This window comes from Patella vulgata, chromosome 6 (assembly GCF_932274485.2).
Source record: "Patella vulgata chromosome 6, xgPatVulg1.2, whole genome shotgun sequence".
NCBI classification, from domain to species: domain Eukaryota; kingdom Metazoa; phylum Mollusca; class Gastropoda; family Patellidae; genus Patella; species Patella vulgata.
The window spans coordinates 27,920,567-28,056,764 of NC_065884.2; the positions used below are offsets into that span (position 1 = coordinate 27,920,567).

Consider the following 136,198-nt stretch of genomic DNA (forward strand, 5'->3'; position numbering starts at 1 on the left):
AAGACGTCACACAAAGCATTTCTCTTGCAAATAGCTCCTGGAATCCAATATGGCGGCCACAATCCAAGATGGCGGCCATAAATTGCAGGGATTACCGGATATTTACAGAGTAACGATAACCATGTCGTGTAACTCGTTTTACTTTTGAGTGGATTAATTTTGAGTTTTTTCTACACTAATTCTGACGTCAGAAAATGACGTCATAAATGGTGACGTGCAATAGTTCTTAGAAAAGAACAGACGTCGTCTGTTCTGATCAGTCACATACGTTTTCGATTTTCGTAATCATACATGTAGTGCCAATTTGTTCAACTAAGCTTATAATTGTTATTCACAATATGGAATTTCGCAGTTCTGGCGCGAGGAAAGAACTGTTTGGCGTAATTTACGACGAAGTACCTGGGTATGTAAAGGGCGCAAAGTTACCAACTGGCAAGTATTTATTGGGTAGAATGATGTCGCTGTGTAAGGAACCTACTACAGGGAGGAAAATAGTAAGCAGAGACGAAGCTAGTAAAATAGTTGCTGGTGAATTACGTACGTCAGGATTGGATCAGTAAAAATGTGTATCCGCTTAGTGAACGATCTGTGGCCAAACGTCTCCGTGAGGATTATGACTTTTTGCTCAATATGCGAAAACGCGAGAAAAGTCCGGGAAACAGATGTGATCAATGGCGCAGTAAAGTTTCAAACTTCAACGATAAAATGACCACCAGGGCGTATGATATCAGAGCCACTGACCCGTTGTACGAAAAACAACTGGAGACAGAATTCGATGTGAAAATGACGCCCGAGGACAATGCGTTTGATGAAGATAATTGTAAAGGTAACTACATCGCCCGCTGTACTGAAACGGTTCCTCGTTATTGGCTAAAGCAGAAACGTAGGGTGGCAGCACGTCAAATATCACAAGAACAGACAAAGAAAGCTATCATTGATGAAAATGAGACTCAAATGGAAATCAACATGCGTGAAATCGTAGCTGCAATTAAAGATATACCTGACTCAGAAACTCGTGATCCTGGTTATGAAAATTTTGATACAGACTCCATCTCTACGTCATCACGGGTTTGAAGAAATCGGACTCCGGTTCTGACTTTCCATCTGTCAAAATCCGGACAGGATATAAGACATTCAATGAGCCGTTGATCTGCTATCTCGTACAAAGTCTGTCAAAGTACAAGGTCACTACTAACGATTTATTAGGCATCTGTGTCGATTTAGCCAATGGAGTCTTTCATCAAAATTGGAAGATGATTGACGATGAAGACATGGAACAAAACGATAGTGATGATTATGAAGACCAGGTGATGGATGCTCCAAAGCGGCGAAGGCGATGTGACGATCGTACCTATATAATGCCTAGTAGAAAGTCGATACGAAACCACTTAGAGGATGCCTCTTACCTCAATTTGGAGATGGTAGCTAGACACCTTGCTGATAGTTCTGGTAACACAATCACTGTCGGCTTAGACGACACCACAAAATCGGCAGGCCATAGATTTCTCAACATCAAAACGGATCACATTACTGTAGCAGGACCAACAGCGGACAAGAAGCTTTACAACTGGCTACGCTGAAAACATTTCACATTCTGGTAAAGATGCCGCCAAGATATACGATTTTAAACTGAAAAGTTTAGCAATTCTGGCCGATTGTTCAACTGAAGAGCTTAAAGAGCACATTGACTTTTGGATGACCGACCGTGCTAGCGATTGTAGCACCATGCTCCAATACCTCAATGTTCTGAAATGCTGCTCCCATATAATTCTTGGTGTGTATAGCGGTGTAGAAAAAGTGCTCAAAGAAACAGAGCAAAGAATCGGAATTGAAAAACTGATAGACTGCTCCGGTATTCTTCGTTCACCATCATCCAGTATTTTGACTGTCGGACTAATAGCTATCACAAAATTACTTTCACCAAGTCACGCAGCGCACTCTGTGTCTCTTTATAATGAATTTGTGAACTGGTTGGTTAACAATAACTTAGAATCTAACGGCTTTAAAGGATTTGTTTCCAATCGTTGTGGACGTATCGCCGAACTTGCCAAGTTGTACATTGCTAAAATGGATCAGATCAGAGACTTTTTTGACGCGATCGTTGATGTAAACTCTAATAAGTTAGTATTAGCTGTATCAACCTTCATCACAATTGACTGGTTCCAGTGTGCATGTGAAGTATATAACCTGATCGGTGACATGATAATATTTCCTATGATGGACTTATTCGGAATAGATGGTCGTAAATGCGAGTCAGAGCACAGTTGGGCGAATGTACGAGCTTTTTTCAGTGATATGTTTGAAAAATTAGCGACACTGCGAAAGCGATTCGGACAAACGTTGACCGGAAAAGGACAGTTAATCGGAACGATCATTGAAGAAATCATTGATGTTTTAAATTACGAGTAGGATTGATGAAAAAAATTTAAGGTATGCTCCTATTACTAATAGGATGAAAATTGCAGGAGGGATGACTAAAGTGGAAACGTATTCGAAAAAATGCATTATTGCTACTAATGGACTATTAGCTGATGAGAAATTTACAGTTAGCGTTAAAAGAGAAAGAAAAATTGAAACAGCTAAAATTTGGTAAAATGCAAAAACTTTTGGATACGTGTAAACTACACGGAGGTCCAGTCACTGTCTCTTCAATAACCTCGTTGAATAACCTGAATGAACGACAGCTACTCTCTGAAATTGGCTATTTGAGGATAACTACAGCACCTGATATCCGTCAAAAACGACGTGTCAAGTCTGACAATGGGCGGTTCCGATTCCAAAATTTCACTATTCAAGAACTCAGAAACTCAATAAAATCTGTTGTTCATCCAGAATATAAGCAAGACTGTGACATTGAAACCTTGTTAAAATTAGCACTTGCTAAGCGTCGTTAAAACAGTAACTTACATCGAAAGATCATCAGCAAAAACCTATAAAATGATATATTACATGACACGTTTATCTTTACACTGTAATATATGATCGCCATCTTGGATTTTGTCCGCCATCTTGGATTTCAAAGTTAAGTCTAATGGAAAGTAAAAAATAGTGAAAAACCTATAAAATGATATATTACATGACATGTTTGTTGTTATTCTGTAAATATCCGGTAATCCCTGCAATATACGACCGCCATCTTGGATTTTGGCCGCCATATTGGATTCCAGGAGTTATTTGCTAGAGAAATGCTTCGTGTGACCTCTTATCAGAATTATATTGTTGAAAAACCCATTAATGGTCTATACTTATGAAAATAAATCGCATTTTTTTTTTGATATTGTCCCAACCCTATTTATACCGCTATTGAACACCCTTATACTTCTGTATTGTATGTACTGAAAGAGTTTGGTGGAATACTGTCTAAAACAAGTGTAACTAAAAGGGTGTGAGAAGAGTCAGATTTGTTATTTATCCTGGGCGACCAAAGGAGAAGCCAAAAGTCTTACAACCAGTCAAATATTTTATCTTCCGAAACCTGACGGTTGATAAAATTAAAATTAACAGATCAGTAGCCAAAACTTCTCTGGCTGTTCAGAACACATTTTTACTAGTGTTCTAGGATTCTTATAATACTATAATTCCTTACAAATTCTTGATCAGTCAGAACAACATGAGTGTACCTAAAACTCGTTTTTGACCGTCCGCAACTAGTCTCGGGTGGTTTTACGTTACTGGTTTCCGATAGGTTTGTTGCGTCGCAGATCGACGGAACCGCTGACCTACTACAAGAAGATCTCAGCAGATACATGTATAATTCAACTTCAAAAAATGATTTTAGTCAGTCATTTATTGGTGCACCCTAAAGTTAATTAAATCTATTTATCTTTAAATTTGTAATGCAAACCGATTAATTATATACATAGTAAAGTGTTATACTTACTAGAAGTATTAATTGTAGAGTTGATAAAATCTTCATCAGTTAATGTAACAAACATGTTTTTATCATTATATATCACCTGACTTAATGTATCACCATAGTCAAAACTACATGTACTATCACTATAAAATACAAAATAAAAGTAGACACAACATTGATATTTTCGTTTTAAGACAGTTTAAACTTAGGATTACTTTTTTTCTAGACCTTTTTTTTAATATATATATTGGAGAATATTTCTGCCTAATGTTTTATATTAGTGTGAAAAAAAAATCATCAATTTCAAAAAGAAAGTATTGATTCAAGGGGGGGGGGGGTCTCACGTTTAGGCATTAAACTGTGGGATTTGACGATAAAATCATGCATGAAAAACGATTCAGTTAAAATTACTAAATTATTTGACCCATAGCAACAAAGAGTAGATTACGTTTTTAATTCAGACTTCTTTATTGAAAAAGCAATAATGACATTCAAAAATTATAAGAGAGAATATTGGTAGATCTATTTTGTTTAACCTGTTCTTAACTCAGCGTTTGAAATATTGAATAACTAGATCTATTGAGTTTTTCACGTTTTATTTATTTATTTTTTATTTATTTTTTAAGTTTTAGAACTTTTAAATTAAGTAAATTTATTTACAATATAGTCATAGTTGGCATCGGTTTTATATCTGGATTCACAAAAGTGTAGAATATGATTTTGGTATCGTGATCAGCAGTATATAACATGTAAAAATTTCATTCCTATATCGCAATTAGGCAAAGGATATACAGTGTCAATTTGGGCAAGAAAAACAGTAATTATGTCAAGGGTTTGGACTCAACTATTATGTGGAAATGTCTAGAACAATATTTTTGCTTAAATATGCAGTTTCTAAACTGTCCATTCATCATAGAAGCAATTACAGAGCATGTGTAGATGAGTGGACGGATGTTCACTGACGGTGGACATCGTCCACTCAGAGACAGTTCCTAAAGGAACTATTATATTATGTAGATACTGCTTTTCATCTTGGTTTTACAATGGGTACCGGAAATGGCCCAGGATCATAAAATGGGCAGTATCTGCATCATTATCTTAGTCCCACAGAGAAATATATGAAAATCCACAGGCTATATCGAAAGAGAACCATAATATTTCCCTACGTTAAAAAATCGGATTATTTTATTGAAAACTATGAGTGCAGGGGAAAGTGACAAACTTTAAAGTCGATTTTCTCATCTCAATATGACTATTTTGCAGCTACTGCCTTTCTCTTTTGTAGTGCAGAATGTTTTTGTTTTTTTGTTTTTTTTTAGGATCAAAATTATTTTTTTAAAACTTTTTCCGGTAAGACGTGAGAGAGAGAGAGAGAGAGAGAGGGGGGGGGGGGTTTAACGTCCACTCGACACAAACTAGGTCATTTTTTTTTAAGGATCAAAATTATTTTTTTAAAACTTTTTCCGGTAAGACGTGAGAGAGAGAGGGAGAGAGAGAGAGAGAGAGAGATGGGGTTTAACGTCCACTCGACACAAACTAGGTCATTTCGGGACCAACACATGGTTCAATTTTATTTCAATAATTCGCTTGCGCGTAGGTGTCTTTAGCAGTGGGAGGAAACCGGAGGACCCGGGGAAAACCAACGAGGTTGGACAGGCGACCTTACTCCTTGTCACGTACAACCGGGGATTCGAAATCACGCCAGTTGACTCAATGACAGACTTTATGATAGGGTGATTGATAAGTAGTGAGCCTCGATTGGAAAACCGTGCAACACAATGATACCACGTTTTGCACGTGCACTATTATGTTCCCCGGGCTCTGTCACAAACTTTCATCACATTCTGTTAAACTGTTTGGTTGTGACAGGTCATAACAATCAAGTAGGGTCTGTTGTTATCAGAAAATGGAACATATCGAGGCGAGAGCTGTGATTAAGTATCTGCATAAAAAGGGTCTAACACCGAAAGCCACACATGATGATATGGTTGAGATGATGCTCCTTAATATGCCACAATTAAAAGGTGGTCAGCTGAATTCAAGCGTAGCCGAGACAGCATTGAAGACGAACCATGTCCTGGTCGACCAAAAACTGTGTCAACACCTGAAATGGTACAAAAAATCCATGTTCTGATAATGAATGACCCGCGAGTTACTGAACGATTTATAGCTGGGGTAGTTGGTATTAGCCAGGAGAGATTTCATTCTATTATCACTGAAACTTTGGAAATGACAAAGGTTTCAGCACGATGGGTGCCAAAGCTTTTGACGCCTGATCAAAAGCGTTCAAGACACATCATGTCAGAAGAGAATCTAGCCTTATTTGAAACAGATCCTGACCGCTTCCTAAAACAAATTGTTACTATGGATGAAACTTGGGTCCACCACTTTCAGCCAGAAACAAAAGAGCAGTCAAAACAGTGGAAACATGTGACGTCGCCGACCCCAAAGAAGGCAAAGACTGTTTCATCGGCAGGAAAGGTGATGGCCTCAGTATTCTGGGATTCTGAGGGTGTTCTCATAATGAATTACCTCCAAAAGGGTCAAACAATTAACGGAAGATACTATAGGGCAGTTGAGGCAAGAAATTAAGACCAAAAGACGAGGAAAGCTGACCAAAGGTGTGATTTTCCACCAGGACAATGCGCCAGTGCACAAAATCAGCTGTTGCCATGTCAGCAATCCATGACTGTGGTTTTCAACTTCTTCAGCATCCACCCTACTCTCCTGATTTAGCTCCCTCAGACTTCTATCTGTTTCCTGCTCTGAAGAAATGTCTTTCCGGTAGGCATTTCCCGTCTGACGATGACGTGATGACGTCATTACCGCTGTGGATGATTTTCTACACACCCAAGACAAAGACTTCTACAGAACTGGAATAAATGCTCTGCAACACCGATGGCAGACGTGTATTACATTGAAGGACTATGTTGAAAAATTATGCATTTGATGTGAATTTCTTGTTTCTTTCTGTTAGACTCACTACTTATCAATCACCCCTCGTACATCACGCACGTGCTAACCATTCGGCCATCCAACCCCACACCGGTAAGACGTAATAATTTTTTGCTGAATTTTTCTAACGAAAAGGAGCATGTTAACCAAGAGAAATTTTTCCAAATCATGTTTAATCTTTAAAAATATTTCCTAAGCGATTTGCAGCTTTTCACATTTAAAACACCAATTCTCGATTAAACCATTTATATTTTAAATACTGGTAATTAATGTTTAATATTTTTGCTACAGTATCAAAAGCAGAGCTTGATAATCAGAAATATCAGTATGATATATTTATATTATTTCAGGTAGATAGGCCTATTATGTCTCTATGATCAGAGGTAAAAGTTCGAGTAACGTAGAAAAAGTCAAAACGATGAAATTTAAACCAGACGACGACAACGACGGGGTAAAGGGTTTCCTTTTAACGGAGGGAATTTACGAACATACAGACGGACGGGGGACCACGGCCACACTGAAATATATTTCGCAAAATCGCCGAAGTATTAAATTGACGAAACATTAAAGCCCATTCTTTTATTTTCCGCCATAACCAGACACGAATCAGTTTTATCTAGAAATTAGTGTGGGTGTATTATTTTCGCACTTTGCGACCTTTCGTTCCAGAATACCTTGGGACGATGAAACCTATAGGTATTCAGAGCTCCGCAACTCTTTGTTCCCTAGTGTTATGATCACCCCCCCCCCCCCCATTCCAAATTATAAGATTGTCTGCAATCAATTTTGGTGTGAATACTTGGGGTCCTGGAAGGAATAACCGTATCGATATCAAGACCTCTACTTTTTTTTTAATTCCGTAGTGCCCCCCCCCCCCCTTTTCCGAACACCCTGTTAACGTTACAGAGGATACAGTTTCGATAGATTTTTTTTTTTTTCAAATGCTACTACTGGATGTTTTGTTATAATTTTAATGATATCAAGGATGTTTTAATGTCATAATGAAAACACTACTGATGACCTGTCAAAGTGTAAGTATGGACCACTGTGGCTTGGTGACATTTAAAGTTCCTCTGGATTTCCCAGCTTAGTCAGTGGTGCCGTTTGGGAGAGTGGCTAGTCATTTGGATGGGTAAAAAAACACAAGGTCCAGAACATAACATTTGCTGGGCGTAATGCTGTTGTCCTGGCAAAATTTCCCTCATAGCACACTGCAAGACCTTCATTTTCCCCGATTGGTGAAGGGTGAAGGAAAAAACGTTGAACCCCATTTAGTTCAATTTTAACTAACCTTCAGCCAATCCATCATTCGGACAGGAGTCTTTGTGCTCCTAGCATTATGACAATACAAATAAAAACAAACAAATTAGGTAGGCTATGTGAATATAGTTTATTTAATGAAGCCAATGTACAGGTTATGACAACAGATAACAATGATGACTATTATATTCATTAATAATAATTAGACATAAAACTTACATGAATTTTATTCCATTACTCAACCATTTTATTTTGATAGCGCCTGCGCGACTATGACTAAAAAGTTATAACAAGGAGAAAGCCACCAAAAAAGTTTTTATCTAAATACTAAAACATGAATTTTTATTGTTAAATAGAGACATATCTACACATTTTCATCTTATGTATTTGACCGGTCAGTAATACAGTAGGTGAAACAGACTAACAAATACTTTTGACAGCATGATGTATAAAAATAAAGACAATGTTTAGCAAATCTACCATACTAGCACTTTACAATCAGATATAGATAAGTCAATCTATATATTTTATTAATAGAGAACTGCCTATGTATTTTTGTACCAGCAAATGTTCTCCAAGAGCTACTCATCTTGTTGTTCTTTGAAGCAACACTCTTCAGCCTAAAGTGCCTCCAATGCATGTATGATCGACATGAAACTTAGCATGCATGTTCATTGACGAACCATGATTTTTGACATGTCACAATCCCAAGATGGCTGTGATGATGTCTTATTTATTCAGAGAACTGCCTATGTATATATTAATAGATAACTGCTATGGCTGAGGAAATTGTCTATAAATGGTCTGTATTATTCAAAGGAGCAAAGATAGTAAATTCAAATGCTTTAGACTGAGTTTTTAAGAATTGACAAAATATGAAATATTGTTTTTCAGATCTTACATGGTCCAGTATTAATTTGGGCTGAAAATCTAACTACTGATTTATTTATATCCCTGTTTCCTTAATGTCTCAAGTCAGGTACTGTGATTGTACAAATCAATACACTGAACACAAATTGATTAGTACAACGATTCTATAATTATTAAACCTAGATGAATGTACCACATTAAGTTTTAGGCATAATTACTTGTATGTAATAAAACAAAACAATTTATGTCGAAATAAATGTTTGTGAAGCTAGTTGAGTATGATCAGCTTTAAATTTCTAAGCTGCTCCCCTTTAACCAATTTCTCTGTACAATATGCCTTAATGTTGAATCATGTAGAGATAAAATTATACACAAATTTATACATTTTAGGGAGGACTGAAATCGACCCGTTTATGTATACTTATATCGCCCGCTTTCGTTTTTTTGAAATAGAGATAATGTGTATGTATAATCAACAATTATTTTCTTCCGTCAGCATAAAACTAATGTCTGCTGTGTTAAATGTTTATATTAATGTATACATAAACAATGGTCTATAAATGATAGAACTGGGAATCAATGTTCTCTTATCTTCAAATAATAAAATACATAACATATTACATGATAATGTCCTGTCTAGTTGGTGCTAAAGACAATATCAGCATTTAAAAAGAAAAATTCAAAACAGTTGACGCACTATAATAAATGTGAAATTTTATACATAACTTATATCGAACATCAGATGTCTTTATATACAATAAAATATATACTGTGCTTTTTAAAAACATTTTCCTACAACTACTGTAATTCAATTTGTGGAAACATAAGCATTTCACTCTTTTAAATTCATAGATAACACAACATTAATTAATTAAAAGAATTTTTTCCATTCATTATTGCGAGTATTTCAAATAAAAATAAATCTATTTTACTTTCATGATTGGGAAATTTTCTAATGAAACCTACGATTTCAATCACGATTCAAACTCTGGTGAAATACAAAGATAGGATAATCTTCATCGTCGCTTTCTCTTGCTGCTGTAGCCATGATCATGGTAGCCATTGGCGACAACATCACGACTATAGATGTGATTAGGTAGATAAGCACTGATTAATTGGCCAACTAATTTCTCTAACGTCAACATACATTGATATATCTCTGTATCTTCCTGTAATCAAATTAAAGACATCAATTATTTTATAAACAAAATGTAACTTAAGTCAATATTTCAAACAAATATGTGTTGCCAGGCAACAAAACATGTACACATTTGCATCGCCTGACCAGTCTGAAAAGCTTGTTCCATATTGAATCTTGAAGTAAATACATTGCAAGATCTTTGTACTCTATAATATCATTGAGATATTGACAAGTTTCTATGATATAATCAACAGCAAATTGATTTAATTGTTATGCATCGTATTAATTTAATCGAAACAAAGTACATAGATTTAAAGTTGATCAGATGATAACTTTAGCTGTTGTTCACAGGTTGAAATAATGTGAACAAGACCTATAACTCTAGTAGACATAATAAACAGAGATCTAGTTGAAATTCATTTGATAAATTTCGAACAGATCGGTCTTAACGGATAACAACTTTAGAGCATTCACTTTAGAGTGTTCAAGTGATGTCATGTTATCATGACGTTAAATACAGATGTCGCGTAAATAGGGGAATTGACATGGGGTATACCCCTTTTACTAAAAATATAGAGAGCTGATTGTTATTTTTTTGCTCACGCCATGATAGCTCTGTATTTTCCAAATTATTATAAATTCAAACGATTAAAAATATAATTGTTTACATCCGAATTTGAAATGGCAGCCCATGCGAGAGAGAAATATTCACGGGAGAACAGACAAAATTTTGTGGGAAATGTTTGCTGCTAATGGCTCAAAATCAGATAAAGTTAGTAGTGGAAGTCGCTGGGAAAGTGATTCAATGAAGGGGGTGACGTAAGTCAAAACTGGACCAAACTGCAGGTTATGCTTCAAACGGGGATAGTCAGATAAGATGATAGGGAACTTGAAATTTAAGTAATAAACAAATTCAAGACGATTATTGATCATAAAAATGAAAAGGAGGCTACATATTATATGATAAAAATACAGAATAAACATCTTTGTCAAATATTGGTATATTTGCTGAAAAATGACCAGCAGGGAACTAAGGCTATCTGTCTAACAGTCAAGGTGTTAAGAGGATCAGATGATATGTAGTCTGTAATACTAGTCAGGAGGCTCAGTGTGCTGGGGTATCCATCAAATGGGCACAAACCCAGAACCAACTTTTCTACAGTAGTTTGTTACGTAGAGTACGATTCCGAGTGGTAATCAGTCCGCCGTTGGGGCATTTTCGAGGTCATTTACACTGAAAGTGAATAGGCTGGCATTCTTGTACCATGAAAACATGCTGAAAATGATCGCAACTAATCACTCTTTCAATAAAGATAGGTTGCCAGGCAACGAAACATATGCACACTGCCGCTAAATCGTCCGGCGGGTGGACAAGGGTTGTCGCACCTTTATTCTTTTATAGATAATTGGGGGTATTTATTTACAAGACAATTTCATACAGATCAGATTATAATTTTCGTCGTTTGAGGGTCAAGGTTCTACAAACTGAAACAAGGGCCTTTAAATTTAACAATGCAAGTAATTTACAGAAATTGTTGAAATTCGACCGGCTTTTTCGTTTTACTAATTCAAAAGATAGGTTGCCAGGCAACGAAACATACGCCCACAGCAGCTAACTCGTCCGGGCAGTCAACAAGAGTTGTCACATATTTTTACTTTTTTCGGTAATGAAACATTTATAATACATTAAAATCTGATTAAGAGTAACAACTCATTAAGTAATTATCAGAAAACCATTAGAATTTGTTTGGTTTTTATAAAGTTTTGCCCCATGCTAACGTTTAGTATAGGAAACTTTTAACATCATGGATTTAGCTGTTCAAGTCATAAAAATTCATTGAAAATCAATATACTTGTTTGTCTCAAGACCTTACACTCTGTGTATGAATCTGAAGTCAATCGGATGATAACTTTAGCTTCTAGAGGGTCACAAGGTTTTTAAAAGTGATCAAGGGCCATAACTTTGGCAGTAATTATCGGAAATCGTTGAAAATCAATACGATTCTTCGTCTCATGACCTCAAACACTCTGTATCAATTTAAAGTCAATCGGATATTAACTTTAGCCTCTAGAGCATTTACAAGACTTTTTGAAGTGATCAAGGGCCATAACTCTGGCAGTAATTATCGAAAATCGCTGTAAATGTATAATCTTCTTCGTCTCATGACCTTAAACACTGTGTATAAATTTAAACTCAATCGGATATTAACTTTAGCCTCTAGAGCGTCCACAAGATTTTGCAAAGTGATCAAGGGTCATAACTCTGGCAGTAATTAACGGAAATCGCTGAAAATCAATAGGCTTCTTCGTCTAATGACCTTTAATACTGTGTATAAATTTAAAGTCAATCGGATATTAACTTTAGCCTCTAGAGCATTTACAAGATTTTTTGAAGTGATCAAGGGCCATAACTCTGGCAGTAATTATCAAAAATGGCTGAAAATGAATAAACTTCTTTGTCTCATGACCTTAAACACTGTGTATAAATTTAAACTCAATCGGATATTCACTTTGACCTCTCGAGCGTCCATAAGATTTTTTGAAGTGATCAAGGGCCATAACTCTGGCAGTAATTATCAGAAATCGCTGAAAATCAATAGGCTTCTTCGTCTCATGACCTTAAACACAGTGTATAAATTTAAAGTCAATCGGATATTAACTTTGGCCTCTAGAGCGTCCACAAGATATTTTGAAGTGATCAAGGGCCATATCTCTGGCAGTAATTATCAGAAATCGCTGAAAATCAATAGGCTTCTTCGTCTCATAACCTTAAACACTGTGTATAAATTTAAAGTCAATCGGATATTAACTTTTGCCTCTAGAGCATCCACAAGATTTTTTGAAGTGATCAAGGGCCATAACTCTGGCAGTAATTATCGGAAATCGCTGAAAATCAATAGGCTTCTTCGTCTCATGACCTTAAACACAGTGTATAAATTTAAAGTCAATCGGATGTTAACTTTGGCCTCTAGAGCGTCCACAAGATATTTTGAAGTGATCAAGGGCCATAACTCTGGCAGTAATTATTAGAAATCGCTGAAAATCAATAGGCTTCTTCGTCTCATGACCATAAACACTGTGTATAAATTTAAAGTCAATCGGATATTAACTTTAGCTTGTGGACGCCGGACGGACGGACGGGGGCGACGACAATATACGACCACATTTCAATGTGGGCGTATAAAAATGCATATAAATTTCATACAGACCGGATTATGACAAAGTAAAACAAGGGACATAAATTTAGAAGTAATTGACAGAAATTGCTGAAATTGAATAGACTTCTTCATTTCACTAATTTAAATAATGCATATAAATTTCATACAGAATCGGGTGATAACTTTCATCATTCGAGCAACAAGGTGAAACAAGGGCCATAGCTTTGCAAGTAATTATTTGAAATTGCTCAAATTCAATAGGATTCATCATTTCAATAATTTAAATGATGCGTATAAATTTCTTAAAGATCAGATGATAACTTTCATCATTCGAATGTTCGCAAGGTTGAACAAAGTTAAACAAGGGCCATAACTCTAGATGTAATTAACAGAAATTGCTGAAATCCAATAGGATTCTTCTTTTTACTTATTTAAATGACGCATATAGATTTCATACAGATAACTTTATAGCGTTTACAATGTTCAACAAAGTGAAACACAGGCCATAACACCAGAAGAAATTAACAGAAATTATTGAAATTAAATAGGGTTCTTCATCTAACTAATATAAACAACAGAATGTCATAAGCTGTCTAATGATACCAAATCATTGCTCTACCTTACTCCATCGTCAAGATATTCAAATTCAAAGACCAGAAACGCCTATTTCGAGAAAAGTTTGTTTAAAGATTATGTTCAAAATTTCTGCTATGCAGGACAAAAGTCATGGTTAAAAACACCAAACTGCCACTAAACTTGACACAATTGTAAAGAACATCAGATTTCAACATAACACACGTAATTTCAATAAAATCATGCTTTCGGGAATGTTCATATTTAACGTTCTCACAAAAATAATCCAAAACGAGATCATTCAATTTTTGAACACTGGCCGATGCAGACAAATTAAAAGCTGTCAAACCGTTCAAACATTTCGCAACGGTTTGCTCTTTCGAAAAAAGCACCATTTTAACAAGGGAGGTTTGTTTACTAAAACTACGGAATTTTTTAACCAGCTGCTGCCAGGCAAGATACACCCACATTTTGCAAGAGATGGATAAATGAAATGAAATGTGGTTTAACGTACTACTGTTCTGCTCCGAACTGGGCTAATGAAGACGGTCATACGTCATACAGTGTGCTATGAGGGAAATTTTGCCCATACAGCGGCACTACGGCCTACTCTTATATCGAATTCCAAATGTCAAAGGATCTTTTACGTGCACACCAATGTGTACACAGAACCTCTGTTTTTAATCCCACTTAAACAACTAGACACTGTCCATTGCCAGAACTTTCTCATCCTACACTGAAAGCAAAGTCAAGAACAATTTGTTACAGTGCTCCCAATTTAAGAGAGAACATATTTGTAGATCTTACAATTGGAACTATTAATACATTGGATTATCTTACAAACCTTGTTATATTGGGCTGTATTTCTAAAAACTAAACTCAGATCATCAATAAATTCCTGGGCAGAAGAATATGTCATAAATTTATTCCTCATGGTGCGGAAATCCATTGGATGTTTGACAATTGTATAATAATCTGGTACCTACAATCAAAATATAAATCAATAAGTTTCTGTTAGAATAAATTACCGGCAATATCACACATTGTCTTCACTTTGACTACACTGTCTTCACTTCTCAACTACTTTGTCAAATACACTGTCTTTACTTGACTATAATGAATATCAGTCTGGACAAAATGGTATCATTTGTTTATTTAGTTACTTGCTCTCTGTTCACTCAATGTCTAAAGTGGAAATGATGTCTTAATCCACCATTTAACAATGCATTCTGTATATTCCAAATACAAGGTGAAGGTCATTTTTCATTCTCTGTAGTGGTGTTAGTGAATATGGCATAAGCTAGTTAAATCTTGGGAATTGGTCAATCATTAGGGAGTTCCATTAATTAATTACTAAATTGACAATGAATGTTTTTGTTAACCCTTTCAATGCTAGACGTAAATCCACTGCCTGTGCTAGACCTTTTTTCGAGGGGAAAAAAGAGGATTTGGAACTAAATGCCAAACAGTATTTATGGAAGCTTTTATGGAAATTCTTTTTGTGTGTTGGGATGGGCATGAGGTTGGGCTAAGAGAAAAAATAGAATTTTGGAAATTTGCATAATCATGTAGTCATGTGACGTCATGGCGGCCATTTTGGATGTCTCATTTCTCACTAAAGCTAAAATGAAAACAAATTTTTCTCCATGAAATATTTATGGGATATTGTTTTTTTCACTGATCAATAGCAGCCACGAGCAATACCACCACGAATTCGTGGACCACGTCTCCCGCTGCCATGACCATGTGCGGATTGCAATACCTTGTTTTCACCATCACCATCACTTTCACTATTTGTACTTCACCTTGTACATTATTTTACTTACATCTTTTTTACTAACTGCTTCAGCAAAAGGCCAGCTACATTTATGTTTCACTAGTTGCGTCAAGATGTCTTCACAGAGCTGTCAACAGAAATAACAATTAATATAAAACTCATTTGAGTGTGTTGTCGTGTTAGACTGTGATGCAGAAAGACTATTTTCAATTCATTGATTCGATGAAGGTCGGGTAATGATTTGACGATCTTGAAATGGAGTTTTAACATCTTGTCAACACAACACTTAGGAAATTTTGAGACTAACATATGGATGGTAATTTTCATCAACAAGACACCCTTCCTTGTCAACCCAACACTGCCCGCAGTTGCCACCCCTGATAGATAAAACCTGAGCTTGAAAAACTGATGGCTTTTAATCGTGAGCCCAGTGCCCTACCGTTTGAGTAACACAACCATGACTGTCTTGTACAGAATAACATGAATAGTATAGTTTCATTTTAACTTACTGATAATTCTGACGGCGCTCTACGATTAGTTTTCGGTGGGGTATCATCTGGTTCTATAGCAACAGATCGTGATTTAGATATACTGCGTTTACTAACAGATTTAACCTTCTTAGGCGGTGGTCTATTGGGTTTATATTCTTCTTCTGAACTGTCTGCTGTTTCGTCATCATTATAATTATGGCGCCTTCCTCCTAAAAATTTAAATCAATTGTATTATATCGTATAATATCAAAGAAACCTTAATAAATAGGACTGATCAAATAATAGAAAGATTCAGTTTAATTATGAGTGTGGAAATTATATTATACAATAGATTTATATAATATATAGATAAATATATATTACCTCCTTTAGATGCTTTACTACCCCTCTTTCCTTTCCTTCTTTTACCACCATTTTTACACTCCATACATTCCCAATGTCCTCTACAATTACAATATAACATTTACAACTATTTAATAGTTAGGTTTTAAAATTATTTAAAGGGGCATTAGGTAAGATTAGATAAAGAGCTGACAGTTCTTACTATAATAGTTAAAAAATAGATAATGAAAATAGAATATCCTGGAAATTTCAGTGAAATTGTTTCACCCTGAACAGAGATATTAGTGATTCAAATTTAGGCTAGCCTCGATCGCCATTACTAACGTTGGTTTCAATTATCCATTTTTATGTTATCACAAAAAGTATTCAAATCTACTAAATATTGCAGAGTAACGAAGGCATCAAGAGTTGATTATAGTCTGGATAGTTAATTAATGTATAATTAATAATTTAGATAACATTTCAGGTCTAAAGGAAGACTTGCAATAGGCAGATTTAGCTCTTGCATAATGTATGTTTAATAGTTAGGTTTTACAACCATTAAATCCTGAAAATATGAAATTCTTTTGTAGACAGACCATAAAGTAAATATAAATTGGTTGATACCATAATAGAGACTCAGAGAGAAATGGGGATTAATGTCAACTAAACACAAACTAGGTCATTTCGGGATTAACATATGGTACAAATTTCTTTAGCAGTAAGAGGAAACCGAAGGACCTGCAGAAAATACATTATGTTAGGCAGCTCACCCTACCATTTCTTACATACAAGTGTTGGAACGAAATGAGGCCACATGACACAACAACAGGACCATGACTGGTGCTATATATCAAAGAATATTTACCTGGGTGGATAACGTAATACAGGATCATGACAGAAGGTGTGATATACTAGAGGACAGACAGAACATTCTATTAGATCTTCATCACCACCACACTCTGCACATGTATCTTCATGTTCTATAGTACCACCTACTGTAGCATTATCATCATAGTTAGGTTCCTGTAAATAAACATACAATATTAATACATTTCAACTTAAAATAACAAGACCTCTTTGGTTTGGGTCAAAAATAAAATAGTGGCTTTCATTGGATTTTACATGTTCATTTGTTTTGTGTGATAACAATCTGTCTTATGCCTGGCAATGAGATAGAACTGATTTTGAGTTCCACACAGTAAGTCAAAATGAAACTATTAGTAACAAGCCATCAGTGAGGCTGATGTTCCCCGCCAAAATCCCAAACTAATTAGATGACACTTATTGATTAATTGCACATTTATCTTTTTCAATAATATTGAACAATTAAACTGATTATCTATACTTAATCTAAGCAAGGCTTTGAAGCACCTGATAGTAAAAATATACACTACGTTTCATCACTCTCCATCAGTTAGAATCAAAGTTATCTTGTCCTAAAGCATCGACCAATGAAATTGCTTAGCTCTGCTTAGCTCTGCTTAGCTCTGCTTAGCTTTAGTGAGAAATGTTAATCATTGAACTCAGTCAAGACATTCACCTAATGAACGCCTACACCAAGTTTGAAAATTCTATCTCAATTAGAAGGAGTTATTGTGTTACAAAGTCTTGACCAATCAAACTGTTTATCCCTCTGCTTAACCTAAGCAGAAAATGCTCATTATCAAACTTAGTCAAGGTATTGATAAAATGAAACTACACACCAAGTTTCATCACTCTCACTTAATTAGAACTAAAGTTATCGAGTCCCAAAGCATCAACCAGTCAAATTGCTTATATCTACTTACCCTAAGCAGAAAATGCTCATCTTCAAACTCCATCAAGGCAGTCACCTCATGAACCCCTACACCAAGTTTGAACACTCTACCTCAATTAGAAGGAGAGTTATTGTGTTCCAAAGTCTCAATCAAACTGATTATCGTTCTGCTTATCCTGAGCAGAAAATGCTCATTATCGAACTTAGTCGAGGTAATGATGTAATGAAACTATACACCAAGTTTTATCACTCACTTATTCAGAACTAAAGTTATCGTGTCCCAAAGCATCAACCAATCAAATTGCTTATCTCTGCTCACCCTAAGCAGAAAATGCTCATCTTCGAACTCCATCAAGGTATCCACCTAATAAACACCTACATGAAATTTGAATATTCTAGCTCGATTAGAAGCAGAGTTTTTGTGTCCCAAAAAGTGTGACGGACAGACCCATTTTAATAATGTGCCGCTTTCTTTGAAAGGTGGGGGACAATCAGTACTGGACTACCACTTAATAAATCGAAATAACACATCAGATTAAATCAATTTAATCATTTATCTTTTAGCTGAATCAAAGAGGTCTAGAAGAACAAGTATTTATGTCTTATATATGAGTCATACTTATCACTATTTACAACCAATTGGGGTGATAATTTGGACTTTAATTATTTAACTTTTACAAACTTACATCAAAGCCAAATCTACGATAGTTATGAGTAGGTCTTCGAGTTGGCTGAAATTTGAGAAAGATATAAGTTAATAATTGTCTTCAATTATTAGTTAATAAATTGTAGTTAAATATACGATGATAAATGATAGTTAAATATACGACGTATTAAATATAAGTTCTAGTAAAATAATTAAAGATGCATTATGTAAGATTTAGATAAAGAGATCTCTGTTCTTGCTTTAATAGTTCAATAACAGATAATGCAAAATGAATATATTGAAATTTAATTCAAATTACTTTATTCTGAGCAGAGTTCTCAATGTTTGAAGTTTTGACACAATGTGACATAGATTGTTTATTATCATAACAATGGTACTTGTTTTTCAAGACTTAATTAAGTCTTGCTTCTCCTATTTTAAAATAAATCATTAAATGGTGACCGGGTTTTAATTCGTTTAAATCTCTACCATCCGATAGTCTCGATAGTTGATTATAGGTTTGTCATGTGAATAAATATCTAAATAATAGTTTATATAACATTTAGGGCCAAAATAAAAACCTGCAATATGCAGATTTAGTTTTTACTTAAGGCATCTTCAAGTTAATAAATTATCAGCAAGTGCCTTATAATGAAATTGTATTAAATGACTTTTATGGGAATTATAATTTCCTTGATATTTAATGAAATCAGTTTATAAATTATACAATTTATAAAAATATATTTGCTAAATTGTAATGTCAATAAAGTACATTCAATAATCTACACTTACAGCACACGCAGCACAGAACCAATCACCTTTAGGTACATCACGTAAGGCTGGCCGTAAACAGTACATGTGAAATGCCTGGTTACATTCATCACATAATAATAATCTATCGTCATTATCTTTCTTACGACATATCTTACATTTCTATAAAATACATAATATATAACATTACTACAGGAAAAAAGATAGGCTGTCAGGTATAGTTGTCTGAAAAGTCCACAAGGGTTGTCACTCTCATCAGGAACATTGTATAAATTTCAAGTTAATGGATGATAGGATTCTTTGTCTCATGGATAGAAACATTACTTATAATTTGGAAGTCAATCAAGTGATATGTTTTGCTGTTCAAGCATATACAATATTTTTCAAAGTGATAATGGGCCATTAGTCATCTCATGAAAATACTGTGTATTATTCAAAGGATAACTTCAGCAGCTTGAGCTTCTACAATGTTTTTTTTAAGGAGTCCAAGGGCAATAACTCTGAAAACAGTAAAAACCAATGGGATTCTTTGTTTCACAAATAATATAAACAGTGTGTATAAATTGGTAGTCAGATTTTTCTTTTTTTTTTACACAATGGCACATCCCAATTGTAAATTTAAATATATACATGTATGTCATACTTTAGACTAACTTAAGCCATTTGAAATTATTTATTTGGTAAATCTTATTTTCCCTGGACAAGTTTATCTATTGGCAAATCGTCCAATTCTAATAAACTTGACTTAATTAAATTTTTGGGTCAAACTACTCAAAAAGATGTTATCAGTATCCCATAATCTGCATAGTGAACATTAAACAGGGAGTTGTGAATACTGTCCAACAGGAAGATGCTCAACAAAACAAAACATATTAATCATAGAAGTTGGACTTAACAGACTTTCTTGTATTATATATGATATTTAAAGAAGAGATTCACATACCGCATTTTCAGCTGATTTTTCCCATCTAATACTAGTTTCTAGTATACCCAATAAGACGTGTAATCGAGATATAGTTTGACAATTCTCTACAGCTTGTATCCAGTCTGTTAAAGTCTTAGGCATATTACTCTTCTCATCTTCTTCTTCTTCTTCTATTAAAATATATACAGCAACAAATAATATAGGTAGACCAATCTGAACAAATAGGTGAAGTGACAGAAGGCCAATGAAAATGTACAAACTTAAAGATGCATTAAGTAAGAGTTAAATCTGCTATTAAGCCACAAAAAAAAATATTCTGCTTCTCAGATACATGTACCGCCACATCATCAAAAATGGGCAACGTAACAAATTTTTATTTTAAAAGATAGGTTGCCAAGCAACGAAACATACACCCACAGCAGCTGAGTTGTCAGGGGAGTTAACAAATGAAAACAACATACTACAATATGATCACGAGTAATAACCCATCTGGCGTCTAGTTCTGCCCTATTCTAACATTTAGCATACAAAACATTCACATGTAATATCAATTGCCATAATCATCGAAAATCGATGAAAATGGATAATCTACCTCGTCTCATGACCTTAAACACTGTATAAATATATAGTCAACTAAAGCGTCCACAAGATTTTTCAAAGTGATCTAGGGCCATAAGTCTGGCAGTAATTATCGCAAATCGTTGAAAATCAATAGACTTCTTCGTCTCATGATCCTAAACACTGTGTATTTAGCGTCTAGAGCATTCACCAGACATTTCAAAGTGATCAAGGTCCAAAACTTCGGCAGTAATTGTTAGAATTCATCTCATGACCTTAAACACTGTGTATAAAAATAAAGTCAATCAGATATTAACTTGAGCATCTAGATATCCTTAAGTGATCAAGGGAAAAACCTGACATTAATTTTTGGAAATCAATGAAAATCAATAGGCTTCTTCGTCTCGTGACTTTAAACACTGTATATAAATCAGATATTAACTTCAGCCTCCAGAACGTCCACAAGAGTTTTTTTTTTTTTTAGAGTGATCAAGTTCCATAACTCAGACAGTAATTATCAGAAACAGTTGAAAATCAAAAGGCTTCTTCCTCTGATGACCTTAAACACTGCGTAAAAATATAAGGACAATCAGATATTAACTTTAGCCTCAAGACATCCACAAGCAATTGTGGACGCCGGACTGACGACAATATATGACCACATTTCAATATGGGTGTATAAAAAGTCTAATATACAGGATACTGAAACAAGACATTAATGCTTTATCAACTACTCAAGCAAAATAAAAATACATATTAATTAATCATTTAAAAAGTACTGAAAATGCTATGTTTTGCATCTCTTGGATCTCCCCCCCCCCCCAAAAAAAAAATGTTCATGTTGTGTGCAATGAAGACTTAAAGAGTTAATGTGCTTGGTATTATAGCAGCATCAAAAATATTACAAAAATATAATACCTTCATCCGATTCTCCATCTTTAACTTCAGTCTTTACTGTAGTTGTAGTGACTGTAGGTAGAGTTTTAGGTTTCATTATACCCTTTAAAAACTTCTCTAATACATTAGTTTGTACATCTAGTAATAATGATCCCTATAAAACATAATATCATATTAAACATTGCGATCGATTGCTTCAATTAAACAATCTGATTGATTGATTGCTTCAATTAAACCATCTGATTGATCGACTGCTTCAATCAAACCATCTGACTGATCAATTCTATTATTAAAAAAATCTAACGTTAAGGAAATTACATTCATTGAATTATGTATAAATTTAAAACAATTAAAACTTTTTACCACCAGTAAGATTTGCGAAACTTTTGATTTTTGGGAATTACATAAGTTTCATATTCTAAAATAGAAATAATCCAATTCACTTACAAAGACATCTAACGTTTCACAAGAGAGAACTTTTTGTTCCCAAACACTGAAATCTGGTACACCACCCAGTCCACCATTACGTAATCTAACTTCCATCTCTAGTATTTCCTAGAAAATAAAATATATCATATTGGTGTGCAATGTAAAATACTGAAATTAATCTATAAAAACACAGATTATCAGGCAATATCTTTTTTCGAAAATAGATTCCAATTTAACTTTTCAAGCCTTATGATAAATGATTTTATCTCACAAGAAAAAAGAAAAAAGATTTTAATCGACATATAAACTTCATTGACAAATAGCTGGTATAATAACATAGATCTATTTTCAAAATATTTGAAACCCTAAAGGTGCCACTGTAATCTACATTTTTCAAGATTTGGAATCCATTCTGTTAATTTCCTTTAAGATTATAAAATACAAATTGAGACACATGAATCTCAGAATCTGACTGTTGGTGTGGATTCTTTGGGCTCAAAATGGCGATCATTCATTTGTCACCTACAGAGTATTGTAAAACTTTTTATGAGTGGAATCTTGTTAAAGAATCTACATTTGGATTCTATGCAAACAAAACCGAAGCTAAACAATACATGTAATAAACATACTCTTCGGATTCCTGCTAGAATTTCTACATCGCCATCCGAATCTCGTAACTCTAGATTAGTTCTGAAATGATAACAAACATTGACTTAACGATTAGAGTACAAAACTTTTAAAAAGTTTATCAATATCTGCTAACATTAATTTTGACAGGTTTAATTTAGGGGGAGATAATTTTCCAGGACACAGATCACATATCCAAAGTTATTATCTAATCTTTCTGGTCTATTTCACACATCAAGGGACAGAAAATAGAAGATATTAAACTGCATGTCACTTTCTTGAACTTTTTGTAACACTCCTGGACAAGCCAAGTCAAACTTTAGTTTTGTCATGTCATCAATAAACAGTTCATGTGTTTCTTGTAATATAACCTTACCTTTTAGATATATTGATAGCTTTTGTTATATCATCGTATCGTTTGGTTATTTCAGTCTTCAGATTACTTTCTCGTAAACCTTGTGGATGTAATGCTTTTATCAGCTGATCTAAATCTTTAACTGAATCATACTCAAACCATAGATTCTGACCAACATGGGGAAAACTGAAAACAATTGATAAAAACATAAGGCAACACAAATAAAATAAATTGTTTCTCGGGCACACTTGAGTAGACTTGATTTTTGGGTTTATGTTCTAAGTATGTACAATATATAACTGAAAGCAAAACCGTAGACAAGTAATGACTTTCTCATTAAAAAAAAATAAAAATACAAGGAGGGCCTCCCGCCCCAACAATTTTCAACAAAAGCCAAATTTTATTTTGCACCATCCTCTAGCCAGCAATGAGGTAAAAAAAAAAAAAGAAACCGCCCCCCTACAATTTCAGCTGTCAGTTGCCCGAGAAACAAGACATTTATTTTGTGCAGCCTAAAAGCAGTTGTAGGTCTTTCATGTTTTAAATGAATGATTCTTTCTTTCTTGCCATTCTCCCTGGGCTTAACACAATATTTAAACTTGGGGGAAGAGAAAAAGAGAAATCAAGTAAATGAAACGGTCTACCTCAATTAGTGTCAAAGTTATCGTGTTTCAAAGTCTTAATCAAATTGTATATCACTTTGCTTAATCTGAGCAGAAAAGGCTGCTTATTGAACTTAATCAAGGTATTGATGTTATGAAATTTACACCAAATACCATCACTCTCACTTTATCCTTGTCTTCAAAATTTCTAGGCCAATCAAATTTTTTATGTCGGCTTAGCTTGAGAAAATTAACATGATCGAATCAGTCAAGACATTCACCAAGTAAAGATCTAAATCATGTTTGAACATTCTAGACAGACAAACAAACCAATTTTAATGAGTTTCAAGCCATACATACCTTGGAGCAATTTGTGCATTCTTCTTAGGAGATTTTCTTGGTGTAACTTGAGGACTAACAGTTACATTTGATTTTTTAGGAGTTAATAATTTAGCAACAGATTCATCACCATCAGACTGGACATTATAACTGTAGTCATCTGTTACCCAGCCTTGAAAATAGAAAATATAACTCCACATTCTGAAGACTAGAAGGCTTTCTCAACATTTTCAATGTGTATAAAATATCAAATAAAATTTTATCAACAAAACTGAATTCTCCGTGACATTTTCTTCTCAAACAACCCAGATGCAATTTATTATACTATATAATACAGGGACATAACTCCCTAATGAAGAAATAAGAATTAAAATGAGTGGGGATTCAGAAGCCACTGCCAAGAATTGGCTTCAGACATAAGACCTAACCAAAAGTCTACATCACATTCAGAAACTGTCACAGCTACCTGTAGCAGTGCTAAAAAATCTTAATGAAATCTAATCATTTGTTATGAATTAAAATTAAAGTAATATCTTGTTATTTAGGTGTTTTATGTTGAAACTGAAAACTGCTAATCAATTTTTAAATTTGCTAATCAAATTTGGCAAAATTGGGCTTTTTGATTAGCAGTGCTGCTAATCATCTGTGAAAAATTACCGACAGCCCTGGATCTAGACAATTACAAGGTCACATAATGCCAATTTTCATATTCAAATATTTGAAGTCATAATTCAAACATATGATTCAACTGAAAAGATCAATTTTTGAACCACTGTTGATGCATTTTCAGATTTGTTCAAACTGTACATCTTTTAAAATCAATGTTTTCGTTTATCTGTTTGTTTATATCTAAATATTAGTTGATTTCATTGAATTAATATTAGAAAAACTTTCATGGGAAACAAACAAGAAGATTCAATTCAATTAGTTTTAATTGACATCAAATATTAACCAGTGGCTGCCAGGCAAGATACGCCCACATTTTGCAAGAGATAGATAGAGAACAAGCTAAAAACAAACGTGATTTTTTGTACAATCAGGGGCAATAATCCAGAAAGTAATGGTCTGAAATGTGCAAATATCAAAAGAGACTGAGATCTTTAGGATATAAAGATATGTTTTAAGTTTCATCAGAATTGGATAAAAATTGTGACCTCTAGAGGGGTCCACAACCTTCGTATTGCATACTTTTACACAATTTGCGTACCAAGAGCGGCCATTTTGTCAAGCAGTTTCATTTCTTTTTTCCCGAAATTCGAATTCAACCTTCATTATGGTGAAATGGTAAAATATTTAAACGGTTTTTAAAATCGGAAAAAAAATTCTGACCTCTAGAGAATCCGCAAGCTAAAAATGCGATTTTTCGAACAATCAGGAGCTATAATCCAGGAAGTTACATACGGATATACGCGATCTTAGTGTGTAATGGTGATATATTCACATGTTTTTTTAAATCGGATAAAAATTGTGACCTCTACATGGAAGTCAAGCTAAAAACATGATGTTTTGTATATTCAAGGGCCATAATTCAGGAAGTTACTATCCGATATGCGCAAATATCGAAAGGAACCAAGATCTTTGGGTTATAAACTTACATTTCAAGTTTCATCAAAATCAGAAGAAAATTGTGACCTCTATAGGGTCCACAACCTTGATACACCATATTTTTACGCTATTTGAGAACGAGGGCCAGCCATTTTGCCTGTCAGTTTTGGGCCGATTTTCACGAAATTCGAACTCAACCATCCTTAGTGTGTAACGGTGATATAATAAAACAGTTTTTTAAATTGGATAAAAATTATGAATTCTATAGGGTCCACAAGCTAAAATCGCGATTTTTTGTACAATCAGGGTCCATAATTCAGGAAGTTACGGTCCGATATGCGCGAATATCGAAAGGAACCAAGATCTTTGGGTTATAAACTTACATTTCAAGTTTCATCAAAATCAGAAGAAAATTGTGACCTCTATAGGGTCCACAACCTTGATACACCATATTTTTACGCTATTTGAGAACGAGGGCCAGCCATTTTGCCTGTCAGTTTTGGGCCGATTTTCACGAAATTCGAACTCAACCATCCTTAGTGTGTAACGGTGATATAATAAAACAGTTTTTTAAATTGGATAAAAATTATGAATTCTATAGGGTCCACAAGCTAAAATCGCGATTTTTTGTACAATCAGGGTCCATAATTCAGGAAGTTACAGTCCGATATGCGCGAATATCGAAAGGAACCAAGATCTTTGGGTTATAAACTTACATTTCAAGTTTCAACAAAATCGGATAAAAATTGTAACCTCTATAGGGGCTACAAGCTAAAAAGCGATTTTACGTACAATCAGGGGCTATAATCCATGAAGTTATGGTCCGATACATGCCAATAAATCGAAGTTTGAATAGCTTTGAAATATCATTGAAATAAGTGATTTATCTCTTGTTTAATAAAGACAAAAGTACATAGTTGAAATATCGCTAGTATAATAAACCAGTAATTGTTACTATATAAATGTGATATTAACAAGTGTTGGTATATTTTTAATATCTAAACAAATAAGAGATGAAACATAATCCAAATTAAGCAGAAATCAAAAATAGATTGTTGTAGATATCGTTTAGTAACACACTGTTGATATCCCCTGTAGAAACATTTTGGAGTTTAAAGTTATTTGACGGTAACTAACCTTTTTCTATATATAAGCCAGGTGTTGTAGAATTAAATATCCAGTATCTATTATGATTACGATCTGTTCCTATAGGTACTAGTCGCAATGTCTGTTTAGCAGCTTCAATACCATCCTACAAACACAAAATATACTTTTAAGAATTTAGAAACAGTGTCACAAATAAAAATAGACATTTTTATTTCCTTTTAGGACTGAAAAATATGTTCTAAACCGAAGATGTGAGTAGTTTTAAGTTTCACACTCTCAGAAGGTTCAGGGTTACTATTTCAAATACAAACATCCACAAACCAGGCTGGTTGAGAATTGTGGGAATAATATACAGTAGAATCTGTAAGAGCAGCCACTCCTTTTCAACGACATCTTGTAAACGGCCACAATAAAGTCCCCCCATAGAAATACTCATCTCTTTAATTTTAGTTATATCTGCCATGCCATCGTATAGCTGGATTAAAAGTTAATTGTAATTCCCCCTGAGTGGCTGCTTAATACAGATTCTACTGTTTCAGGGGAGTAGTTTGCCCCGACAGCTGTCTTTTCACCTACTCTTTTTGTAGATTCCACTGCCAAGAGATGTTTTACATGCACTACTAATTTGTACACAGAATCGCAGATTTTGAGTAGAACCCGATCAACCTGTCCCATTATTGCAAACAGGGAAAAAATTCTTAACGTTTTACTGTGACAGACCAAACTGGTATACAAATGCAGGACATTATGGTTAAGTCCAAGCTATATAATCACTATGACCTGAACAGTGGCTCAAACAGACTTCGATGGAGATTATGAAATATTACCTTGTAAGTCTTATCAAAGTTTTCTTTTTCTTTCTGTTTCTTGTATTCTGCCATATCTTTCTCTATCCTATATAAATAAATAAAATATTTATAGGGATGCCATGAACCAAGATTGACAAACTAAATCAATCAATAGGTTGATGTGTTTTAGTTGAATCAATCAAAACTCTGATATAAAACCAAATCCTGACACCAGAACTTTTTCAAAGATGGTATTAGCACCATTCATATCCCACCCTTTCGTAAATATTTTCACATTCCTTTTACCAAAAATAAACAGAATTTATTTGTAAAAGCGCAAATGTAAGACAGTTGTAAAATCTTCTAACTTCCTACATTTACTTAAACATACATTATGCAAGAGCTAAATCTGATTATTGCAAGTCTTAATTTAGGCTTCAGATGTTATAAAAATTATAAATTAGATCTTTATTTAAACAACAAGCCCAAAATCAACTCTGTAGACCAACGGATGGCTTGGCTACAGCTTGGATTTAAATAGGATTTCACTTATTGATTAAATCAAATATGGCGCACCCTGATGAGAATACGTCAGTTAGATCGAGGCTAAATGATAGAGTGTACTTAGCGAGGTCGCTGTAGAGTGTTTCCGCATGCCATTGAAAACTTTACTTGATAATCGAGATATGTAGGTGGAGTTAACACCTGCCAATCAAATGATCGGCCAAGGTTAAGGCACATTTCACTACCATTTCTAGTCTAATATTACAACAATGATAACGATGTTCAGAATAAAGTAATTTGACTGAAATTTTCAATATATTCTTCTTTCATCATCTACTTGTTATAGCAAGAATGGCCAACTCTCTATAAAAATCTCCCATAATGTATCTTTAAGAGATTGTAAGCAAAATTTCATTCTATGTTAACTTTTGGTTCTTTATACAGGTCTAAATACATAAAGGTCTGTCTAATCAAGGAAAAAGGTATGATAATTATTTTGTTGTCTATGGAGATAAATAATCTTTTCTTAAGGGCATTGCCATGTCTAAAATTCACACTGACTTTCCAAAATATTTCTCGGTGATACTTTAGAACCTGTCTCCTTTACCCCTAATAACATAACTCGTCAACGGAAAGAAACGATCACTTTACTGGATAGGTCAGGATAGTCAGTTAAAGGAAGGGTATCCATGACCTTGGTTCATATAAAAATAGCACCTGAAGTTGTTTTAAACGTCACAGTAAATATAGTAGCTCAGTTTTCTTTCTTTCTAATAGCCTTGTTTTGGTCATTTCCTGTACACAGCAACTAGAGGGAATTCCTTCAATCTCAAATAACCAGTCTTTTTGGCAGCTGTCAATACCGAAAAAATGGCTTGATTTGTTTTCTTTGGTTTGCGGGATGAAGATCTCATGTTATTTTTCACAAAATACACAGGCAGGAGCGACAAAGTCTACTCATTACTAATTCATGATATCTTATTTAAATAACTACAAATCATATTACTTATTACATGAATAAGTCACGATTTGAAAGGACCTTTTTTGTAAACCAAGGAAAACCATGAAAAAATTCAAGTTATACTCAACCAATTTGATTAAACTTAGTGTCACAGTGAAGCTTACATTCAGACGAACATTTCTATGGGACAAATTGTAATTATATGAAAGATTTTTTTTTTGCGATTTTCAGGATTTTTTGGGGCATTATTATTGGCATCATGAAAAAAATCTATCATTTTATCGAGGACTAGTTTAGGTATTTGCATGCCAAAAATCATTTAATAAGGATTAGGCAACACTAAGAATTTTGTAGATTTATGAAGAAAATTGACCATTTTTAAGCAGATTTCAAAATCTAATTATCCTTAAAACCACAAACTATGGCTTGAATTGTAGCTTCAGATGTCTTTTTAAAGATCCAACTAAATTTAAACATGGAACAGTGTTTGAAAAATAATATAAAATTAATTGCGAAGTTACCAGGACATGGCAACACCCTTAAACAAGTCTTTAGATGTTAATGGAGTGACCAATAGAAGAAACATAATGAATTGATTTTAACCTACTAAATAACTCATCCTTGACCAACCCCTACCACACAAACTTACTGTTTTCGTCGTTCATCTTCCCGCTTAGCTTTTTCAGCAGCAACTTTAGCAGCATTAACTCTCCGACTCCTTATTGTTGTTACTAGGTTATCTTCATCATCAGCTGATACAGTTTCTGTTGTTGGATTGGAATCCGAGTCAACTTTATCTAAGGTACCATAAAAGGCAGACATTACAAGTCCTATACAGAAGAAAATGATAGTCTAGCACCAAATGTTAGTGTAGCAGAAATAATGTCTATGTGTTATAGTATACTAATAGAGAGAGAGAGAGAGAGAGAGAGAGAGAGAGAGAGAGAGAGAGAAATGGGGTTTAATGTCCACTCGACACAAACTAGATCATTTCGGGACTAACACATACACATGGTTAAATTTTATTTCAATAATTCGCTTGCGCGTAGGGGTCTTTAGCAGTAGGAGGAAACTGGAGGACCCAGAGAAAATCCACAAGGTTGGACAGGCGATCCTACTCTTTGTCACGTACAACTGGGGAATCAAAATCCCGCCAGTTGACTCAATGACAGACCGTATGATACAGCGCAGCGCGCACATGCTAACCATTCGGCCATCCAACCCCCTAAATGTTATTATATACTAATAGTGGACATTATGTTATTATATATTAATAGTGGACATTCTAATTTAGTTATGATGTTAAAAAAAATTATCTGTCATATTAATACACATTTTATGTAGACTGTACATTTAAACCCAGACTGAACAAACAATCCAATAGAACAAAGAAAATACAAACAGTAACATATTCTCAAAGAAGATACAAAAATAGAAATGGCAAGGGCTGAAAGATATCAAGGAAATGTTCTGTTGTTCACCAATAACTTTATAGATGACATGAGAGAAACATGTAAATGAATTTAAATGATGGAAATCAAATAATTTGTAGAGAAATTGTACATAATGTTTAACATATTTTTCAATAAAGTCTATATATAAAAGATTTCGAAAAAATAAAGGCTTTTTTACATTATAAGTTTAGTTTCTGCTTTCTTAGGTTGATTATAAAATGAAGCTGATTTTAAATATGTGTTTACTGCAGTTAATTTTCTTTTTTTCAGTTTGCAGTTTCATTTCATATAGAATTACAACTGATAAAATTAATTTTACAAGTCATATTAATTACTATTTTTACCTGAAGTATTTTGTGATGTATTCGAGGAAGATGGTGTAGGATTCTCAGATTTATTTTCTTCCTTTTGTTGTTTATCTTTCTTATTTTTTTCATTCATCTCTCTTTGTTCTGCATATTTCTGTTTTCTAATAAATAAACATACATTGTTCATTTATTAATCAATTAAAGATACATTATGGGAGATTAGATAACGAGTTGGCAATTCTCACTATAATTAGCATTACCACATCAAAATTTCACATAACAGATGATGTGTTTTTCTCTATTTTAATGCATGCAGCCTGTTTCAAACATGAAGAAACTTTTTAAATTCTCAAAATCGGTTAATAAATAAGTTTTCTATGAACATTTTTCTCATCGCAGATGGCAACATTTTTCTGACAAAAAGTAATAGACTTATCTATAGGCAAAACACGCCCTCGAAATAGGGCTTTTTGAGGCTAAAATAGTCTTTTAAAGATCCTACAATAACTCTGGTAATATCAAAAGCAATAAGTTGAAATTTTGACACCCAGATGAAAAATAGACGACAAATTCAATTCTGTCGTCAAAATGCCTCTGCAACATACGCGTTCCGTGAGATGGTGGCCATCTTGGATTGCGGTTAAAACCGCCATTAAAATGTACTGCAATTATGAGGTCAGCATCAAATGACACTACACGGCTGTTAAAAATGCTTCATTCTGCACTCCATAAAGTAAGTTTGATCTACTTCATGACTTCAAAGAAAAATCCAAGATGGCCGACATGCCAGATTCCGTCACAATCGGGTGTCATTTATTCGGTGCTCAAAGTATGGGTTGTAATATATCATTGGAAAGGTATTGAAGAGGGATTACAGTTTCCAAATGTCCAATACCCACCAGAGAACATATTAAATAAAGAAGTTGTTTTTAGACATTGTTTATTTTGTTCAATATTTCAAAGATGAGACGTGGAATGTCGAAAGTTGATGCGCCTTCATGAAACTGCTTGCATCTTTCACAAATACATGAAAAATAGGTTTCAAAAGTTTTATATGATATAGGAATGCTAAATTCCCTCACATATTATAATTGGAAAATGAAATGAAAGATTATTCTATAATTATTTACCAAACATTTCATCAATAATCAAGTAGTCTAGCTTATATAGGCCCAGTAACCTTTACTGACAATCTAACATGTAAAATTAACTAATTTTAATTGAGTTACATTTTAATAAAAATAATAATTTTAATAGGCCTACTAGATTATTGAAAAAATTTTGGTAAATAATTATAGTTTTCCATAATTTTACTAATTATATTAATATCTAAAATTAAACAATTTTTATTGCGTTACATTTTAATCAAAATGATAATATTAATTAACCTACATGATTACTGATAAAATGATTGGTAAATAATTGTAGTTTTACATAATTTACTAATTATATTAATATCTAAAATTGATCCATTTTATTGAGTTTCATAATCAAAATGATAATATTATTTGATAGGCCTATATCTCTAGACTACTTGATGATTGATGAAATGTTTGGTAAATAATTATACTATTATAGTTTTAGTAATTCGATTAATATCTAAAATTAACTAATTTATGGGACATACATGTTTGTCATTCGGTTCCAAGACAACTGTCAAGTCAAATCCATACATAAATGTCAAAATAACAAGTGCTTTGTTTATATCGTGCGTGATAGCATCCATGGAAGGATTACCCGCCTTCCACCCCCTACAGCTGAAATGACATGCGAGTTTGTCCAATCAGACTCAACAAAGACAATCACGTGATGTCAACAATGTTCGTCATAGGGGAATACCATTTTGCTATGAATGGAATCGCCCGTGAAGTTTTCGCCGTAAGAACTCGGCTTGGCAATCAAACTTCTGCGGCTTATTCCTCAATGAAAACAGTTTTTATTACCGACGACACATATATCATTATAATCTACGATATTTCATAAAGGTTCTCACCGTTTTAAAATTCCAGCCGCAACATTGAGTTTTAGAAAAATTTGACTTCAATCTTTTAAAACATTTGTATCTCAAAAACTATACCCGCCATTTTGATCGGGAATGCCGCGGAACCTTGCGGGGTTCTTCCTGATGATTCGTTGAAAGTTTCAATGACGTACGTGAAGAACTTTCCGAGCTATGAGAATCCCCAGCGAGATACCGCTCAAAAACCCGGGCGTGCCGTGAACACTAATTAATTTGCTAATGGAAAAACAATGGCTAACTGCCAGTGACGTAATATTAGCGTGGGTATTTTATAACTTGTGTTTTGAGTGCATTATCAATAAAGAACAAAAACGAAACTTGTATCACTAGAAAGGTAATTTAATTGGCTTTTTATTCATATAGGTTAAAATATGTTGACACAAATTGTGAGTTTTTTATCGGATATTTTTTCTTGGCACTCTGTGTGCGAGGAGTGTAGGACACGGTCAATACGCTGACTGAGTGTCACACAGCGCTGAGGACGAATGTGGTAATGCTACTATAATAGTTAAAAACTGCATGATGTAAAGACAACTTGCTGAAAATTTCAGTCAAATTGATCCACTATGAACCGAGAACCAAGGGGATGAAAGTTCCGCTTAGCCTCGATCATTACTGAAGTCGATAAGACAAAACTAATAGTCTTGATTATCCATTTAATCGTTAATCACGAAGGAAAGTTTTGCAGCAAATCGGATTGTAATCCAACAAATATCGCAGGCAAGCCTTGACATCGAGAGCTGATTATGGTCTGGATAAGTTAATTAATATCTAATTAATAGTTTTTATAACATTTCAGGCCTAAAGAAAGACCTACAATAGGCCGATTTTGCTCTTGCATAATGTATGTTTAATTATAAATATAAGTCAAAACAAATAGTCTTTTTTAACAAAATAAAGAAAGATGTTGTTTCTCTGAAAAACTGGCCCTGATTTTGAGTTGTATCGAATGCTAACTGTCAGGGTTCTTTTACGTGCACATAAATGTGTACAGGACCTCAGTTTTTCGTGTCATCAGAAAGACTAGGCAGCTCTCTTTGCCATTAGCTCCGTCCTACACCACTGACAAGGGAAAATCATGCCGGATCAATCCTAAGAAAGTTTCTCGACCAACAAGGCTATAAAGCCAGCATCTTACTTACTGAGCCACCGCAGCTCCTTTTTAATATGGAAAAACAAAATGATCCAAAACCTGAAAATGTCTAAAACAAGAATATAATCTTCACTTACGTAAGCTTTACAGCTTGAACCTGTTTATCTTCCATATAATCTTGTACTGAGTAGGATCCCATAATACGTAAACATAAACCCTTTAATATAGCTAGTTTATCTGAAGGATCTAACTGATAAAATTCTTCATCTTCTAATTTCCCAATAATATTCTGTGCCTAAAATATTAATTCATAATTCTAATTTCAATCGGATTGTGATTTTCAAATAATCCTTTTCTGTTAATTCAAGTTAAATTTTTTAGTGCATCAGATATCACATGAGACTACTTTTATTACACCAAAAAATTCACCAATTTTCTCAAGGCAGCATTCTTCACAGAGACCTGATCTTCACGGTTAATATGTTTTGCTGACAACTGTTGTATATAAATGCTAAGATAGGATATTTCCACATGTTACAAGTAATATATTCCATTGAATCAGGTGTTTAGATCTGATCAAATTTCTACGTTAGTAAAAAAAATCTTAACAATTAATTCAACTTATGATTGATCTGTCAAGCAATCAAATGATTAGTGACTAATGAGAAACAATGGCACAAAAAACAAATTCTACATACCACATCTACATCTTGTTGATCATCACTCATATCATCTTCATCTTCACCAGTATCATTACTACGTAAACATAGACGTACTAATTCAGATACTGTAAACGGATTGACAGGTATATCAGATAATTTAACTTTTAACTCTGTATAACCCTGAAATATATACAAAACATAAAATTTATTTATTTATTTATTTATTCTTCAAGTCAAGGTTACAACATGACAATAAATTAATGTATTATAATAAAAACTAGTGTCGCATTGCACGACTGGGAAAGTGACAACAATAAATACAGATATGTATATGAAAATAAGAACTATGTGCTACATTGTAAAGTGGGATGCCAAATGAGACAAGCATAGAGAAATATGATAGGTATGGTGTCATGAAGAGACCTTTTCTTAGGATAGCCCATAAAGCCTGACGTATATAACATCCGTTGCTCATTTCCAATGGGGTCCAAAGTTGCCACGGTCGCGTCAGGTCATCATTGGGAGGCAAAATTTAATAAACATGCCATCACAGCATTGTATCACAAATAATAAAATATATTTACATGTTATACATCAACCAATTTTATTAATAGTAGATTATCAAGCTTGTAGTATCACAGATTAACATTGATGTGAGCTGATCTCTACCCAAGCATTTTGGAACCACAAAGTTGAATAAACTAGATCAATCATAACTCAAATCATAAAATCATATGTAAACTCTTCTATTTAGATGCTTTAACACTTGCAGTATGTTTTGATAATTTATGTTTAAGTTTGTCTGGGCAATATTTAAATGCATTTTTGATGGATAATAAAATCTCTTTACAGCTTTTCATAATGTAGTTTGGACACATTAAATAAATTTTCAGATAACTGCGGTTAAACATAGATTGCAATTACCAATTGTCATAAAGTATGAAATGCATACATTACCTCTGCTATTCCATCTTGTAATAATGTCTGTAATAAGACTCCTAATACTCGTGATAGATAGGCAAAACCATTTGGTCCACTTGCAAGAGCTTTCATTAACGCATCTAAAAACAAAATTACAATAACACATGTTTATTATTCATTTAATGATATTTCAGATCTTGAACATTGAAAACATTCCGACACTGATTTACTGATTTTTACTTTTGTATAAATTGCCCTATCAAAACATTGCAGACACTGGCTAATGTACCTTATTGGTTCTAAAAAATGTTTGATACACCCATTTCTAATGAAAACATAAACATTATTTGCATAAGTTAGTGATGGAATTTTCGATATTTCAATGAATTTGTAGATGTGAGAGAAATGGGGTTTAAGGTCCACTCAACACAAAACTAGGCCATTTCGGGACTAACACATGGTTCAATTTTATTTCATTAATTTACTTGCACGTAGAGGTCTTTAGCAGTGGGAGGAAACGGGAGGACCTGGAGAAAACCCACAAGGTTGGACAGGCGACCCTACTCCTTGTCACGTACAACCAGGGAATCGAAACCCCGCCAGTTGACTCAATGAGAGGAATTTGTAGATTATATAAAATGAAAGACACTAATGTCTTGGAGAATGTTTATATCTTTAAATGCATTTTTATATTTACCGGTATATATAGGATACTCATCATCTGGCATTAATAAACCTTTATAACAACTAATCATCTCCGTTACCATAGCAATATCTCCAAATACTTCATTAGGTAAACTATCAGGACTAGATACTAATTTAGGTACTGGTAATGGTGTCAATTTTAAACCTTGATCTTCATAGCGCTTTATGGACAGAAATAAAAAAGTTTTAAAGAATATAATGAAAGAATCCAAACTGACAGATATAGAATCATTAAGTTCTTGCATGTCTTGTCGCCAGAAATTCTAGAGTGTCCTCGATTGACAGCTTTTGAGGGATAAGAGAATTCACTTTCAGAACCTTTGATCTCATATTCCCCAAATTATTCAGTTAATAACAACATTTGGTTAGCATAACTACACATATCAAACCAAAATTTTATCTTTATGTATGTCAACAAAAACTGTGTCAGTATGGAATTTTATATCAATACATATATTTCACAGGAATGAGCAGACTCTAGCCATCAACATCCCATGCCCTTGCATACCAAAAACTAAGGCAAATTTGTTTCCATGAAAACAGAAGATAGGTTGCCAGGCAACAAAACATACGCCCACAGCAGCTAAATCGTCCAAGCAGTCGACAAGGGTTGTCGCATATTTATTCTTTTGTAGGTATTAGGGGAATTTAATAGCCAATTTCATACAGATGACATTATAATTTTTGTCGTTTGAGGGTTCACAACGTTCTAAAAACTAAAACAAGGGCCGTAACTCTGGAAGAAATCTACAGAAATTGTTGAAATTCAACAGGCTATTTCGTTTTACTAATTTAAATGATGCATATAAATTTCATACAGATTGGATAATAACTTTTGTCGCTAGAGCATTCACAAGGTATAACAAAGTGAAACAAGGGCCATAACTCCCGGCGTAATTAACGGAAATTGCTGAAATTCAATAGGATTTTTATTTTCACTAATTTCAATGATGCATATCAATTCCAAACAGATTGGATGATAACTGTTGTCATTAGAGCGTTCACAAGATTCAACAAAGTGAAACAAGGGCCATAACTTTAGATGTAATTAACAGAAATTGCTGAAATTCAATAGGCTTCTTTGTTTTACTAATTTATATAATGCATATAAATTTCATACAGATCGGATAATAACTTTTGTCGTTAGAGCATTCACAAGGTACAAAGTGAAACAACGGCCATAACTGACGGCGTAATTAACGGAAATTGTTGAAATTCAATAGGATTCTTCGTTTCACCAATTTAAATGATGCATATCAATTTTAAACAGATCGGATGATAACCGTTGTCATTAGAGCGTTCACAACATTCAACAAAGTGAAACAAGGGCCATAACTCTAGATGTAATTAACAGAAATTGCTGAAATTCAATAGGCTTCTTTATTTTACTAATTTAAGTGATGCATATAAATTTCATACAGATCGGTTGATAACTTTTGTCATTAGACCGTTCACATGGTGCAACAAAGTGAAACAAGGGCCATAACTCCAGAAGAAATTAATAGAAGTTATTGAAATTAAATAGGCTTCTCCATCTCACTAATGCAAACAACATATATCAATTTCAAAACAATCAGATGATAAATGTAGTCTGTAGAGTGTTCACAAGAAATTGTGGACGATGGACGGACGGACGGACGTGGGCGACGGCAATATACGACCACATTTCCATTTGGGCGTAGAAAAAAATGATTAAATCTGAGAAATTCAAACTGAACAAAAGGCACAACTACCACAGTAGGCTGATGTGTGTGTACAATTTCATTAGGCACAAAATAATAAACAATAAATAATCTATCAATACATCATTATCGAGAAATGTAATTGATTTGGTAAAATAATATAGCAAATGTTCATATAGATAGCCTTCATAGGGGCTACAAAAGATATTAAAATAAACACAAAAATCACCAATACTGTATAACTTTCATGTAATATCATGACATCACAAGGTAGTTAATGTCACATTTATTACCATAATAACTGAGCTATACTCAATACACCAGAACAGTAAGACATTCATTTCAATATACCGGTATATTAATTTCCCATTCTGCAGTTACTGATCCCAATCTTACAAAAACAAAATCCAACTATTTGACACACATTGAATCAGACAAGGGGAGATAACTCTATTTGTCTTACCTTATTCCTTTCTTGTTTTCTTTCCTGTCTCTTTTTCTTAAAATATGTTTCTCTTTCAGCAGGTGTCATTTTAGCTCTACAGTTTACAGACATAAAAAATATATTATTTTTATGTTTATTTTTGTTTGTAGAGAAATAAGTGGAGAACTGCTATAACTAAAGAGACATATGGCTTGGCATACTCTATTACTAAAAACATTCAAATTGAATTATGAAATCTTAGTGGTGTTTCCTACTGTAATTTTTGGACCATTTTCGCAATGGATATAAAGTATTCTAAAAAACAAATATGAGTTCAAATGAACAGCTCAGTCTATTTTTAAACTTCATACAATATATTCTACTTACATTAACTGTCTTTCTTTATTTTGTTCATATTTTTGGACAACCTCAGCTTTAACTGACTTGGGTAAATTATTACGTTGAGTAGCTGTTAATGTGACTGCAGCTTTTTTCACTAAACCTATAAACTTTGTTTTATCTTCTAAACCCTGTGCTTTTACCAATCTGAAACAATGTTGCAGTGGAACACGGTAAAAAAGTGAAATGTAATACAATGGGTTTAACATCCTACTTTTCTGAACAGACTGGGCTAATGAAGACGGACATGGTAAAGAGATTACCTTAAGCAACTGTACTTCTCATTTTGCGAAAGAATAGAATTCCCACCATCCTGACATTACCATGGTTGTTAAAACATTATTAAAGACATAAAACAACTGAATATAGCAGTCCTTTAAACTCAAAGTCAACACGATCCAATGACATTTAGCGGCCATTGAGTAGTAATAGTAATATTTTGGAAGATAGTTAAATCAAAATGTTGACACAGCTACTCTTTGTATTTCAAATGCCAAAGAATTTTTCAACAGACACATTCTTTTTTAGCACTGCTTGCATTACCTAGGCAAGAGAGAACTGGGCATGAAAAACTTTTAAGAATTGAATCCAGCACAACATATATTTTGAATTAGAAGTCCTAACCACTACTGCACAAACACAATTAAAGTATGAATTATTGTAATAAAGTGGTCTAGTGGTATAACGTGTGCATATGAAATTATAAGGTCCGTCATTGAGTCAAGTGGCGTGGTTTCGATTTCCTGCTTGTACGTGACAAGGAGTAGGGACGATTGTCCCACCTTGTGCGTTTTCTCCAGGTCTTCTATGCACAAGCAAATTATTGAAATAAATTTGAACTAAATGTTACTTCCAAAATAACCTAGTTTGTGTTGAGTGGATGTTAAACTCCATTTTTTCTTTCTCGCTTTGCAACAAATTTGTAAGAGAAAGTTTTTCTTATTACATATTATACTTACTGTGAAACAATAGCAGGGGTTATATTGACAGGTGAAAGTAGTTTTCTTGGTGTAGTCTTACTGGGAGATTTACCTCCCTTTTTTGATGCAACTTCAAACAAGGTCATCTGTTTTAACCCCTAGAAGATGACAATCACCATTAAAATCATACAAATACTGTATATAGTGCATGCTTTATAAAATGTTAAATTATATTTTGTCATAAAATATATAGTATCATGTAAATACCTATGTGGGTTACAGAACTTCTAGGCCTACAAAGATGATCTTTCTAAAATGTACAGAATCCAAAAAATAATTTGAAATTTCTACCTTTTCACTGGACTTTTTCTTTTTTAGTTTTATTTTCACCCTCTCCTCTCCTTTCTTTGGACGGCCTCGTTTCTTCTTGTCACTACTACTGGTAGACTGTTTTTGAGATTTCTTAGGGGAAGATGTTTTCTTTTTCTTAGGGGATTTTTTATTAGCACTTCCTAGATTAATCAAAGGTTCATCATCACTATCCGAACTCGCATCAGCACTTTTACGTTTTTTAGGAGTTAATTTCATTTTCATTAGGGGGGTATCAGAATCACTGTCAGTTCCACCTGTTGATTTTCTGACCACTTTCGATAAAACAACTTCATCATCTGAGCTACTGTCTGGATCAATTTCTATCACACCTTTGTTTACAGATTTTTTCACTTTCATTTCAGTTAATTTCTTTTTTTTCTTAGGTGACTTAGAATTTTTGTCTAATTTTTGTTTCTTTGATGACCTATCCCTTGATTTAGATGCTTTTCTTTTCCGAGATATTTCTTCTTCTGCTCTTTTAGCTGCTTCAGCCATCTTTAAATATGAAAAAATTGTTGTATGACATTTAAATTTCATGCTAACATTATTTCAATTACTTGTAGAAAAATAATTTATTCTATCTAAATATCTTCAATTTGTTTCTACCTCAAATGTCTTCAATTTGTTTCTACCTCAAATGTCTCCAATTTTTTTTCTATCAAATTTTTCCTCAAAATGTCTTCAATCTTTTTTTCAAAATATCTTCAAACTGGCATTGAAAACTAAAAGTTTGCAATATACGCATAGTGTATAGCATCTTAGTGTACTACTTAATGGTGACTATGTCCATTTGAACTATCACTATCTGAGATAATATATCCAACCCACTGCTCCCGTAGTTTGAACACATTTCACAATCAGTGTATTTAGGATCATTAATCTCAAAGAAATGATTATAACGGAATTATTTTATCTCATTATATCATGTCATACTCTTATGATAAAGTGGCCTGCCCCAAAAATTTAATCAAATAAAACAATAATTCGAATATTACCTTGGCAGGAGAAAGTAAAAAATCTGCGAATTTGCTGGGTAATTTGTATTTTTGTACCATTGCCTCATTAACAACCCATGGACTAGTAGGTGTATGTCCAGCTCGTAACGTATTAGCTCTAATAAACAATCTTAATAAATCTTTAGGTGGTGGACGCTCATTTCGCCTGAAAATCCAAAAATCAAATATTTCTATTTCTTTATAATAAATGTTAATTTCTTTTATCAATAATTAGTTTAACTCATAAATGGTAGAAAAAGAAAACAATCTGATCATAGATCATTCATGTTTTGGTACCCTTTCCCTCAAAAGAATATAACAATTGTGAGCAGTTTATCACTCAAATTCTAAATGATTGAATAATTTTACGTGAAACCCAAGTTGCTCTCAAAAATCATCTGTAAAAACTGAAGATAGAGAGCCCTGTTTTTCAAATTTAAAATATTTACAGTCATCAATCAAACACGAGTCATTTCAATAATTTGAAAAAAAAAGCAGTTTTGATATTTATGGTAACTTACGACAAATCAGAAGCTGGTACAGCATTGATGACTTTATCTTCATCTTCCAGACGTATACTATATTTATAAGGTAATAACTGAAAAAAAGAAATTATCAAAATATTTTAATGAGAGATACCATGAGCGAGTCCAGGGGGCGTGGGCTCTATTATAAAATATACTTATATGTGTTAATTAACTTCGTTTTAATCTTCTTTTGATATAATAAAAAAAATACAAATGTTATGATCTTTTTTTTTTTTAAATGTGTAATTTATCTATCTTACATTGTTATCAGAATTTTATAACTTGATACAAATATTTTGAGCAACTTTATATGATTGAATGACTACAAAAACTAGACAAAAGGTAAACCAAGGTTAGCATAAATATTCAATTAAAAACAGATTATTACAGAAATAACAAGCCAACAGTGAGGCTGATCAATGTCCCCCGCCAAAATCCTAAAATAAATAGATGACACATATTAATTAATCGCACATTTATTTTTTTTAAAATTATCAAGCAATTAAACTGATTATCAACTTTACACTAAGTTACATCACTCTATCAGTTATCTTGTCCCAAAGCATCGACCAATAAAATTGGTTAGCTCTGTTTAGCTTTAGCTCGAAATGTTAATCATTGAACTCAGTCAAGACATTCACCTAATGAGCTTCAACATCAAGTTTAAACATTCTACCTCAATTAAAAGCAGAGTTGTTATGTTCCAAAGTCTTGACCAATCAAATTGCTTATCGATCCTAAGCCTAAGCAGAAAATTCTCATCATCAAACTAGTCAAGGTAATGATATAATAAATCTATACTCGGAGTTTCATCACTCACACTTAATTAAAACCAAAGTTATTGGCTTCCAAAGTATCAACCAATCAGATGGCTTATCTCTGCTTACCCTAAGCAGAAAATGCTCATCTTCGAACTCCATCAAGGCATTCGCCTAATAAACACCTACACCAAGTTTGAACATTCTAGCTCAATTAGAAGGAGGGTTATTGTGTTCCAAAGTCATCTTCGAACTCGATCAAGGCATTTGCCTAATAAACACCAACACCAAGTTTGAACGTCCTAGCTCAATTAGAAGGAGAGTTATTGTGTTTCAAAGTCTCGGCCAATCAAACTGCTTATTGCTCTGCTTACCCTGAGCAAAAAATGCTCATTATCGAACTTAGTCAAGGTAATGATGTAATGAAACTATACACCAAGTTTCATTACTCTCACTTAATTAGAACTAAAGTTATTGGGGCCCAAAGCATCAACCAATCAAATTGCTTATCTCTGCTTACCCAAAGCAGAAAATTCTCATCTTCTATCTCCAAGCTCCATCAAGGCATTTACCTATTAATTAAATAAACACCTACGCCAAGTGTGAACATTCTAGCTCAATTTGAATGAGAGTTATTGTGTACCAAAGTCTCGACCAATAAAATTGCTTTTCGCTCTGTTTACCTTGAGCAGAAAATGCTCATTATCAAACTTAGTCGAGGTAATGATGTAATGAAACTATACACCAAGTTTCATCACTCACACTTAATTACAACTAAAGTTATCGTGTCTCAAAGCATCAACCAATCAAATTGCTTATCTCTGCTTACCCTGAGCAGAAAATGCTCATCTTTGAACTCCATCAAGGCATTTGCCTAATAAACACCTACACCAAGTTTGAACATTCTAGCTCAATTAGAAGGAGGGTTATTGTGTTCCAAAGTCTCGGCCAATCAAATTGCTCATCGCTCTGCTTACCCTGAGCAGAAAATGCTCATTATCGAACTTATTCAAGGTTATGATGTAATGAAACTATACACCAAGTTTCATCACTTTCACTTAATTAGAACTTAAGTTATCGTGTCCCAAAGCATCAACCAAGCAATTGCTTATTTCTGCTTACCCTATTAAAGCAGAAAATGCTCATCTTCGAACTCCATCAAGGCATTGACCTAATAAACACCTATTCCAAGTTTGAACATTCTAGCTCAATTAGAAAGAGAGTTATTGTGTTTTATGGCTATTTTTCTTGCTCATCTGAATGTTGTGGCTTTATTATAACATTTACACATTATATATTAAATCAAGCATCATATTACATAATTGTAAGCGTTTTTATACATATTGAAAATTTATACACATGTACCTTGGGCGGAAGCCATTTTTTAGGACTTGCTTCTTTTCCTTCAGATGCACTATTTTCTTTATCACTTGATGGTGAACTACAGTTACTAGTAGGATTGGCCTAAAATAAATATAATTCAAAAGAATAATGAAATATCACAAAGAGACACATCCCAAAGTATAAAATATACATGACAAGCAAACCACTATTTTTTGGTCTGCTGCTTAGAGTTATTGCTTTTGATATTATATCTCTATTATTCTTTCATTCACCGTGGTTAGTGTAGAAGATCATTAAATGGCTAGGAATCTTTAATTATACTCCATTTTTTTATACCCCAAAGTCCCACGAAATGAAGTCCCTGATCAATGTTGTCTTCTATCTGGTTGCTGCATTAACATAGAATAGTAAGAGTTTATTACTTACGTTTACTCCACATGTGTCTACACTGACGATAGTTGCTTTAATTCTGAAAATCGAGTAAAAATTGATAGTAACTTAAAACTTTATTACACTATTAATTAAAGATACATTATGAGAGATTTTAATAGAGAGTTGGCCATTCTTGCTATAACAGTTCAAAAACAGATGATGAAAGAAGAATCTATTGAAAATTTCAGTCAAATTACTTTATTCTGAACAAAGTTATCACCATTGTAATTTTTGACTAGAAATAGGAGTCAACTCTCTCTTCACCGTCTCTGAGAATGGCCGATCGTTTGATTGACAGCCGTTAACTCCGTTAGCCTATTCGGTTTGAGATGGGGTTGCAATTCAATTTGTATCACATTTATTTTTACTACAAATTAAAAATAAGACTTTTAATATATAGATAGCGAAAGTTTGAAAGGAATGGACCAAATCAATGAATCATAATTATAGCTGACTTCTTGTTAGCCTGCGTGCGTGTACTCTTGTATTGTAACTGGTAGGCCTACGTAACTCCCGAAGCAGACAAACAGGAAACAGTGATCCAATGGGGCTGCAATTCAACTGGTGTGATGTTAGCTGTGATGTTTATCAATTTCCATAATTTTTCTGTAAACGCAAGTGACAAAAGAGCGTATAATACCGACATCCAAACTCTCATTTTAACCACAGCTAAACATAATATCAAAACCGTATATATCGAACTTTCAATCAAATTGAATGCAATGCGGCCTCGCTTCGTACACTCTATCATTTAGCCTCGATGTAAAATTTCCGGGAGTATGACGTCAACGTAATGGTTAATCTCCGCTTGGGACGCCATTTAAAAATTTAATCAATCAATGAAATCCTGTTTAAATCCAAGCCATCCGTGGGTCTACAGAGTAGATTTTATGCTTGTTGTGTAAAAGATCTAATTTATAATTTCTATGACATCTGAAGCCTAAATAAAGACTTGCAATAATCAGATTCAGCTCTTGCATAATGTATGTTTAATTGCACATTTATCTTTATGTAAAGCATTGTGTAACACAGGTTATCTATACATAGCTAAGGCAAAAAATACCAATGATCGAACTCATCAAACGTAACTTAGGCTATTGATTAATGAAAACAGACTCTTGAATTTCATCACAAAATCAAAGTTATTATAAGGTATTCCAAAATCTCAACCAATGAAATAGTTTATCTCTGCGGTTGTTATTGCTCATCATCAACATTCTCAATACAAGTTTTGGGAATCGTACACCTTTTCTGAGAAAGGCTGGCACCAAAAGTTATTTGACAACCTTGCAACTCATTTAACACTGCCTATATATGGATACAGAACAGCAATGTATATTCAGTGGTGACAAGTTGTATAGTGTATACTGATACAGGTGGGTACTTTTACTTACGTCTTCGCTGCTGATTTCACTTTTAAAGTTACATGTTCACCAATACATAAAACTTGTTGTAGTTTTAACCATGCCTGATCCACTAAATTATCTAACGATACCGTCGCTGAAAAAAAAAAAATAAGCATTCTGATATTATTGCTGTCCCCTATAAATTTTACAAGAGACTCCATAAGAGACTGATACTGTGAATGCAATACTGTGAATGTATAATCCAAACACGTACGTGTAAGGTGGAATAAATTGTTTTTTGGTGAACAAAGAGCCATAATTCAGTAATAAATTAACAGAATCACAAACAATGTGAATTAGATCTATTTCATACAGCAGTGTATCAACCTTCAATCAAATATCTCAAAGTTTAACCAAAATAATTATAGAAAACAGAATTTTTATTGATTGTAATTCTAAGGGCTATAATTCATTAAAATCCCACAAAATGCAAACTTGATCTCTAACTCTGCAATATAGACCTACAGTCTATCTAATTTCAATCAAATCTCTGAAAGTTTACTTTTAAAAAATTCCAAAAAACAAAAATTACAGACTGGAGAAAACCTATTATAATCCCCTCCAGTTTCAGCTGCAGGGGATAAATATACAATGCTTATTTCCATAAAAATTTCACTATAGCAGTAGGTTTGAATCTTATTGGAAAATTAAGGAACTGAAAACTACATTTTAAAAAGCAAACAAATCTGAATTTTTGTTAGAACCAAGAACTGTATACACAAGCTCATTGATATTGAATTGCATCTAATTTTTAATTTCATTGAAAAGCATCCACCATAACCACAGCTTTTAGATAGGCCTACAATATAAGCCTGAATTCCTAAACCTCATGTTTATGTAGGCTACTTGTTTATAGGATTACCTGCCTGCATATTGATCAACAGTAACACTGCAAATTGGGATGTTGACAATTTAATCTACCTATCAAAAAAATATCTAATGAGGGAAAAATTTGTCATCTTATATTTGTATCAATGTTACCCAAGTTCCAACGAGAAATATTTGCAGTAATAATATTCATTCATCTGCAAAAAAATACTGGTTACCGGGTATTACACAGCAAGTAATTTACCATCAAGCATTGTTTACAAACAGCGCCACCTACTGGCTAAAAATAGTAACATGTGAATGGAATGTTTACTGATGAATTTTGACATTAATTAGGAAAATAATCATTACCATGATGAACAATTTCTAAAGTTGGTTTCTTGAAGCAATCAGAAAATTGATCTTTGATTGTTTTATGGACTGCTTTTTCAGAATTCCATGCCTCTTCATATGACAGATTCACGTGGCCCGTGCATTGACAAGTCCATATTCTTTCTTTGTACATCATACATCTTTGGTCGTATTCACTTTCAATTATTAAGGAAATGTATATAGAAATCGTGTAAAATGTCAATTTATTATGATAAAATTTTCCATAAAGTGCCAAAATTAAGCTCTTAAATTGTTCGGATTTTTATAAAATGGGTCATAAAAACGGCACATCGGCACATTTCTCACAGGTCTGTCAAACTGATGCAAAATGTCTCCTAACAAACATAAGTTGCCATTTTCAACTAAGAAAATCAAGGTGTTATGAACATAATGTTATCATTATTTGTAGAAACTTATTTTAAACCATAAAATAGAATACATGCAATGTCAGTAATTGTGAAAGATATTCCCGTTGCGAGAAATTACCGACAATTTTAGCAGACGACAAAGCTCACGAGAAACAGACAAATCAACATGGCCGACGCAACCACCCTTCGTCAATTACACCGTTTTGTAACGTATTATTTTGATATAACTGACATGTTATACGTGTCAGTTAGTAGCTAAATAACCAAATTTTACTTATATCGAAAAATGTTGTCGTCATAGTAATGTAAACAATGTAAACGTGTGCATTTTCGTCAACTTTTAAAAATTAAAATCATAAGTGGAAACTGTTATGGAAACCTCTCTATATTTACCTGAAATTATAGACCCAAACTCTCCTACGTCCTGGAAAATTACACCTAAATCTGACCATTATTTACCAAGATATCGCCAAAATAGTGAATTTGACAATAGATTTCATGCGGGCCGCCATATTGAATTTTTAGCGATCGCTTGCATAAAAGGATACGACTTCTGTCGGAACTTTTCTCCTGTGTATGGGATCGTGTACACTGCCTCATTCGGTTGAATATCTGCCAATGGCTTCGATGGGGCAAAAATCTTCTTGCCTAAAAGTGGCATTATGACCCAAATCCATTAAAATAACACAATTAATATCGGGTGTTTAAAATCTGGCGCGAACATCCGTGGGATATTTCCCGATAAAAAAAGAAAATAAAGTCACGTGACTGAAGGGATTCCCCTCTCTTAAATCTACGAATACGATGAATTTTTTAAAATTTTGTTATCCATTAGCACACAGTACAGCGAAAATGTGATTTTTTATCATCTTGATTATAAAAAATAATTATTTATAATTAACTTAACCCAACGACCTTGAAATATGGCGGCAAATTCGATGAAAATGGGCAGGTGTTTGACGGTTATTGTTTGGTTTCTTTTATTAATAAAATACAATTATTCAGTATATTTACTATACAGTCTTGCGACATAAGCAATGTTCTAGTGTATCGAAATTATTTATTAGCGAACTATACAATATCAGTATATTAAAATCAGAAGGGGAAGCACGCAGGATTCAGACTCAAATCATAAGACAAATTAAGAAGTAAGCTTCAAAACATGTCAAGTACTAGCTTCTGCTTCCAACTTGACCAAGCTTTCATATCAGATGAAGTTGGGTAGTAATTTATAATGCCCACTGACTTGTCATATGCCCCATAATTATTAGGCTAACCCAGGAGGGCAGGGGCATTTTAAGCCAGCCTTTACCTTCACTAGCTGGACACGCATATTAAAATTAAAGTACTATTTTAGACTGTCTATCAAAATACATTATTTTAAGGCAGTACAGTAGCCTACATACATACTAGTTATTTACTACATAGAACTTAGTAGACAAACTAATGAAATGTGAGAGTTTGTCCTATTCGACAAAGGCAGTGGCTATTTGCCACATGTGGTAAGTAAGAATTTCAAAATAGCCTTACGACTACAGACCACAATTGTTACCCGATTTTAATGAAACTTACAGATTATGATAACATTGATAACATCTCTGAGTAGGAAAACTTTCGGCCACTTCCGGTTGGCGGTTTCCGAGATATGGGGGTTACCACACATTTCATGTGGCACGGCTACAGACCACAATTATGAACCGATATCCATGAAACTTACAGAATATGATAGCATTAATAATATCTCAGACCACAATTATCAACCGATTTTAATGAAACTTGCAGATTATAATAACTTTAATAATATCTCAGAGTAGACAAAATTTCTACCAATTCCGGTTAGCGGTTTCCGAGATATCAGGTTACCACACATTTCATGTGGCACGGCTACAGACCACAGTTATCAACCGATTTCCATGAAACTTACAGAATATGATAACATTAATAATATCTCAGAGTAGCCAAAATTTCGACCACTTCCGGTTAGCGGTTTCCGAGATATCAGGTTACCAAACATTTCATGTGGCACGGCTACAAAACACAGTAATTATAATCTGCAAGTTTCATTGAAATCGGTTGATAATTGTGGTCTGTAGCCGTGCCACATGAAATGTGTGGTAACCTGATATCTCGGAAACTGCTAACCGGAAGTGGCCCAAATTTTGGCTACTCTGAGATATTATTAATTTCATTATAATCTGCAAGTTTCATGGAAATCGGTTGATAATTGTGGTCTGCAGCCGTGCCACATGAAATGTGTGGTAACCTGATATCTCGGAAACCGCTAACCAGAAGTGGCCGAAATTTTGGCTACTCTGAGATATTATTAATGTTATCATATTCTGTAAGTTTCATGGCAATCGGTTGATAATTGTGGTCTGTAGCCGTGACACATGAAATGTGTGGTGACCTGACATCTCCGAAACCGCTAACCGGAAGTGGTCGAAATTTTGCCTACTCTGAGATATTATTAAGGTAATTATAATCTGCAAGTTTCGTGGAAATCGGTTGATAATTGTGGTCTGTAGCCGTGCCACATGAAATGTGTGGTAACCTGATATCTCGGAATCCGCTAATCGGAGATATGATTTTGGCTACTCTGAGATATGATTAAAGTAATTATAATCTGCAAGTTTCATTGAAATCGGTTGATAATTGTGGTCTGTAGCCGTGCCACATGAAATGTGTGGTAACCTGATATCTCGGAAACCGCTAACTGGAAGTCGTCGATATTTTGGCTACTCTGAGATATTATTAAAGTAATTATACTCTGCAAGTTTCATTGAAATCGGTTGATAACTGTGTTTTGTAGCCGTGCCACATGAAATGTTTGGTAACCTGATATCTCGGAAACCGCTAACCGGAAGTGGTCGAAATTTTGGCTACTCTGAGATATTATTAATGTTATCATATTCTGTAAGTTTCATGGAAATCGGTTGATAACTGTGGTCTGTAGCCGTGCCACATGAAATGTGTGGTAACCTGATATCTCGGAAACCGCTAACCGGAAGTGGTCGAAATTTTGCCTACTCTGAGATATTATTAATGTTATCGTTATCTGTAAGTTTCATTGAAATCGGTTGATAATTGCGGTACGGAGACTTGCCACATGTGGCAAATAGTCTCCGGATTGTTTTACCACATGTGGCAAATAGCCCCAGCCATTCGACAAATATAGGCTCTTCTCTTAAAATTGAAGAATTGTTCAGTTTTGGTATCAAATAACTACAACCATAAATTTTCCCAAAAAATCAGTGTAAATTGAAAAAAATTTCACATTTAATTCTGAACTATGTAATTTCTAAACAAGATTAAAGGGTTGATCTGTGTTTAAATTTAGATTAGTTAGCGGAAAGCTTGGAAAAAAAGGACCTGTCACAGACATTGTCAGACACAAATTCAGACATCTATACACACAGTCCTAAATCCTTTAATTGACTTGTATCAGTTGAGAAATTGGCAAATATATCATTTTCTTTTTAAAATCCAACGTTGCTTTTTACAGTGTTATCACATACATGTGCAGGTTTGAAAAGTCTCGCTCACCCAAGCAACATTATCCTTATTTGTTTAACCACAGACTTTGAAAATCAAGACAATTTTAACTCCCACTTTCATTGTGTAGACTTAGTTTTCCATGGAAAAGAAATGATACAATTTCCAAATACCGTCGGTGATTAGAATGTTAGAAAATATAAGTGTTAGAATGATTCCTATGATTGCATAGTAGTGATTTAACAACCTATTAAGTAATAGATTTAGAAATGATTATATTAATTAGATATAGAAAAAATGCAATTATCACTTTAATGTCAGGCTGCTGAGGCAGAAGCCCTTTGGTGTCTGTTGGTTTGTTCAACATAGATTTGTCTTTTTTCATTCTCATTTTTAATACATGTACAGCACAAATTTCGGAAGTACTAACATTATTATTTCAAGGTTTTGAAAGATTAAGTGGCCAAGACGGCTTGCTTACTAATTTTAATTTAATTTTTAAATACTGACAGTTAAAGAACGAAATGGGTTTAGTAAACTATTTGTCTTTAAACATAAAATTTGAATGAAGTCAGATTGCTGTCCTAAATAACAAGTTTGATTATTTTTATTGCAGATTAAAAAATTAACTAGTGATGTATCATGGGCGTGACTAATTTATGGACGATATTAGCACCAGTAAAGCAACATACATTATTATCTGAACTTAAAGGACAGACGTTAGCTGTAGATTTATCAATTTGGGTTTGTGAAAATCAATCTGTGAGACAGATGCAAGGTGTGGTTGTTAAACCTCATCTCAGGTAATAAAGTTACAACTTCATTTATAACAGGATTTGCCATAATTGTGCAAAAATTTTACAGCACCCCTAAAGCATATCCTGTCCCGCACACTGATGTGAGAGAGAGAAATGGGGTTTAACATCCACTTGACACAAACTAGGTCATTTCGGGACTAATATACGGTTCAATTTTATTTCAATAATTCGTTTGCACGTACAGGTCTTTAGCAGTGGGAAGAACCGGAGGACCCGAAGAAAATTCACAAAGTTGGACAGCGACCCTACAACGTGTAACTAACAATTGAGGAATCGAACCACTCCAGTTGACTCAATAACAGATCTTATGATACAACGCCCATCGCGCTAACCATCCCCCACCCCCTGCACGTTAATGTACTTGATATAAAGCAAAGTTTAATTTGTAATGTTTGTCCAGCCATCAATATTCGATGGATGTAACCTGTCCAATGAAGTACCCATCTAAAGGCTTCCACTCTTTTCAAGAATTGTGTTAATATAGTTTAAATAGAATTGAAATGGACAGAATAAAATATACAAAATTCTGTATGGTGAATCTTGAATGTAAATTATTTATGATTATATTTTTCAGAAATTTATTTTTCCGTGTTTCCTACCTGACACAGTTGGGTGTAAAGCTGGTATTTGTTGTAGAAGGAGAGGCACCAGAATTAAAATGGGAAGAAATGTGGAAAAGACAACAAGCTAGGGGTTTAGTAAAACCAGGCGCTACATTTAAAGGCGGTAAAAGAAAGAGATCACAGTTTACTTCATGTTTGAAAGAGGTTAGTGTATGTATCTATATACATGTTGTAAATTCACAGTGCAGTATTTGGGTGCCGCAGTGGCTCAGTGAGTAAGGCACTGGCCTGTTAACCTGGGGGTCCTGGTTTAGATGCAGGTGTTGGTTTTGAAGCAGGTGTAATTGTACTAGAAAATTCCTCAGGATTATCAAGCATGGTTTCTCTCTTGTCAGTGTTGCAGGACGGATAGTCTTGCAAGGAATTGCATCTAGTCATTTGGATGGGACAAAAGAACGAGGTCCCATGTACACCATAGCAAGCACATAAAAGAACCTTTGACAGTTGGAATTCAGTTACTGTCCAAGCAAAATTTACCTCAAAGCACACTGCATGACGTATGTCCATCTTCATTAGCATGGTTTGAGCAGAAAAGAAAGGCTTTAAACCCCATAATTTTATTAATTCGGCCCAGTCTCCTACTGTGTCCATAAGTTTGAAGTTCATCACAGATTTATAATTTTCATGGTTTCTTATTATATTTTTATATGCCTACATTTTCATGTGGATGTATATTGTCGTCGCACCTATCTGTCTGTACGTTCACATTTTGTTTGTGGACACTCTACTGGTCACAATTTTTATCTATTTTTACTGAAACTTGAAATATAGGTGTATCTCCAAAAGATCTTGGTTCATTTCTAAATTGGCATGAATCGGATTGTAACTTCATGGATTATGGTCCCTGATTGTACAAAAAACAATGTTTTTAGCTTGTGGACACTCTAGAGGTCATAATTTTAATCCAATTTTGATGAAACTTGAAATGTATGTTTATAACACAAAGATCTCGGTTTCTTTCGATATTCGGGTATTTTTGGCTTGTGGTCCCTCAAAAGGTCACAATTTTTATCCGATTGAAAAAAAACTTTTAAATATATCACCGTTACACCAAATTGAGGGTTGAGTTCATATTTCGTGAAAATCTGACAGATCTGACAGACAAAATGGCCGCTCCTTAAACGTAAATATGGTATATCAAGGTTGTGCACCCTCTAGCACAATTTTGATCTGATTTTGATGAAACTTTAAATTTGTGTTTATATCACAAAGTTCTCAGTTCCTTTTGATAATCACGCATATTGGAACGAAACTTCCTGAATTTTGCCCCTGATTGTTCGAAAAATCACGTTTTTGGATTCAATTTTAAAAAACGTTTAAATTTGTGTTTATATCACAAAGTTCTCAGTTCCTTTTGATAATCACGCATATTGGAACGAAACTTCCTGAATTTTGCCCCTGATTGTTCGAAAAATCACGTTTTTGGATTCAATTTTAAAAAACGTTTAAATATATCACTGTTAAAACTCAATGTAGGTTTCGTTAGTTTTATAGTTTTTATTCAGATTTGTATCTGAATAGGGATTAAGGAACAGGCATAGCCTATATTGATCCCCTCTCCCTAGGTTGTAGGTTGAGTTTGAATTTCATAAAAATCTGACCGAAACTGCTGGACAAAATGGCCGCTCCTTGTACGCAAATAGTCTAAAAGTATGTAATACCAAGGTTGTGGACCCTCTTGAATTCACAATTTTTATTCAATTTTGATGAAACTTGAAATGTATGTTTATATCACAAGTATGTTTAATATATCACCGTTACACCTCAGTGAAGGTTGAGTTCAAATTTCGTTAAAATTAAAACCCAACCGAAAATGCCGGATAAAATAGCAGCTCCTTGTACGCATATAGTTTATATGTAATACCAACATTATGGATCTTCTAGAAGTCACAATTTTTATACGCCCACATTTTCATGTGGACGTAGATTGTCGTCGCCGCTGTCCATCTAAACGTCCGTCCGACCACAATTATTTTTGGACACTCTACAGGTCACCATTTTTATCCGATTTCAACGAAACTTGAAATATAGGTTTATCTCCCTAAGATCTCGGTCCCTTTCGATATTGGCATGTATCGGACTGTAACTTCATGGATTATGGCCCCTGATTGTACGAAAAATCGCATTTTTAGCTTGTGGACCCTATAGAGGTCACAATTTTTACCCGATTTTGTAAAATTGTAAGTTTATAACCCAAAAATCTTGGTTCCTTACAATATTTGCGCATATCGGACCTGAATTATGGCCCCTGATTGTACGAAAAATCACGTTTTTTTAGCTTGTGGACCCTATGGAGGTCACAATTTTATTCCTATTTTAAAAAAACCTTTTGAATAATATCACTGTTTCACCTAAATGACGGTTGAGATCAAATTTCGTGAAAATCAGACCAAAACTGCCGGACAAAATGGCCGCCCCTTGAACACAAACAGTGTAAAAATATGGTATATCTAGGTTGTGGACCCTCGAGAGCTCAGAATTTTGATCAGATTTTGATGAAACTTGAAAAACATGTTTGTAACCAAATGATCTTGGTTGCTGTCGATATTTGCACATATCGGATCGTAACTTCCTGAATTATGGCCCCTGACTGTACGAAAAATCACGTTTTTAGTTGTGGTCCCTCTAGAGGTCACAATTATTATCTGATTTAAAAAAACATGTGAATATATCACCGTTACACCATAATGATGGTCAATTTCGAAGTTCGTGAAAATCGGACCAAAACTGCCAGACAAAATGGCCGCCCGTCTACTCAATAGTGTAAACATCTGGTATATCAAGGTTGTGGACCCTCTAGAGCTCCCAATTTTGATCCGATTTTGATGAATCTTGAAATGCATGTTTATAAATGCATGGTATTTAGTTCTTTCCTTGAGAAACATTACTAGAAAAGATGCTTTTTTTTACAGTGCATGATGAATTTATGTTCAGTAAGTTATTTTAGTGGGATTTAGTGCTGTATATACAGTCAGGACCAGAGCTTTGGAGGCCCTATAAGCACTGAAAAGATTATGGTAACATTGTAATTCATAATGAAAACAAAACTTACTTTAAGATTTATATACAGTAGCCGCTACAGCATCAGTATTACGTAGCATAAAAAAATGTCATATTGGATTGAGAATGCATAGACGTTTCTAAATCTGTGAGGCCCTCTTTCTTTAAGGCCCTAATAAGCCTGTGCTTATTTTGCTTAATGGTTAATTAAGGCTGTGTACAGTAATAATAGCTATGGTTTATTGTAGTGTTGTCAGCTGTTAGATCTACTAGGTATACCACATATAACTGGTAATGGAGAAGCTGAAGCAATGTGTGCTACATTAAATGCTGCAGGGGTAGGTTGCTTTAACTTTCCTTAATGAATTCTTTTTCAGTTTAACAAGGGCCTGTCAAGACATCCTGGTAGACCCCAACAGTTCATGCAGCTGCTATCACTATAAACCGGGTATCATTTAATCTTTGTATCCAGCACTAATTTCTTTCACATTCGTTTAATATCAAATCTTGGTTTAAAAAGTCGTAAAAATCAATTAATTTCACCCCAAATCATCTAATTTTTACTTGTGTCCAGTTTAAAGCTGACTGATTAATTCTGATAATGAGTGTCCAATATACAAGTATTTAATTTCTCGATCACTGTTAAAAATTTTTTAATTTTTGTTTATTTTTTAACAGCATTTATTTAAGCAGCATTATGAAAGATAAATAGTTCAAATGCAATAATAGTTCAAAAATAAATAATGAAACTTGAATATTTTGAAATTTTCAGTCAAATTACTTTATTCTGAGCAAAGTTATGAATATTTAAAGTTATGTTTAAAATTTTGACAAGATTTAGCCTAAATAGTCTCATTTGTCAAGTACCATTGCTACACTATTAAGGAAAGTCTTGATTATCCATTTAAAGGTTATTATCTCGATCATTCAATGATCTAGAAAGTTGATTATGGGCTTTTCATGTAAATAAATGTCTAAAATTATATAACATTAGAAGCCAGGAAAAAAACTTCAATAGCGAGATTAAACTCTTATCTCTTCATATGCCCACATGGAAATGTGGTTGTATATTGCCGGTCTTCCTCAATTTCTTGTTAACACTCTACAGACTACATTTATCATCTGATTCTTTTGAAATTGATATATGTTGTGTACATCAGTAAGATGAAGAATCCTATTTAATTTCCTTTAATTTCCTCTGGAGTTATCACCCTTGTTTCACTTTATTGAACCTTGTCAACGCTAACAACAAAACACAGAAATTGTCTGTCACTGTATCTTGCTAAACATCTTGTTGATTTTAGTCAAGTAGATATTTTAGCACAAACCCTGAAAGGTAAGTGCATATTTATTCAACATTCATTTATATATATTACTACAGTTAGTTGATGCATGTATAACGGATGATGGAGATGCCTTTCTTTATGGTGCACAAACTGTCTACAGAAACTTTACCATGAACACAAAGGTAACATATATTTTAGTAAATCCAGGGTGAATTGAGGAAAGCTTGGGAGTCTACTGAATGGAATGGAATAGGGTTTAAAGTCTTGTGAACACAATGTTGTGGTCATTTCGAGACTAACCTATGGTTATTTTATTTTGATGGTTATATGTGTAGGGCATAATATTGTGTAGACAGTGGGGTTTCTGTCCACTCCTCTTCACATTCGAAATGTCAAGGGTTCTTTTATATGTATGCCAATATGTACCTTATTATTTTTGTCTCTTCAGAATAACTAGGCACACATTTCATGACAGCCCCACAGGACCTACATGTGACAAAGTGAAAAACGGGCTTGAAAATCCTGGGACATTCTACTTGAAAGCCCCCTACCCTACTGCTCAACTGTCACAGCTCCCTGATATACAAGGTCACATTGACATTGCATTTATCAAATCTCCTGACCATGACATTTCAAAGAACTGCAAGTGGGCAAAATTCCCTTCTCTCTCATCGCTAGTACTGGGGCCTGTTTCAGAGAATAACTAAGATAAAATCCAAATTTTAGTAATTTGATTGGATAATATTAGATTGATTTTAGTGCTTAGCCAATCAAAATTGAAGTATCTCTAGTAAAATTGGATTTTATCTTTAGTTAAGATTTGGAGAAACAGGGCCGAGGTAAATAAAATGACCATACGGTATATTAGTTTGATCTATGAGAAGTGGTAACAAGATATTAAATAAACTCAAATATGCAGATAAATAGTATTTCACGCTATTACCATATCAAGGATTGACAGATCATTACTCTTGCCTTATAAGCTTATATTATTTTTGATGTAATTTTGTAATGACTTGCCAAATTCTGTCAAGATACATTAATCATTTTTTGTAAGCAGAATGCATATTACAATCTGTTAATTTGGGCAGTTGGGTAAAACTTGCCAAATACATAAGAAGTGTTTTAGAAAGTAAGAACCTGTATGGTGCTTAATATTTGTCACTACAGTATATGGTTATGTATACCATTTTTGATCAATAGTGAAGACTGATTTCAGTAACTGAATTATTTGATTATTTATAATAATTGCCATATAATATTTTGCCAGGATCCACATGTAGAGAGTTTTAAAATGGTGGATATAGAGAGAAAACTATGTATAACTAGACAGAGTCTAGTAGGATTATCGTTATTATTAGGATGTGATTATTTACCTGGTGGTGTGTGTGGTGTAGGAGTAGCTAATGCTGTTAAACTATTGAAGTCTTTATCTGGTATAGATATAATACATAGGTATAAACATTAACCCCCCAAAATTTATTGTCAGTCCGAGTGAGAGTTTAGATCAAAAACCAGAGATGGTTTACCAGTCATTTTTTTCTGTATTTAGCTGTTAAGCTGAAAAGAGCTCTGCTTAATTTGCAAAAGTCAAAATTGGCTCTCCTAACAAAGTTCCCCCAGTTTGGACTAGGTAGGGACTTTGGTAAATAAGGAGAGTTATCATAAGGAGAGTCATTCTATCCATTCATAAGGCTGAGGTACTTGTACTTAGTGTACAAGGTTTAGAGTCTATATAGCCAGGACTTCACTCTAAGCTTGGAAGTATACTGTCTGTCACAGACAATGTCAGGTAGCTTACAAATACAGACTTTGTCAGACACAACCTCTCTGGTACCTGTCATTTGGCCAGTCACAACCTTGTCTAATTTCTGTGTTTTTGTTGAAATTTTCAAAACATTTCCAGCACAAAGTTAAAAATGTCTAGAACAACCTCTGCAGTGCCCCAACATTTTGTCAGGTACACCTAAGATCATTATTTCCAGGTCAGTAAGTAGCAGAGTTGCATAATTTCACTGTGACTTCTCACCATTTGTCAATGATATAAAATAAAATATGGCCATTATGGGGAGCAATTTTCAGCTGAAATTTACAGGGTATTTTGAAAACAGTTGTAAACACCAAGAAGTTGAATCTGGATATGTTGATTCAACTAAAGATTGTTTAAGTACAAGTGCTATATGTAATGATTTTGGGTTCATGCTATATGACATTAAGAGCTCAGTTTGAAGAAGATTTACTATAATAGATGAAGTAAGACTTGCTTGTCTTATTATGTTTCTAACAGGTTTCTTACTGTACTTGCTTGAAAATGTTGATAGAATAATCTTCGAAAGGTCGCCCAAATAAATTAAGTATTTTTTCTTTCATAAAAGTATATATTATAGTTTATTTACCATGTTTGTAGGTTTCATGAATGGAGAAATATGAGTTTATCACAGTGTATTGATAAAATAGAAGTTAATATAAGAGATAAAGCTATGAAAGTATCAGATTTTCCTCAACAGCAGGTATATTCAACTTAATATATCTAACACTCAATTAATTCTAAAAATGTAACCAAGGAATCATAGGTACCCACAGTTTCCTTTCATCAAAGACCACACACTTTATAATTCAGTTGTCATTTATAATAAATTGAGGCTATTCTGTAAAGATCACTTCCATAGCACTCCCAAACTCGCTGACTTGCTTGACTTAGCTAGCCCTGATTATCATTTACTTGTTGATTGCCAACTGATGCTTTATATAGTAATTTGTTAGCAACAATGTTCTATAAACAAAGAGAAAAAACAGATCTCTGATTGGATCTGTTTTAAATCTGTTTGAATCCAAGCCAGGAGATTATCAAACATTGGTATTTTAATTTTGTTTTCTTAATAAATTGTTAAATAATCGATCTGAGAATATCTTAGCATGGATTAAGCCGTGAGAAATGTGCTATTTTAGCAAAAAATGTAAATCGTACATCATTACTTAATGTACTCTTATCGACATCTTGCCTTTGGTTGAAGAAGTATAATATACATGTACCCTGATGTATTAATTGTCCTCTATTTCACAGTTGAGATTTTTAAAGAATGGTTTATATGGTGACATATCAATTTAGTATTTAATCTGCACATTATGAAAATTATGTATGCGGATATAAAAATATTTTGTGAAATAAATCCTTTTTTAGGTAATAGATGAATTTCTTTTGGTAAAAGAAAAACTACCAAGTAAACCTTTTCAGTGGAAGAAAGCGAACATATCAACAGCACAGGTAAGTTACTGTAACTAAAAACTAAAATAATATTTAGTGCTAGTGATTGCCCACATTACTGTATCATCTATATTACTTTTGAAAAATTAATTGAGATCCATTAATGTTTATTTATGTGAGCACAGGCATATTTACAGTAGAGCTCCTTTTTTTCTGGAGACTAATAATCTCCTCTTCATTAATATTTCAATAAATCCATTGTTTTAGCAATCAACTAGATTTATTTTTCAAGTTGTTAATAATGGCGTGGTGATCGAGGAATGACAATAGCAAAACTAACATAATGAAGTAATATTATAAAAAGATTGCAGATCTAGCATTCTTGAAAATTAAGCCAAAATAGTGGGACAACCCTTGTGATAAATGGAGGAGATGATCCAGTAGTCCTGAGGAGTTTCTCTAGTATGGTAGAGACCAATCTGCAGACAAATGAAGCTTGAATTGTGCACCAAAGTGGTTCTTGAGTCTACACAAAGTCTTGCATCTTTAGTACAACTGTGTTACCAGATTGTTACCTCATGAAACTTTCAATAGTGTTTCATATCTTATTTTTGTAGACGTTTGCTTTGAGTAAACTAGATTGGCCGATAGAATATACATTAGAGAAAGTATTACCGTTAGTTACATTATGGAGTATGTTGGATAGAAAACAACATGGACCATCCACAAAACATATACAACCCCACAGGTACTTTGATTTGAATTGTTGAGTTTAAATTTTTCATGAGTTCAATAACATTGTATTTAATAGAATATCAATATTCCTTGTTCTTTATCAATCTGATTATATTACAGGTCTAAATTTTGTTTTATTATTTTATACTTTCAATGGCCTCCACACTATACTATGGGTTCAGCTAGAACTTTGACTTCATGATGAAAATTATTTATATTTAACTTTTATTTTAATTCATTGCACAGTTTGTGTAAATCACAATTAAACAGATTATTTAATTGACTAAACAGAATACTGTTTATCGAAACGCTCACTGTAGTGAAGACAAACAAAACTAAATTTGAACGATAAAAATCAAAATGAAATGGTATCTTTGTTTTACCGGTAATCAGGCTGGTGCAGACCCAGTTAAACTTATCCAGACTTTGTTTGAGGCTTTCAAAGATAATTTTCTGTGACTGAAGAAATGGAAACATCAAGAAGTTTGAAATTATTATAAATCTGTGCACATACAGCAAAATATGTGAATTTTAATTAACACAATTTAATGGTAACTGGCAAGATTGGAACGGAGTGAGACCCAATAATAATCAAAATCTTACTCTATTGTACCAACTGGACTAATGAGGATAGGTAGGTCTATACACCATTCATAAGGAAAATCTTGCCTGGATAGCAGTGTTTTTGCCTACTTTTCATCGACTGACAACTGTCACATGTTCTTGTACAGACACACAGGCCTTTTTTTGTCCCATCTGCATGACTAGATGGTGTTTGTTGCTTGGCCCTCTGTCCTGCACCATTGACAAAGGGAACACAGGAAACAAGCCTGTGGCCTCCTGTTTAGTCAGCCAGCAACATAACCACTGAGCCAGCATTGCTTCCAATAGAAATCAAACACAATCAAATCTAACCAAAGTTCAAATAACGAAGTAGAATAATGTGGTATCCATGGCCTTCATAAGAGTGTGATCAAAAAATTTACTGCATGACCAGAGATGTATTATTTTATTTCTTATTTCAGAATTGTTAAAAGTAGAGTGAGACATGGTGTACCTTGTTATCAGGTAGAATGGATTAAAGAAGGTAAAATAGAATTTATAAACTCAATCTGTAGATAGAAATGAAATGAAATAAAATGGGGTTTAACATCCTATTGTTCTGCTCCGAATTGGGCTAATGAAGACGGGCATACACCATACAGTGCTGTCAGGAGGACGTGACAAGGACAGCTGTCTAGCTGTTTGGATGGGACAAAAAACCAAGGTCCTGTGTATACATTGGCATGCACGTAAAATATTCCTTGGCATTTGGAATTCGATATAAGAGTAGGCATAGCACATTGTATGGCGTATCCCCGTCTTCATTACCCCAGTCATGGCAGAACAGTAGGACATATATCTGCTTTAGCTCGGTTGGTTCAGAAAAGCTAAACATTAAATCCTATCTCATTGTTTATGAGTAAATGTATAAAAACCTGTGTATCCAAATAGTTCCCATAGGTGTAATTATTTTAAACCTTGTAGTCATAAGGTTGAAAGTTTAGAGTATGCAAATAAACAGACTTTCTGTTCACACGGAAGCAGGGACTACGAGGGATGATAATTATTCAGGTCCACTTGAGACCTCTACTGTACTCGGGTCCCCAACAACTATATAAAGGGAGCAGATTCACAATCTCACCTGGTCCACGATATCACCCAGGAATGAACAAACAATCTCGCTTGAGCCTAAAACTAGTAGCTTTATGAGAAATCCTGGACGGCTAGCTGCCACTATATAGATTTTCAATTGTATAATTATATGTATATATTTCAGCATGTGATACTACTACACCTAGTAATTATTATACTACTATAGAACAACAAATATTATATACTGACTGTTATCCTCACCTTGTTACACACTTCATACAACAACAAAATCAACAAAAATCAAAGAAAAAAGGTAATGTTAATGTTTTCTTTTGAAATGATCTCAAACACTATATGATATGAGTAGCCAAATATTATATCACCTATATATTCGCATCTACAAATTGTTCCCAATGATTGTGTATTTACTGCTTCTTTAACTCTTCGACAGTGGTAATGTAGTTATATCACAGATCTAGAAATATTTATTTTAGTCATTTAATACAGGACAAGATGACCGGCACCAGAAGAAATATGCATGTGACATGTGCCTTATTTGAAGGCTTGTCATTATCCTTTCCATAAAACTAAATAAAGATAAGTTCCCATTGGTGAGGATAGCAGCACTAACAAAACTCTGTATCTTGTTATTAAGAGTCAAAAAAGAAAGTCAATTTAACCTCATTCATTACAACCTTAAACATGGTCTGAATAATTCTTTATAATAATAATAATATTATAATTTTATCTTTAGTGTCTGTGAAAAAGTCAAAGAAAGACACTGATCTTGACAAAATGGCAACGGAAATGGATTCCATAAAGTTAGATGAAGAAATAGAAACAATTATTACAACTAAAAGTGATCAAATTTGTTCCAAAACAAATGATATCCATAGTATGGTCTCAGAAACACAGAATAAATTTACAACAATGGATGTAATATCAGAGATAACCAGTTCTAATCTTGTCGTGACAGATATTGTTTGTGTTAATGAAGCTAAAGCTTCTAAAAAGGATATTATCTTAGATGATGATGAAGATGTTTTCATCCCATTATCTGTTCGTATAAAACAAAGACAAGCTAGAAACAAAGCCAAATCTGTGTCAGCTTTTCCAGAATCAAAGTTTTCAGTTATTCCTAAATCTAGATCTAATATAAAGTGTGAGTTAAACACATCAACACCTGCCTCAGCTTTACTGGTGAAAATATCACAAGATGTCAAGTCAAATTTTGATCAAGATGCTCATTTGTCAGTAGGAACTTCTAGAATTTTAGAACGATCACAATCGGCAACAGAAATAGAAGAAAGGAAAATCAATGAATCGGTAAATAAAACTAAAACAAGGAACCATTTTATTGCAGATTCAAATGAGGAACAATTTTCTGTTACACCTTGTGCTTCAATCATAAAAACGTCATTATCTATGACGGACAAACACAACATGGATGCAATTACATCAGTTCATGAAAGTAAAACATCAAAGCATATTTTGGAATCATCTGTTGTGACCAATAGCAATGACGACAATGACAAAGTTAAAACTAATTCTTCAACATTTGAATTCTCAGAAACAATAGTCGTGCAAACGATAACCCTTCCTCATGCAGCCAGTGACCTTTCAGAAACACGATCTGTTGCTCAAAATACTAAAATGCCCAAAAAGAAAAAAGGTCGGTCGAAAAAAAGTGTGAGTACAATAAAGAAAAATATTCTCCTTTTAGACGATTCTTGTTTGGACACATCAAACACTTTTTCAGAAAATAATTATAGAAAATTGAATAATTTATGTATAGAAAAAAATGTGCCACAATCTTCTGCTAGTGACATCTCTAAAAGTGAAGATTTAAAACAGGTTTGTGATATTGATGACATGATCAACACTGTGTTGTCACCTTCTCTTAAGGGTCTTTCTTTAAATAACAAAAATAACATCTGTGACTTAACTACACCATCTAAAAGTGATATTTATTTAAGTAAAAATAGCTCACCCAATGACGATGTAAATCTTTGCAATTTTGGGAAGGATCAACTATCGATGAAACCAATTTATAGTGCAATAAAGAATAGTCAAGGGTGTAACAAAACTCCTTTAACTTCCGATTATTCTTTGAATAAGACACCCAATTCCATTGTTTTCAACAGGACCTATGATATGACTTTTGGTAATTTTAATATTCAGACGTCGTTACTAAACAGTTTATTGCATGTATCCACTGTTGAACCACCAGATCCAAATGTCTCAATAAATAAATTAACAAACAATAAAGGAATTAGTTGTGCAACTTTGAAACCTGTGAGTGTTGATGATAATTCAAAGGAAGCCATTCAGAAATCTGTTAATGACATTGAACCATCTGTGAACTTGATCCAAATGCCAACTCAGAATTCTTCAATTTTAGAACCTGTTCATGCATTTTTGTCAGGTGTTTCTCCAAAACCTGGTTTGCAAAATTTGAATTTGATTGATCAAATGTCACCCATTATACCAGTTACTGAAACAATTGATGTTGACAAAGTTAAAATGTTATTAGATTTTGACCAAACTGAGGATGTGTTCATGTGTGAGCCAAATTTTCCAAGAAACTTAAACTCTAAATTAAATGATATTACAAATATAACCTCAAATTCTCTCAGCCCGGTCCCATTAAGTTTAAAAGACAGATTAAAATTACGTTTAAAAAGTAAATCAACCAAATCAGTTTTACAAGATTTAAGTAAATCTTGATTGTTTTTGTTGTCCTGAGAACTATCGAATCTGATTTGTGCCGGGTAGGTTGTGATTGTTCTTTCCAAAACCGCTGAGTTCGTATAATATTGTGTTATTGTGTCTTAGGTTGGGTTGTTTTGTTTTTGTTGCACACCGATATTGACAATCAAAATGCTATAATTTCAATACACATTTTTGTTAGTTGCCCTGTAAATCAGTAGTATTGTCAAACATAACACCCCACAAAACAGTACAGTAATCAGGGGTGTTTATTGATGTGAGTATAGTATACTTGTAGGTTAATCAATTATATTGATCACATAAACAATGAGGTCATTATCCTATAAATGGTGTCTCACTTATACGTTAAACTTACAAGGGCATTGTCTGGTCATTCAATTGGCATGCATGTTACAATCGGAAACATTATAATAGTAAGCCATAGTGCCGCTGTCCAGGCAAAATTTACCTCACTGTATGGCACCGTATGGCATATGCTCGTCTTCATTAGCCCAGTCAGTGTTGAAAAGTTGGACCAACTCATTATTGAAAAAACTATGATATGGCAACTAGTACTGTTACCATTGCAATATTATGTCATTGGGAAGATTTTGCTTCCCACAATATCACTGAGAAATATAGATGTCATACTATATTGTAGTTATTAATGAAATCGTAGATTAATATACCAGTACGCAGTTCAGACATTTGGTATTACATGTGTGTAATTAATGAACAGTATTGAAATAGTGTAAAAATGTTTTGTTATTATGTGCTGTGTATACCATGAACAGTAACCATATAAATAAAAACTACAATATGTTAGTCTCCAAATGACAAGATGTTGTTCCACGTTCTTTTTGTTATTTTATGGTGGATTAATGCGTGAGACATCCTTTTCACTTGGATTACGACCATTAATATGCTTTACATTTGTCTAAATAACTAGATCAGTATGGTTTTTTTATGAGCCATTATGTCTCTTTTTGTTGCTCATTCTGTGAAAAATCTAATTGTTTTAAATATGATTGTAATGTATGGCATGAGGTCATTATCCTATAAATGGTGTCTCACTTATATGTTAAACTGAGAAAAGAGAGAGAAATGGGGTTTAACATCCAATCGACACAAACTAGGTCATTTCGGGACTAACACATGGTTCGATTTTATTTCAATAATTCGCTTGCAATTAGGGGTTTTTAGCAGTGGGAGGAAACTGGAGGACCCAGAGAAAACCCACGAGGTTGGACAGGAGACCCTACTCCTTGCCACGTACAACCGGGGATTCGAAACCCCGCCAGTTGACTCAATGACAGACCGTATGATACAGCGCGCGCGTGGTAACCATTCGGCCATCCACCCCCCCTTAAACTGAGAAATAAAAACAAGCTGATGAAGACGGAAATTTATTTGAAGTCTCTATAAAATGCATCTTGCTTCTAAATACCCAACACACATGAAGAGCAGTATTTAACATAGATGTCTTATTTAGATCTTGATTGATATACAAGCTATGCTTTCATCCGTTTTTATACGCCCTTATGCGTATATTGTCGTCGCCCCCGTCCATCCGTCATCCACAATTTCTAGTGAACGCTTTAACCCCAAAAGTTATCATCTGATGGTTTTGTTTACCATAGTGAGATGAAGAGGCCTATTTAATTTCCATTGATTAATTCTAGAGTAATGGCCCTTGTTTTACTTTGTTGCACCTTATGAACACTCTAACATCAAAAGTTATCCGACGATCTGTAGGAAATTTATATGCATCAATTAAATTAGTTAAAAGAGGATTACTATTGAATTTTAGAAATTTCCGTAAATTACATCTAGAGTTATGACCCTTGTTTTACTTTGTGAACCTTGTAAATGTGTGAATGGCCCTTTTTTTACTTTGTGAACCTTGTGAATGTTAAAATGACCAAAATTATCATCCGATCTGTAGGAAATTTATATGCATTATTTAAATTCGTAAAACAAAAAAGCATGTCAATTTTCAACAATTTCTGTAAATTACTGCTAGAGTTAAGGCCCTTGTTTCAATTTGTAGAACCTTGTGAAACCTCAAATGATCTGATCTGTATGAAATTGTCTTGTAAATGCCCCCAATTACCTACAAAAGAATAAATGTGACAAACCTTGTTGATGGCTCAGATGATTTAGCTACTGTGGGCGTATCTTTTTGTTGCCTAGCAACCTATCTTTATTTAAAACTAGGAGCTGCATGGCTCTGTGAGAAAAGCGGTAGACAGTAGGCGAATCTCTGTGCTGATTGATTCAGCTAGTGTGTCCACCGCTTAAGACGATGGTTCACTAATCAGGAGTCAGGGGTGCGATGCAGGCCAAAGCCCCTTGAGTATGGGTGGTCCAAATTGGCACAAAAATGTAGGACCCTTGACAAAATTTGGAGAATGGTAAAATCTTCTAACATGGTTTTCTTTGCGCAGGAGTTACTGTTTACTAAAACATGTGAAAATTCATTAAGACTTCTGTTTATGAATCCTGTACCCCACCCCAGACCCCTCTTGACATTCTGAAAATGGTGCAGAAAAGTAGTAGATTGAACCAAATTTCATTTTATTTAAAACTGCATTATGTTCTGATAGTAGATCTGCCACTTTAAAAAAAATGCCTTGTTCAAGCTTTAAAAAAGCTAATAAAATCGTGAAATAAATTTGTATAATGGTTTATTTTCTTCAAATACAATTGTATGGTGTATATATTCATACAGGTATTTTGAATAAAAAAAAATAACAGCAAATCTTAACAAAATTCACCACTCTCTCAAAACACATAACTCCAAAACATTTATCAAAATATATTATGCTAGGAGCTGTCCACAGGTAAGCCGTCCAATGGACAATTCCTGGATGAGTTACTAAGCCACATGTCGATACAGTGATCGTGAAATTCATGTCCACATGGTAAATATTTGACTGTCTGTCCTAATGTATACATCTCCATACATACTGAACACATTTTGTCTGTTAATGAATCGCTAACTTTTTCTGTTTTGAAAGAAGTAAGATGATTGGAGGAGACAGTTTTTGGTGCGACTGATTCGTCTAACATGGACAATATTTCATAATCTTCTGGAGTTAATTCACGATGTTGTAAATTAATTAACAACGATAAAACATTAGCCTCAAAAGATGTTGGATTGTTTGTTGTGTCCAGTGCATGGGCCAAATTTTGAACTGGAGCACTACGGTTGGTATTTTGCCAAGTGGAAGACTGAGTCTTATGTTGTTTCCTCGTGACCGTAATTTCTTCTTCTGTTAATTTTTTCTCGGCATAAGTCTTCTGTGAATATAAAGTGTAGGTACGTCTAGCTTCCAGGGACATTCTTTTGTTAACTCTATGATTAATGAATAAAGTTTTACCATTATTATTTCGAACACTCTTACAGTATTTCGTTTTCACTTGTTTGCACGCTTTTTCAATTTTCCTGTGTTTACTTGGACGAAGGTACTTGCATTTTGTAACAGTGTCATCTTCGTAGTTCACAATAGTTTGAAATTCTGCAGATCTTTTTTCGAATTCATTTAATTCGTTTTCAATATCATTTAATATATTGTCAATGTCACCCTGAAATTCACAAGTTTTAGTTGGCCTTGGAAACAGAGTTAGATTTAATCCAATAGAATTACATGGCACATTTGTCCATTTTTTGGCTGCCACAACTTTCTTCTTTTTGGACTTATTCTTTCTCGGTTGAGCTTTAATTGTGATATCACGTTTTTTTTTAGGCAGAAGTATGGTAATATCGTCCTGTTCCTTCCCTGGTTTACATGAAGTTGACAAGTTTTCTTCCTTATTCAAATTGTCAATATCTGCATTTTCCATTCCATTTTTCTCCATTGCTAAAATATTTTCCGTCTTTTTCTCATTTTGATCAAATCGGAAAATCATTACACTTGGTTTCGGTGCATTTACTTCAAAATCAATTCTTTTTGCTTCATAGAATTGTTCTGCTATGTTGTCTATGTATTTGTTGTTACTACCTTTGCTTTGCATGTCCGTAGCTGACAATACCTCCATGATGAAATAACAAGCTAACAGTCAATTTAAATGGGCTGGCAATGTCAAGAATTCTAATATTAATATTTGAGAATATTCTCCAAGGCGCTTCTGGCCTAATGGCCGTGGTTGTAATGGTGAAATTATAAGCTGTCAGCAACTTTTATAAAACTGATCCTCTTGCACAACAACCAGAAAACAGTGTCTTGGTTTGCATGGCTAAAGATAGTGTATTACAATGATACTAATAATAGCACAAGCTGGCATGTCGAGGCTAGCAGTTTGTAATCGTCTTGGGAAGACTAGTTGATTCTGTCTTTGTTATTGTAAAACAAATTACGGACTGGATGAAAACAGTGTAATAACTCGAGTACGGTACTATCGGTTGTAGAAATGAATGATATATGGTGTTTAACGTCCTACTGTTCTGCTCCGAACTGGGCTAATAAAGATGGGCATACGCCATACAGTGTGCTATGAGGGAAATTTTTGCCCGGACAACAGCCTACTCTTATCGAATTCCAACTGTCAAGGGATCTTTTACGTGCACATCAATGTGTAGACGTTTGTTTTTTTGTCCCATCCGAACAACTAGACAGCTGTCCTTGTCAGGCCCCCGTCCTGTTTCACTGACATGGGCGAACCACGCCGGAAAATCTGGATGAACTTTCTCGGCCAATGCACTGCAGGGATCAAACGAGACTTAACCAACGTGACCCCCATTATAGGTTGTAAAGTCTTACTTTCGTGACATTTTTGTATGATTACTAAACGGAAGAAAAAACGATTTCTATTAAGAAACGGCACACATTTTAAATAACAGTTTATTTATAAAGTAAATGAAGGCACACATTACACAACATTGGATTTACATGATAGGCCTACTGTGTTCTATAGAGATATTATTTCTTTTGATCCTTTTAAGATTAAATTTAGCATGGGCATTTGTCTTTTGAGTTTGTTCATTGATAATTAGTAATGTAACATAGTCTATGTTTCACATAGTGACTGAGTAAAAATTTAAAAAAAATATGTACAAAAATATAAATATTTAAATGTCAACTAAACCTTCGCTAGACTTGAAAATGTTTCATGAATCAAATTTGATTGTTACTTATATAACCTTTATCTTATTCAAAATATTAACAAACATGCATCAAATAATACAGCTGAGTAGCCAATACAGGCTACAAAATAAACCTCAATTTCAATCAAACTATATATACACCTATATATTATGGCACTATTTTGATCATATACTATATTCTTATCATGATTACTAAATTGAAATCACGGTCTTTGTTACATTTATTTATTTATTGCATATTTTCTTTAAATGATACATCAAAGTCTCTGGATTAATTCAGACTTGGAATACATTCAGTATTTTTCCAAAAGATTTTAAATCTAAATTGGGATACATAAATTTTCAAAGCCACTGAGTGTCTTGATTTCTTCAGATTCGAAATCAACAGCAGAGTCTGTTGGATTTGTAAAACTCTTGTGACTAGAATCTGGAAAGAGAATTTATATTATTCTTGCCAATCAACAAAATATATTGCCAGGAAGTCAGGATTGGTGAAAATGCTGGCAATCGGTAAAGAACAATATCCTAAACAACGTATCTTGCACTTTTTAATGTAAATGATCATAGTAAAATACTATCTTTTACTACCAAAACAAAAATCAAACAAGTTATAAAACAAAATATATTGTGTTTATAAGATTTGATTCGTCTGTGCTTGTCTTAAGTAGTCCATTACCAGAAATGTGTTATCATACTATATATAATAAGAATTATTCTTTTGTTAGATAAACGATAACAGTTAATAACTGGGAAAGCTAAATTAGGCCTATATAAACATCAAACTTAACAACATTCTATAGGTTAGTGACCATATAATTCTATATATATTTCAAAAATATTATTACAATACTGTTAAATAAGGAACAATATAATAAAACAAAACAAAATTAAATAAGGGAACATTATATAAAAAATGAATCATTACACTTGCAATGTGTTATAATACGGAATTATTCTCACATCCTGTATATTTTCATTTCTTCGATGGGTTATCAAATAGTGGGGGGGGGGGGGGAGACGCTCTCTTGAAAAAAAGTCTACGGCTCCACCAACTCATGTGTGATCAACATGTGAATCTTGGCATGTCTGTTCCTTGGAGAATTGCGCATAAATTGACAGACTCTGATCTTTGATATAACATAACCATCCCAAGATGGCTGTGATGACATCACAGTCAGTTCCTGGTCCACGGTATGGTGGTACTTGTTTTTAAAATACATCAAAAAAAAAGGATTTCATGGATTTGGCATTATCACTATGGCCATAACAATACTTGCACATACAAAATGAACAGCCTGTTGACATATTAATTGTCTTGAACAATCTTTGTCGAAATTGACTTTATAACCACAGAGATATTATTTAAATGTAGTAACTTTAAAAAATAAGGCAATATTTAAAATTGAGCTAATTGTAAATAAATATTAAAGATACATTATGTAAAGGGTCTGGAATTCGGATAAGTTGCTGTGGCCGTTCTTGCTATAATAGTTCAAACGTAGATGATAAAAGATGAATATATTGAAAACTTCATGCAAATTAATCTGTGAGAAATGAAATGAAATTTAACATCCTACTCCTACAGGGCTAACAAAGACAGACATACGCCATGCAGTGTGCTATAAGGGAAATTTTGCCTAGACAGCGACGGCACTATGGCCTATTCTGATTTCGAATTCCAACTGTGAAGGGCTCTTTTATGTTGTGCACGCCAATGTGTACACAGGACCTCGTTCTTTCAAGCCATCCAAATTACTATAGTTTGCCCCTTGCCAGTTCTACATCACTGACAATGGGGAACCATGGCCAGAAAATCCTGATCAACTTTTTCAGCAAGCGCAAGGATTGATCACAGGGACCTTCAGGTTAGTGAGCAAACATCCTACTCATTGAGCCACATGGCTCCCCTACTCTGTGCAATGTTATGAGTGTTTTTAGTATTAACAAAATGTAAGATATGTTGTTTATTATCATATCAATTCTCAATTATCTATTTTATCGTTAAACTTATAAATGACCATGATGTTCTAATCTACTTTAAATTGAAGCCATCTGATGGCCCAGGAAGTTGATTATGGGATGGTCATGAAGCCAGAAAAAAGGCAGATTAAGCTCTTACATAATGCATCTTTAATCAAAATAATTCCTGTTAATGATCATTTGTAATTATTCTTAATAAGGGACAGTCATAAAATTTCAACACTTACGTCCAAGTGAATAACCTGTAAAACAAGGTGGGTGGGTTGAACGACACCCCCGATATAACCAGCGGCTGCCAGGCAGGATACGCCCACATTTTCGAGAGATGGATAGAGAACAAGCTAAAAAGAAAGTGATTTTTCCTACAATCAAGGGCCATAATTCAGGAAATTACAATTCGATATGCGCAAATATCAAAGAATCCAAGATCTTAGTGTTATAAACTTTCATTTCAAGTTTCAACAAAATCGGATAAAAATTGTGACCTCTATAGGGTCCACAACCTTGATATACCATATTTTTTACCCTATTTGAGAACGAACTGCAGCCATTTTGTCTGTCAATTTTGGGCCGATTTACATGAAATTCGAACTCAGCGATCCTTAGGGTGTAACGGTGATATAATAATACGGCTTTTTAAATCGGATAAAAATCATGACCTCTATAGGGTCCACAAGCTAAAAACGCGATTTTTGGTACAATCAGGGGCCATAATTCAGGAAGTTACAGTCCGATATGCGCGAATATCGAAAGGAACCGAGATCTTTGGTTTATAAACTTAAATTTCAAGTTTCAACAAAATCGGATAAAAATTGTGACCTTTATAGGGTCCACAACCTTGATATACCATATTTTTACGCTATTTGAGAACGAAGGGCGGCCATTTGTCTGTCAATTTTAGCCTTCCTTAGGGTGTAACGGTGATATAATAATACGTTTTTTTAAATCGCATAAAAATTATGACCTCTATAGAGTCCACAAGCTAAAAACGTGATTTTTCGTACAATCAGGGGACATAATTCAGGAAGTTACGGTCCGATATGCGCGAATATCCAAAGGAACCGAGATCTTTGGGTTATAAACTAACATTTCAAGTTTCAACAAAATCAGATAAAAATTGTGACCTCTATAGGGTCCACAAGCTAAAAACGTGATTTTTCGTACAAACAGGGGCCATAATCCATGAAGTTTCGATCCGATACATGCCAATAATGAAAGCAGCCGAGATCTTTTGGCGATAAACCTATATTTCAAGTTTTATCAAAATCGGATAAGAAGTGTGACCTGTAGAGTGTCCACAAACAAATTGTGGACGTCTGGACAGGGGCGACAACAATATACGTCCACATGAAAATGTGGGCGTATAAAAATGATAAATTAAAAGTTGGTTACAATTGAATCATTAACAGAAATATTACAACATTTTCTTACTCTGTCAGTTAACCGTTTGGACGCAAGTGTTGAAATTTATCCACAGTCCCTAAAAAATTTATCAGTTTCTTTATTCTATGATAGATAATGAAGATCAACTTTTTTAGAAAAATTCTAAGTGCCCCGTTCGTATTCTACTCATTAATTAAAGAATGTGGTAGTAACATCATAATACCAGATATTTGAATAGGACATCTCAAGACTTAAAAATGGCGAGGTTTTTAGTATATCGGTCAAATTTGTTTATTTGGTGTGTAGAATTATCTGTAGTCATGTTTCTATAATTTCCAATTCTCAAATGTAGTGACAATCTGCAATCTCTACTTAGAATGCATCTGAACAGAGGCAGGTACAAATTTTTTTAATAAGTTGATTCAAGTAGCTGTGGTTGTTATCTATTGTTAGAATGTAGACAAAAATCGACATTTTCTTCCATTTTTGGAGCAAATATTTACATAATATTGTTTTGGTGTAAAATAACGTCTTCAGAGTCTTAAGCCCTACTGTTCAAAAGAGACTAGATAATAATAAAACTGGGTGGACCAATTTAATTATGTAGTCAGGATCATAAGATCTCTTCTGAGCAGAAGGGTTTTTATAGCCACTAAAGATATGTAACATCTCAGAAGTTGAACACATAAAACCATAATATTACATAAAACCTTGGTTTTGTGATAGTTGCATAGAATAAACCAAATTATGAAGTTTCACATCTTCTGAGATATTTTCTCAAATGCATATGATACAAAACCTAAATTAATTATACAAGCTGGCTATCATTTTTTCTTCGTTGTAAAATATATATGGAAAAACCACTAATCGATTTAATATCAAAAATCGAAATATCCCAAACTTAGGCATTTTTTCTTATGCCCATCATAATATAGAAATATATTATTATGGCTAATACAAAGGTTAATTGGCTTATATTAAAGTAAATTACCTAATTTTTTTCTATTTCTGTTTAACAGCCCAAAACATGCCCTTTGAAAATTCCTTTTACTATAACAAAAGATTTGAAATTTAATATATCCAATTACATGACAATGAACGGATTATAAACAAACATATATTTCCCAAATATTAACATAAACAGCAAAAAGAACCCAGATTTAACTTACTCTTCTTATACAATTGATTTGTTCACAGAGCTTTAATAATAACCTTTTGATGCTGAAACCTATTCTAAAAAATTCAAACTTTAACAATACAACTGGCCTACTGTGTAGTCCACCCACATGCTTATAATAACAAGGCAACAACAACTGCAAGAATCGTTCCCAAACTCACCATAGCATGTAAATTTCTTGCAGAATTACCGTTACTCCATTCCATTTGTTTGGTGAGCAGCTTTATAAATTTGTTGCCAGAAGCATATATGGGCTGCTTAGATTAACACAATACAAATAATCAAAATCATTAATACTAGGGTAAATCCCAATTTTAGTCATTTTTATACCTAATAACAATATGCTTACATTATATTTTTGTGCTTTTAATTGGTAATTAAATCATATGTTTAATTGAAAATTATGATGTGGGAGGGTCAATGGACCCAGTAAACTCCAGCAACAGTGCAGTACTCTTGTTAAAATCCAATTCATACTTGATTCTCAAGCTCTGCTGTCATTGCTTAACATGTTTAATCAGATTGAGACAAATTACTCATACAACTGTCCGTTCAGATTGAGACAAATTCTTAATAGAACTGTCCAATCAGATTGAGACAAATTCTTAATAGAATTGTCCAATCAAATTGGGAAATTTTTTTAATAGAACTGTCCAATCAGATTGGGATAAATTATTGATAGAACTGTTACAGATTGAGAACAATTATTAATCTCATTCTCCAATCAGATTGAGACAAATTATCAATTTCATTGTCAAGTCAGAAAGCGGGATGTCTTCATACAACGCTGTTTATGACTACTATAAATAGTAACTTGATTTCTAACTTCTTTTTTTTCTCACTAAACTGCCCCATGAAGTGGAAGTCAACATTGATAATGGAATTTACAAGTCAGAGCGCCAGAGGTTGAGAATATAGTTCAAAGGCAAACTTTTATACCCAACAGCAAGGAAAGAACATTTATCATATAGAAACTAGAGGTTCAAAGGGTTATTTCTTTACAAATTGTTCTCAGATAAATGGTAATAAAATCAAATATTCTACAACAAAACCAAACCAATTCACATTTTTTTATATCCCTAACAAGCTTCTATCAGCTTTCAGAAATAATATTTCAATTCAATTCAATGTAATATCTATAAATATACATTACTATAAACCCATTTTAAAAAAAAAATTATGTTGATACTTTCGTATTTTTTGGGTGTTGTTCAGTAAATAAGTTGCGTATCATCAGAACTTGAGTTAATCCTACTGATATCATGATAAATAACTGAACACCGGACATAAAATTAACACGATGGAAATTGTTTTCTTGGATATTTCTATCTCTGGCTTCGTAAACTCGTAAAATGTTCTGTAACTGAGATGATTTTTCTAAATTTGTTTTCACTGTGGACACCAATTTCTGAAAAAATACAGAGAAGTGAACATGATTTATACTTGTAACAGTGTTCTAAATAGTTCCAATTAAACATACATTATGCAAGAGCTAAATCTGTCTATTGCAAGTCTTTCTTTGGGCCTGAAATGTTATCTAAATTAATAATTAGACATTAATTAACCTATCCAGACCATAATCAACTCTAGATGACATCGCTAGACTGCGATCTTTAGTGGATTATGTGCCGAATTTCTGCATAACTTTCCTTCACGATTTAACGATTAAATGGATAATCGAGACTATGCTGTTTATCGTACTGACTTTAGTAATGATGATCAAGGCTAGGCGGAAATTTCAACCGCTTAATTCTCGGTTCATAGTGGATCAATTTGAATAAAATTTTCAGCAAATTGCCTTTACATTATCTAGTTTTTAACTATTATAGTGAGAACTGCCAACTTGTTATCGAATGTCCCATAATGTATCTTTAATAGTAAATTGCTGACCCCCTGTGGTGCATTGGCCAAGTATGTACATGTTTTCAGTTTGGAGTAACTTGTCGTTTCCATCGTTCGATGTAAAGGCTAGTCAACAAATATTTGAATAGTTTATCAAGAATATTTGAATAGTTTATCAAGAATATTTGAATAGTTTATCAAGAATATTTGAACTGGGGTTTTTTTTAAAATTTATTATTTGACATCAGTTACAGAAATTAAATCCAAGGAAATTCAGTCTGTTTATTTATTTATCTCCTTTATGCAACTATCACACAGTGAAAAATATCCTTGCGTACATGAAAATTTGAAACTCGTGGCAAATTCCTAATATTCGCAACGCCCTATAAACGACTGTGAATACTCACGAGGACCTTGTGAATTTGCCATGAATTTCTAATTTTCATGCACAAATAATCAGAGCTTATGAGAGTATTAGATGACTGTTCCCGAGTCAAGACAAATACTAGCAAATCCTTACAAATATCTTCAGATCAGATCACTACATGAATAAATGCCTTGCCTTGAATTATGATAGTGTTGCGAAAGAAATGAGAATGTTCTTTCCTAATATTTGCAACAACCCATTTACGATCATGAATGCTCACGAACAAATGCAAATGTCGAGATTTGTATTCGTAAGGCCATTCACCACTGTGTTATAGTAGCATACGGAAATATTTAATAATAAAATTCAATGAAATCAACTTTGAAATCTGAAATTGCACCAAAAACAATCAAAACGTAAATGTAGAACTAAATTGAATATCTTTAAAAGCCTTTAAATCATGAATATTCAAAAATTACCCAATAGTATATTCAGCATTTGATCACTACTAGCAGGATACAGGGTCAATATATAGTATCCACCTCCTACCTATATTTCAGGTGTTTACACATCTGTAAGGCGGGGTATCAATAGTGCAAAGTACATGTAAGAGTGATGTAGCACAAAAATTACGAAGCAAAACCATGACTTGTAGAGGAATTTCATGTCTGAAGAAATAGGATATCTTTTTATTATTATAAATTGTCATATAAAGCACTGCATTAAAATTAAGAGTTATTTTAACGGGGCTCTTGCATAATGTATGTTTAATCCAATAATAATGCAAACATCTCAAATTATGTTCTTTTCCCAAGGGCATATGTAATGAATGCAAGCTACAGACCTATTCACAAGAGGCTACTAAAGATAGGCTTTAAAATTACTTTTTCATTATGATGAAAATCAGAAACAAAATCAAGCATACCTTTAAATCATCTATTGTCATGTCAATGTACTCTTCTACTTCATCTTTTTCTAATTGCCAATCATTATCATCCTCCTCATCATCATCGTCATCAGTTAGTATTTCAAAAAATACTACCTTGTTAGTAAAACGACTAAAAGTATTGTCAATACAAAATCTGTAAGCTCCTGGTATTTTTACACCCACCCTAAAAACAATTGTAAATAGAATTGGTGGAATTGCATATATATTGTGTTCATTTTACTAAAAGTGGAGCAATTTCAAAATTTGTCCTCTTATTTTTTATACCTGAGATGTAAAGCCTTTTTTCACCTTATGTGCAACTAGAAGAATGCCCGGCTTCGCTCGGGTGTCATAACTCCGAAACCGGAAGTGGTAGACTAACGCCACCTGGCCTATGTTACTCCCCAGTCCGAGCTACCCCTATACCCCAAATTTCAGACTCGGGGCAGACCTAGTGTAGCCGCCAACCCCGAACAGACAGACAAACAGACAGACAGACAAACGACAGTCACAAATATTAGTATAGAAGATAAGTAAGACAGTGATCAACAAAGTTTGGTAAAGTGAACTTATTCTATTAAAGATACATTATGTAAGATTTAGATAAAGAGCTGACCATTCTTGCTAGAATAGCTCAAATATAGATAATGTAAGATGACAATATTGAAAATTTCATTCAAATTACTTCATTCGGAGCCAGGTATCACTGTTTGTAGTTTTGACAAGATGTGTGCATTGTGGTAACCAGGGGACTGGTATATTCGAGACTTAGCCTCGCTTTCCCATTTTTAAATTCAATTTTTAAATTCAATTATTAAATGGTGAACCGTTCTAATCTAGTTAAAATCTTGAGTATCCGATGCCATCGAGAGTTGATTATGGTCTTGTTTTGTTAATGAATGTCTAATTAATAGTTTATATAACTTTTCATGCCTAAAGAAAGACCTGCAATAGGCAGATTTAGCTCTTGCATAATGTATGTTTCACTTAGATTTTTACTTTAAACACAGAATTTTTTTTACTTTTTAACCAAACTTTGTGGGTGGAACAGTAAAACAGGTCGGTCTATTAGTATTATATATGGTACCCTACTTACTTGTGAACATTTTCTGTTTTACGTAAATCATGGACTATTTTCTGTCCTGTAGGTGTAATAATACTAAAATCAACATCCAAATCACCCCCATCTATAACCTGTAAAGTATAGTGTAAGGATAACAACCTCCAATATAGTTTATTACAAAAGATTGTGTCAGATCTGAATAATCCATGTTTAGAATTAGAAAAAAACCCTGCTATATCCCAGAATTATGTTGTGGCTGGCGGAGAGGGAATTGTGGATGGTTGTGCTTGGCCTATGACCCTTGAAATGACAGAACATGTCATCATATCCCCCACCACAAGAGATGGGTAGCATGTCATTTCGGTCCCGTGTCATTTCGGACTCAGCGCAGATGACTTTTCGGACTCAGTTTGACGACGGTTCAGACTTTACTTGACAACTTTTCAGATTCTGTCTGGAGACATTTCGGACTCGGATGAATAATTAAAAGACTGTTGAACATTTGTGTGATATATTTGTAACAGTTTATTTTTTATTTTCGTTTTATATGAGTTTGATAGTTGTTTTGTTTTATTTAATTGATTGGCCATTCTTGAGACCACTAATAAAAAGTTAACACTGATTTTACACTGCTTGTTCTATTTTGTTTTATCGGCGAGTATTGAATTTGACAATACAATTTTGTCGAAAATTTGTGTATATTTAGTAATACTGCTAATGTTTTTATAATTGTGAAAGCCTAAATGTCTTTTACGTGAGTCAGAATAATCGAATTAACACACGGCCGCCATTATCGCTGATTGACAACTCACGTTTTTCCTCGTCCACTAAAGAACTGTAAGGTTTCTTTGCGCATACTACAATAATATAGGGATTATCCTTTAATCAGCTTTAATTACCGTACCCACTTTGATTGTTGCCATTTCTGATATTTTCCAAAAAGAGTTTTCTTTGTACGCACTAATTTATCAATTGGTACAGCTATCTATGACAAACTTGTCGCGGAATGCATGTCAACGTGTAGCTTCTGGATTATCGTTAAAAACAGTGCATGTCTACTTTTAGATCAAAGAATTGATTACAAGCTTTTGCTAAATATTGGAAAACCACAATAACTATAAGTTCTGAATCTTAAAACAGCAATTATTTGGCAGATCTGTTTCACTAAAACTGTAGTCAGTGTAGAGTAAAATTACGATAATAAAAGAAAAAAATACTAACGATCTATAAAATTTTAATTGCCCATTGAAAAAAAGTTTCTCCTACTCATAGACCTGTCACCTAGCTACACTGACACTGTGTCAAGCTGCTGGCCTATACTGCATTTTTTTTTTAAACTACACTAAATTGACTAAATAAATACTGAGATAGTCAAATAGTTGTAGTACACCTAATCATTGGGTCTACAACATTTCATTGTCTCTTCTTCGGGAATCTAGTGTCGATCTTTGACTGAACTGAAAGTGTGAGGCAGTGGCTTGTTTTATTTTCTGCCACGACCATGTCACTTCTTTAAAATTTTCTTACTATTACTAACTAAACTTCAGTAAGTTACTTGCTGCAGTGTACGGGAATTCCAGTGTACCGGTACTTGGTAGCCTACGCGTATCTCCATTGTTTTGTATACTATTTACCTGATATTCAATCTCTAAGTTTGTCGGTTTTTTAACATTTTGATAAAGACATTCTTCTATACCAGCCCCCACATCAATAGTTAAATCATGTTCCAAACAATCACTAAATTTACATAAAACTGCAAGTAGCAGAATAAGAAAACTCAACGAGACCTCCATTGCGCTGACCTCCGGAAGTGAAAAGAACATTGTTGTATGACCTCGGCAACCCCGGATTTGTGTTGAATGGTTTTTTTTTGTTATTAATGTGACAAATATTTATTACTAAGTTGTTTAAGAACCCTACTCTCAAATAAGTAAAAAAAAAAGTAAATCATAAAGTTTACATTGTTATTCAATAAATTTAACAGGTGCGCGTGTACGATTACATGTCATTTCGGTCCCGCGTCATTTCGGACTTACGTCATTTCGGACTCCAAAAAATATGTCCCCGACATTTCGGACTCGGGTAGGTGACATTTCGGACTCGGGTAGGTGACGTTTCGGACTCGGGTAGGTGACGTTTCGGACTCGGGTAGGTAAGATAGAATTATACAACACACTGACGCCAATTTACTTTATAAACTATTTTATTTATCAACATAGCATAAAATGATAACATCGATTTATAACAACGGGCATATTATTTTATTTTTAAACATACCATATAGCGATAACAACGGTCATATAAAACATTCATTTATTGTATAAATACATACACATTCATACATTAACGCAACATTTATAACAACACGTGTATTTATTTGATGAAAAAATAGCTTTAGTCGGCTATTCATTTTTTTTTTTTTTTTTTTTCATTTTTTTAATTATGTAATTGTTTTTCACTGAGCGGGTGGACCATACAAATGACTTATTTTTTTTAATAGTCTACTAGTGCTCATCTGTTTTTCATTGTATGAATCCCATATATTAAAAAGTTGGCCTTCTACATGTCGATACCGACGTCTTTGGTGTCGTCTCAATGAACCTTCCGACATCATTGTGAGGTCCAGTGGTATCTTTGTAGCTTCTGAAAAAAGTGCGCAAATCAATAGATAAAATGGCACAGGACCTCTGGCGTTGACACGGGAATTTAGTCTGTTGTGCCAGCCCTCCACGTCGTTATTGGTTCTCACTGGCAACATAAACACGCACCAATCTTCTATTGGAAACAGACGAGATGAAATCCATTGATCTTCTATGTATGTACATATCGGCTCTAACTGTTCTGGGCACCTGTCTTTCAAATGGGCAAACATGCCCGCCACGTGTTCTTCGGGCAGGAAAGGGAGAGCCATCAATCGCCTCAAATAATTAAACACGTCCCCCTTTTCGTTGTACGCTGTCTGAAATAATAAAATATTAGAAATATATTAATACTGAAAATCTATTTGTGCACTTGTACTTTAAAAGAAGATATTATAATAAGAATTTTTTTATTTTACTATAAGAAGATTTATTATAAGAAGAACGCACAACATACCTGGAATCCCTTTTCTTGAATTTTCCGGAAAACGGCCTGGGTCCAATGAAACACGCATCCACGAAAGCGTGGATAGAAAATAATTGAGAATATGGTTTGTTGATAACTCGGAAGGTGGCGTCCATGTACCACGTTTTAAACTCCTGTACTCATCCCGAGTGATGCCTGAAATAGTGATAAATAAAATAATAATATTCCCGGATTGCGGGTACGTGTCAATAAATAACAATAACGACAAATTTATAACGTTTCAATAAATAACAATAACTTACAAGCTGAAACGACAAATTTATAACGTTTCAATAAATAACAATAACTTACAAGAAACGACAAATTTAAAACGTTTTAATAAATAACAATAACTTACAAGAAACGACAAATTTAAAACGTTTTAATAAATAACAATAACTTACAAGAAACGACAAATTTAAAACGTTTTAATAAATAACAATAAAGAAAATTTCATTACGTACCGGAATCGCAGGTTCGATGTTGCCATAAAAGACAAGAATCGCACTGGAGGCCTTCTTGTCGAGGACGGACAGGATTGGTACACTTTACGCAATTTCCACTAGCCATGATAGATTCGTGTAAAAATTGAGAATGATTTGAATTGAAATATGGCACATATATATAATACATTTGAGCTTGGGCTCAATCATTTCTTAACGGCTTCATTATTTCTCAATCATTTCTTAGCGGCTATTAGAAACGCCGATCAGTGTTTTTATTTCTCAATCATTTCTTAGCGGCTATTAGAAACGCCGATCAATTATCGCTATTAATCTTAAATACAACAATGGGATGGTTTCACTAATCGCTGGATTCACTAATCGCTAGATTAAAACAACAATCGCGGATCGATTATCGTCAACAATCTAAACTAATTCATCGTCAACAATCAAAATTTACTCATCAAAATACAATAATATCCGATCAAGTAAATAAACAAATACAAAAAAGGCAAGTAGCATAGGTTTTACTTCAAGTTCAAGTTCAAAGGCGTGTTGTCAAGTAATGGCCTGTATGGGATAAATAAAACAAGACTAACAATGTTTAAATCTTTATTAATGTGAATGGTCTGTCTTGAGCCTCACCTACAACGAAAGAAAAACAGCTATTACTAATATATACACACATAATTTTAAGTTTTATTTGAGTCCGAGTCCGAGTCCGAAATGTCGCCGGTCCGAGTCCTAAATGTCGTTTGACTGAGTCCGAAATGACACCGAGTAAGTCCGAAAAGTCGCCATACTGAGTCCGAAACGACGTTTGTGCTGAGTCCGAAATGACGCGGGACCGAAATGACGTGCTACCGCGTGTACAGAAACCTCGTATTCAAAACGAGGCTGATCACCAACCCCTATTTTGCATATGTCAATGCACTATAAAAATAGTGCCTTATCATAATATCTGTTTATGCCAAAGTCCAATATATTACTGATTGTTAGCATACCAATTGGGTTGGTAGATTTAAATATATTCGAATATTGTCAAATTTCTAATAAATATGGCCGAATATATTGTCAGAGTGATAAAGCAAAAATGTCGATTGATATTATTCCGCTGAAATTTGGAAACTCCGATCTACCAATGCAAATGGTTCGTATGTCAGGTGTGCTAATGTTTTTATTCAGTTCTATGAGAAACTCATTACATACTGATGTAAGAGAAAAGGCACCAAGACTTTAGATTATTACATATTATAAAACAATGACCTATAAAAGCACACGTAACCGAAGATGACCAAAGGCATCCCATTCTTTCCGTATTGTTTTTCAATATTAATTTCAACTGTATTCAATGTGTAAATTCTTAGATAAGCATTTGTAGGTAATATAATATTTAATATAGAAAACAATGTTATCATTTTGGATTAAATTGGAGCTGTTAAGGAATTAATCATATTTGATCATATTCAAATAGCCAGACGTTGAGCGGTTAGGTATGGAGAAACTTGAAGATACTTCTAACCACACTCCGGACAGTCAACTAACTGAAGAAAAAGTTAACAGTCCCAAGGCATCAGAGCTAAATTTAGAAACTCAGCAAAATTATGAATTTCCCGAAGTTAACCCGCTGGACGAAACGAGCCAAGACACTTATGACAAAAAAGAGGAATCTGTAAAGGGTAAAACTCCAAGGAAAAGGGAAAAAATTATCATTGACATTGAGGACGGACAACCACCTTTATCAGACGAATTAAAAAATGGATATAGAATTCTGCGGGAGTTGATGTCTGATTCCAACAAAGCGGTCAACTGGCCGTTCATGGAAGCAGTAGATGACAGTCATCCGGACACAGCTGATTATTATGAAGTTGTAGATAATCCTATGTGGCTTAAAAGAAGTAAGAAATCTTATTTAAACTAAACAAAGCTCTTTTTAAAAAGCCTGACATACATTACAATGTAGTCTTTGTCCTCATTTATACAACAAACTGAAAAATCAGAGTTGCGACACGGATTATGCACCCAAATTGTTTTATGTTGCTCATCTATATTTTTACGGAATTCCCCTTAAAAACATGGGCTATCCCTGGTTGCTATTTATGTCATGTCAGGTGGGCATGTTTACTTATTGCTGCAAGACAGTTAAATTTTTCATGAACTTGTTAAAAGTTTATGGGATTGTTAATTAAGTGCATAAAGTTTGTAAAATAAAAATAAGACGTTCCTAGATATTTCTGCAATAATATTTATTATTTAAAGGAAGAAAATTAATAAAAACATTGTTTTGTTGATCAGTGATAATTAAATTAGGAAGGTGGAATGAAGGGGGCTGAATCTTTAGTAATTCTAGTGTCTACAAATTATCTTGTTTTCACTTTGGTCCACAAAGGCAAAGCCTACATGTAGGCCCATCTTTAAACCATTTTAAGGAATTGACTAGTCCTATATCATTAAACAAACTGGCATTTTCTAAATGGCACTAAAATTTAGATTAGTGTGATATCCATATCAGTTTAAAGTTCAAGACAATAATTGTCTCTCAGATAGTATCATTTGGAGACCCCAAAAAGTGTGGATGAAAGGCCCTTCTAGAGATCTTTATAATTTCAATTGGAGCTTTTTTCCTTTCATTCAAACCACCAGTGATGAGTAACTATGAAGGTCCATATATTTATTCAAAATGAATATTATTACATTTATTTAGAGAAGAAAACTAACAATAGTTCTAGAATGTTTTCCAGTAATATATCTATACATTTACATGTTATGTAGTAGTCTATGGACATGGTGGGAATTTATTTGTTCATTTTATTTAATTTTGTTTAGTGAGAGAAAAATTTGACAAGCGTCTTTATGATAGTATTACACTGTTTGTATCTGATTTCCGAGTGATGTTGGAGAATTGTTACCGTTACAATGGACCAGACCATTTTATTTCTAAGAGAGGTCAGAGGTTAGAGATGATGCTTGAGCAAAAACTTGCACTTTTGTCAAGGTAGGTTCATGAGTGCATCTACATGATACAATAGAGGAAATAAAAAAGATATATGATGTATAGAGATGATATGTACTGGTACATATATTTTATCTAGGGTTTGGCCCAATATACCCCAGTTAGAATTGACATTCCATTAAATACAATTTCGTTTTGAAAATATTCAAAGAATAGTTAAATGGAAACAGATACTTTGTATCTTACTATTAGAATGGCTCTAGTTATCTGATTTAAACATTGCGAGAAGGTGTGTGAATGAAGGTAGTCTGTGAGATTACACTGACTAGGTGACAGAAACCGTCTTGTCTTGGAGCATCTGATGTTGGCTGTCACATGTAGAAAAGCATGTGTTATTTAAAATACGATCACTAAAATGACAGTAGTCAGATGACTGGAAAATGAAATGGAATAAAACGTCCTATGCTATACATGTACAGCGTGCTTCATTCTTTGGCGAGTACGCCAAAGTATACACAGGTCCTTAGGGGTTTTTTGGCACATGGAATCGACCATATGCACACCCTATTCCATGACTCATCCGAATGGTTTATCGTAATGTCTTACATTGAATCAAGCGTCGTGGTTTCAGTTCCCCACTTGTACCTCACATGGAGTAGGGTTGCCGATTTAACCTGGTAGGTCTTCTCAGACTTCCCTGGTTTCCTCCAACATCTTAAGACCCCAACGCGCAAGCGAATTATTAAATCAAATTGAACTGTATGCTAGTCCCAAAATCACTGAGTTTGTGTCGAGTGGATGTTAAACCCTATTTCTCTTCCTCCCCTCCCTGCGAAGGGAAATTGCACTGGAAAATCCAGAGGAACTTTCTAGGCTAACAACAAGACCAAATCAGGGCCCTTATTCACGAAAACTTAAACTAAGATACAATCGAAATTTTAAGAAATACTGCAATTCGATTGGCTGACCAGTAAAATCAATTTGCATATATCCAATTTGCATATTGGTCAGCCAATAGAATTGCAGTATTTCTTAAAATTTCGATTGTATCTTAGTTTAAGTTTTCGTGAATAAGGGCCCAGGGATCTCAGTCAACTGGAAACTGGTCTTATAGGGAATGATCCAAAACCCAGAAATAGCAGTTTGATAAATAGTTGTTTTTCTTTCATGTTATTAAAGGGAATTAAGAGAGAAAACCAGTGTCGCAGCTACAACTGGTGGCAAAGTAGAGGAATCATTTTCATCAGGTAATCTTTCACTACTCATAATAATGCCAATGTCTTTGTTAATTTCATAGAAATCTGGTTATACCCAATTATATGAATTTAAATTTTAAAGGAAAAAGTAAAGTCATTTTCACATTTAAGTCTTAATATACTGAGCGCCATGGAAAACGCATCACTTAGTTTTTCGTATAACAAAATGATCCTGTAAACATATCTTATTTATTTTGCTTCTTATTGTGAACAATATTCAAATGGGAACACATCAATAACAACACATTTGTACACTTATGGATGTTTAATCTGTAATCAACGGTACAAAGTCAGAGGGGTCAAAACCAAAAGTACGACACAGATGTCAGTAGCGCGTGTGTCCTCCACGGGCCATCATCACGGTAGGCTACAGCATTAACGCGACCCCTGCAAATGTGTAGGGCGGTCCGGTGATGAAATGTGAAGCCTCCCCACACCATTACACTTCTCCCAACCCATCGATTCGTTTCGAAGACGCAGCAGTCTGCAAGACGTTCCCCAAGACGTCTCCACACACGTTGACGGCCATCAGCATGATAAAGATGAAAGCGACTCTCATCACTGAAGAGCACACTTTGCTAGTCTGCTCTTCTCCACGTGTGGTGTCCTTGAGCCTATATTAAACGCCGCTGACGGTGATGATCCCTGAGGATAGCTCCAACATAAGGTCGTCGTGCACGGAGTCCTACTTCTCTTAGACGACGTCTTACGGTGTTGGCACTTACTGGTCCTTGTCTTCCGACGACTGCTGCACCTGTTCGATTCGCTGGGCGGAATCTGTCACGCAGATGAGTGACCCGGATGTAGCGGTCTTGAGCCTGGGTTGTAACGTGTTGTGGACCAGGACGTTGACGGTCACGTGTTGATCCAGTAACTCGAACACGTTCCACCAACCTTACAATAGTGGACTGATGACAATTGAAGTGTCTGACAATAGCACGTGTAGACATGCCAGCCCTGGACATTCCCATGGCTTCATTCCGTTGATTTTCAGTAAGTCCCGGCATCTCTAGCTCGATTCCTTCACACGTCCAACAACAAATCACGACAGATTGGGTTTTTCATGTGCATCTTGTGCAATTGTTTTTTGTGCACATGGGCCGATATTTTTTGTGTTTGGGAGCATTGTGTGAAACAATAGTTCATAGTATTGCATAATATTATACATGCAAAACCACCTAGTAATAAAATATTTGGGGAAAAAAAGTGATGCATTTTCCATGGCGCTCAGTATATTATAATTCATTGCTCAGGGCCCTTATTCACGAAAACTTAAACTAAGATACAATCAAAATTTTAAGAAATACTGCAATTCGATTGGCTGACCAGTAAAATCAATTTGCATATATCCAATTTGGATATTGGTCAGCCAATCGAATTACAGTATTTCTTAAAATTTCGATTGTATCTTAGTTTAGGTTTTCGTGAATAAGGGCCCTGGGGTTTTTTATCAGGAGTATTTATGATGCAAACTGGGGGAAAAAATTAAAATTCGATTCATAATATGATTTTCGTTGTATTTTCTAGGAATGAGAAGGCGTGTTAAATCTACATATCAAAGAGATACCTCAGCTCTACTAAGTCAGCTTCGTAAAGAAGAGGCCCAACGTGGTAAAGATTTGCGAAGGCAACAGATTTTAGATCGTAAGGCTGCTAATGAGGCCCTGGTACAAGAACAATTGGAATGGGAGAACATGTTATTAAAAGACCCAATAAAATCACAGATGAATGGAATGTGGGAGGTAATTATTAATTTTGCTTTCAGCACACACCTACTTGTACGATTAATTTCACACTGGGCCCATCTTTTTGATCACTTATAGTGGACAAAGAACTTAATGCCTGCTGCACCAATATTTCATCTGAAACATTTTCATCACTTCATGATATTGAAAAAGTAATGTTAATAAGAATCCACTCTATTATGATTTATTTATACCTGATGTCCTCTTGTAGGCCAAAATAGTTTAAAATAGCCAATGTCCTCCTGTAGGCAAAAATAAACAGTCTGAAATAGCTGATGTCCTCCTGTAGGCAAAAATAAATAGTCTGAAATAGCTGTGTCAACCCTGATGTGTATCTGGGATAATTTGTTGTCAAGTATTCAGATATTTCTGATGCACACCTATGTTTGTTTGCCAGTGAATAATGTGTACTTGCATGTCATGTAGAAATAGATTGATTGTTTTGAACTACATATAAAGATAGTTTAGATTATAACCATATAGATATGTCTTCTAGAATCTATTAATTTTGGAATATGAGTATCAACTGACCATTTTTGTCACAGATGTATACATACATGTATAGAGAGATTACAGAATTTGTCTTACCATTTTTTCTAACTTTGTATCCTACAATTATATTTGTTCTCATACAAATACTAGGTAAATAATAAATAAAACATGTGAGGTAGGTGTAATTAATATAAAATGGTTTTAAAAAAAAGTAAGGTCCTTATGGTGTTTATTGCATTTTGGAAAAGAGATATTTCTTTATCTTCATTAATTTTTTTTTCATATTTTTCAGCTCCCACAAATTGGACATTTTTTGTTTTTGTGTCAAGAACCATTAAATATTGGTGAAGTTCCACAATTTGAATTAGAGAGAAGTTTTGCTATGCCTAGACAAAGTTCATGTATGCAGAATGTTATGACAAGCCTTTTGAGTACTCAGTACCAAAGAACCAAGTAAGTTAGTCAACAACTTAGAAGATCACTGAACATAAAATGGCACAAATAAAAGCTAAGTGAAGGTGACGCTAAACTTGCCTCAAAAATAACACGCGAGAATATACAAAATGATCCCCATATGGATCCATGTACAAGACATTATGTGGGCATAGGACAGACTCGGAATTATTAGGAATTTACTGTTTCAGACAAACTTAAGAAACTTATATTACTAGAGTAATAATCAGAGACATACCACCACCAATGGTTTTTGTCCCCCCCCCCCCCCCCCCACCACCACGGTATCTGGTTCTTCATGCAAAGTCAGCAATCATCATGCCCCTGCATTATTTGTAAAATGTGAACTCATAGACAGCGCATCTCAGTATGGTTGGATAAAGATAATTTGAATTTTAAAGATGCATTATGTAAGACCTAAATCTGCCTATTGCAGGCCTTTCTTTTGGCTTCAAATGTTATATAAATTATTAATTAGACATTTATTTGACAACAAGGCTATAATCAACTCTCTAGTCCATCGTGTGGCTGAGATTTAAATGGATTAAAACACCTGCGAGATTAAAAAATGGATAATCGAGATATAGTCTCGGTTGCCAAGTACCGTTGTTAAGATAATGAACAATCTATGCTAGATCTTGTCAAACTTGAAAACGCCCATAACCTTGCTCAAAATAAAATAATTTGCATAAAGTTTTTAATATATTCATATTCTATTTTTAAACTACAATAGCAAGAACGGCCAGCTCAAATTTTACATACATGTAATGCATCTTTAACATGTGTTAAAGGTATCAATGAAACACAGAAAGAGACAACATAAAAAAAATTTGTATCTGATGAAATGTTAAAATACTAAAATAATCACTAGTGTGACTAAGAATCCAAAATCTAATTTATTGTTTGTTGTTTTGGATTAATCTGTAATTACGTTTGTTTATGATCATGCTTATTGTCCTATTCTGCTTAATCTACAAATATATCTCACCTGTTCAAACATTTTGTTTTACATTGGTTTTTAATTATTAAAGTATGATATTAAATTATGGGTTTTTAATTTGCTTGCATTTTACTTCAGATTAGAGAAAACAGGAATGATGCCATATTCTGTATGGACTGAGAAACTGTATATTAAGTTGGCTGCCTGGTACAAGATTCTAGCTGACTATGGAGGAGATACGTATAAGGTATGTTCTTCTTAAACTTTACTTAAGATATTTTGTTCTAGGTATGTAACTTCTGTGTATAATGATCTTTTGTAAGTTCTCATTCTAGATAAATCACTAAGGCTCAATACCTGGCTTTTACTTATGCATATATACTTTCTGATTGTGAATAATTGAACATTTATATTTTGGAATTGAAGTATTTTGAAATTCAGTATTTTTGTCCCCCGCCTTTCGAAGAAAGCAGGGGACTATTAAAATGGGTTCGTCCGTCTGTCTGTCCGTCTGTCTGTCCGTCTGTCTGTCCGTCCGTCTGTCTGTCCGTCACACTTTTTGGGACACAATAACTCTCTTCCTAATTGAGCTAGAATGTTCAAACTTGGTGTATGTGTTTATTAGGTCAATGCCTTGATGGAGTTCGAAGATGAGCATTTTCCGCTTAGGGTAAGCAGAGATAAGCAATTTGATTGGTTGATGCTTTGGGACACGATAACTCTCTTCCTAATTGGGCTAGAATGTTCAAACTTGGTGTATGTGTTGATTAGGTCAATGCCTTGATGGAGTTCGAAGATGAGCATTTTCCGCTTAGGGTAAGCAGAGATAAGCAATTTGATTGGTTGATGCTTTGGGACACGATAACTTTTAATTGAGCTAGAATGTTCAAACTTGGTGTATGTGTTTATTAGGTCAATGCCTTGATGGAGTTCGAAGATGAGCATTTTCCGCTTAGGGTAAGCAGAGATAAGCAATTTGATTGGTTGATACTTTGGGGCACGATAACTCTCTTCCTAATTGAGCTAGAATGTTCAAACTTGGTGTATGTGTTGATTAGGTCAATGCCTTGATGGAGTTCGAAGATGAGCATTTTCCGCTTAGGGTAAGCAGAGATAAGCAATTTGATTGGTTGATGCTTTGGGACACGATAACTTTAGTTCTAATTAAGTGAGATTGATGAAACTTGGTGTATAGATTTATTATATGAATACCTTAACTAAGTTCGATAATGAACATTTTTTGCTGAGGGTAAGCAGAGTGATAAGCAATTTGATTGGTAGAAACTTTGGAACACAATAACTCTCCTTCTAATTGAGGTAGAATGTTCAAACTTGGCATAGGTGTCTATTAGGTGAATGTTTAAACTTGATGTATATGTAGATGTTCATTAGGTGAATGTCTTGACTGAGTTCAATAATTAACATTTCGAGCTGAAGCTAAGCAGAGCTAATCGATTTCATTTGTCGATGGTTTGGGACAAGATAATCTTGATTCTATCTGATAGAGAGTGATGAAACTTAGTGAAAAAAATAAATGTGCGATTAATTAATATGTGTCATCTATTTATTTTGCAATTTCGGCGGGGGACATCAGCCTCACTGTTGGCTTGTTCTATATTGTATTTATTTTCAGTCTGCTTCTAAACTGAATACACAACTAAAATTAACTTTTTTTTAATATGTATTGTATATGTTTTTATATATCTTATTACTTTTAATCTGTATAATCTGTTATATTGTGTTATTTTTATTAAGTTAGTGACATATATATCTATATATTTATTTTTAGGCGGCTAATAAAATTGGTATAGATTCATATTTCTTTGATGTTGTTGGTAAGTAAAGTGACTGCACATTTACTCAAATTTTGTTATGCTAACACTTGAAAATATAATACATTTTAATACAATTTCAGTTCCATAAGTGAATAGTTATGATTGAGGTAGTAAATTTTGAGAATGCTACACACTGGGCTAATAATTTTATTTGATTTATTTTTTAGGAAGGAAAAATCCTTTATTGAAAAAAAAGTTTCATGATTTAAGTTTTTACCGTATAGTGTGGATTGTTAAAAGCTTGTGTGACCATTGCTTAGTAAGTATATTATATTTAAATACTAGTCATGTAAACAAATATTTAGATTTATTTTCTAGAAAGGTTGTTTTTCTCAGAGATTTCAAATAGTTGGGCCCATAGTGTTGCGAGACTGTACTGTGAAAAAATGTAAGCTGTAATGCCATTGCAAGACAATATGATTCAAATCGCTTGTTTTAAATTCGTTTTTCATTTTCTGTCATTTTATATACTGTATTTTACCACCAGGCTCAAAATTATTTAGAAAATAAAAAAAAAGAAACATCTGAGAAGTTTTAACATTGTGTTCTTACATGTGTACTGTAATCACTCCACGAAAACACATTTCTTCTAGTCAGATCAAACTATTATATTATTACAAAGATTGATTTAAAATAATTTTATGAAAAATATTAGTACTATAATTTTATGAAAAATATTTGTACTATAATTTTATGAAAAATATTTGTACTATAATTTTATGAAAAATATTAGTACTATAATTTTATGAATACCCAATTTTACTTTGTTGTAGGAAACACAAGAGTCAATACGCGATGCCATAGAAAGACAACCAATCCAAGAACAGCGTGAATATTTATTAGGTTATGACACTAAAGGCAATCAGTATATACATTTTCCCCAATTTTGTGGTGCAGATTTAAGAATATATAGACAAGAACCTTTTCCTGAACCAGAAGATAGTGAAGAAGAAATAGTAAGTGTAAAGAATTGAACAATTGATTTTTATCATATGTCCTGTTGAAATGTGTTTATGAGAAGAAATTAGAATATTAGGAAGAATAAAGTTAGTATAGAGCCAAGTTGCAACAAAGGAGGTAAAATCATGTTCCTGTATTTTGACATTGTGGTCTAAGGGCAGATAATATTGAGTTAGGGAGAATTGTATAGAGTCACCTCCCTTTAATATATTATTTTGACTGAGAAACCAATTTCATACTTAATTACCAGTTAAATAGAGAGCTTCTTAGATTTATTTTGTTCATTTGTTAATTTTATTTCTTATCACTTTTTGCTTGCTTCGAGTTCCTTAAAATTAAAAATTTAGTACTAAATTCTAGTACTAGGTGAGGATCGCTTGTTTTTCAAAGTCACGGGCTTACTATCCATGCTAATCACTAATGTTTAGTCTTCTTATTTTTGGATTTATTTTCCAGGAGGAACAACCACCAATAGCTAAAAAGAAGAAATTAGAATCTCCGTCCAAAAAGTTAAACTCAGCTACACTTCTAAAAAATAATAACAATAAGGTATTATTTTTTAATTAACAAAAACCAATAGCTAAAATAGCTATTTTTGTCTTTAAAAACATTAATCCCAGCTATGTTTCTTAAAAACATGAAACAAAAAGATGTTCATTCATTTGTTAATTATGCAGAATCTCACCCCTCCCTTCGTATTATCATGTGATTATGTTCTGTAGAAACATATTTTCAACTGAAAATGGATCGTCCATCATAACAAAAAGACCCTATACTATAACACATACGAAAATACAAAGAGTTTTGATTGCATTTGCTAAATGTTAATTATTTTGTTTTACAGCATCATACACCAGATACTTCTATTTTAAGGAGATCAAGAAGAGGGCAGAGTGAAGAAAGTAGTAATTCAAATAATAACAGTTCATTACATTCATCTAGCTCTAAAAATACACCAGAGTTACCTATCCTTGATGATACAAGTAATGACAGTGCATCCCTCCCAGTCCCAAGTTCAAAACATAAGAGAAATAGATCTTTTAACAATACCCCATTATTATTGGATGAAACTAGTACAGATAGTGCTTCAATATCTATATCTAGTAGCAGACGGCGGAAAAGAGGTGGAAAAAAGGGTCGAAAGAATGGCTATGCTAAAAATCTGAAAAAAGAATTTGACTTGACTGAGAGTGAATGTTTTGATGAAAGTACTTGTTCTAGTTTAACTGAGTGTTATCAAGGTGATCGAAATAGCGAAGAAAAAGATTTGATAAATAAAGATAATAAAATGTTGCCCAATGATAATAATATTAATGAAAACAGTGCAAATGTTTCAGTGACAATTAAAAATGAATCTGAAGCTAATGACTACTGTTCTGACTCAACTCAAAAGGATTCAGAACTATTTAATATAAACAATAAAACTACAAAACCTGATCAAGAAAAGGTCAGCTCCAATATTTACAATGGTGCTAATACAAATAAGTCTGAAGCACTTAACAATTTAAACAGTATTTCAACTAGCAGTGAATTTGATAAGTGTAATTCTGAACTGGTTAATCAAGTCAAACAGACGTGTCAGACTTCTAGTGAACATATATGTGATAATTTTCACAATAAGCCAGACTCCAATATTTCTGCTAATGTAAATAATTCTGAATGCGATGTTGACAATTTAGATAGAGATAGTGTTATCCAACAACAAATAAAAACAGAACCGTTCGATACTGACCTGAATAGTGAACTAGAAATACCTAAACAAGTGTCAGAAATAATCAAAGACATGAAATTAGAAATTGATGCGAGGGATGAACCATCAGGTAGCAAAAACATATGGAAACAAAATGAAGGAAGAGAAATAAAAAAGCCAGAAATAGTTTATGTGAAGAAAGAAACTGATTTGGGACAATCAGAAACTTGTGTAAAAGAGAAATGTTCTGATGGTGATATAAAAATAGAGAAAGACGATAGCAAACATATCCTTACCATGGAAACAGACAGTACTCCATCAAATGAAATTAAAGCTGATGAAAATACAGAAATTAAAATAGAAATTAAAGATGGAAATAAAGATGAAGAAAGTGAAGAGAAAACGGAAGGGAGTAAAGGGGAAATAAAAGAAGAAAAGATGGAAAATGAAGAAGAGGAAGAAGAAGAAGAATTGGTGAATAGTTTATGTATTGAGCCCCTATTTAATGTTGACATCATTTGTTGTCACTGTCAGTCAGTCAGGGGCCTGTTTCACAAAATTTTAACTAAGATGAAATCCAAATTTTAGTAAAATGATTGGATAATATTAGATTGATTTTAGTGCTTAGCCAATCAAAATTGAAGTATCTACTAAATTTGGATTTTATCTTTAGTTAAGATTTCGAGAAACAGGGCCCATTGGTCTTGGTAGATTTATCATCAGGCCATAAGTACATAATCTATTGAAATTCCAAATTTTTCGATAGCAAATTAAATCTTGTGAAAAAAATACAGGCCAGAGTTTTTAATTATGGGGGGCATAAGAAGGTAGAGTTTAAAGAGTTATCAACCATCTACAAAATACAATTTAAAGCTTGTGAATGCAATATAGTTGAAAGGGAGAAATGTGGGATTTTATTCAACATTTCCTGTTCACATTCAGTTGTATGAAATCTTGTCCAAATAGTTCCTTGTTACAGAAGGAAGAACCCGATCAAAATTCAGATTTTTTGGACCTCGATATTGATGTGAACGCATATTTATATTTCAGTGTACATGTACATTGTAAATTATAGTATGTGAATCAAACTCATGTATCAAAATAAAATACAAGGTAATGAAATTTGTGTAGCAACATAAAGTACAAGTTAATCAAAATGGTGTAGCAACATAAAATACAAGTTAATCAAACTCATACTGGCATAAAATGCAAGTTATTGCCATATCATCAAGATTAGCTTATTCTATGTTCCTTTTATAATGTACTAGCAGAATGCCCGACTTCGCTCGGGGGTCATAACCCCAAAACCGGATGTGGTAGACTAACGCCACCTGGCCTATGTTACTCCCCGGTCCGAGCTACCCCTATACCCCAAATTTCAGACTCGGGGCAGAACTAGTGTAGCCGCCAACCCCTTACAGCCCGGGGGTCATAACCCCGAAACCGGAAGTGGTAGACTAACGCCACCTGGCCTAAGTTACTCCCAGGTCCAAGCTACCCATATACCCCAAATTTCAGACCCGGTCAGACCTAGTGTAGCCGCCAACCCCGAACAGACAGACAGACATACAAACGACAGTCACAAATATTAGTATAGATACTAAACTCAACTCCTGTAATATATTGACTTGTTCCATCTCGTAGAATAAGATATATATGTAAAACGCTCTATAACTGTAAACTGAAACCCTGGATTATCCAAAATGTAAATCTATGCCTGGAACTGAGTTTTAAACCCCTTTATTTCAGGAACCTGAGTTAGGGCCATTTTTGATGATATGTGATAATGTAGATGATTTAAGACAACTTGTTGATAAATATGCTGAACAAGAACCTATTGTTATGAAGCGAGGCAAGAAAGAGAAGGTAAATACTTCAATCAAATACATGTATTTATATGCTAATAACACTTATTTGTACCTACATGTACACCTGATATCAAAATTAACACTGTCGATCCAAATCGGTGTTAAAATAAAGATATCCATGTTTTTCACAGATCAGTGATTACTTCAAATATATATATCAAATTATTTAATTATCTTACTGACTATTTGATTAACTATCTTATATAGATTATATGTACTTATATGTATTCCTAGATGCTGTCTGACTGACAATGAAAACTATTTCAGTACCGTAGTAAAATGAGCATTCAGTGTCCACAAATCAAGCAAATAATCATTTTTATACGTCCACATAGAGATATGATAATTAACAGAATACAATATCAAAAAAACATTGTTTTATCCAATGTTTCCTCAGTAAAAATACTAACTTCTTCAGTTATGACATCATAGGAAGTTATGACATCATAGGAAGTTATGACATCATTGGAATGATGACATAATGGACTTAGATACATAACATAAAAGGTTAGCTTATAATGAAGGTAAAATTTTACAAGTAAGGAAAATTATGGATGATTATGAATGATTTTGAAACCCCCTGGATTTAACTCATTTAAACCGTTAGGCCAAACTGAATCAAGTCTATGAATCCACAGTTTGTCCTAATGGTTTAAATGAGTTAAAGATCTATTCCCACATACAAACTGGGTGATTTGATGATATATTTGGCCTGAAAACATATTCAAACTAATTAATTTATCATAAATTTGTTTCAAATCCTTCTCAAAACATTGTAATTGTCAAGGAATACCCTTACTATAAAAAATCGATCAAAAGAGGTCATGTCTGTGTCACGTGACTTACAGGTGCGAAGTCGGAGGAGAATTCATTGCACACACAAGACAATGTTGTCTTTAATCACTGACTATTTATTACAAATATCGAATCCTAATTCAATTCTCGGATTATCCACTGCCCGCGTCTTTTTCCGTGATTTTTATCTCAGAAAGTGTTGTACGTCTAACTCTTCATAAAGTTTATCAACATGTAGATCAAGCGCTCAATCTCCACGCGTGCAACCTTTGACGTCACGCGTGCAGATATTCCTAATCGTCAGGCTGTTGATTAGGGGAACCCTGACATTTTTTGTCCTGTATACGCTCCATGAGTGTTTTTCAGGGAATCCAGTATTTTTCTAGTAAGATTGGATATCTCTACTTTCCATATATACCAAAATTGCCATACTTTTATTGGAAATAACCACCCGATAAATACTTTTCTGGGAACCTATCTTTAAATCCAGGGGGTTTCAAAATCATTAATAATCATGCATAATTTTCTTTGCTTGTAAAATTTTACCTTAGCTAACCTTTCATGTTATGTATCCAATTCCATGACGTCATCATTCCTACATGTATGATCGTATATCAACTTATCTGAATATCAAATGCATCATTTTGACTTAGTCAAAATTGATCCCATCAAACCGTCTGTAATTGGTTTGTGTTACCTGTTTCTATTGATTGGAAGTTTCTCACATAGTCTGAGATATATATGCTCGTACTCTATCAGTCCATCCGTCATCCACAATTTCTTGTGAACATTCTACAGACTACATTTATCTTCCAATTATTGTCCCCCTCCTTTCGAAGAAAGCAGGGGACTATTAAAATGGGTCCGTCCGTCTGTCCGTCTGTCCGTCACACTTTTTGGGACACAATAACTCTCCTTCTAATGAAGCTAGAATGTTCAAACTTGGTGTAGGTGTTTATTAGGCCAATGTCTTGATGGAGTTCGAAGATGAGCATTTTCAAAATTGGTGTAGGTGTTTATTAGGTCAGTGCCTTGATGGTGTTCGAAGATGAGCGTTTTCTTCATAGGGTAAGCACAGATGAGCAATTTGATTGGTTGATGCTTTGGGACACGATAACTTTAGTTGTAATTAAGTGAGAGTAATGAAATTTGGTGTATAGTTTTATTACATCAATACCTTGACTAAGTTCGATAATGAGCATTTTCTGCTCAGGGTAAGCAGAGCGATAAGCAATTTTATTGGTTGAGACTTTGGAACACAATTACTCTCTTTCTTATTGAGCAAGAATGTTCACACTTGGGGTAGGTGTTTATTAGATGAATGCCTTGATGGAGTTCGAAGATGAGAATTGTCTGCTTAGGGTAAGCAGAGAAAAGCAATTTGATTGGTTGATGCTTTGGGACACAATAACTTTAGTTCTAATTAAGTGAGACACTTGGTGTATAGTTTTATCATATTATTACCTTGACTAATTTCGATAATGAGAATTTTCTGTTTAGGCTAAGGAGCGAAGAGCAATTTGATTGGTCAAGACTTTGGAACATAACAACTCTGCTTTTAATAGAGGTAGAAAGTTTAAACTTGATGTAGATGTTCATTAGGTGAATGTCTTGACTGAGTTCAATGATTAACATTTCGAGCTGAAGCTAAGCAGAGCTAATCAATTTCATTGGTCGATGCTTTGGGACAAGATAACTTTGATTCTATCGGATAGAGAGTGGTGAAACTTAGTGTATATTTTGATTGCTTGATACTTTTGAAAAAAAATAAATGTACGATTAATTAATATGTGTCATCTTTTTATTTTGGGATTTCGGCGGGGGACATCAGCCTCACTGTTGGCTTGTTTTAAAAATTATCATCAAATTATCATCCAATCGCTTTGAAATTTATATAGATTGTTTACATTGGTGTGGCGAAAAAGCCTATCAAATTTTAACAATTTCTGTTTATTACTTCTTGTATTATGGCCCTTTTTTCACTTTGTGAACACCCCTACGACAAAATTTATCATCCAATCTGTATGAAATTTATAAGCCATATTCAAATCAGTAAAAAGAAGAAACCTAGCGAATTTCAACAATTTCTATTACTGTAATTACTTCTAGAGTTATGGCCCTTTGTAGAACCTTGTAACAATTTCTGTTTATTACTTCTTGTATTATGGCCCTTTTTTCACTTTGTGAACACCCCTACGACAAAATTTATCATCCAATCTGTATGAAATTTATAAGCCATATTCAAATCAGTAAAAAGAAGAAACCTAGCGAATTTCAACAATTTCTATTACTGTAATTACTTCTAGAGTTATGGCCCTTTGTAGAACCTTGTGAATGCTCAAATTACAAAAGCCATCATCTGCTGTCGATCTGTTTCACCAAGGATTATGAAAGTCTTCTAATATCTCTGTAAAAGATGACTACCTTTAACACGTGACGTCTCATCATGCGGCGTCAATCATTGGCTCAATGGCACGTGCATTGTTTACATAAGACGTTCTAGTTCGGGCAGAATGGAGACTTTTACTCATTTTAATACCGATTGCCACTAAATAGGAAGTAATTTTTACCTACAAATACGTCAAACGCCATTATTTATTTTTCTAATACATAAAAAAAAATGTTTTAGAATTTAATTTGTCGCAGGAAAAAAATTAATGTTTCTGGCTCATTAAATCGCATCGATGTCATCCTTATCAGTGATTATAGCGGCCTAGCGAAAATTCACTGCTGATCAGTGTGCTGATCTGTATTGAATTGATATTAGTGTCTTGTAAATACTCCCATTACCTAGTGCCCAGTGAAGAATAAATATGCGACAACCGTTGTTGACTGCCCGGATGATTTAGCTGTGGTGGTGGGCGTATGTTTTGTTACCTAGCAGTCTATCTTAACTGTACTGTATGATCCTAGTAGACAGTGAATTCCAACTACTGGTACCCAACAAAAGGTAGAACAAAGAGAATGTGACAAAGACAAACAATTTTGTCAAAGTACATAGCAAAACCCTTCACAAATTACTTAAGGGGTGAGGCTACCCGAAAAATGCTTTCTGAAATTCTAAAGCTAGTGAATTAAAGATGGCACAAGTAGTTGGAAAATGTAATAAACAAGGGAAAACTAACATTAAAAAAAAAGAAAAAAAGTATGAAAAACGTAGGTACACCATATCTCTGATAATAATAAAGATAAATGTCTCATTTTCGGACTGCTTATTGTTTAATGATAACCCTAAAACCAGGCAGAGAGTTTTTCTCTTTAATTTTTATAGTTTCTTGGAAAATGATGTTTAAAACATTTGCCTCACTACAATATTTTGCCTTTGGAGAAATATTTCGATAACTTTTGAAATATTAATTATAATTCAAATTGCTTTCTGTCTGATTCTGTGGTAGATATTAGTTTATATACCCTGCAAATTTGGCGAAGATATCTTAATTAGTTACAGAGATATAGCGTACCTACGTTTTTCATAATTTTTTCCCAAAAAATGAGTTACCATGGCAACAACTTTTTTTTTAATGTTAATTTTCCCTTCTTTATTACATTTTCTAACTACTTGTACTGTTTTCAATTCAACAGCTTTAACATTTCAGAACAAAATTTTTCGGATAGCCTCCCCCCTTAAAGTGGAAAATTTTGAGCTTGGTCCCCAACTTTAAAGAAATTCTTTGATTTGACAGAGAAAGGTGATACTGGGTTTAAATCTATAGTGATTGTACAATACCACTTTAATACATTGTTCACCATTCATATTTTATAGATAGTACAGCCGCCACCAAGAAAGAAATGTATTGTTGATTTACACGATAGACTGGCTTTCCTACTCAATGAGCTTGAACCATGGGAGTCAAAGTTGAATGCTGCAATGAGAAAAGCCAGAGTTAAAATTCGAAGAGAATTTGAAGACTATGTTGAAGAAGAAGCATCAGGTGTAAGTAGTTAGATGTATTTGAAGAGCAAAATAAGTTGGTCCTGTAATAACTATATATATACAATGTTACATTGCTTATTGAAACAAATTCTCTCAGCTACATGTAAATTCTCCCTATAGTTGTATACCCTGTAACTTTTATTACCCCTTCTTTTGGATAACCAGAAATATTTCAAGGAACTAACACTATGAATATATACCAATCCTAATTATCTCCCCTTATCTCATGATGACGTTTTTTGATCGTCCGTCTTTATTTAAATGATCATCATTTTACCGGTTAATAGACAGAAATACTATTTTTACCAGCTTGATAAATATCCTAGGTCCATTATTTTAGTTTTCCTGGTAATTAAGAACCTCTAATTTTCAGTGCCCTAATTAACCAGAAACATTCATTTAAAGAAGATATGCCTAATATCAGAGTTGTTCCTCTAATTAGGAAAATAAATAAAACAAAACAACAATTTTCTTTTCTCAGAAATGGGAGAGTGAGTCTGAAACATCCTCTAATGTGGATTCTTCTGATGAGGAAAATGATTCATCTGAAGTGGAAGATCAACAAGATCTATCTGTAAAGAAAGAAAAACCGGAACCAAAGGAAAAAGCCATTAAGGTTGAAGAAATTGAGATAGACGAAGATGACTATGATGTCAGTTCCAGGGGTAGGTTACGCAAGCGGAGAATTATTCCCAACAATAGTGAAGAAAGTATCAAGAAGAAAAAGATTATTAAAAAGGAAGAACCAGTGCCTAGTCATGTACCAAATATATTACGTCAAGTTAAATCTCCAGGTGAGGATTATTTACATTTAGCTTTAAATTCACAGTAGCACTATGAATAACCAGGAAAAGTAAAAAAACAACCAGGAAATATAAAAAGTACCCCTTAAGTAATAGTAGATTATTGTATAGATATCTAGTGATTGAATCATACATTTATTTCTTAGACATTGCTTGAATTGCAATCCTAACTGAATTGTTATGTTCCTTTTTCAGTGCCTGGAGTTGCATCGCCACAGTCTTTAACTTTGCAACCAACATCCATGGGTCACACAATAGCTATCAGAATGGCAAATCAGCCTCAGACTGCTAGTCAACTGTTGAGGATGTCGGTGAATACACCAACAGTCAGACAAGTTGTTCCTGGTACATTGCCACAGAAATCAACATCTCATCCTGTTATACAACAGTTGTTGTCTAAACAAACAGGAACCAAAGCTCCACCTACCTTAATCAACTCATCTTTATTAAATTTACAAACATCCAAAACAGGAACTGCTGCAACAAGTTCTTCATCTCAGCCTAGAATCCAATATGTTATCACTAATCAACAAAACATACCTCCTAATAAAACAAAACCACAAATAACCAACTTAGCATCATTACCAGCAGGTCTTCTGCAGCAGCTCATTAAAAACCAAACCATCAAAATACAACAGAACTCCAAAGGAGAGACTCAGTTAGTTCTGGCAGCTCCCATCCAACTAACCACACCAATGAAGTCAGAAACTAGCACATCTCCTGCAAAAGGACCATTAGTCATTACCCCAACGGCTGTATCCACGCCAGGACCTCCAATAACTTCTGTCCAAACAACCTCTAGTCCATACATTGTGCCTTTAACAACTTCATCAACTAGTGCTTTAGTTCATTCATTACAAGCTACTTCATCAAACACATGCACCACTTCTACCATGCTGTCACCATGCAAAACCTCCCCTGTTCAGAAGTATGCTAGTAATGTGACTGTCAAAGCTCTGTTAGAGAATAGAGCAGCTAAAAAACCTGAATCACATGGAACCTCTACTAATAGTTCTACATCAGTTGAAATGGAAACATTTTCTCCTGATCAAACAAACACTGATGGGATGAGTCCAAGTAAAGTTGTTGCAAAAATATTACAAGGTTCTATACCAGCCTCATCAATTAGTACTTCATTACCAACTGTAAATATCAAAGTTCCACCCCCGGTGACACTTCCATTGATACAACCCAGAAAGAACATCACTCGTACAATACAGATGATTAATGCTCCGATCTCTGTTACAACAAAACTTGACAAAGGAAAATTGGGAACCCATGGAGTTAGCTCTACAGTCTCTTCGACCACACCAATTACGAGCCTAGTGAACTCTTCAACACGGCAAACTGTGATAGCACACCCGACTGTTGCCTCAAATACAGGACTTGTGCAAACTGTTGCTTCTAAATCAGGATTGATACTTCAAACAAAGTCAGTTGATGCTAAAACCATTTTACTGCAAGGCCAACCAACAAAACACAATGTTGTTCCCCAGAATCTGCTGTCTTCGTCACCAGGCATTATCCAAGGATACTTGACACCCCAAGGACTTCAGATACCTAGTAATATGTTACCAAGTTCAACAGGATCAGTTATATTACAGGCTTCAAAATCTGCCATTGCAGGTTCTACAGCTCATACGACAACAGCCATTGCCTCAAGTATTTCACCTATGACCTTTTCAGCTGCTTCACAGTCCTTTCAGAATCAGAATTCTGCCTTATTATCACCGAAACCATTGACTAATATTGCAACAACAGCAGCCGCGGGTACACCAATGATGACCATACAACCTCCGGGAAATTACTTTATTGTACAGCCAGGTAATAAAGGCCCAGTTCAACATGTTCAGCTACAGAAAGTTGCTGGCAACCCAAATCAGATTATCTTAGGCTCAGGTCAGGCAATGCCTTTGGGTGCAGTATTACCAAACACACTTAATTCAACAAAGACAATTCAACTGAAATCTCCTTCAACTCCAGTACTTCAGGTAGCAAATTCAGTACCGAAACAAGTCTCCAAATTCGCTATCCCACAAAATAATACATCCACCATGCCAGCAGCCAATTTAGTTCGTCAGATTGCAGCAGACCAACAAAAGATACAGTTGCCAGCTGGATCTAAAACAATGGGAGTACAAATTCTTGGACAGCCAGGAGTTTCTCAGTTCCCACAAAATATGCTGCGACTTCCAACTGGACAATTGATTCAAGTTCCACAAGGAAGTATTGGTGTCAAGAGTGGCAGTATTAGTAACCAAGATATTTGTCTGAATCAAGGATTGCTTAATCAGCTAAATCAACAGTCCAACATAGCTAAAGTAACAACAGCTTCAAAAGTACTGCCCCAAACAGTACTGTTATCACCCAGTGGCGCCACTCAGGGAATCCAGCTTACGCAAAATCCAACAATCAACAGTCAGCAACTTTTACAGCAACTTCAGGGTCTTCAAACTGTCAGACCAGTCAGACCTGTAGTACCTGTTGTTCCAGTATCGCCTGGAGTATCGGTAGCACCTGCAGCATCAGTAAATAACCAACAGGTTCAGTTTCATCTAAATGTCACCGGTAATAAACTAGGGTTAACATCACAACCAATTATGAATATTTTAAGATCCCCAGCCCCAACACAAAACTCGGTATCATCAATTAAAACACCAATGCAGCTTCAAACACCATTGAGTATTTCTATCCCAAATAGTACTGTAGTGCAGAGTCCTCATGCTGGAATTCAGAACAAACCAATTCCAACACCACATAGTTCTGCTGCTTCACCAGTTGGCAAGAACTCTGTTTCCCAGCAGCTAGGCGCATCAAAGATCATACAGGTACCACTAAACCCGGTAGACGACGGTGTAAAAACACATGTAGTTTGGCCAAAGGGAAAAAAGGAAAACCCTAAAATGAATTCTGCCACAAAGATAGTTCAGTTGGCAGTGTCAGATCTTCAAGAGTCAGAGCAGGATCCAAATAAAGTAGGCCTTCCCTCAAAAATATCACCAGAAAAGATGACACCAATGAAAACTTCTCCAACCATAAGCCATATTTCCGTTGATGGAGCTAAGAAAACAGAGGTTTTAGGACTCAAACCAAGCACAGAATCGCCAGGCAAGCAGCAGAAGCTCCTGTTGTATAATATTGGTGGTCAGTTGATGACGGCCCAAGGTGTTCCTGTGACCGTGGACCAAGGAGTCTTAAAGATTGTTCAACAAGCTACCATACAGATCGGCAGCCAGACTCTAACTGTTCGGGCACCATCTGCAGCCCAAGGTGATAATTACGAAATACCCGTCTCAGTCGGCGGAAAGTCAGAAATACCTAACATATCTCCCCCGAAAACCTCCGTATCTGGCAAAGTCCTGACAACACCCCTCAAGAAAGAAACACTATTGTCCAATGTTCCGCCATCATTGACTAATTTAATTAGTTCAGTCTCGGCTCCTTTACTAGACATGAAACCATCCAAAGTAGATAAAGATGTACACAGCGTGTCTTCATTTCCTTACTCAATCAGCTCCAAAGTAATCAGTGAGAAGACAGATATGCCAGGTATATCTCTTCCAAAGTCGTCAATATCCGATAAAATTCTACTCCCGGAGACTTCATGGACACCACTGTCCAAGGTTCCGCAAAGTTTAACTAATTTAATTAGTTCAACACCGGTTCCCCCACCAGACACTAAACCCCCAAAAGTGGATAAAGGTGGACTCAGTGTGTCTTCATTTCCCTATTCTATTAGCTCTAAACTAGTCACGACCCCGTTTAAAAACTTAACGCCTAATTTAACCAACCGTCTTCAAGCTCCAGTTCTTTCAACCCGAACAGAAACTCTTGTGCAAACCAATTACAACCAAAACAAACCAGAGATGTCAACTAACAGCACACCCGCAGTAAACGAAATTGTTACATTTTCTGTAGAAAAAACAACTGGTTACAGTACTATTATGGATCAGAAAAATTCCAATCACAACAGAGAAACCAACCCTTTTAGTTTCCAAAGTAGTTCCAATGTTCCTGAATCAAACATTAACTGCACCACAAAAATATGCTCGGTGTCGCCGGTAGCAAGGCAAACAACTAACGCTGTTACTTTTGTCGCGGAATCTATGTCTGTGGTAAGCGAAAATACACAACTGTTAAAAGCCCAAAACAATGTTTCTGAAATCAGTAGTGAATATGAGCAATGTGTTACACACCAGCCTACAGCAATAACTCCTACAAACACTACGGTTAGTAACGGAGCTGGCACACGCGATGAAAATCGAAATAGTCCTCTCAATGCAGTTCAGAGTCCAGAAAAAGAAGCTGCTAAAAACCTTCTAGCCTTGGCAAACCAAGCATTACTTTCGCATAATACTAACAGTTAGAATTGAAGATGTTCAGTTTTTAGCTGTGTATCTTGAGTAAATCCGGTTTTTAGAATTTCCATGGTGATTTAGTTGGAAGGGTCTGTAGATACTGACTGTAACGCATACATGTACATAATATTTACCCTAAATCACGTGATCGGTTGTAAATTATGTGTTCAGATTGCCTCGACAGATATTTTATTAAAGTCGGAATTACTATGCCAATTGATTGGAAGTTTATGGTGTGTGATAGATATTATTAACTGACTGATCTCCTTTTACTGTTATTTATGTTTATTTATTTATTCTCAAATCAGTCGATTTAAGTAATATTAAAATTATGAACTGAGTAGTGAGCCCGATCTGAATCACTTTCTAATCTAACTCGAAGCTTTAGAAGTGTGTGGGTCAAGGATTTCAACCGAGAGGGATCCAGGGGTTAGATCTCCCTCCATATTGAAGCCCCACCCCCTCCATGAAAAGTTAGAAAAATAGAACGCTATCGATACCATTTCTCATTTCGGACTCCGAGCCCCCAAAGTTGATTCTGAGCAAGGGGAGAGGGAGTTCTAAGCTGTATAGACCCGCGCCTGGTTAGTTGTTCATGGTTAATTGATCTTAATTAGAAGCAACCCAAATTTGTCTCTTATATTCATTGGTTATTACCATTAAGAGAGAATGGAAGAAAATATTTGGGAATTCTTATATCCGATTATGGTTTGTCGCGTTATCTGTCCCATTATATATTTTTTATTCATTCCCCCGTATTTATATTTTTGTAAATTGATTCGCCATTTTGTCTGGTATAGTGTATACTAGTACATCGTGTATATAGTTGTTCATTATGTATAATGTGTAAATAATACACTTAATTGTAATTTAACTAAAAGATAACTATGCATACTGTAGAGAAATAATTATGTACAGGAATTTTAATGTATAATTTATTTTTGTTTACTTAGTTGACATGAATGGATAATTTGCTGAGAAAATTGTGGGTTACCCCTTTATAATTATGATCGTTGTGATGCTCGATTGTGATCCCGTAAAGTTATGTGTGATGATGTACAGTCGAGTTCAGTCTCGGTACTGTCACATGGCCTATAATTTGAATCGTGACGTAACAAAAGACAACCAACCGCGAATCTTGTTTCTTGTGTCGTGTTTACAAGGATTGGAAATTGGATCCAATTTTCCCATTTGATCATGGATGAGGTTGGTGGCGGTCAAGTTCATTTGACTATTGCATTACAGAAAATCATAAATAGACAGAATCCGCGATGGATTATATTGTGCTGGTTTTACATAGCCATTTATTTGTGCATTATTTGACCAACATATTGACTTAAAACTACAGCCGTAAACACTCAAAGTGGAATCGCCATTAGTGTTAAGATTATTAAATCGGGCGACTTGGAACTCATAACGTCAGCAGTCTAAAGTTGGGTAACCTGACGTAGCCTTAAAAACGGTTTTGTTAATACTTATCAAGGACGAATCTTCCTTACTTACAAAATTGCCATGATCTTAAACCATTCTTAATTTGTTATTTGTTAGATTAAATGTTCACTTTTTGTTGAGGAGATATTCATATTAAAGATTACATTTTCTAATCTGGTTTGAGTGTATTTTTATACGCCCACATTTTCATGTGGACGTAATTATAATATTGTCGTCGCCCGTTTGTCCGTCCGGACGTCCGTCCTCTATTTGTTTCTGGACACTCTGCAAGTCACAATTTTTATCCGTTTTCAACGAAACTTGAAATATAGGTTTATCTCCCCAAGATCTCGGTTCCATTCGATATTGGCATGTATCGGACCGTAACTTCGTAGATTATGGCCCCTGATTGTACGAAAAATCGCGTTTTTAGCTTGTGGACACGCTAGAGGTCACAATTTTGATCTGATTTTGATGAAACTTGAAATGCATGTTTATAACCCAAAGATCTTGGTTCCTGTTGATATTCGCGCATATCGGATCGTAACTTCCTGAATTATGGCCCCTGATTGTACGAAAAATCGCGTTTTCGGCGTGTGGTCTCTCCAGAGGTCACAATTTTTATCCGACTTAAAAAAAACGTTTGATTATATCACCGTTACACCGTAATGAAGGTTGAGTTCGAATTTCGTGAAAATCGGACCAAAATTGCCAGACAAAATGGCCGCCGCTTGTACGCGAATAGTGTAAAAAATATGGTATATCAAGGTTGTGGACCCTGTAGAGGTCTCAATTTTAATTCGATTTTGATGAAACTTGAAATGCATGTTTATAACCTAAAGATCTTGGTTCCTTTCGATATTTGCGCATATCAGATTGTAACTTCCTGAATTATGGCCCCTGACTGTACGAAAAATCGCCTTTATTAGCTTTTGGTCCCTCTGGAGGTCAAAATTATTACCCGATATATAAAAAAAAGTTTGATTATAACACCGTTACAATGTAATGAAGGTTGAGTTCGAATGTCGTGAACATCGGACCAAAATTGCTGAACAAAACGGCCGCCGCTTGTACGCGAATAGTGTAAAACTGTGGTATATCAAGGTTGTGGACCCTTTAGAGGTCACAATTTTAATCCGATTTTGATGAAACTTGAAATGCATGTTTATACCTCAAATATCTTAGGTCTTTTCGATATTTGCGCATATCAGATCGTAACGTCCTGAATTATGGCACCTGATTATACGAAAAATAGCTTTTTTTAGCGTGTGGTCCCTCTGAAGGTCACGGTTATTATCAAATTTTAAAAACCGTTGGAATATATCACTTTTACACCGTAATAAAGGTTCAGTTCGAATTTCGTGAAAATTGGACCAAAACTGTTGGACAAAATGGCCGCTGTTGGATGCAAATAGTGTAAAAATATGGTTATCAAGGTTGTGGCCCCTGTAGAGGTCACAATTTTAATCCGATTTTGATGAAACTTGAAATGCATGTTTATAACCCAAAGATCTTGGTTCATTTCGATATTTACGCATATCGAATTGTAACTTCATGAATTCTGGCCCTTGATTGTAGGAAAAATCACTTTCTTTTTAGCCTGTTCTCTATCCATCTCTCGAAAATGTGGGCGTATCTTGCCTGGCAGCCGCTGGTGTAATCTCGAAGAGCAATTGATTCAAATCTAATCCAATTGTTATTTGAAATTGATAAACAGTTATCTGGGGGTTGATCTATGGTCCGCATAGACGAGAAGTGGTCGAACTATATACACATCTCTACACGAACGAATCGCGCTATCCAAAGAATGTTACTTGACATACTCCAGCTATAGCAAAACAGGTAAACTGTTTATGATTAAATGGAAAATGGAATGGAGTTTAACGTTCTACGGTTCTGAACAGACTGGGTTTATGCAGACGGGCGGCTAAGAATAAGTGCCCCGTGGTATAATGGACAGGTGCGCCATGAAAAGGAGTTTCGTCGATGTGCAGGATGTAGTGCGCCATTCACAACTTGAAAATCAGCGTCAGATATTTTGTGATAACAAAACAAAACAAAAAATGAAACCGTGTAATTCGTCCAGCTAAACGTAAAAAATTGCAGTTCAAGCTACTATCATTTAAAAATACCAAAGAATTGCTGACTCATTTAATAAAAAAAATTTTTTTAGAAGATCGAAAAATATTCGAATTGAATTACAAATCCCCGCTTAAAGATGGCCGTTCATGCTATATTAGTTCAAAAAAATTTGAGTAAAATTATCGTAGCAACGTCACTTGACAGTCTCGTTTATCTATTTTATACTTAAATGACCACGGTGTTCTAATCTACTTAAATTCGGGACCACTCGATGACCCAGAGAATTGATTGTTTTAATATAAGCTTTTTTTTTTGCTTTTTTTTATACAATATTTTATTCAGAAATTAAAAGGGGTTGCAATCTGATTAAAACACAGATCCAATTTCGTTTCGTTTTTATAGTTCAAAATTTCGATTTTACTTGTCTTTACTACACTACATGTAGTGTAGACCATCGAAAGTATAAAAAAACGAAACGAAATATAGATCTATATTTTAATTAGATTGAATGAATTGAGGAACAGACATAGCCTATATGACCTCTCTCCTATATGTTTAAATAATAATTGTCCCCCGCCTTTCGAAGAAACCAAGGGGCTATTAAAATGGGTTCGTCTGTCACACTTTTTGGGACACAATAACCCTCTTTCGAATTGAGCTAGTAGGTGAATGTATTGATGGAGTTCGATGATAAACATCGTCTGCTTACGGTAAGCAGAGATAAGAAATCTGATTGGTTGATGCATCGGGGTCAATAACCTTGGTTTTAATTGTGAGTGATGAAACTCCGAGTATAGATTCATTTTATCATTACCTTGACTAAGTTTGGTGATGAGAATTTTCTCCTTAGGCTAAGGATTGATAGGCAATCTGATTGGTCAAGACTTTGGAACATTACAACTCCGCTTTTAATTGAGGTAGAATGTTTAAACTTGATATTGATGTTCATTAGGCAAATGTCTTGACTGAGTTCAATGATTAACATTTCGAACTAAAGCTAAACAGAGCTAAGCAATTTCATTGATCGATGCTTTGGGACAAGATAACTTTGATTCTATCGGATAGAGAGTGATGAAACTTAGTGTATAGTTGATAATCAGTTTGATTGCTTGATACTTTTGAAAAAAAATAGATGTGCGATTAATTAATATGTGTCATCTATTTATTTTGAAGGGGGTGGGTTAGCGTGTGCGCGCTGTATCATAAAGTCTGTCATTGAGTCCCCGGTTGTACATGACAATTGGAGTAGGGTCGCCTGTCCAACCTCGTGGGTTTTCTCCGGGTCCTCTGGTTTCCTCCCACTGCTAAAGACCCCTACGCGCAAGTGAATTATTGAAATAAAATTTTTAAAAAACATATGTTAGTCCCGAAATGACCTAGTTTGTGTCGAGTGGACGTTGAACCCCATTTCTCTCTCTCTATTTATTTTGGGATTTCGGCGGGGGACATCAGCCTCACTGTTGGCTTGTTTATATAACACTTAATGAAGCCAGAATAAAGACCCGCAATGATCTAGCGTTAACATAATATTCCAGAAGCTAGGACAGATTTAATGAACATCTCGGGTACAAAAGGTTTGAGGGCTGAAATTAGTAGATATGTGATGGGCACCCCCCAAAATGAAACTCTTAAGTAATACTTTTTGGACCCTGTTCACATTGACCTAGAAGAGGGTTAATCCCCCAAATTGTCTACTAAAGGAGGATTTTTATTTACCCCCAGGACGCAAGGAATAATTTGATACCCATTTTGTGCCTGTACCGAGATAGGCGGAGGGGGGGGGGGGCAGGGTTCGCAAGGAAATGAAATGGGGTTTTAACGTCCTACTGTTCTGCTCCCACTGGGCTAATGAAGACGGACATACGCCATACGTGCTATGAGGGAAATCAAATCTTGCTCGGAGAGTGACGCTACGGCTTACTCTTATATCGAATTCCAACTGCCAATGTGTACACGGAACCTCAGTGTTTCGTCCCAACGCAGGTATCGAACACGGAACCTCCCGGACAGCGAGCCAACGTCTTACTCACTGAGCCTCCGTGGCTATCGGGGTCCAAAAGAACAGTTTGATACCCCTTTTGTGCTTGTACAGAGGGTATGTACTGAGATATGCATGGCCGACTAGAATCGGGTTAATTCCTAAATTTTACCACTCGGAAGGATTCATATTGCCCTAGAGGGTCCTAAGAAACAGTTTGATATTCAATTTGTGCTTGTACTGAGATTTCCATTAAAGGTAGATTGGGCGTGGCCGAACTGGTGACCTTTGACGTACTCACAAGCGGGTTAATTTCTCAAAATTGGCCACCTAGAGGGATTCATATTGCCATAGGGATCCCCAAGGAATAGTTTGATACCCATTGTGTGCTTGCCTTGTACTGAAATATGCATTTGGGGTAGAAGGGCGTGGCCGACCAATTGTGGCCTTTGACCTACTCAGAAGTCGGTTAATCGCCAAAAAGGATTAATTATATTGTCATTGGCAATCCTAAGGAACATTGTGACACAGGTTTCGTGGATGCACTCCGGATGTGTTACCACACCAATTAATACGGCTCTCTGATGCGTTTGGGGGCCCCCATCACATATCTACTAATTTCTAGTCTAAAACCTCGAGATGTTAAGTAAATCTTTGTTAGCTCTTGATTAAGTGGAAAATTTAGATCGCCATAACGTTAGGACTGAGTGACAAGTGTTATCAAATTTCAGGACCAATATTATTTTTAATTAGACTACTTTTTACCGTGTGTGGACTAAAGTCTATATTTACCTTTTATTCTGAAATTGTGTACCTTTAGCAAATTTATGATGAATCACATCTAGCATACAATCTTATTTCAACACGCCGGATGTGACTGTATAGTTTATCTCTCGATACATGTTTGTCTCGGTTTGAGTCGGTACCAGGTTTGGCTTGGCACCTTCACTTTGTAGTTAGAAAAAACGCTCCCCAGCCTTGACATATATAATATAGAACCCAACAGAACTAAATAGATCTCTAATAAGTATAATTATGTAAATAAATAAGAAATACAACACCAATTCAAAGAGTGTTTTATAAAGACAATACTCAAAACGAAAAAGCAATATAATTAATCAGTTCTTGGATGTTAAGAAAAAGTTCCATCTGAAAACAGGGGATCCAGATACTTAAAGGATGTGTTTTTACTTGAGTTCCATGTTTATTAGCCCAGTATAGGAGCAGAACAGTAGGACGTTAAAACCCATTTCATTTCATTTCTATGTCTGCAGGGGATCACGTGGCTAAGTGGGTAAGACGCTAGCTCGCTAGCCTGGAGGTCGGGTGTTCGATCCCTGCATTAGTCGAGAAAGTTCATCCAGATTTTCCGGCGTGGTTCTCCCTTGTCAGTGATGCAGGACGGAGGGGTTGACAAGGAAAGCTGTCTAGTCGTTCGGATGGGACGAAAAACCGGTCCCGTGTACACATTGGCGTGCACGTAAAAGACCCTTGGCAGTTGGAATTCGATATAAGAGTAGGCGCTATCCGGGCAAAATGTCCCTCATAGCACACTGTATGGCGTATGCCCGTCTTCATTAGCCCAGGTTAGGAGCAGAACAGTAGGACGTTAAACTCCATTTCATTTCATTTCTATGTCTGCGATATCACTTCGGTGGAAGCGGACGTTAAATAAAGCTACTCACACATACTTGAGTCCCATGTAACTATAAGGCATCGTGCCAAACCAAGTACCAAGTAAACCGCGACACTAGCCACTAAGATCTTTGTGATATATACAGTATATATTATATATTATATATATATAAAATACATCCTAAATAATTCAAAAATTATAAATAGTCTAAAACAACCTCAAAATCTTAGAAGAATATTAACATCATCAAAGTTTGATTCTGATATTTCGGTGCCCCGCGTATCCAAGTGTGGGGACCTACGATGTATGACATGTTCCAATATATTAGAAGGAACATTTGTCCAAATTACTAAAGATGTTAAATTCTATGTTAAACAAAATATGAATTGCAAATTGAAATATGTAATTTACTTATTAATATGTAATGGTTGTAATGGCAAGTACATCCGAAAAACTACTGATCAGTTGAATTTACGAATTAACCAACATCGTTATAATTTAAAACTCGCAAGAAATAGAGTTTTGCCGGTGAGCGAACATTTGGATATTTGTGGTAAAGGTCAATTCAAGATTTTTCCTTTGTACAAAAGAAAGCAACTTTATCGCTAAATATAACCCAATTTTGAATGCTAAGGGGTGGTTATTTTAATTATGTTTGATATTTAATTAATGTTATTTCGTTTTAATTTTTATATTTCACGTAGTCATTGTCCTCTGTTATGACGTAACGTTGTTGTAACAGCATAGTAACGCATTAAAATGGCCTGACGATTCGTTTGATAACGATTAAAGTACTAGCCAAAATTTTAATTTTTAGTGTTTTTTCTCTAATACTTGAATTTTACTTATATGTTTAACTGAGAGTTAAATCGTTTTATATATTTTTAATAATGTATACAAAATATTACAAATACGATACATATATACATTCTTAGAATAATAGATTTCCATGACAATGAATAAATAATATTAGATAACGTACAACAAAAGGTTTAAAAGTATACAATACATAACACGACATAAATCTACATAGTCTTCCTGGACAATCCTGGTATAGTTTGACAATGGTCAATATAGGAACAATGAGATGAAATAAAGGTTCATAGACCAATTATGTAATCTGGCTATCATAAAACTTAACCTTTCATTAATTTACATAATCTTCCTGGTATAATTTGATAATAGAACCATACAGAAGTAAAGAGATTAATTAAATGTCAATAGATCAATTAGGTAATTAGGCTGTACATTTATTTATATCCATCTTATTCTCTAATAAACCGATTATAGAGAAATAAAGGTATACAGGGTTTTAAAATCCCCTTAAATAGTGTTGAAGTAAAAAGTGTAAAAACATATATTAAGATTATATTTAAATATTATTAGAATATTAATAGGTTGGGAAGGGTGCATATTAAGCATTTAAATCTGGTTTGAACCGGTCAATAAAGTAAGCTTCCATATTCCGCCTCTTGATAGTATTGTCTATATTGACTTTATAAAAAGGAAAAATACTAAATTTAATATTTAAGTTCTTAGCACAAGTATTTAAATGTTTAGAGACTTTCAAAACAGGATTAATTTGTAAACTCTGTTCCGCATTCCCCTATGTAATTCTTCATACAGTTATTGCAAACAAGAACATAAATTAAATTTTTAGTACTACAATTCATATTATGATTAATTCTAAACGTATAATTAGTATTAGAAAAAGTGAATTTAGTATTAATAATCATATGTTGGCAACATTTACAAAGTGGGCTATGACACTTAGAAGTAGAAAAAGTTCCATTTCTAGAAGCTTGAAACTTAGCTTAATGGGCCGGTCACACAGGCTTCCGCGAGTTGATCACGTGTAATTTTGCTATAAATTTTGCAAATTTTTTCTACACGCGGTGAAAATCAACCAATTTGTCTCAGACATGCTGGACACGCGAATGACAAGTGGACCACACGCGCGCGTGTGCATCGCGTGTCCACCACGAGTCCTCCGTGTGTGAGCGCTTGTGGTCAGAAAATGGGGTCACACGCAGCGCGTGTGTATCACTTGTGCTCCACATGTGCTCCGCGTGTGAATCACGTGCCGATCACTTGTGCTCCGCTTGCCGCCCGCGTGTATAAAAGCCTTTCCACCAGTTCATCATACATCACCGGAGGCATTCTCATAAAGTTCTTGAAGGCACGGGGGTCCTCGTTCCTCAGCTCCACCATCAGCCTGTCATACAGCCCCAGCTGTGGCCTGCGGTTGATCCATTGGCGCACCCATATGGCTCTGACTCTTCTTTGTCTTCTCCTCACTCTTCTTCTGACATCCAGGGCTTGCTGAACCTGAAGTAGCTGGTTCTGATGTTGCTGGAACAGCATAACCAAAGCATTACGATGCGCCGGATCCATGTTGCCTCTTCAACGTCTTGATCACAACTGATGAAAAATGGCCCACACGCGATCTTTTTATAGCAGAAATAACTAGTGGTACAAACGAGATTGGGTCGTGGACGACACGCGAATCAGTCGTGGTTCAATCGCGATTCAACGCGAAAACACGCGAATGGCCCGCGGATGACTCGTGACACAATCCCTGAGGAAGCCTTTTACACGTGGAGCACACGCTATCACAGGTGGTAGGAACGCTGTAGACACGCGGATCACAAGTGGATGACAAGTGCTACACACGCAGTCACACGAAGAAATTTTGCGTTTGCCCGCGAGTGACCACTTGTCGTCCACTTGTGATCCGCGAGTGTACCACGTGTTATCGCGTTTGGCCCGCGTTTGTACAGCGTTTACACCACGTGTGCGACACGCGGTGGCCGTTGCGCCTAATTTTTGTGCTGCTCAAAAATAAAATCGGACTCCGTGCGCGTGTAAAATTTTTCGCGCGTGTGCGCACTTGTTATTCGCGAGTCCACCACGTTTCATTCACGTGTCATTCACTTGTGACCGCGCTTACTTCGCGTTTGACAGTTCTTCCTCGCGATACACTCGTGATCAACTCGCGGAAGCCTGTGTGACCGGCCCTTTAGTGAGTATTTTTTGAGGCTAGGGGGCTGACGTTTACTATTAATTAAATCTATGCCATGAAATTGATTATAAAGATTATCATTAGAAAGGAGAACATTCTTAGTATCATAAATATGTTGACAAAAATTATTATGTCGAGGATTATATGTCGAAATAAAGGTAATACAAGTAGAGATATTATTTTCTTTTGGCGTTCTTAATACTTCAGTAGTTAGACCCCTAGCTTTTTCAATACCTATATTAATAACCCCAAGTGGATAATCTTTTTTTAATAAATTGGATCTCAACTCATCAAGTCGTCGAATTCTGAGATCTTCGTCTAAAATTATAGTGCACAGTTTTCTAGCAAGAGAAAAGAGTATATTATTTTTAACATGACGGGGGTGACATGACTTATAAGATAAATAACTTTTAGTATCTGTTTCTTTGGAGTAAATATCTGTAACGATTCGATTATTAAATCTCTTAACGAGGACATCTAAAAAAGCGATTTCCTTGTGACTAGTTTCTATAGTGAATTTAATATTAATATCTAGGTCATTTAAAATTTGGTGCAAATCTGCTATGTGGCCAAGATTAGTTTTCCAAATGAGAAAGACGTCGTCTAAATATCTTTTAAATTTCTCTTCGATGTAGTTTCTATAGTTAATACCAAATTTGTTTTCAGTTATTGTATTATAATTTTTCTTCTAAGAATCCCATAACGAGGTTGCTAAGGTCAGGTGAACACACTGAGCCCATAGCACAGCCTTTAATTTGTATAAAATTACGTTTTCCAAATTCGAAAGTATTATTCCTAAGAATAATACCGATAGCTTTTAAAATAAAGGTTTTAGAAAAACGGGGATTTCGAAGTACAGGTAATCTATCTATCCAATAACTGACTGCCTCCAGGCAAAAATTATGTGAGATATTGCTATAGGGACTATACAGACATCCAATGTTACAAATTTTAATATTTCCTCGTCGTTTATTTCCTGGGGCAGTTTATTAAGGAAGTCAATGTCATCCTTTATGATTTAATTCTAGGGACAAAGGGTTTTAAAAGAATATCAATTAAATAAGATAATCTGTTAGTGGCACACGACGTGCCAGCTATAATTGGCCTAAAGCTAAGGTCACACGGTCTATTGATAATCACATATTTGCTATTTTGTTTTATGACGCTGTTTTTAATTAAATCCGATTTGTGTATATCCGGAAGGCCATAGAATTTACTAGCTTTACAATCAAATTTGGTTAAGACCTTTTTTTTCATTTTCTGTTAAACCGTGACCTTCATTTTCAATTAAAATATTAATTAACGTTAAAGTCCCTTTGTCCTGATTTGATCTATTTCAAGATAAGTATTTCTATCGGTTACATCTCACTGTGCCCACTTTTGATTAATCCAATTAAGGTCTAATTAGGATTAGTGTATTAAGCGGATTAGGATTAGGTGTTATAGGTAATTAGATGGAAAAAAACAAATATTGAAAGTGACTAAATATTCAGTCTTATAATTGGTGAGATGAACTCACTGTAATCGTTAAAGTGATGAATTTTATTCAAAAAATAACACTTGAATATAATATGAATTATGTTCAGTAAGCCTACACATTACACGGTCTTTATAAGGACACACAGAAGTCAGTCTGTCATATTTCATCATGGCAAACGTTCAAGTAAACATCCAGTACATCCCCAATGCTCAAGGTGGAGAAAACTTAGTCCATGAAGAATACAAATTCCGAGTGAAGAATAGGAAGGCAGAACGAGTATACTGGAGATGTTGTATAAAAGGTTGTCCAGCAACCCTGAACACCCACCAAGGCTTTATTACCAAATATTCCAGAAACCACAACCATGTTGCTAACCCACACAAGGTGGCAGTCGACAAATTTCTCGTTGCGATGAAAACCAAGGTGCAAGAGGAAACCAAACCAGTCTGTGCCATCTATCAAGAAGAAGTATCAGGTATGTATTTATCTCTAATGTTGTGTGCCGTTGATTTAAATGATTCAACGTTAAAGCATACTGAACATGTTCTTCCGTAACAAACCAATCGAGTGTCTGGTCGAGTATTAATGATATAATAATATGTATAATAAATATTTTCTTTTTGTTTGTTTACAGCCCTTCGATCTGACCGTGACTCAGGTGAGATGATCAGAGAGATTCCAACATTCTATAGTTGCTGTGCTTCCCTGTATAGAGCCCGAGCAAAGATCCTCCCAGCACTTCCTCAGACCCGCAACGATATCCAGCTTCCAGATTCTTACACCAAGACCACATTCGGAGACGACTTCCTTCTCCACGCAGCAGCCGACAACAGGTTTCTAGTGTTTTCCACACAAGAAAATCTTTACCATCTCGCCAATGCAGACACTATATACTGTGATGGAACATTTAGCATGAGTCCTACCTTATTCACCCAGATCTACACTATACATGCTTTTGTACACAATAAAATGTTCCCTTTGGTGTTTGCACTATTACCCGATAAGAAGGAGTATGCAAAATGCTGTGAGAACTGTGTTGCCGAGGTCAGAACTAAAAGGTTGTTTTTTTCACTTTGGTCAGTGTATTTGGCGCAATGCGCAGAAATATGGACTACAAGCAGATTTTTCTCGGGTGCCAGAAATCAATAAAATCGTCAAGCAAGCAGCAGCATTACCATTAATTCCAATACAGCAGGTTGAAGATGTATGGCTACATGCCCTTGATGATGCACCACTCCAAGATGCCAGAGTGTTGCAATTTGCAGATTACGTAACTGAGTTCTGGGTGGAGGGGCAGCATGGCACAACGAACCATGTTGAAGGATGGCATTCCAAGATAACATCCATTATTGCCACCCCTCACCCAAATATTTTTAAGTTGGTGGCTTTTTTTAAGAATGAACAAGCTTACTCCGAAGTAACCATTCTCCAGTTAGGTGCCAACGGAAAATTACGGCCTAAGAGAAGAAAGTACAGGCAACTAGAAACCCGACTCCAAACAGATCTTCAGAACTGTATAAAGACTGTATTCGAGTATGCCGATGGCGTAGCCCGTTTAACTACATTGTAAATTTTCATTGTTTATCTTGTTTTTGTGTGATGTATGATATAATCATGTATGTAATACTTTTATTACATATTTTATATATAAAACATCGAAAATTGTTATATTTTCATTAAATTATAAAGTGCTAATGTGATGTATGATATATCCATGTATGTTATATTTTTATTACATATTTTATATATAAAACATCGAAAATTGTTATATTTTCATTAAATTATAAAGTGCAAATGTGATGTATGATATATCCATGTATGTTATATTTTTATTAAATATTTTATATATAAAACATCGAAAATTGTTATATTTATATTAAATTATAAAGTGCTAATGTGATGTATGATATATCCATGTATGTTATATTTTTATTAAATATATATAAAACATCGAAAAATAAAAAAAAAATTACATAAAATATTTGGGGTTTTTTTCCATCTAATTACCTATAACACCTAATCCTAATCCGCTTAATCCACTAATCCTAATTAGACCTTAATTGGATTAATCAAAAGTGGGCACAGTGAGGACACACCTTTCTATCTTCTAAAATATTGAGGATCTTAGATTCATAAAAGTCGACATCCATAATAACTATGGCCCCGCCTTTGCCCGATTCTTTGATGATAATTGAATCATTAGTCTGTAAGCTATTAATTGCTTTATATTCGTTGTTGTTAATATTATTTCTCACATTTTTCTTCTCCGGTAGGGGTAAATCATTCAGAAAATCGATATATTTGTCTAAAGTTTCATCCTTTCCGCGACGTGGATTATAACAACTTTTGTTGCGTACTAAATCCTCTTTAGAAATATTTAAATCCCCGAATTCTTCCCGTAATCGTAGTTTTCGACAGAAAGTTTTTATATCACATTTAAGTTCACACATATTGGTTTTAGGCTTTAGGCGTAGGTGTGAATTTCAACTCCCTTTGTAAAAGTTGAATTTCAATTTCCGTAAAACTATGGGAAGAAATATTAATAATTTTAGGATTTAGTTTCTCCTTTTCGGTAGATTCCGTTGATCGTTCCTCTGTTGTGTTGTAATTGTCGAGATATTTGGAGATATTTATTTATCGTGGGGCACCAATGGACACGTTGGACGCAGACTCGAAAACATTCAAAACCTCTTCTAAACGGCAGTTACGTACGAAGTAAACATTTATCTCTTCCGAGTTGTTTTAACCAAGCGTTTTAAATGATTGTGATATACTCGTATCTCAGGAATATATAATTACTATTAAAACAAATCAATGATAAATGTGTAAATATTAGTAAGGCTTCAAACATGTTATATATTACACTGAGATCTTTCGGACATTAGTAACCGATGATTAATTCAAAGATGGAACCAAGAAATGATATGACTATGTTACACTTCCTAAAAAAATCTTTTTCGTTTTCCCTGCTTCCAGCTTTTTTTATTTATATTTTATACATATCTTTGGTTTAAATCACACAATATTTTACAGATATCTCTTAGGACGCAGGGGGTTGGATGGCCGAATGGTTAGCAAGTGCGCGCTGTATCATAAAGCCTGTCATTGAGTCAACTGGCGTGGTTTCGAATCCCCGGTTGTACGTGACAAGGAGTAGGGTCGCCTGTCCAACATCGTGGTTTTTCTCCGGGTCCTCCGGTTTCCTCCCACTGCTAAAGACCCCTACGCGCAAGCGAATTATTGAAATAAAATTAAACCATATGCTAGTCCCGAAATGACCTAGTTTGTGTCGAGTGGGCGTTAAACCCCATTTCTCTCTCTCTCCCCCTCTCTCTCTCTCTCTCTCTCTCTCTTAGGACGTAATATGTAATGATCATAATACGGAGACAGTTTTATATAAGCAATTTTGCTTGTTATTGGACCCGATTCACTTATATTTTTCAAATAAAATCAGTTGTAAATACTAATCTTCTATTGGATAAATACTAAAACAAAACTATACAGTTATATGGGACAACAATCACTGGTTTATTATACACAAGCACGACGTTTCGATAAGTATTCTCTTATCGAAACGTCGTGCTTGTGTATAATAAACCAGTGATTGTTGTCCCATATAACTGTATAGTTTTGTTATGTTTCCAATTGCTAAATGCCACTAAAGGATTATGGATAAATACTGTTTAAACCAAGATATTTATTGTTTTTGTTGCTCATCATATCGGTGAGCCACTGCATGGGTTATAAATAATCACTGGCACTTTTAGTGTTTTATAGTTTAATAAGTGAATGTGAAAGGGATGTGGCAATTGCTTGGATAATTTTCCTAAACTTTATTTACACAATAAAACTTCTCTGTCAACATTTCATCATGAAATGGTGTAAAATGGGTGTACGTGAATTTTATTTAATGACATTTAAGATTATTGAAAAACATGACCTACACCCTAACTATTTTCATAATAAGATTTAGACCAAGATTACTCATGATAGATGTATACTGGTTTAATCACCATCCGTGTAGACATACCATTGCATATGAAGTGTGAGACATCCCATTCACAATTATCTTCCGCTTATAACATCTAGTACATGAACCCGAAATTCAATAAACTAATTGTGACTAATCAAACAGACAATTCACGTCCTTATTATTAGGGATTGGATATATTAAATCTGAATGAATAATAATCAGTTAAAGAAAGGAGCCGTATTGTCTGAACTTATAATAATTGTTAAAGTGTCATTTCATGGTGCCCAGACTAATAAATCATCTACTCAGATGGCTTTAACCCCCCCCCCCATCTCACATCCCCGGAGAAATGAGAATAGTGATAATTAGCATATAAACGGGGTGGGGGTGGGTCTTCATATTTTACACCCAACGTCAATAGAAGTTCATATGAAGAAAGGAAGAGGAACAATATAATTTAAATATATCATGAATAAATTAGAGAAAGTTTGACGACAATATATACTGGCGTTTCACAGGGTTCTCTACTTCGATATTATCTATTTGCTATACACAACTTTTCTGACATATTTAATAATTTAATGCCATTTTAGTATAATATACAACTTTTTACAAATTAGACGAATGATCTATTTTGGAATCATTTTGGTGGACCCTAGGGCTGTCGATTAGGGAAACCCTTACATTTTTGTCCTTTATGCGCTCCATGAGTGTTTTTCAGTGAATCCGGTATTTTTCTAGTAAGATTGGATATTTCTACTTTCCATAAATACCACAATTGTCATACTTTTATTGGGAATAACCACCCGATAAATACTTTTCTGGGAACGTAGCTTTAAGCCAGATTCTGGTTGTTAGAAATATTAGTCATAGTGTTACATTTCGTTAGTTTGACCTACTCCAAATAAGGCCATCGTATTATTATTATTTGAAACTTGTTTTATTCATTTTTATGACTATGTAGGCCCGTTATGTACATTCGTGTATTTATATGAATGTAATTGTTGTTTTGATTATTTATTTAAGTAATTTACGAATAAGCAATTGATATATAATCATATTAAATACGTATATCAGTGACTTCACTCATTCAGTTCTAAAAGTGAGCTTGTTGAGGCTTAACAAATACTAATATGGGTTTTATGTAAACATTGGTGTGGTGGCACAACATGTGTATGTGTGTGTGTCATGTTTTCCAATTTACAGAAATAACCAGGTGTAAAAGATAGAAGCAAATTTAAAGATAAATAGATTTAATTAACTTTAGGGTGCACCATTAAATGACTGGTTAAAATCATTTTTTGAAGTTGAATTATATCTGCCGAGGTCTTGTTGTAGAAGGTCAGCAGTTCCGTCGATCTGCGACGCAACAAACCTATCGGAAACCAGTAACGTAAAACCACCCGAGACTTATAGTTGCGGACGGTCAAAAACTAGTTTTAGGTACACTCATGTTGTTCTGACTGATCAAGAATTTGTAAGGAATTATAGTATTATAAGAATCCTAGAACACTAGTAAAAATGTGTTCTGAACAGCCAGAGAAGTTTTGGCTACTGATCTGTTAATTTTAATTTTATCAACCAACAGGTTTCGGAAGATAAAATATTTGACTGGTTGTAAGACTTCCGGCTTCTCCCTTGGTCGCCCAGGATAAATAACAAATCTGACTCTTCGCCCACCCTTTTAGTTACACTTGTTTTAGACAGTATTCCACCAAACTCTTTCAGTACATACAATACAGAAGTATAAGGGTGTTCAATAGCGGTATAAAACGTTACAATACATGGTACCAATGCGATCGAGGCCTCCCCATTGTAGGTTAGTATCTGTAGTATCACCTACCTGACTTCGTGGTTTTCCGTCGTTTCATTTCCTTGTACCACCGAGACATTGAAATTAAAATCTACAAGTAACCCATGGTCGTATTATATGGATTTGATATTAAAGTCAAAATATTGATGTAATGAATTTTTCTTCACCAAGATTATGATTATTGTGTCCCAAAGTTTCGACCAATGAAATTGTTTGTCTATGCTTCGCCTAAGCAGAAAATCCTCAAGATCGAACCCATTCAAGGCATTCACCTAAGGAATAAAGTATATCAATTACGAGCATTAGCTCAATTAAATGCAGATTTGTTGGTTACCAAAAATTAATGTGACAGGCAGACAGACAACAGACCCATTTTAATACTCCCCCGCTTTCCTCAAAACGCTGTGGACAACAAACGCATTAGTCTCCAAGCGACACGACATGTTACCCCTTTTAGAACATCTGATACCGCTTTAGATTTATGAATTTTACTTAGGAAACATATTTTTACAGCATATCAAAATTTTGTATAGTACATCAAATACTTTAAATAGATAATCAACCATAACACAGCTGAATTTAAAATCGCGTTAAATTAAAGAAAATGTGTAGGTTATATTTGATTCTTGATCTTGTCATCGATTGTCGCCACATGATGATTGTCAATCCACAGAACAAATATTAAAGCACATTGATCTGTATACCGGAAAGAATGATAATAGTTGGTCATATATCGAAAAACGTGTAACCTTTGAACACAAATTGTGTATAATTGCGATACGTATATAAATATATTAACTGGAAAATGAGTCAAGGGTTGTTCCGGTTTAATAAGCTATTTAATTCAGAGCAATAAAACTTGAGTTCAAAAGACGGAAGCGTCCTTACCAAGCGAGCTCTCTTTAAAAATGAAAAGCCTAAGATGGATTATAGCCACTTTATTAATTTCATACGCAGCTGAGGTATGTCGATTTCTATATTATTTTATCAAAATTATTTCTTGAAAACAGGACAACCGTGTTTGTAAAATTAGACATCATTAAATTGAATTCCATAAACGGTCCTAGCCAAGTGTGCACTTTAGCACTGTCTGTAGTCATACAAGTTGATAATGTTTCATCAATAGGAACTAATATAAACTTCAAATGGCCAAAACACAAGCACAAGCTGGCAGATATTAATAGTATGGGGCTGGATTGTAGATATTAAATGTTCTTAAGAATTTACAAAGATCAGATAATTTATACATCTTAATGCTTTTCAGAATATACTTCAAAGGTATACTGTGTTTCGTAACAAAATTAAAATGCAAATACATTTGGGTAGACTGTCAAGGCTCCAAAAGAAAAAATATGTATGGATATCTTTCCAAAATCCAAAATGTTCATATTTGGGTTAACGTTATCATATTAGCCAGTTTGGTTTTGACTCCTTCGGTTATCAGCATACATTAATAATAATAATAATAATAATAATAATAATACTTTATTGCATATAGCATTAAGTTAAACAACTTATAGCTTTAAATTATACAATAAGACAATCAAAATGAAAAGACGTGTAATTAAAAAGAAAAAGAAAAATCAAAAATAATAATAGTTATTCACAAACAATAAAAACTATATATACAATCAAATTAACTTTCAAGTTTAGGAAGGTAATGATGTACGTTGAGCAAAAGCGAATATATAAATTTAGCTGTAGATATAATTAGTTTTTGATCAGTTGACGACATCAAAGAGACAAATTTATAGATATTTGGACTAGTATAATACTTAGATGGTAAATACAATTCTCTTAAGGCATTATACGCAGGACAAATTAACAAAAAATGGTATTCATCTTCCAACGTCTTCAGTGTAAAATATTTACATAATCTCTCTTTCCTGGGTGTATTTAAATATCTGCCAGTTTCTATGCAGAGCAAATGCGACGAGCATCTAAATTTACTGAGGGCTACTCTAAACTTCAGTTTTAGGTCACCAATGCATAGATAAAATTTAAATAGAGGTAAATCTGTGAACGAATTATATGTGCTTAACTTAGATGAAGCAAAACGTGAAGAATTCCATTCTTGGATAGATTGATCAAACAGTTTAGCTTTTAAAATATTAAAATAAGGAAGATTAAAATCTTGATTCGTCCAGTAAAAGGAACAGCCAAGATTATCCAGTAAGCTTTTAACATTGAACACCCATGTTTTATTACTGTATTTCCTGTCCAAATCCGAATCCCGTGAGTGGTTGTAAACGATATATTTTAAACTATCTTTATCTGATAAAACATTTATCCAGTATTGGATTTGCTTTAAAATACCCTTTAGCCTTCTTATGTCTACTAATTAAAGACCATTCATTTTTGAGGGAGCCACGGTGGCTACGTGGGTAAAGCTGGCTCGCTATCCTGCAGGTCGCGGGTTCGCTCCCGGTGTTGGTTGAGAAAGTTCATCGAGATTTTCTGGCGTGGTTTCCTATTGCCAGTGGTACAGGACGGAGGGCCTGACAAGGACAATGTCTAGTCGTGTCATTGTTATTTTCCTCAAATATGGCCAAGTGGGATTAAGGAGATTCTTAATTAAAACTAAACCTAACATTAATAATATTAAGATCCGTATAACAACATGGGTTATATAGAGTCCTGTACAGTAATTATATCTATTTACAGATACTTGCAGCAGCAGAAGATGATGCAAATGACGGTAAGAGTATTGATGAGATTCTGATGTCCGCGGCTTCCAGAAATTCAGGTAACTCTTAGTAATTTGAACACATTTCTGTTATATCATTGTCTCTAATTTATTCATCACTTGTTTACTGTAGCTTGGATATTTAAGATACATTTGGGATTTTAATAGTTGATACAGTATAGATAGAACATAAATACTTCCTGGTGATAAGTAGAATTTTAATAGTTGATACAGTATAGATAGAACATAAGTACTTCCTGGTGATAAGTAAACTATATATACTATTCAAAAAAAGTAGGGGATATTTGATTTTTAAGTGTTATTAAAGTCACCTAATGAAACTGACGAAGAAACAAATGACAAAATGAAATGAAGTTCACATTCATCGATTTATTCCAAATGATCGTTAGACTAAGTAAGGCACAGACTGACCATTATAAGGGTAAAATGATACCCGGGGTCAAACAGCAAAGTTACCACAGCATCACAACCAAGTCAGTAACGGGTAAATCCTCCTCTGTTTGCCAAACAAGCATTGATCCGACGTGGCATACTCCTAATGAGACGTCTAAGGTCATTTTGGTCCAGATTGTCCCATTCCTGTTGCAACGCAGCAGCAAGTTCTTGGACATTGGCAGGACGTTGTTGACGTTGACGTAACCTCTGTCCAAGCATGTCCCAGACATGCTCGATGGGGGAGAGGTCGGGACTCAGTGCTGGCCAAGGTAATGTGGTGATGTTCTGTTGTTGGAGGTAACCTGTAACGATCCTGGCCCTGTGACATCTTGCGTTGTCATCCTGGAAGATGAAACGGCGGCCATGACGTCGTGCGAACGGCACAACATGGACTGCCAAGATGTTGTCCCGGTAGTACTGGCCTGTAACACGCCCTGCAACAACATGTAAAGCCGTTCTTCCAGCAACAGTGATGCCTCCCCACACCATAACAGAACCACCCCCAAATCGATCATGTCTGATGACGTTAACGTCTTGGAAGCGCTCGTTTCGACGACGCCACACCCTCCTACGTCTGTCCAAAAAATCAACAGTGAACCTTGACTCATCTGAAAACATCACATTGCTCCAGCGTCGATTATCCAAGTGTTGACGATCCCTACACCAACGACGTCTGGGGGATCACGTGGCTAAGTGGGTAAGACGCTAGCTCGCTAGCCTGGAGGTCGGGTGTTCGATCCCTGCATTGGCCGAGAAAGTTCATCCAGATTTTCCGGCGTGGTTCCCCCTTGTCAGTGATGCAGGACGGAGGGCCTGACAAGGATAGCTGTCTAGTCCTTCGGATGAGACGAAAAACCGAGGTCCCGTGTATACATTGGAATGCAGTAAAAGATCCCTTGGCAGTTGGAATTCGATATAAGAGTAGGCCGTAGTGCCGCTGTCCGGGCAAAATTTCCCTCATAGCACACTGTATGGCGTATGCCCGTCTTCATTAGCCCAGGTTAGGAGCAGAACAGTAGGACGTTAAACTCCATTTCATTTCATTTCATTTCATTTCCAACGACATCTTGCCTGAATGTGATGATCTCTTAAACAAAGGATCACGCGAGGACGTCGGGCGCGAAGGTGACCCCTATGCAGTCGATTCCGAATCGTCTGGCCACTCACTCTCACACCAGTGTCTGTTTGAAGACGAGCGCTGATCTGATTTGCTGTGATGACACGATTTCTCAAGGCCAAGGTACGGATAAATCGATCCTGGGCTTGAGTTGTCGCCCTTGGTCGACCTGAGCGTGGTCTGTCCTGTACAGATTGTGTATCACGGTATCTGGACCATAGCCTGCTTATGACAGACTGAGAAACATTCATCGTCCGCGCCACAACCGCCTGTGTTGTACCGATCTGTAGCATGCCAAGGGCACGTAACCTTTCATTTTGGGTAAGCCGACGCATATCAAAATTTGTTTTCTGGTCACTAAAACAATTAAACTGATGTTTCCACCCTGGAATTCAATGCCACAATGACTGTAACATTCAAAGTCAGAGTCGTGCAAATCTTGGGTTGGACCCCCATGATGATCCCAAGCATCACCTGCATTCCATGCGGTAGCTATTGGTGCGTTTGGGCGTCACATGTAACTAGAAATGTTTCTTCTGTTAGGTTCTATAGTGACTTTTTTCGTAGTCATTTGCATATTTTAGTATTATGCCCCCAAAATCAAATATCCCCTACTTTTTTTGAATAGTATATTTAGTTACTCTTTGGTTGAATAGAATTTCTAAAGGCACCCAAGTTCATTTAATTTTACCCTTTAACTTTCCCGTGATAGTTGAACCCAGTAATTTCCATAAGGACAGAATTGACATATAATAATTAATGATGTTTGTATTTGTAGTGGAGATGTTAGATCTATTTCATATGATGGAAGAAAATAAAATGATGGCTATGGTAGAATTAGATATTTTATTGAATATGACCGAGTTAGCAAGATATAAGTAGGTTTAATTATTATTCTTAAGGGAGTCGCGGTGGTTCAGTGGCGCCGGTTCGATCCCGGTGTTGGTCGAGAAAGTTTCCTTTTATTTTCCAAGATGTATTCCCCTTGTCAATGGTGCAGGGTCTGGCAAGGACAGTGTCTACTCGTGTCAATGGAACGAAATACCGAGCTCCCGTGTACACGTTGGCGTGCACGTAAGAGAACCCATGGTAGCTGGGTTCATTAGACCGGTTGGTGAAGAAAAGTAGGACGTTAAACACCACTTCGTTTCATTTCAACTCTGTTCTTAAAAGATATTTTAATCATATATTTCAAATCAGACACGGGAGTAACTACGGATAACGTAATTAAACAATTAAACAATAGTCGGTCTTCCCCCCCCCCCCCCCCAAGAAAAGAAAAAAAAACAAAAAAAAAAAACAACCACACACACAAAACGGGCTTCCAATACTGTTGTTTGATTACTGTTGGGTTGTAACAAAAAACAATCCAATTAGCTTTTATGTCACGATTTGTCTTTCATAATATATAAATATAAAATTCAGGACATTTCCACTTCCAGGACTAATCCATCCCGTAATAAGAGAAAAGCTTTACGTTATGGTCCGTCCAGATGGCCTATGTGTAAGGTTCCATACGAGATCACAGAGTCCGAGTTCAGTAAGTAAAACGTTTCATAATTATTCTTTATTGCTAAATTGTGCCGAAGAAGTTGTTATCTATAGGCTATATTTATAATATAACTATTTTATCCAATATATACACAAAGGAACAATAAGCTTCTACGAATATTAGATGAACAGTATAAATGGTTAAGAATACTAAATCATGTATTTTGGGTTTAAAGGAAATGTCCAAGATTTCAGAAACACCAGGATATAAATATATGTAAGCAATTTACATTGTCTCAAAGTGGCCTCTTGTACACATATTCTGATATAAAGGACAGGTGCAGGATGGAGAGCCAGACAGGGAACAGTGTCCATTCGTTCTGATGGGACGAAAAGCCATATCCCGTGTACACATTGGCATGCACGTAAAAAAACGTAGGCCGTAGTTCCGCTTTCCGGGCTACATTCCCACCATAGCACATTGTATGGCGTATACCCGTTTTCATTAGCCGGTATAGAAACGTAGGACGTTAAACCCCCTTCTTATTTTTTTCAATTGATAAATGAGACTAAGGCTTATGGTGACGGTTATCTAGACATGACTATGATAGCTGCACGGGAGTAAAATATATATACATATTGATGAATTGTCACATGGCTTGATTGAGTCTGGGGACCCATTTGTCGTTATTCGCTGTCCATTTACCATAAATATTGATGAGCAAGTAAATTATTGGATTATCCGCCGTTTAATCCCAAAGTCTCTGTACCGCCAGCCAAAGCGCCCCTTACGTCATCCCAACATGCAGTGGGGGAGGGATCATTTTACGTTGTGGTCCTACATTGGTGTTTTCCAGCGAATCCAGTATTTTTCCTAGTAAGGTGTGTCTACTTTCCATATTACCATACTTTTATGGGTGATATTGGGTGTCTCGCCATATTTTAAATATTTTAGTGGGAATACATTATTAATGTGCGTTTAATTTTATTTATTTAGCTGGACGAGACATAGAAATGATTAAGGCTGCCGTTAAAGATTGGGAGACATACACGTGCTTGGAATTTAAACAAGTTCAATCATCTGATGCAAATAGGTACCCTGATAGAATAGTGTTTAAAAATGGTGATGGGTGAGTACAATTTATTGATAGGAAATAACCTCTCTTACTATCTGCTCAACTCCAAACTACAAAAATCCTAGAAATTAATCGGCTAGTGGGGGGTTCCCTGTAGATGATAACGTCACTGCTCCATGCAGGTTTTGAATAGGAGGCCGCCATCCCAACATCTCGTTTTCTCAGGGATATCCGCTTTCCTCCCACTACTAAAGGCATGTTAGTTATTGGAATAATATACCATGACAAGGGCGGATCCAGATGCCATGGATACGGGCGGTGAATGTACTGTTATAATAAAAGATATTTCTACATTTCAGATGTTATTCTAGATTAGGTCGAGTTGGTGGACCACAACCTATAGCTTTAGCCAGGGGATGTCGTACGGTAAGAGAGCCTTTGTACTTTTTGGGTGTGAACAACTGAAATTACTTGTGAAGTAGTCTTGTAACACAATGATGTACGCTCGTATGCATTATTATCATAATATAGGCCTAGTAATGATAATTATTATCATAATATAGGCCTAGTAATGATAATTACTATAAGGTATCATGACACGAGAAGAGCACAGATCCACTATGGTTTGTTGATGCTGTTCTTATATTTATTTATATTTATTTTAATTTAGAGAGGAATTGTTGTGCACGAAATTGGTCATGCTATTGGTTGGATTCATGAGCAAGCTCGTCCTGATAGAGATGAGTATATTACGATTAACTATGCTCAGATTCCAGTAAACTGGCATCCACAGTACAACAAAGTTGCTTCCCGATATATAAATGATTTTAATGTAGTATATGACTACACCAGCATTATGCATTACTCTGGAAGGGTAAGTACAAAAATAAGTCAATGTGCTGTAAACTTATTACAACAACAAATAATCTAACTTATTCAGACAAAAATAGAAAAACTTATACAGACTTGTTACAGTAACACATATACACTCGTGTTACAGTAACAGATATACGAACATGTTAACAGTAATAAATATACACACGTGTTACAGTAACACAGACAGGCGTGTTACATTTATTACAGTAACAAATATACAAAGTTATTAGTAACAAATAGACCTCGTGTTACAGTAACACATATACAAGGATATTACAGTAACTAACAGACAAACTTATTACATTAGCAAACAGGCAAACTTATTACAGTAACAAACAGTAAACGAAAATGGAAAAGAAATTAAAATTAATTTATGTCCATAATTTAGAATGAGAGATTAGCTGTAGGCATCCCGGTTGGTGCAGAAATAGGACATTAAACCCACCCCTTGGTTTCGTCTATGATATGCTTTTAGGATATGTTTTAAAAAAACAACACTATTTATTCGCTTTCTTATGAAACTCTTACTGTAGTTTCAAAATTGTTTATGTTATTCCAGGCTTTACACAGGTCACAATTTTATGGAATACAATTACTGTTTATTACAGAGCGACATTTCGACTAGACTCAGTAATAACAGTATTTGTTTTCCATAAAATTGTAACCTGTGTATTTCCAGTTCGGTTACTAAACACCATTTAAATAATTTATTGCAGGCTTTTGGAGAAGGAACAATCATAACAAAAAACCCAACATACCAAAACAAAATTGGACAAAGAGACGGCTTAAGTTTTCGAGATATTAAATTGGCTAATTTGATGTATGACTGTGCCGCAATGAGTTAGTATAGTTAATATCATTCCAAAGCATATCAGTTATCAGTGGGTTAATATAATTTATATCATACAAACGAGTTAGTATAGTTTGTATCATACCAATGAGATAATCGTTCTGATCACAATCAGTGATTTATTTTAAAAGAACGTACAATTCTGTTTTCGATGTAAATATGACTGTAATTTAAGGGCGTCATTAAAGCTTCTTGGTGTATGTCGAATAATTATCGTAAGTCTGTTGTTTGCTGACTCAATTTATACGCTATATATTCAATATTATACGTCCTACAACACAGGTTTGTTAACTATAACTGAACGTCACAATATAAGTGAAACAATCATACGTCATAACCCATTGATGGCTTGAACTATTTATTACAACCACGACAATTGAGATATTTTATCGTCTGTTACCACCCATGTCAACACACTGACATGTCGGATGCAAAACACACAAATTTCATTCTTCTTTTACATTTTAGATAAATGTACTGAAGAAAAGCAATGTCCTGGAGAAGGATATGTTGGTAAAGGTTGTAAATGTTATTGTCCTGGTAGTCCTGGTAAACCTATAGAAGAATGTTCAATAACAACAACAACAACAACAACAAGACAACCCGTTATAACAACAACAAGGCGACCCGTTATAACAACACAACCACCAACTAGAGGTTAGTAAAGTCCAACAATACTCGGGAATTATGGGTTCTCTCCTTAACCTCACATGATTTGAAAGTATCTAATCTGATTAAAATCAGATCTCAATTTCACTTCTTTATTTATCTCATTTAGAAAAAAAAACCCGAGACGTTTTGGATGTCTGTGCTCTTGGCGGGCTTAATAGGTTGAGTAAACGTGTTTATTTATAGGTCTTCCCCAAAATGATGTATTCGCGAACCATAATCTGTGACAGTCAATGTCTACAATCAGGCAATGTGTACAATGCCTGAAATATACCAGTCAATGTGTACATTGCCGGGTTAGGGTTAGGTTTAGGTTTAGGGTTAGGGCTAGGGTAAGGTTTTGGGTGGGGGTTAGGGTTAGGGTTACAAAGGCATTGTACACATTGCCTGATTGTATAAATTGACTGTAACATATCGACTATATGGACTAATTACTAACTTGTACTGTTCCAGTCCCCCCCCCCTCCTCCTCTTCCTCACAGAAAAAAAAATGCTCACGGATAATAACGGTTACAGATTGAAGTTTCATCATTTTGTTATTTCAGTATGTAGAGATGTTATAACAACCTGCAGTACGTTTAAACAGGATGGTCAGTGTCAAAGAGATAAAGCTAGAATGGCGTTATACTGTAAATTAACATGTGAACTTTGTGATGAGGGTGAGTGATTCATTTAATACATACATACACGAACTGCATAGGAAGTTCTCGTTCAATTTATCGACATAAACTGTTATACAGGCCTCGACCTGTTTCCTCTGAATAATCTATTTGGTTAGATAAAAACACTTAATATTTAAAGGAGCTAAATCGCTAATATTTGGGATCTAGAAATTGACACAAATGGGTTGCAACGCATATAATAGTGATTTACATTCAATCGTTTCCGTTTCCACGCCAGAAGTCTCAATCGAATGGCAATCTCTAGCACCTGGTTATTCCAGTCTACACCGATAGTATTTATTGCGCATGCTCTCCAATAAGAATATGACGTCACCGTTTGACATGACTCGTGGAATTTGTCTAGCCGCGTTCTTTGAGTCCCTTGTTACAAATGACGATGAATGAAACGCATTATGGTACACGAGTCTTGTACCAGTGGCAAAATGTTTATTTTGTCTTAAATATTGGATATCAGAAGCCCCTCTTTTCCCGGTAAGATCACAACCGACGAATCTGATTTATTTAAGTATTGAGAATTATGCGTTTGAAATTTGCGTTCTGTTGTTATCTCTGTAGCCATCAAATAATAACATTTATTTCAAACACTGTGTTTTCAATGTCGAAGACTTTGGATGATATTGAGTGTAATATATTTAATTGAATTGCTAAATATACTGAGCGCCATGGAAAACGCATCACTTAGTGTCCTTGAGCCCATATTGGTTGCAAGACACCATCACGGTAGGCTACAGCATGAACGCGACCCCTGCAAATGTGTAGGGCGGTCCGGTGATGAAATGTGAAGCCTCCCCACATCATTACACTTCCCCCACCCCATCGATTCGTTTCGAAGACGCAGCAGTCTGCAAGACGTTCCCCAAGACGTCTCCACACACGTTGACGGCCATCAGCGTGATAAAGATGAGATCGACTCTCATCACTGAAGAGCACACTTTGCCAGTCTACTCTTCTTCATGTCTGGTGTCCTTGAGCCCATATCAAACGCCGCTGACGGTGATGATCCCTGAGGATAGCTCCAACATAAGGTCGTTGTGCACGGAGTCCTACTTCTCTTAGACGACGTCTTACGGTGTTGGCACTTACTGGTTCTTGTCTTCCGACGACTGCTGCACCTGTTCGAGTCGCTGGGCGGAATCTGTCACGCAGATGAGTGACCCGGATGTAACGGTCTTGAGCCTGGGTTGTAACGCGTTGTGGACCAGAACGTTGACGGTCACGTGTTGATCCAGTAACTCGAACACGTTCCACCAACCTTACAATAGTGGACTGATGACAATTGAAGTGTCTGGCAAAAGCACGCGTAGACATGCCAGCCCGGGACATTCCGATGGCTTCATTCCGTTGATTTTCAGTAAGTCTCAGCATCTCTAGCTCGATTCCTTCACACGTCCAACAACAAATTACGACAGATTGACGTTTCACAGTTCATGTACTGCGCATTAAGTTGAAAACATGCTTTTGAAGGGCTCACACACAATGCTGCATGTGAATATTGGGTTTTTCATGTGCATCTCGTGCAATTTTTTTAGTGCACACGGGCGGATATTTTTTGCGTTTGGGAGCATTGAGTGAAACAATAGTTCATAGTATTGCATAATATTATACATACAAAACCACCTAGTAATAAAATATTTGGGAAAAAAGTGATGCGTTTTCAATGGCGCTCAGTATATTATTAGTCAGATTTGTTCTTTGACGATTTGATGAAAGGCTTCAGTATTGTCAGACTAATGAAATAAAATGTGGTTTAACTAGTCCCCCGATATTATTGTTTTAATTTTCTATTTTTATTTGGTTTTCAGATTTAAATAAAATGTGTATGGATTTTGACGATGCTTGTCCAACATTTGCTGCTGCTGGTTATTGCAACGTTACAGGAACTTCCGAATTCGTTAAAGTAGAATGTCCCAAATCCTGTAAATTATGTGAACCTCAACGTAAGTATCTAATTATATATTTTACTAACATGATTATATTACTAACCAAGTAGGGGTGTATGAAGAATTTCTGATAGGGTGGGACATAGTGTCAAAGTATCCATTTTCTCCAAAGTGAGCCCGACAATACCCTGGAAGAATAGAGAAGAAAGCGAAAGATCACAATGGTTAACTATGCGATAAACCAACATAATGTGATGAGGCTAATTAAACAGAGAGAGAGGGAGAGAAATTGTGTTTAACGGCCACTCGACACAGACTAGGTCATTTTGGGACTAACATATTGTTCATTTTAATTTCAATAATTCGCTTGCGTGTAGGGGTCTTTAGCAGTGGGAGGATAAAACCAGAGGACTCGGAGAAAACCCACGGAACTGGACAGGCGACACTACTTGTAACGAACAGGCGGAAATCGAAACCACGCCACTTAACTCAACAACAGACCTTATGATTTAGACTCAAGCTCATGCGCTAGACCATTCAGCCACCCAACCCCCCTAATAGAAAAAATATTTTATGGTTTAATCAGATTTTGCCCAAATTAAACAATTCAAGAAAGCAAGAGAATTTAAATTGTTAACTTATTTCATTTATCTCTTTATTTCAGTGGCGTGTTCCCAGTCAGATTTCTTTAACAGTGGAAGCATTCCAGATTTAAATAAACTCTTAATTTTTTTAGTTGTCACTTTGATTAAGTTTTAAATTTCAAATTCTCGTTGAGTAACATTATTTGTTATATTTATATATAATTTATTTT

The 136,198-nt window shown here is 34.7% G+C and overlaps 7 protein-coding genes across 9 annotated transcripts in view; 3 read left to right on the forward strand and 4 right to left on the reverse strand.

The window, feature by feature from the left end:
- Positions 1-8,182: 8,182 nt before the first annotated feature.
- Positions 8,183-47,934, reverse strand: LOC126824710 (tyrosine-protein kinase BAZ1B). 3 transcript variants are annotated; one of them, XM_050554043.2, is made up of 33 exons: positions 47,754-47,934; positions 46,817-46,992; positions 45,626-45,731; positions 44,226-44,268; positions 43,821-43,919; positions 41,692-41,768; positions 41,171-41,336; positions 40,155-40,670; positions 39,843-39,961; positions 38,872-39,030; positions 38,524-38,599; positions 36,371-36,539; positions 35,710-35,813; positions 34,789-34,932; positions 34,228-34,385; positions 31,014-31,138; positions 29,865-30,012; positions 27,790-27,856; positions 26,993-27,107; positions 24,332-24,482; positions 23,391-23,555; positions 23,017-23,077; positions 22,406-22,513; positions 21,980-22,112; positions 20,522-20,673; positions 19,600-19,740; positions 18,848-18,892; positions 17,271-17,428; positions 16,445-16,524; positions 16,100-16,290; positions 15,640-15,717; positions 14,658-14,795; positions 8,183-10,110 (listed from the first exon to the last, which is right to left on the reverse strand). In XM_050554043.2, the coding sequence occupies exons 1-33, from the start codon at positions 47,864-47,866 to the stop codon at positions 9,958-9,960; spliced, it is 4,434 nt and encodes a 1,477-aa protein (XP_050410000.1). In that variant the 5' UTR covers positions 47,867-47,934; the 3' UTR covers positions 8,183-9,957. The 3 variants fall into 3 exon arrangements, with proteins under 3 accessions (XP_050410000.1, XP_050409998.1, XP_050410001.1); XM_050554041.2 differs by having other exon boundaries at positions 29,865-30,045; XM_050554044.2 differs by lacking the exons at positions 46,817-46,992; positions 47,754-47,934 and adding an exon at positions 46,619-46,710 and having other exon boundaries at positions 29,865-30,045.
- Positions 47,935-51,326: 3,392 nt separating this feature from the next.
- Positions 51,327-59,953, forward strand: LOC126824326 (flap endonuclease GEN homolog 1). The gene is made up of 8 exons (XM_050553526.1): positions 51,327-51,500; positions 52,090-52,282; positions 55,387-55,476; positions 56,520-56,606; positions 57,695-57,879; positions 58,832-58,934; positions 59,606-59,689; positions 59,897-59,953. The coding sequence occupies exons 1-8, from the start codon at positions 51,340-51,342 to the stop codon at positions 59,951-59,953; spliced, it is 960 nt and encodes a 319-aa protein (XP_050409483.1). The 5' UTR covers positions 51,327-51,339.
- A 7,425-nt stretch (positions 59,954-67,378) lies between these two features.
- On the reverse strand, positions 67,379-68,970 carry LOC126824715 (uncharacterized). Its single transcript, XM_050554050.2, has one exon. The coding sequence runs from the start codon at positions 68,747-68,749 to the stop codon at positions 67,535-67,537; it is 1,215 nt and encodes a 404-aa protein (XP_050410007.1). The 5' UTR covers positions 68,750-68,970; the 3' UTR covers positions 67,379-67,534.
- A 564-nt stretch (positions 68,971-69,534) lies between these two features.
- LOC126824717 (transmembrane emp24 domain-containing protein 5) lies at positions 69,535-80,353 on the reverse strand. The gene is made up of 4 exons (XM_050554053.2): positions 80,190-80,353; positions 78,589-78,686; positions 77,490-77,676; positions 69,535-75,763 (listed from the first exon to the last, which is right to left on the reverse strand). The coding sequence occupies exons 1-4, from the start codon at positions 80,346-80,348 to the stop codon at positions 75,533-75,535; spliced, it is 675 nt and encodes a 224-aa protein (XP_050410010.1). The 5' UTR covers positions 80,349-80,353; the 3' UTR covers positions 69,535-75,532.
- Positions 80,354-80,554: 201 nt separating this feature from the next.
- LOC126824720 (uncharacterized) lies at positions 80,555-81,705 on the reverse strand (the record flags this gene model as incomplete). The annotated part of the gene is made up of 2 exons (XM_050554057.2): positions 80,555-81,514; positions 81,652-81,705. Coding segments are annotated over 2 exons (558 nt in total), but the record flags the coding sequence as incomplete, so codon positions are not given.
- Positions 81,706-83,229: 1,524 nt separating this feature from the next.
- LOC126824709 (uncharacterized protein KIAA2026) lies at positions 83,230-107,787 on the forward strand. Its single transcript, XM_050554040.2, has 15 exons — positions 83,230-84,001; positions 84,930-85,098; positions 86,236-86,303; positions 87,840-88,054; positions 88,842-89,002; positions 90,081-90,189; positions 91,732-91,777; positions 91,945-92,036; positions 92,551-92,733; positions 93,194-93,286; positions 93,582-94,901; positions 96,177-96,293; positions 100,854-101,024; positions 101,506-101,818; positions 102,023-107,787. The coding sequence occupies exons 1-15, from the start codon at positions 83,599-83,601 to the stop codon at positions 106,192-106,194; spliced, it is 7,632 nt and encodes a 2,543-aa protein (XP_050409997.1). The 5' UTR covers positions 83,230-83,598; the 3' UTR covers positions 106,195-107,787.
- Positions 107,788-124,453: 16,666 nt separating this feature from the next.
- Positions 124,454-136,198, forward strand: part of LOC126824714 (zinc metalloproteinase nas-13) — an 11,782-nt gene continuing 37 nt past the window's right edge. The window contains exons 1-12 of the mRNA XM_050554049.1: positions 124,454-124,562; positions 126,265-126,346; positions 128,638-128,737; positions 129,302-129,399; positions 130,348-130,480; positions 130,786-130,852; positions 131,097-131,300; positions 132,019-132,142; positions 132,621-132,809; positions 133,367-133,480; positions 135,307-135,441; positions 136,049-136,198. The exon at positions 136,049-136,198 is cut by the window's right edge and continues 37 nt beyond it. Coding sequence (XP_050410006.1) covers positions 124,509-124,562; positions 126,265-126,346; positions 128,638-128,737; positions 129,302-129,399; positions 130,348-130,480; positions 130,786-130,852; positions 131,097-131,300; positions 132,019-132,142; positions 132,621-132,809; positions 133,367-133,480; positions 135,307-135,441; positions 136,049-136,143 — 1,395 coding nt within the window. The 5' untranslated portion in view covers positions 124,454-124,508 and the 3' untranslated portion in view covers positions 136,144-136,198. The remainder of the gene's footprint in view (positions 124,563-126,264; positions 126,347-128,637; positions 128,738-129,301; positions 129,400-130,347; positions 130,481-130,785; positions 130,853-131,096; positions 131,301-132,018; positions 132,143-132,620; positions 132,810-133,366; positions 133,481-135,306; positions 135,442-136,048) is intronic.

Excerpts from the sequence above, each read along its gene's own strand:
- LOC126824710 (XM_050554041.2), bottom strand. The coding sequence starts at position 47,866 with ATGCCACTTTTAGGCAAGAAGATTTTTGCCCCATCGAAGCCATTGGCA. Across the intron at positions 44,269-45,625 it reads GTGAAATCAGCAGCGAAGAC|AATTAAAGCAACTATCGTCA; the intron begins GTAAGTAAAAGT and ends CTCGATTTTCAG. Across the intron at positions 23,556-24,331 it reads AATGCACAAATTGCTCCAAG|TTTTCCCCATGTTGGTCAGA; the intron begins GTATGTATGGCT and ends AATTGTTTTCAG.
- LOC126824326 (XM_050553526.1), top strand. The coding sequence starts at position 51,340 with ATGGGCGTGACTAATTTATGGACGATATTAGCACCAGTAAAGCAACAT. Across the intron at positions 58,935-59,605 it reads CAGATTTTCCTCAACAGCAG|GTAATAGATGAATTTCTTTT; the intron begins GTATATTCAACT and ends ATCCTTTTTTAG. Across the intron at positions 59,690-59,896 it reads CGAACATATCAACAGCACAG|CAATCAACTAGATTTATTTT; the intron begins GTAAGTTACTGT and ends CCATTGTTTTAG.
- LOC126824715 (XM_050554050.2), bottom strand. The coding sequence starts at position 68,749 with ATGGAGGTATTGTCAGCTACGGACATGCAAAGCAAAGGTAGTAACAAC.
- LOC126824717 (XM_050554053.2), bottom strand. The coding sequence starts at position 80,348 with ATGGAGGTCTCGTTGAGTTTTCTTATTCTGCTACTTGCAGTTTTATGT. Across the intron at positions 78,687-80,189 it reads ACTTAGAGATTGAATATCAG|GTTATAGATGGGGGTGATTT; the intron begins GTAAATAGTATA and ends TATACTTTACAG. Across the intron at positions 77,677-78,588 it reads AAAACAGAAAATGTTCACAA|GGTGGGTGTAAAAATACCAG; the intron begins GTAAGTAGGGTA and ends AATTGTTTTTAG.
- LOC126824709 (XM_050554040.2), top strand. The coding sequence starts at position 83,599 with ATGGAGAAACTTGAAGATACTTCTAACCACACTCCGGACAGTCAACTA. Across the intron at positions 85,099-86,235 it reads AAACTTGCACTTTTGTCAAG|GGAATTAAGAGAGAAAACCA; the intron begins GTAGGTTCATGA and ends ATGTTATTAAAG. Across the intron at positions 90,190-91,731 it reads ATGGAGGAGATACGTATAAG|GCGGCTAATAAAATTGGTAT; the intron begins GTATGTTCTTCT and ends ATTTATTTTTAG.